The 144,179-nt window shown below is 43.2% G+C and overlaps 1 protein-coding gene across 4 annotated transcripts; it reads right to left on the reverse strand.

The window, feature by feature from the left end:
* Nucleotides 1–1,219: 1,219 nt before the first annotated feature.
* Nucleotides 1,220–98,027, reverse strand: LOC144698078 (sodium-dependent phosphate transporter 2-like). Of its 4 annotated transcripts, none has more exons than XM_078570010.1 (11): nt 97,964–98,027; nt 42,998–43,587; nt 32,387–32,527; nt 28,576–28,661; nt 28,376–28,472; nt 24,038–24,157; nt 23,740–23,943; nt 20,835–21,423; nt 10,914–11,099; nt 8,343–8,427; nt 1,220–4,257 (listed from the first exon to the last, which is right to left on the reverse strand). In XM_078570010.1, exons 2-11 carry the CDS (start codon nt 43,284–43,286, stop codon nt 4,093–4,095), a joined length of 1,962 nt encoding a protein of 653 aa, XP_078426136.1. In that variant the 5' UTR covers nt 43,287–43,587; nt 97,964–98,027; the 3' UTR covers nt 1,220–4,092. The 4 variants fall into 4 exon arrangements, with proteins under 4 accessions (XP_078426136.1, XP_078426142.1, XP_078426130.1 ...); XM_078570016.1 differs by lacking the exons at nt 8,343–8,427; nt 97,964–98,027 and adding exons at nt 6,493–6,577; nt 49,618–49,775; XM_078570004.1 differs by lacking the exon at nt 97,964–98,027 and adding an exon at nt 49,618–49,773.
* Between the last annotated feature and the right edge of the window lie 46,152 nt (nt 98,028–144,179).

A 144,179-nucleotide genomic window follows, 5' to 3' on the forward strand; every position in this document is an offset into this window, starting at 1 on the left:
ACAAGTGTAGTAGGTTACTAAGCACAGAGTTGAGATGATGGATCATTGTTCTGCAATTTAAAATGGTGGACAGCTCAAAAAGCAGGCTAAGCTTCTATATTGTGTGTCATATACTAATGTCTGTTCCACAGTATGCACAGGGAGATGGATCAGGTCAGTCAGAAGAAGAGATTCAAAATAATATAAAATCATCAAACTCAAAGCATAAAACTTGGTCCAGACAGATTGTATCCAGCCATTCCAAAAGAATCAAGAGATAGCAGAGGCATACGTAAATATTACGTATTTAATAATTGAATAAAGGTGTCATGCCAGAGATCTGGCCCATTGATAATATTATACCTGTATTTAAGATGGGAGTTAGACCATGTCCAGGGTACTATAGGCCAACCAGCTCAACATTGCTGGTAGGAAAAATAATGGAATCCCCTACTAAATAAGAAAATAGAACAATATTTAGAAATAAAAATATAGACATGAATAGTCAGCATGGATTTCAAAAGGAAAGTCATATGTGACCGACCTCATTGTATTCTTTGAAGAGGCAACAGAGTAGATAAGGGTAGTGCAGATCTAATTTATCAATATTGCCAAAAGCCCTCTGAGAAGATTCCATGTAATAGATTACCTAGAGAACGGTGAGAATGTGAACTCCCTATGACAGGAAGTAGTTGAGGTAAATAATATAGATACATTTAAGGGGAAGCTAGATAGGCATATAAGGGAGAGGGAATAGAGGGTTATGCTGATAGAGTTATGAGGAAGGATGCGAGGAGGCTCAAGTAGAGCATTAATGCCAGCATGGATTGATTGGGCTGAATGTCCTGTTTCTGTATTCTATGAAATTGTATATTCAAATTCAAACTCTGTTACAATAACCTGGTCATTGTACCACTGTCCATTTTCTATTCTGCCTCTGTGCAATGTTTAGTTCTAGTCTGAACAAAGGTCTGGGCTGCAACATTTTTACCCTCTTTTTTTGGAAGAAAACGGAGTGGAGATCCTACAAGGTCTCCTGTACATCAGCCCTTTTCAAAGGAGTTAGTAGGTCCTGTGGTATAGTAGCCCTGACCCCATTCACATTAGCCTAATGAGCACTAGGGTTTGTAATCAGTTGTAATTGTCCTGTTAACACTTAACTGAAGCAGTAAAACATCACCAGTTAAGATGTTACAGGCTGCTGTTGCCTTGTGGTAAATAACCAGTCAAAACAAGTAGGTCTGTTTTAATAAAATTCATTAAAAAGATTTTAAAATTTCCCATCACTTTAGTACAAATGAATGATTTTTCTCTCCCACTGGAAGGGAGAACAAAACAAATCAGTTATTGCCAAATATGATACAATTAATCAAAAACAATACATTTACAGTGGATAGATTCCTGGAAGACAACAAGTTGCACCACAATGGAGGGATTTCAACCTGCAGCGTGGGGAACCGAACACCCAAATGGGATTTTAATACAATGGGTCAGGGTAACCATTTAACATTTGGAAAGCAAATGATAAACTATTGTACAAAGAACTAACTTGCATTGATACAGTACCTATCACTACCTCAGGACATCAAAGCATTTTTGAAGTGTGGTCACTGTTATAGTGTAGGGAAATTCAGCAGCCATTTTGCACACAGCAAGATCCCACAAACAGCGATGGGAAAATCACTAGATAATGTTTCTGTAATGTTGATTGGAGGGATAAATATTGGCTAAGACACACTGTAGAACTCAATGCTTCTTCAAATCGGTCCAATGGCATTATTTACATCAACCCAAGAGCGATAAGAAGCTTCAGTTTAATGCCTCATCTGAAATGCTGCATCTCCGAAAGTGCAACACTTCCTCAGTACTTAGCCCACGATGTTCTGAGTCAGAGGTGAAAGTTCTACAACTAAGCCAAGGCTAAAACCAAGGAGAGCAAAAGGCTCTTCTCGGCTCTTTTTTTCAAATGGGTAGTTTGAGGGTTAAGTTTTCTATCAGGCAGATACAGGATTTTTAGTACAAGTAATCTTCAGAAACCAGAGGAAAAACACCTAGTTATAGCAATGGACAGGGGAACTGCAGTTTCTAGAACCCATTTTAACATAACAGTTCTGGAAAATTATCAGGGTAGAGACTGCAATTTGCACAGTTCACTTACAAACACTTAACACACTTGGTATTACATTTTTCATTGCACTCAATTTTAACAGACAGATATGGGATTAATAATCAATTAAAAACAGCCCACATAGAATTGTTACAGCACAGGAAGTGGTGCCAATACATGAACTTAACCAACTGGAGCTTTTAAAACAGGTTAGTTCCAAAGGGAAAGTTTCTCACGATCACCCCTTTGAAACTGCTTGTTCATTTATTCTAGTAATCTACACATCTAAGGGTAATGTGAGTCATGGAATATCTGTCATCTTGCAAGCCAATAATTGCTGGAGATAGACCAGTCTTGGATCTATAACAAAACACTTCAAAACAGGAGACATACAACATATATCTCAGGAATGGGTTGATCTGCAATGAGCGAGCAATGAGATCAATGGTTGACTAATGATGTGGGTCATTAAACTACAAAAGAATCTCACTGGTCTTCATGCATTTGATGTGTGGATTATGTAATAAAAGTCACTGACATCTTATTTCTCTTTTCTTTCCCTGCCCCCCAAAACAGTGCTCAAATTGATATAATCTTCTTGAAATATAAAACAAAAAAAAAGGACTATGATCTAACTGCATGCAGCATGAAGTTAGTTTTAATAAACGAAAAACTGCTAATGACTGTGGTATCTCAGAGTTGACTATTGCCAAGGGTTTGATTAGTCATTTTGTGAGCTTGAATTTCTGGAGGGGTTTTCAATTGTCCGATGTAACTTGGGCAGAGGCTTCATGGAAATCTGGACAGTCAGTACTGCTTCTCCAGTGTTCCTGCCAATCATCCCAACTGGTTATAACAGTGATTAGGAAAACCCCAATCTCCACACAGGGTACACAGTAATGTAGACCAATGTGCACATTGAACAACATTATGAAAAGGCATTGTCCAGGGGCTGCCAATTATTCCAAAGCCACCTTGATATTTGGTTTCATAACATCTTGCTGCCATCTTCTAGACAGAACACTTTTCATTTTGGTTGAATGGAATCCAAGAAATCAATTTCTAGTGAGAACAGTCCAATTGTCACTTAAATAGCAAGAACTGTAGAAAGATCCTGAATTAAACAGGCATTTCAATAAACCAAAGTGGAAATACTGTCAAATCTTTATTCTTGAATCTTTGGTACATTCAATATTTTTTTTAAAGTCTAAAATAAGTGAGTGTAATGTGTCCCAATTTAAAAAGAAACACACAAACCTAGATCTCTTCTTTAGAAAGTATTTACAATAGAAATTACAATATAATACAAGTGTCAAGCTTATAATATGACATCAAGTTTCTATGAAACATTGAATCTCTCCTGATTCGGGTTATGGTGTTTGTAGCATGCAGGGTAGAATGGGACTAGGCCCAGTTACAAGTAACAGTGTCTTGCAAAAAAAAACGCTGAATGACTGAGAGCAGGGGTTTTTGTACCTCGTCTTGCATCAGAAGGATGATTTTGGTAAACCACACCATAATATATATATCTCCTTTTTAAAATTCCCCATATCCCCAGATCCATTCTAAAAAAACTTTCTAGTGCATAATAATACAATATATACAGCATCTTCACACACATCAGTACTACAAAGGGGCGCGCCAAGTCTTCCAAGCAATACCATCCATTCCACAAACACCATGATTTGGGCAGCATTACTCACTTGTACACAGATGCACTATGTAACAGTGCTTTGCTGTTACATGCTACCAAATTGTCAAATGAGCGTATGTAGTGTTATTTACAGCATGTGAGAGAATGGAGAAGATGGAAATGTAAATCAATTTGTAGCTGTTGAATTCCTCTTGAAACAGGAGAGAGAAAGAAAAAGGAATAAACCAGCTCTTCGAGGTTGGTGGAGGGATGCTGCGGGAGAAGGAAAAGTGAAGGGGGTGGGGTCAGGAAGAAAAAGGACACCTCACACTGCTGGTTAAAAAGATCTTTTTTAAAAAAATCACAATAAAATTTAAACATATGGCAGTATTCCATATACAAACAGTGCCATAACAGCTGCACTGAAGAGACCAGAGACTGGGACTGTCACAAACCAGGCCAGGAAGATATTACGAAATAGGTGCCAGTCCACGGCTTTGCGTGATCGGATCCATCCCACAGCCACCACAGATCCAACCTGGGGAGGCAAATAATAACAAACACAGATTAGTACAAGTAAAAATGGTGATGATTGTGGGGGTTTTGTGGAAAGGAAATAAAAAGAGAAAACATGAACGAAGAGTAGACCAATACTAAATTACCAGGAGCTTGCCAATTGGCAAACCCATGCTGGTCATAGATACACTTTGTACGTACTCAACGGTGCAGGTCTTGCATTCGATGCATTGTAGTTACAGTCACTACACCCTGACACAGCTTGGTTCTCACCCAACCAAGAGTACTGAAAGAGTTGCATTAAAATAAAGTGCCTTAAAAGTGAAATAAGAGCATCAACTCTCACTTTCAAAAGGCACTACAATACACTGCAAGATCTGCATTCCTTACAGGGAAGTTGTGCTGGGGAAGAGCCTAAGTCAGAGATGGAGCTAAACCTCTGTAATCTTGATGCTCAGACTCACAGTCTATTAGAATAAAGCTCGTCATTAGGCGTGTGCCCATGTTCCCTCTGAGTAAGGTTTCCCTGGCCCGGGAATGCAGAATCAAGTGAAATTATCCATTTGAATTTGCATCAGTATCTCGGGTTTGAAGAAGTTATTGGTCTACTCTTTAAAAACAAAAAATAAAACAAGTTAGTTTATAAACTAAGATTTATTTTGTGATGCATTAGGTAGAAAAAAATAAAGTAGTTAATAGGATAGTTGGAGAGCGAGCAAGTTAAAAACTTTTAGCAAAATGAATTTGACTGATGCAGTTTGCCTTCAAAACACAATAGAACCCTGACTATACTCTGAATTGGTCCTTCTTCTCTCCCTGAGAGATAATGCAGAAAACATGAGTTCCTCTAAACAGACCAAGTACAAGCCAAAATCTACAACCAGACTATATAGATGATGTATTCTAATTCCCAAGCAGGTGCAAACAAGATGTCATCTTGAATTATGTTTCTCATCTCCTCGTTGCACTCGCCAAGGTTTCGGCCCATGTTCCCACCCTTCCCCAAGGCTCAGGTCCTTGCCCTCTCACTACCCAAGGCCTAGGCCCTTGCATCCCCATCCTGCAGGTCCTTGCTCCCACCTCCATCAAAGGCCTGGCCCTTGCCCCACAACATCCCTTTCCCAAAGCTTGACCCCAATGGAAATTCCTTCAGATAGCTGCCGGGGGGGCGGGAATGAAATTTTTTATATGTGAGGATAGCTTCAAAATTTAGGTAACCAGAAGAAATTGGATGTGCTAAGGCTGCCTCATAACTGGTTTTCTGCAGGTGCTCTGCAATTGCATACATGTTGGGAGAATCTGGAATGTACTAGGCCAGAAAAATAAATCATTCTGGTCCAAGAGGAAAAAAAAACTAATGTGGAAAAATGATTTTTTCTTTGCAAAAAATCTCTTTCTCTTATTTGTTTATCCTCAACTAACTCAAAAGTATTATCTGAATAAAGAAAACTAATCTAAAATGGAGATTGTATAAAGCCCTGTACAACTTCTTTCTTTTCCTCGCCCTCACTTCCCACCCTGCCATAAGCCACTCAACAGAATGCTGGCCTCAACTAAACAGCCTATGCTCACCACTTCATGGAGATCACAAAAAACCTGCCAAACTAGGTCTGAGTTAGCATTGGCTGCAGGGAATCTTGCCCACATCTGGGAATATTGGAAAATTGTAGGAAACACCCACAAGTTTCCAAATGCACCGGTAGTGGACAACAGAATGTCTGAAGAACTCACTGTACATATACTGTAATATAAAAAAATCTTGTCCTGTCAACATCCCCATGATAAATAATGATGCAGTAACTTATCTGTTATGATGCAAACCGTCCAGGTAAACATGTCACACTGCAATAACACTCCTGCTATCAGAGGTGCTACAGCACAACTGCTGGCAGGAGGACGGAATTGTGTGATAAACTACAAGTGTGGACATGGGAGCTCATCATATAAAAATATACAAAAAGGACATGATATAATAATATATGTGCCCTTGTCTGATCAGCCCCCATTCTCTAACCCTACTTCACCTGGTCCACACTCAGCATTTGGAAAATCAACTACCTTATCAACAAAAATACACATTCGAAAGGATCAAAACGCAGCATTGCTTTCATCAATTAACTTCTAGTTTGGAAGGAAGCCTTTTGCATGCTACACAAAAGAAGGCAGACTGCAACAATCAGCATGATTTTAGTTCATTTGTTTGGTTTGCTAAAGGTGGTAGCGACACGATCACTGCATTAACACGACACGTGAATACCTTGCAATGAGTGGAACTTATTGGAATGCCCACATTTGAGGCTACAAGTACAGTTAGCGCACTCATTACTTCAATGCAAAATCCACTGTGAAGAAACAGAAAATATAGTTTGTAGTAGGAAAAGCAGGTGAAAGACATTCCATCACAAACATGCAATGTGAAACTGAGAGTGAGTGATGTGGGTTCCACTAAACACCAACTCCTGCCCCAAGGAAGGTACTGCAGATCAGTACAGTGGCACAAAAAGCTCATCTTGAGCTAAAACAGTTCAATAACTATCAGCTAAACAAGAACTTTAGGCCATCGAGTGCTACAAAAAGCATTTTTGGGTGATTCATTAGCAGCTGTAAAGGGAGTGCAGTTTAAGCTTTAAAACCTTTTGTCTATTCAGCATAGATTGGCCTTTGTCCCACAAGATACAGTGCAAAAGAAGCATGAGAGATTTGTTTCCTAAAAGTCAAGTCAATTTGTTTGGATGTGGCTCATATTACAGTTAAAGTTTTTAAAACTAGCTAGAAATATAACACTCACTATAATAGATGACCTGATCATTATCACACTGCAGTGGGGCCTAAACTGCACACAAACTGACCACTTGCCTTTCCTACATTACAACAGTGACTGAACTTTCAAGATGTCCCAAAGTGCTTCACAGCCAATGAAGTCATGAAAGCTAGGACATTAATGCAAGTTATATATAGTACTGCACAGGAGGAGGCCATTCAGCCCATAAAGTCTGCACCAGCTCTTTCAAAGAGCACTCCAGTTAGTCCTAATCCCCCACTTTCTCCACATTCCTGAATTTTTTTTGGAAATATATAAAACTTCTACTTCTGCTGTTTATTATTGCTGAAAAAGTTCAATAGGCAGTAACTGCCTACTGGCACCATCCCCAGCAGGTTTTTTCATGCATGATAAAAAGGTTATTATAACAAGGAGGGCTTCACGGCTGAGTTCAAAAAGGTCCTCATCCAACAGGGACCACTCGATAGGACCATCAGCAGCAGCTAACCTGGCTAATCATATCTCCCCTCTTGCCCAGGGTGAATGAGGGGCTGCAGCCAATTATAAATATACTGGGACTTTTTCCATTAAAAGATGTACCAATGCCTTGAGTTTAAATTCTCATCCACATGTTCAAATCCTCCCCATCTCGCTCACCTCCTCCATCCCAACAAGTTATCCCTGCAAGATGATCAAAAGCTTGGACAAAGAGATAGGTTTTAAGAAGGATCTTAAAACGATGGGAGAGGTGGAGAGGTTTAGGGAGGTAATTTCAGAGTTTAGGGCTTAGATAGCTGAAAGCATGATGTCAATGGTGGATGATTGAATTGGCGATGGGCAGAAGGCTAGAATTAGAACATTGGGGCGATCTCCTCTACATAAGACAGAAAGCAAAAGTCATTGTTTGACAGATGACAGGCCTCTCATCTCTAGTTTCCAACCCTCTACTCTGTTAACATTTTCTACCTTTCCTCCTTTTTGCCCCCCACCCCACCCCCCCCAGCACAGTGAACAGGATGAGCAAGACATGCTGCAGCCTCCCTGTCTAACTCATTATTTAAAGCTGGCAAAAGTTAGAGTAGGATTTACTTTGTTCAGTTCTGTCAGGACAAGTTAGCAGTAGAATACCAGTCCTTTCCATTTGGGTTCAAGTCCACATTATCTTTTACCTCAAAAATGCTCTTTGTAACCAGGCCTGGCACCAAATTGGGTGCATAAAGGTAATCACTTTGCCTTGCAGTTTTCCTGCCTCAGGATGAGTCATGCCACCAGGAACTGAAGTGAGCCAAACCTCACAGTAGTACAGACTGAACTGCTTGTGTTGCAGTCACAGGGCATACGCATACCTTGCAGTGTGTGGTACTGATAGGAAGTCCAACATTGGATGCAACCACAACTGTGAACGCCGAAGCCAACTCAATAGTGAATCCACTGCAGGAAGCACAAAACAACACTTCACAGTCATTCGAGTCTCAAGATTAATACCATGTTCAGGCAGCATGCAAGAGTCTTACCGCAGCTCTGGATAAATATCCAAGACAATCATTTTGAAAATATCCAGTGCACATGTGTGGATTTTAAAAAAAAAGTAATTTAAAAAAAAATTAATTATTACATCAAGATCAAGACATAACACATTCATGTTTGTGCTGAAATTGTTATTGTGCTGGCATCACTTGAACAAATTCAGTGCATGTATGAGGTTTAGCTCGGGTGAGTGGAACAAGTTTCATACAATAGCCCGAGTTACTAGCATCAAGATATAAACTCAGCACCAAGCTGATGACATGCAACATTCACAAGGCTCTGTAAATGTGACTCACATCATATGGAAAGGGCCCCCACCGCTTCTCCCAACACACATACAAAATAATTCATATGACCATTGCATATGCGATACTAGTGCACTGCCACATGGTGCAACAATCCCAAAGCACTCCAATGGCTACTCTTAGGAAGTTCTTTTGGTGGTAAATCAGTGCTACTTCCATTCTCCCCCACCCATCCCAACCATTATCCGATTAATGAAGCTCAGTCATGAATGGCTACTGCTACTCATGCAAGGCACTGTAACCGTGGCAACGGTGAAGGCTTTTATGTCAAACTTGTGCACATCAGAAGAATCCAACTATTTAAGAGAGTAAATCTTGGAGCAGTAATGGAGCAGAGGAGGCAAAGAAAGGACTGGCATTTAGATAGCGCCTCCTCACATAGTTAAAGTGGCTGCTGCCTGGGAAAAATTGTTAAAATGAGGCCCAATAAGTTTTCAGTGGCGGTGGGAAGAGGGAGAAGATCTTTTACTCTCTTTGAAAAGGCCACATCAGGAGGGTATAAGGAACAGTGATCTTGGGATCTGACCAGTGCACAAAGGCCTGGTCAGCCTGTCCACACGCACACTATCTTTGAAAGCCCAGGAGGTTTGTGTGGATTATTTTTTACTCTTTTGTGGGGTGTGGGCATCGCTGGTTAGGCCAGCATTTATTGCCCAACCTGAATTACCCTGGAGAAGGTGGTGGTGGGTCACCACTTTGAACCACTGCAGGTACACCCACAGTTCTGTTGGGAAGGAGTACCAGGATCTTGACCCAGTGACAGTGAAGGAACGACGATATATTTCCAAAACAGGATGGTTTGTGACTTGGAGGTGAACTTGCAGGTGGTGGTGTTCCCATGCATCTGCTGCCCTTGCCCTTCTAGGTGACAGGGATCATGGGTTTGGAATGTGCTGTTAAAGGAGCCTTGTTGAGTTGCTGCATTGCATCTTGTACATTGTAAACAATGCTACCACTGTGCGTCGGTGGTGGAGGGAGTGAATGTTGAAGTTGGTGGATGGGGCCGGGTGGGGTGGCAATCAATCAGGCTACTTTGTCCTGGATAGTGTCAAGCATCTTGAGTGATGTTGAAGCTGCACTCATCCAGGCAAGTGGAGGGTATTTCATTACACTCCAGACTTCTGCCTTTTAGATGGTAGACAGGCTTTGGGGAGGCAGGTGGTGAGTTTCTAGCTGCAGGATTCCCAGCCTCTGACCTGCTCTTGTAGTCACAGTATTTATATGGCTAGTCCAGTTCAGTTTCTGGTCAATGATAATCCCCCAGGATGTTGATATTGGGAAATTCAGTGATGACAATGCCATTGACTGTCATGGGGATATGGTTAGATTCTCTCTTGTTGGATATGGTCATTGCCTGGTACCTGTGTGGCATGAATGTAACTGGGATAGCCTGTCAAACTTGTGCACTGGCTGCTAGGTAGTTGGTTCCTCCTTTGTTAGTCGCAACATGTGGGCAAGGCTGGCATTCACTACCCATCCTTAGTTGTCTTAAAGTGGTGGTGGGTCTTCTAGAACCACTGCAGTGAGCACAGTAGCTGCAAATATTCTTTGTAGTGGTTTGCTACTTTAAGGGGGAAGCATTTGAGGCTGTGCCCTTGCACAGGTCAGACCAGAAATAGTTTGAGATGCCTTTAAATGGCAACTAGCATTAGATTTACCAACCTGAACAATACTTGGCAATTACCGTCATCACCACCACATGCTGGGAGGAGTTTTGGGTACAACAAGAAAAGTGTGTTAGGATATACACCTCAATGTTGAACATGCAATAAATATAACTTGCTGGAATTTCTGTGCTGCCCATCCACTGGCTACTCAAGTGGCTCATTTGATGCAGAGAATGCGGTGAGGGAATACACAAGAGAGGGGCAGGTGGAGATAGCCAATAAATAAATACAAAATTAAGTCACTGCTTCAATTTGGAAGGGCACAGATTCACCTTTTGTGGGCTAGGGACGTTTGAGAGAAAATAAAAAGCAAGACATCCGATCAAATGATTCCACCTATACTGTGCAGTGGGACAAGCCATCTTCACACGGTCACCTGTTATGTTAGTCAGTGCAACATATGCTGGACCATACTCACCTAGATGGGGTGATTGGGGTGAGATCTTTGCCCAGCGTCTGAATGACTCGCCTTCCCCAGACCCAGAGACCAGTACAGATGCCCAGGCCACCATATAGCAGCAACCAGATTGGTGTGGAGGCACTTTGCAGTACAGCTCCTTCCTGGTAGATCAACCAAAGAGCAACAAGGGGGCCAATCGCATTGCTTAAAAGAAAAAAAAGGGAATCTCAAAACCAGAGAAACAAAGAACCAAACATCTCCATTAAAAATAAAAAAATAATTGCATGAGTATTAAAACATAAGTTAAAGCTTTCAGAGATAATTCAGCAAGCCCATGTTTCCCAGCAGGAACAGCCTTTGCAAGGCGCACACTTCAGACAGAGACACTGTTCTTACTGCCTCAGCCCCACGCAGACACAGAATGAGGGGAGTCTTGAGGAAATGCATAATCTCTGTGTCTCTCTTCATGAGTTAGGGATCATGGAGTGAGGCACACAGGGGTATACTGCCAGTGTCATAGTTCGTCTAATAGTTTACTCAGCGTCAGTTTAGGTGAATGGTTGCACATCTGCCTCAGTCAGTAGGTCCTCAATTCAAGCCCCACTCAGAGACTCAAGCATATAACCTAGGCAACACTGCAGAGCAGTGCTAAGAGTGTGTTGCATTGTGTGGTGATGTCTTTCAGATGAGACCTCTGGCTACTTGGGGAACATAAAAAGATTCACATTCAAAGAGGTACAGGGAAGATCTCCTAGCGTCCTGGTCAACACATACTTCTCAAACCACACTACTAAAAATAAACAATTATCTGGTCATTCACTTCGTTCCATTTGTGATGTGTGCAAACTTGCTGCTGTATTTGTCTGAGAAAAACTGAGTGTTTTGAAGTAACCCAAGAACATAGTGGGGTCAGGATTTCCAGCAATAGGGCATGTAATGGCAAAGGCCTTTAACCATTTAACTCAAAAAGGTTTATCCACAAAACTGTTGAAAGTATGAGCCAATAAAGGCGCAGTGAGAAAAACAAAGCATTTGAGATCTGAGGGACCAGGGCAACCAAAAGGGAAAACAACTGATATTGAGAAATAATGAAGGAAAGGACAGAGACCGACCGAGGGTGAGAGATAGATGGCCGGGGGGGGGGGGGGGGGGGGGGGGGGGGGAGAAAGAGAGAGAGAGAGCGTGATTAGCAGTAATTAACACATATTTAAAAGGGTACTTGCAGAAGCTAATGGTGGTGTGGTGCACCTCAGACAGCAACTTTTGAATATTTGAATGTAACCTTGCATCTGCAATTCACTTGAAGAGCACTATTCACCTCACTCTTATTTCACAGCCAATTCTGGCCTGTTATTTCATTCTCAAGACATTGGTGTTGCTGGTAAGGCCTGCATTGCCCATCCCTAAACTGAACATCTAACTGAGTATCACTTCAGAGGGGCAATTAAGAGTCAGTCATGCTGTTGTGGGACTGGAGTCTCATTTAGGCCAGACCCGGTAAAGATAGCAGGATACCTTCCCTAAAAGACATTAGTGAACCAGATTAGGTTTCTATTAGTATTTATTGATGCTAGCTTTTCATTTCCAGATTTGAACACCCATTGTTTGGATTATTAATCCAGCATATTAGTCCGCTAATGTAACCAGCATTACTAGTGCTGTAACATAACCAGGTTACCACCATCCCCATTCTAAAAAGTATAAAAGGGTATCATAAATGTCCTTAAATGTATTTCGATGAGCAACATGAAATTAATGTTAAGAGACTTGGGATGTTTTTCTATGTCTGTTAAATCTGTACATGTCAGTGCAGTAGTTGCTGTTTCACAGTGTTCACACTACCACAAACCACAGTCATGAGGACTCGAAACGTCAACTGTGCTCTTCTCCGCCGATGCTGCCAGACCTGCTGAGTTTTTCCAGGTATTTCTGTTTCTGTTTTTGTTTCACAAACCACAGTAGATGTGGCAAAACAAATCTCAAGCAAATAAAACATGCCCAGATTTCAATCAGGCTCTACAATCTGTCAGGTCAGGAGCCACCTCTGTGCATTAAAACGTAAGCCTCGGAGATGTGCAAAACTTAAAGTGTTAAATTCACATTTTTAGAGGTGGGCAGTGTTACAATTTCAGATTTACTGAATGATGAGCCTAGCTAGTCAGAGCAGGGGCTCCAGAAGGAAATGGTTGGTATTTGTTAAGCCACAGTACAAAACCAGTTCATTCAAGTCAGTGCTGTGGTACAAACTATTTTTAAACTGAACTGCGACTGCAGCAGGCACCATGATGAACAGCAGCAGTTAATGAGAACTTCAGTGGAGCCTGAGCTTCACCGGTACCAACAAGGCTTGTGGACCATCAACAGAACACTTAGTGCAGCTGCCAGACATGCTCAGACCTCCTGGAGAGGTCAGACGCACTAATCGGCAAATTCTGTGTAACTACATTCCTGACACAATACCTTCCTTCCGCATTTAAACCCCAATCCCACCTTGCTTTTTTCTTTAAAAAGACAATTGTTAAAAATAGGTTAATTTTTCCAGCCTGATACCCCAGCTATAACACAGGGCAGGATGTAGTCCTTTGCCTTTACCAACACCAGCTAAATCAAGGTGGATTTGCCCTTCCAGTATCATGCCAGGAACTCTCAAATCAGGTCTAGTGAGGGGATTTAAAATGAGTTGGCGGAGGGGGGCTGCTGCAGGCATGAGCTCTCACCTTGTGGGTATAAGGCAGGGTTTAATAGACTGTACTACTGCAATAAAGGGGGCCTCCTGTACACATAATTACTTCCATAGATGGAGGAGTTGAAAGAAATTCTGACACTAGGTAGCGGGGAGAGGTGCATCCATTTTGGTTGATGAGCTTGTGGATTCTTAACACTCAGCAGGAAACAAATTCAGGACAAGGTCATCAAAAGCTGACTCTCTTTTCCACGAGAATTTAAGCAATGCAACAGCAATACAATCTCTAGTACTACAGAGGGAGGAAGGAGGTGCTACCGTCGTTTATATTTGTTAAAAACTCATGTAGTGGAGGATGCAAAACTAATGAGCCCAGTCTCTCTCTCATAAACCTTAAGCATTTGTAGAGAATAAATTTGCAGGACTTCAGGGAAAGAGTATGTGAGAGAGAACTGGGTGCCCTAGTGCATACTAGCCTTTTGTGATTCATGCAAGTACAAGAAGTAATTAGGAAAGCTAATAGAAGGTTATTGTTTATTACAAGGGGAATTGAGTAAAAAAAGTAGGGAGAGACTATGGTTCAGTTGTACAGGGCACTGGTGAGACCACATCTGGGAGTACCGTGCACAGTACTGGGTCTCCTTATTTAATGGAAGATGCAAATGCATTAGAAGCAGTTCAGAGAAGATTTACCAGACTTATATCTGGAATTAGCAGGTTGTCTTATGAGGAAAGATTGGACAGACTAGGCTTGTATCCGCTGGAGTTTAGAAGAGTAAGAGGTGACTTGATTGAAACATAAGATCCTGAGGGGTCTTGACAGGGTGGATGTGGAGAGGATGTTTCCTCTTGTGGGAGAATCTAGCACTAGGGGTCACGGTTTAAAAATAAGGGGTTGCTCAGTTAAGACCGAGATGAGGAGAAATTTCTTCTGTCTTTGGAACACTTCCTCAAAAAGGCAGTGGAAGCAGGGGCTTTGAATATTTTTAAGGCAGAGCTGGATATATCCTTGATTAACAAGGGGGTGAAAGGTTGTTGGGGGTAGATGGGAGGTTACAATCAGATCAGCCATGATCTTGTTGAATGGTAGAGCAGGCTTGAAGGGCCGAGTGACCTACTCCTGCTCCTAGTTCATATGAGAGAGATTAGCCGAGCTGCTCTTGCAGAGAGCTGGCACTCGCATGACAGGCCGAATAGTTGTAACCATTCTATGATTCTATAAACCTACCTATGATTGAACCTCGACTTTCAACTCCCTCTCTAAGGCCTGGTCATTTGAACCAACAATAGTGGATAAGTGATTAGTCTATCGTTCATAATTATATATTTATTTTTTAAAAATCAATTATCCAATAACCAAAATGCAAATTCAGCAATGAATTTTATCTACTTCCTCTTGGGATGTGGGCATCGCTGGCAAGGCTGCCGTTTGCTGCCCACCCCTAGCTGCCCTGACAACTGAGCGACTTGCCAATCTACTTTAGAGGGCAGGTTAGAGTCAACCACTTTGATCTGGGACCAGAATCACAAAATATGCCAGACTGGCTAAATATGGCAGGTTTCCTTCCCCAACGGACGTTATTGAACCATTTGGGTTTTTTTTAAAAAAAGAGAATCCGACAGCTTCACTGTCACCGTCACTAATAACCAGCTTTTTATATTCATCTGAATTCAAATTCTTAGACTGGCATTCCCATTCTCTGGATTACTAGTCCAGTAACATAACCACAATGCAACATAATATGCCAGACCAATGGACTAGAGCAATTTGGGACTAAGAGCTGACTACATTTGGAAGAGAAAGCAGATGGCAGCTCTTATTTCACTCTGACAGTAAACAGCTGGGGAGAGCTCAGGCCAGGGAGCAGAATGTCAAGTGACTCTCCATAAAGGTGACAACGACACAAGTGGTGTCATGTGTACAGCTATGGACCCATGTACCATGCTGCCTTTTGCAGTTGCCAAGGTGCCAGCACGTGCAGTGGGAAACTATGCTTGCTATATAACCAAAGAAAAAGCTTGTATTTAAATAGGGGCTTTCACAACCTCAGGACGTTCCAATGTGCTCTGCAGCCAATGAAGTATTTTTGTAAGTGTAGTCACTGTTATAGTGTAGGGAAAAGGAGAAGCCAGTTTTGCTCATTGGAAATCCCACAAACAACGGAGCGGTAAATAACCGCTCAGTGTGTTTTTAAGTGACATGGATTCAGGGATGAATGTTGCCCAGGAAGTTGAGGAGAGCTTCCTTTCTTCGAGTAATACTGTCCAGGGAGGGCAGGAGTTATAATGCGATTGGGGGTGGGTGGGGAAATTGGGAGGGGAGAGCATGTGAACAAGAGAGAGCACATGCGAGAGAGAGCAAGAGAAAGTAAGTCACAACGACAGAAGTAGGCATCTTATATTGCACACACTTCAAAACTGTCACATTACACAGTAAAAGAACAACATTATAAGTTGACAACAGATACTCCAAACGGACTGTGTTCACTTTTAAATTTAACCACAGCACTTCTCACATCCTGCCTTTCCTAGAAGTGCAGCAGTAGAATTAGTTCAGTCTCACTGCAGTCACAGGCTTTAAAGGAGGTTACAACTGCTGCTACTTACCTATCTTGCAGAAAGAGAGAACTGCAAATGTGACAGGATTTTCTGAGGCAGATGGTTGTGGATTCAAGTCCTATCCTCAGCCGTTAGACGGTTCTTCTGACAGTGCAGCAACTAGAGGAGTATCAGCATGGATTATGCGCTCAGGTCTCTGGAGCGAGGCTTAAAACCCACAACCTTCTCACTCAGAGGAGAGTGCACTACCCACTGAACCAAGGCCCTTCCATTGCCTCAATGAAATTATCTTTTGTATCATTTAATAATTTTCTATTAAGTAGGTTGCAATCATTCTGACCTGTTAACTCACTCTTGTCATCAAGAGTAGCTGTTGTTTGTCTCCCCTTTCTATTCCCCTCAAAATCCCCATTTCAGGTGGCCACTGATTCAGAGCAATTCAATGCCACCTAACCCACCTCCCCACCCCACCTGTGTGAGAATTAAATGGCAAGGATTAGTCTATGCATAACACACAGCGAGAGGCACTAGAAACCTAGTGGACTGGGTACAAAGCAGCTGTACTCGATGCTTAGAGTTCGGATCAATGACAAGTGACCTTAAGCTTCTGCTCAGTTCAATCTTCAGTTCGAACAACGGGCCAGAACCTCAAACATTAACAGATGCAGACTCACATGCTGTGCATTCATCTCAAAAGCTACACCCAATGTACTGCAGGGAAATGCTACCATGGTGTAAAAAGTAGTCATGTCCTTGCTGTATTTACTCTACTGGTTGCAGATCCTATTTCGCCCTCTGATCAAGTTTCTGTACATGTCTACATACAGCAGTCCCAATTTTACAAACTTAAAACAAAGTAAATAAATAATTTTACAGCTACTAGCCTCCCAATTCAGAAAGTCAGCAATAAAGAATTCAGAGCAGGCAGAGTCCATCCTCGTGTGTGAATCAAACTGCAAGGATTACTGTGTGCAGTCCTAGTCACCATACTACAAAAACGGAGATTGAAACACTGCAGCAAGTGTAGAAAATATTCACAAGAATCTATCAGAACTGATATAACAGTCAAGAAATTGGGAAGGCTGCGGCACTTTTATATGGGGTGGGGGGAGGTGGGGGGGTGCGGTGCAGTAAGGAGATTTGACAGAAAACTTCAAAATATTGAGGGAGTTTGACAGTGTGGACGTGGAGAGATTTTTTTCTAGATTCCACAAGTAGAAACAAAGGCCGGGATTTTCTGACCCCGCCACGGGTGAGGCGGTGCCCCAGCCAACAGTCCACTGACTTGCAGCGGGGCCAGACAATCCTGGCAGCGGGTGAGTTTGGAAAATCCCGCCCAAAGTGGACAGAAATATAACGAAATCACTTCAAGTAAAGAATTTAGGAGAAATGCTGTTACAGAGTGGTCAGAGTGTAGAATTCTCTGCCGCATGTAGTGGTTGGAGGAGATAGCATTGACACATTTAAGGCGAAGCAGGATGCACATGAGGAACAGGAGAATACAGGAACATGGGGTCAGTATGGGAAGAGGTAAATAGACAGGAGGAGGTTTGTGTGGGGTATAAACATCGACATTAACCAGTTGGACCAAACGGCCCATTTCTGTGCAATGGGCTCTTTGTAATTCTATAACTAACCCAGTTGGATTTATGTAAAACTGATACTAGCACTGCCCTCAAGCCTGCTGAGCTTCTAACTCAAAGCTAAAACACAAGGGTATTTACTAAGAACTGATAAATGAGAAAGTTTCTGCAACTCCACTTCCACAATCCCCTAAAATAACCGTGTGCTTCTAACCAGTTCGGATGAAGCACATAAAACATTTATGGAGGATGTGTCCAATGATAGTCAGCACTGAACTCTGGCAGGGACACGCACATCTGGACTATTTTTAAATAATCAGTGGCCAATGACTTGGAGGAAGAACTCGTGTGGGTGAATAATGGGGGCGGAAATGCCCAATAAATCCATAATTAGTATTTCCAATTTGCCATCAGTTACTTTTTATACTTTTTCCTCGTGCTTTTTTCACACAGGTTACCTGCAGCCAAGCCTCTGTTACACCATAGTGTCCTGCTGCTCCAAAGGAATTACTGCCCCAGCAATCTGTTATATTTCTGGACACTTCATGCATGTACAAAATCCAGAGAATCAGCCTGCACCTCATTAAAATAGCCTGTGCTACATTTTGATAAATGTTAAGCCACCTGAACATTAGAAAATTCAGCAGCTCTCGGATAGAGGGAGCAGAAAAGAAAAAGAGAATTTGCACTTATATTGAAGTCTTTGTGACCACAGGATGTCTCAAAGCGCTTCACAGCCTATTAAGTCCTTCTGAAGCTTGGTCACAGTTGTAACATAAGAAACACGACAACCAATTTGGACACAGGAAGTTTCCACAAACAGATGATCTATTGTAGCCATGTTAGTTGAGAGGTAAATATTAGCCAGGAAAATAATGGACAGGACCCTGGGGAGATGCCCCTGTTCTTCACAACAGCATCAAGGGATCTTTTACATCCACTCAAGGAGACAGATGGAGCCTTGGTTTAAGGTCTCAAAAAGTACTTGCGACAATGCAGCACCCCCTTAATACTCTTCTGGAGTGTTAGCCTAGAATATGTGCTCTGGTCTATTATCAGTGGGCTCAAACCCACAATTCTTGTAACCCCGAAGAGCACCTACAATATAAAAACAAATCCAGGGGATCCCTCTCTGGACTGTCTCCTAACAGCCCTCTACTGTCTCACATGTACAGATGTTGGTTAAGAACTAAATTGGGCTTGGCTGTAATCGCCTACTAATTCCCAGCAGTAGCTCAACATTTGAGTTCACACAGGAAAATGTCCATCTGGGCTCTGTATCTTCAGGAGGATGTGTAGATGAGAATAAATGAATCAAAAAGGCAGAGAAAAAGGGCAAATTATCTGTTGCGGTTAAACCCACATTTTTTCCCCCCCACCTCTATTAAACCTGTTTACAAAACTAACAAGTTGAATAACAATTGCTGGTGCATGGGACTGCTTATTGCCTCTTAAAGTCCAGACCCCATGTAGGCACTGTTCAGTGCATTACCGCCGAGGAGTCCTGCACTATCGGCCTTTTGCGCGAGATAGTAAAGTGAGTCACTGTCTGTCCTCTTAGATGGTGTAAAAGATCCCAAGGTTCCACTCAAAGCAGGGTAGGGGAGGTCCCCTGATAGCCTGGCCAACATTTATCCATCAACAGCACAGATTGTCTGGTTTAAAAACAAAAAACTGCGGATGCTGGAAATCTAAAACAAAAACAGAAATACCTGGAAAAACTCAGCAGGTCTGGCAGCATCGGCGGAGAAGAACAAAGTTGACGTTTCGAGTCCTCATGACCCTTCAACAGAACTGAGTAAAATACTTTACTTAGTTCTGTTGAAGGGTCATGAGGACTCGAAACGTCAACTTTGTTCTTCTCCGCCGATGCTGCCAGACCTGCTGAGTTTATACAGATTATCTGGTCATTTACCTCATTGTTTGTGGTATATCGCAGTGTAGAAACTGACTGCTGCATTTTCCTACATTACAATGCGCACTACATATAAAACCCATTTGATGAAGTGTGTGTGTGGGAGAAGGGAAGAGAGGGATATGGGGACAGGGCGGGAAGAGGTAATCAGAGTGGGAGAAGTCAGGTGTGGAATGTAAACACCAACATACGTTAGTTTGGCTGACAGATTCAGTCTAATATAAACAGGAATGCCTTCTTTAGATCGGGTTCTTACCAGGAAAAATGAGTTAATGATTTATGAAGCTTTTAAGCCAAAGCAAGAAAAATTATAAACCACCATTTTGCTTAAACTGCTGGAAGTTTCACAGCAGATTGTTACCGCTTCCTCAATCCTCAGCAAACCTTTGGCATTCCACGTGCTTGGCACTAGATTTCATCTAAAGATTACTTATTAGACCGAAGTGTACTTGCAGCCAAGAGTTAAGTTTGAGGCCCTATAAAAATCTGTTCAGTTTAACTCAACCTGCACGGCCAGTCCATGGGGCCAAAGTTTGGGTTCAGCAAAGGAATGCACAAATATATATGGTTAGTTCCTGTGGCTCTTTTCCAGAGGCATCTTGGAAAGTTAAACTTTGAACTCTATGTACAAAAACATTAAAAAGAATTACAAAACAAAATGGGTTAATAGGGCACTGTTTACTAATGCTCTGCCAAATTTCCAACCTCATTGTATAGAACACCACCTGGGCAAGCCTGGCAAATTAGTTCGAAGTACCTGAAAGCCTTCCATACTTAGTGGGTGCCACAGGCACAGGAATGCATAGTAAACAGGGTTAATATTACTTAATCTGATAAGTTTTCCATTGCTCTTTACGATGTAATTTTCTGTTTGTTTTGCTCCTTTGAAGGGCTACTTTGCATTTGATGACACTGGGACAACATTATTGTTTAAATGAAGGCATACACAGAACGGTCTATTGTAAAGGTAAGAATGGGAGAATGGATCTAGCTGCATCAGCAATCCATGGTCAGACACCAATTACATGCTCAAGTCTCTGGAGTGGTCTCTAACCCATGACCTTCTGACTCTGGAGGCGAGAACGCTACTGACTGAATCAGTACTGACATGCAAGATAAGATGTTACCTCGGCACATGTGGGTACCAATTCCACTCAGCGGAAACAATTCAGAGCCACCATTTTGAAGTGTGAGCTTACCTAACATCATTCCCGCCATGTGCAAATGACCCAAAGCAAGCCGTGAGGATCTGCAAGAAGTGAAAGAGCAGATGGACCTGGGGCTTCTCCTCCTCCTCTTTGTCTTCATCCATGGCATTTTCTGGTGGTGGCAAGGGGTCACTCAGCTCACTAGCCAGCTTCAACTCCACCCCTCCTTCCTCCGCCTCAATCTCTGCCTCAGCCACCGCGTTGCAGTAGCTGGAGTAGCTGTCGTAGCGGAGCCGCTTCTTGGAGTAGGAGGCCATTTCACCCACAAGCTTCTCGCTGTCCTCTGTCCCCACAAAGTCAGAGGACTTGAAGGTCGGCTGCACAGGCATGCCACAAATGGCAGCAGTGTAACATGTATAGCTATTGTTGCGACGGAGAAGCCTGTAGGAATTCTCGGGCTGCGTCCGATCATCGGTGACCTTGTCGAAGTGTATTCTGTGCAAGAGATCTTTGTACAGGCCGGAGTCTTTGTGGACTGTGTGGTACACATGACCGTCACTCCTTGTGTGCCCTTCAAAATTAAACGCGCCATTTGAAAACGGAGATTTCAGGCTGCCATTTGTGAGAGATGCAGCTCTACCTGTAGAAATAATCAGGAGAATTCAGGTTTCAATTTTGGAACAAGATCCTGCCAAACAAAAAGAAAAAAAAATCACAAAAATCAGCCATGCCGCAAATGTTTCTTTTCCCCAGTGATCAATGCGCAGCTACAAGCCACACACACACACACACACACACACACACACACACACAAAAAACAACCGTCAGGGTTCAAGATCACTTTCTCAGGACAATAAGGACAGGAGAATAAATGAACAACTTTGCCAGTGACACCCACACCCAAGAACGGAAAGGAAAAGATGTCAACACCATGCAGGTAGCCAGTTTTGATCTCCAGTCTGTTCCAAGTTAGTGGATCCCAGGGTTCAACCAAAATCAGCATTACACATTATCACAGTCCAAAACTGTTGAATCAGGATGCTGTGCTAATGCTTCAGGCTGAGAAGTTAGAGTTTCTAATCCCATACAGGAGCAGTGAAGTTGAAAGGGTGACCCAACAGAGGCCTTCAAAGTCACTAAAGGATCCAATATGGTAAATAGTAAGAATGTTTTGGTGAGATAGTAACAAAAGGGCACATGTTTAAGGTACATCCCAGAGTGATAAAGCAGAAGGTTAGAAAAATAATTAAATACATAGAGAGCAGTTCGAATGTAGAATTCCTGCCATAGACTGTTGCTGAAGCAGAACCTAAAACTACTTGTAAAAGGAAATTAAGTAGTTACTTGAAAGCAACATTACAGGGTATGGAAGTGAGCAGGACTGGGATTAGACTAGGTCTGGGTAGTAAGCAGAAGAGTGATGATCTAAGAATAAATAAATAACTGATACACGATTGCATCTAAACTGCACCCCCCCAAATATCAAAATTGGCTAGATTGGCTTAATTTGGGAGGATTAATTCCACGCGCAGCCATTAAATTCACAGCATGACAAAGGGCGAGGGGAAAAACAGCAGCTTAATAGCACAGTCTCTATGTGGAGATACGACTGGCATCATCGAGTTGTACACTTTGGCACGAACCAAAAGCAACAGCTGCTCACACTTTGTTGGTCAGATTTCAGCCAATCCAACAAGCTCATGAAACCACCTTGTTTTCACCAGAAGGAAAGGGAAGTAAAATTAGTCACAGCCAGTCTGGTTGGTTCTACCTTCCCACGCTGTGGTTTCCTCCATAACTACTTTGGCCAGTGGACAGCGACTGGAGAGAATATTTATAAACAGCAAAAACATATGCTGCACTTCTATTTTAAATCATATACATGGAATCACTTTGGATACTCCCTGTGCAACAGTCAGGAAATCTGGGAATGATAAATCTCCACACAGCTGGACTGAAACTCCTATATTTGAATGAAAACGGTGTTCAATTGATCTGCGGGGGGGGAGATGACAGTTCAGTCCTGAGGTCAATGTGGGCAAATCAGGAATTGGATTTTGCACAAGCATTAGTTTCCAAGATGCATGCCAGGTTATTCTGTGTACACCAGATTCTGGCCTCCTATAATATAAACAAATTGTATGAGTTACAAGATGAGAAAGGCATTTCTCCTGTCTGATACATTGTGACTTCAGGTGCACATTTCTTTTTGCATAGGAGCATATGGGTCGAGAGAAGGTTTTCAATGCTGCACAATGGAGTCATCTTAGACCGTTTACGAATAGAAAAATATCAGTGATGTGAGGAAAATGGATGCCAAGAAAAAAAGGGAGACAGGCAAGGAAAGAGTTACTAAAAGCTTGGTTTTAAGGAGGGTCTCAAAAGGAGGAGGAGGAAGAGGGAGAAGTGGAGAAGCAGAAGAGTTTATTGAGGGAATTCCAGAATGTAGGTCCAAGGTAGTTGAAGGCTGGGCCACCAATTTTGGATAGCGAATTGCACAGAAATAGCAACATCAGAGTTTGGAGGCAGCATAAAAAGAAGGAAGGAACAATACTGGAGGTAGCAGTAATTAAATAGGGAAGGGCAAAGCCATGAAAATACTTTATCATTGCAGTGGTTCAATTTTGAGCTCATGCACAAAGAGAGGTAAGAATATCGGAATTGCACACAAAAAAACTCATGGCACCTCTAGGTCATCATTTCAAATCGCCAGTGCGTAAATGCACCATGGGCCATGTCATTATCAATTACAGCTTTCCAATTTACCACAAACATCAAGTCAAACAACTTGAAGAGTAAAAGGAACAGGCAGCACATACAACCAAAATAGGCTACTCAAATCAGCAGTGTCAAAAACAGTATTTTAATGCAAAAGTCTCCCCATCGAGGCATGTCAGGTTGCTGTCACCAGTTGGCTAAAAGCACCAGAGCACACCAACAGTGAAATGTGACTCACCATTTGAAACTCCGGTTGATCCAGCGACGACATGGCTGTCTGGGACTCCACCAGCTTCCTCAGAGGCTTCACTAGTGAGAGGCAGCACAGACTCGTCTGCCACCTTTGCACCCGGCAGCTCTTTAAATACTGGCGTTTCCTCATCTTGGCTTTTATCAAGGCTTTCATCCGATATCCTGGACAGCACACTTTGTTTCAGTTTACCTTAAGATAGATAGATGGGTCAGTTCTAACTCAGGCCAGCATTCAGTTTTCAATATCTGCAGTTCTCACAGCTTATTTAATGGCAAGGACTTACCTTCTATTTTCCTCTTCATCCAAGGACACACCAACAGCCACACAACGAGTGCACACACCAGTGCTCCACCAAGGGTGATCAGTGCTATTGCCCACAAGGGGAGAGTGTCCAATCCTAGTACTACAAGAGGAAAAATGCAACCCTGTTAGCAGGTTCATTGAGCCTTAGAACTCAGCAATTTAACTTTAAAACCTGGAAGCACAGTTTGCATTCTAGCTCATAGGAACAGGAGTAGGCCATTCAGTACTTTGGGCCTATTCTGCCATTCTATTAAAATTAAGGCTGATCTGCATCTCAGCTCTATTTACCCAACTTTGACCCACATCCCTTGATACTCTTACCCAAGCACAGCAAGAATCTATCAAACTCACCCTTAAATATTTTCCCAGCATCTACAGCCTTTTGACACTAAAATTGTTCCAATTCCCAAGAGATTTTTTATCTTTCAATTGCAAAATAGGAATTGGAACAATGTAATGACTATTAATTGATTAAGAGACAGAGGGGAAAAAAAAATCAGATTTGGAAGGTGCTGTTGAAGGAGGCTTAGCAAGTTGCTGCAGTGCATCTTGTATATGGTACTCACTACTGCAACTGTGCGTTAGTGGGGGAGGGATTGAAAGTTTAAGGTGGTGGATGGGGTGCTGATCAAGTGACCTGCTTTGGCCTGCACTCATCTTGGCCAATGGAGAGTATTCCAACACACTCCTGACCTCTGCCTTGTAGATGGTGGACAGGCTTTGGCAAGTTAGGTGGTGAATTATTCGCCGCAGGATTCCTACCTTCTGGCCTGCTCTTGTGGTCACAGTATTTATATGGCTAGACCAAAACTGTACACAGTACACCAGATGAGGCCTCACCAACACCCTGTACAACTGTAACAAAACATTTCTACTTTTATATTCTATTCCCCTTGCAATAAACGCCGACATTCCATTTGCTTTCCTAATCACTTGTTTAACCTGCATACTAAGTTTTGGTGATTCATGTACCTACAGGACACCTAGATCCCTCTGTACTGCAGAGTTCTGCAATCTCTCTCCATTTAAATAATATGCTGCTTTCTATTTTACCTGCCAAAGTGGATAAGTTCACGTTTTTCCACATTATACCACTGTACCATTACCATCAAGCCAGGGGAATCAACCCTGGTTCAATAAAGCGTGTAGGAGCACCAGACATACCTAAAAATGAGCTGTCAACCTGGTGAAGCTACAACACTGATTACTTACACGCTAAACAACAGAAGCAGCTTGTGATAGACAACTAAGCGATTCCACAACCAGTGGATCAGATCTAAGCTGTGCAATCCTGAAACATTCAGCCATGAATGGTGGTGGACAATTAATATCTAAGAGGGGGAGGCTCCACAAATATTCCCATCCTCAATGATGGAGGAGCACAGCACATCAGTGCAAAAGATAAGGCTGAAGCATTTGCAACCACCTTCAACCAGAAGTGCCGAGTGGATGATCTACCTCGGCCTCCTCTTGGGGTCCCCAACATCACAGATGCCAGTCTTCAGCCGATTCAGTTCACTCCACAAGATATCAACAAATGGCTGAAGGCACTGGATACTACAAAGGCTATGGGCCCTGACAACATTCCAGCAATAGTACTGAAGACGTGCTCCAGAACTAGCTGTGTCCCTAGTCAAATTGTTCCAGTACAGCCGCAGCACTGGCATCTACCTGGTAATGTGGAAAATTACCCAAGTACATCCCGTCCACAAAAAGCAGGATAAATCCAATCCGAAGAGTTAACATTCCATCATCCTTCTTTCAATCATCAGCAAAGCAATGGAAGGTGTTGCCGACATTGCTATCAAGCAGCCCTTACACAGCAATAACCTGCTCACTGGTTTCCACCTGGGCCACTTGGCTCCTGACCTCATTACAGCCTTGGTCCAAACATGGACGAAAGAGCTGAATTCCAAAGGTGAGGTGAGAGTGACTGCCTTTGGCATCAGGGAAGCATTTGACTAAGTGTGGCATTAAGGAACTCTTGCAAACTGAAGTCAATGGGAATTGTGGTGGGGGAGGGGGGTGAATCTCTCCACTGGTTGGAGTCAGGCCTAGCACAAAGGAAGATGGTAAGATGGATGTAGATGCTGGAGGCCAACAATAAAAGCTTCAGGGCATTGCTGCAGGAGTTCCTCAGGGTAGTGTCCTAGGCCCAACCATCTTCAGCTACTTCATCAATGACCTTCTGTCCATCATAATGTCATAACCCTAACCCCCTTAACAGTGGATTATAGCACTTTCCCTATGGCAGATGTTAAGCCAACTGACCTATAGTTTCCTGCTTTCTGCCTCCCTCCTTTCTTGAATAAAGGTATTACATTAGCTATTTTCCAATCCACTGCAATCCTTCCAGAATCCAAGGAGTTTTGGGAGATTATAACCAATGCATCTGCTATCTGTGCCACTACTTCTTTTAAGACCCTAGGATGCAGACCATCCATCCTGGGGACTTGTCAGCCTTTATGTCTATTAGTTTTCTTAGCACCTTTTCCCTGGTGATGGTGATTGTTTTAAGTTCATTCCTCACTCTTGATTTTCAATTATCTTTGGGAAGTTTTCTAAGTCTTCTATCATGAAGACAGGCACAAAGGCAGGGATTTTCCAGTCCCGCCCGCTGTGGGAATCATCACCGGTGGGATGGAAAATTTGACAGACCAGCCAAAGGTCCGTTGACTTCAGGTAAGAATTTCCAGTTCCATGATGGGTGGAACCAGAAAACCATGGCCAAAATACCTGTTCAGCATCTCCACCATTTCTTTGTTTTCTATCAACGATTCCTCAGACTCACACTCCAGAGGACCAACACTAGCTTCAGTTACTTTTTCCTATTCAAATACTCTTAGGAAGTCTTACTATATGTTTTCATATTACTAACTAGTTTTCTCTCATATTCTGCTTTCTGCCTCATCTTTTTAGTCATTCTTTGTTGGTTCTTAAAGTCCGTCCAATCCTCTGACCTACCATTAATCTTTGCAGATTTGTACAATTTCAATTTGTTGCAATCCTTAACTTCCTTAATTAGCCAGGGATAATGCATCCTTTTCAAAGAGTCCCTTTTTCTTACTGGGATAAATCTTGCTGAGAGCTATTAAATATCACCTTAAAAGCCTGCCACTGCAACTCTACTGTCCTATCATTGAACCTAGTTTCTCTGTTCACCCTAGCCAGTCCTGCCTTCATACCCTCATAGTTACCTTTATGTTTAAAGACTAGTCATGGACCTGGACTTCTCAGTTTCAAAGTGAACATGAAATTCTATCAGGTTGTGATCGCTGTCACTTAGCAGCTCCTTTACCATGAGGTTATTGATTAATTCGGACTCATTGCACACTACCAGCCTGCTCCCTGGTTGGATCTAGAACGTACTGCTCTACGAAACTGCCCTGAAAACACTGAACTCATTTTCCTGGTTACCTTTGCCAATCTGATTCTCCCAATCTCTGTGTAGATATATTGCTGCACCATTACCATGATGTCACCACCACCACCTTTCAGTCAGCAGGTGAAAGGACAGTGTGCTACTCACCTAAATCAGTGCTCAGCTGCTGCATTAAAAAATATAGTAGCATGTAGCAGATGGGAAGCATTCATGGTTGGGAAATTTATATATGAGTTGCCCCTCCTCAAATTTCCTGGCCCATATTTTCAAAACTCAGCATATTACAATATATGTTGGCAAATTGGTAACAAAGATTCCCTATTTTGGCAGTGGATAGTTGATAGAAGCCCAGAATTTATTTATTTAACAGACAAGAGATCCAGAGAGGTGCAATTTTTATTTGAATCAGCTTAAATTTGCATCATTCCCCAGTTATAATTTAAGAGTGACGGAGTTTCTTTCAAATACCAGGCTCATTACTTCTGATAGACCCAAGGTCATTAATTCATACAATGTTTCTCTGTTGACAAGTGTTGCTTAGTTACAAAGCTATCCTGGAATTAGAATGTAGATCACAGCCATAATGAAGCAAGACTTAAACTTTGGTTCCTATTTTTAATAGCCAGTTATTACAAACAACAGGACTGATGAGGATAAAACCATCTGCTGATTATAGCTTGGGAGGTCACCTTTGATTCACTTGTTCCTATGTACAGTTTTTACCAGTTAGCCAGCAATAGTCAAAATGTAAATGGAGTGAAATTGATCTTAGTCGCTGGGGCAAAATGGATGATGATGATGAATTGCGAGCCCATTTTACACCCTGTCCCATTTTCTTATTCTAGGGGCAAGGTGTAAAGTGGACCTGCCAATTTGCTATCACCAAAAACTGTTTTCATCACCAATCGGCCTATACCAGCTTCCAAGAGTACTTACGTGGAGCTCCTGTGTACATGATTGAGAAGGTATTGATCCCTATAGTAGCAGCATAAAAGAGTGGGAGTGCACGCAGACCATTTGGTACTGGATCTTCCTACAGAAATGACAATGCAATTAGTGCGTAGAAAATCAGGGGGTGGAGCAGAAGAATAAAAAGGTGTCACAATTTGCAAGGTTAACCTCTTTAAAACACTTACCTTTTTCAAGATGAAAAATCGAATTAGGACGAAGAGTATGCCGGACATGGCGCCAGACAGAAGTGGGGAAATGAACCAGGAGGCAACTGCAAAGATAAAACCCACATGGTAAAACAATGTGGAAAGAAAAGTGTTAGAAATGCTTCATAAGAGGCTCTGCAGCAATCAGTAAACCACAGAATACAAAAGAGGGAGAATCAGTCCAGTCTCTCCATGTGTTGCAATGGGGAGAACCGTCTCGAAGAATTGTACAGGTCCCTTGCTGGGATAAGGATTACCAGCCGTTCTACAAGGGACAAATCCACCATGGAAACAACTAACATTTAAGAACAAGTTAGCTAGGTGGTGGAGGGCAAGGGAGATAAAGGAATATGGGGACAGAGCAATCAAAAAAAAAAGGAACTAGTTGGGTCAATCAGCCTGTTTTAGTCTGTCATTTCAGTGTAATTCAAGCCAGCTTTTGGGAAACAAGCCACAAGCAAAAACAAAACTTCAAAAGAAAAACGTTGTTTGCTTCCGACTTGGCAAGGTAAACAAGAAACAAAACACGTGAACATGTAATCTTTGCCAAATGGGGTCAGGGCACAGTGGGGGTTAAACGTCAACAGGACAGGCTGTTCCAAAGGTGATTTCTCACTGGTATAAAGGAAGATGTGCAACAGAGATATGAAGCCCTGTTTACACTGGGCTGCCTCCAAAGAGAAAACACCAAAAAACCTGCCTGATAAGTCATCTGAACCAAATCTGAATAGCTTGGAATGGGCTTGAGAGGGGGCCTCTATTTTTGGGCATGGCTTTGGTTGGGCTCTTTGAATACAATTACAACTTCAATGCATCTATATGTATAAACCTTGCGATATTCCCGCTCAATGGAACAGCACAAAGGAAATCAGCATCAGTTACCAGATGTAGTTTAGTACAAGAAATGCACTCCCATCTCACTCCAGAGTCAGTCACCTGCAGATGCCACCTTTCAAATACTCTCCTGGTCACCCTCCCATCCTCTCCTCTGCAAATCTTATCCTATCCCACACAAAGTCCAACTCACCCATCACCATCGGTCTGACTGCACTGCAGTAGTTACCATCTCCCAATGACTCAGACTTACTTTAAAATCTCTCCATGGTCTTGCCCCTCCATAAACATCTCTAACCTCCTCCAATCAACAGCCCCCAACTCTGCATCACTCCAATTCTGACCATATGTGTACAGATTCCTCTTCAACCCACCTTCAGCAGATATGCCTTCAGCTGTCCCAAGACTTACATTCTGAACTCCCTGCCTAAAATACTTATCTCTCCCCTGTTCCTGAAGGCCTCCTTAGAACTGGGACAAGGGCAATCCTGAGAGTGTTCATGAAACATGCATCTTCTTTTTTAAAAAAATTAAACGCTCAGCAAACTGAAGTTAAAGACTTAAATCCTTGTGTGTAGCAAAATGGGTGACGAAAGTGTTAAGCAGACTTACAGGACACAAGTAATTTCTTCCATGCTGGAGAGATTTTAGTGGTTAAATTTAAAATTGACCTGAAATGTATGTCGGAGTAAAAGGACGTTAGAATTGTTTTATCATTTGACAGAATATATATGTTAGACATAACTGAGATAATATTGTGCACAAAGCAATATTCTCTTTGTGATGATTCAGTTACACTCTACTTTTCAAGGAGACACACCAATATGTGACAATTAAAAATGAACTTCAATGCAATTAAGATAATTCATTAGAAGGCAGTTGAAAATAAACAAACAATTTGATAGGAAAACAATGTGATAAGAATGGAGCCAATAACCCTGAAAAATAGATGTGTCACAAAGGACTGACAAGATACAAGGCTAGCTGGTATCCTAAAGGATAACAACTGTTATCAGGATCGGCTAGAAGAGAAAGTGAATTCCTGACTGTCCTATTTATTTCCCTCTAAGTGGAGTATCTGGTCATCCTTTGATAGCATTTCCACTCAGATAATTACAATGGGATATGATTAAAGTTCAACTCATTCCATACTTTTTACATGGTGTCCTGAATGTCACGAATGTTGACTTTCATTGCAAATGAGGTCAATTTATGAGAGTTTGTTTTTTTCAAAAAAGGGAAATCCGACACTGCTCTCTCTCAGGCTATCTCCTACTGTTACTGAGGTTGTTGAAGTATTGAATAAAGTTCTTGCCTGTCTGTTTTAATGAATTTGAATCTTCTTCACACTATTGTATACCAGTACAGAGAAATACACATTAATCTAAACTGGCCGGGTCTGAAAGAGTTGATTGACCAGGGGTCTTTTCTCTAGAAAAGAGCTGGGCAACATGTGACCTGATGGAGATAATTTGGCTTAATAAGATAGACTTTTGAGAAAATGTTTCCACTTGTGGGGTTTTACAAAACTAGGGCTCATAAATAGAAGTTAGCCATTAATAATTCCAGAAATAATTCAGGAGAAACTTCTTTACTCAGTGGCAAGAATGTCAACTTGCTGCCATATGGAGTGATTCAGGCATATAGCATAATGTATTTAAGTTGGAGTTGTGAAGCGATGGCATCAGCATTGATTCTGGGTCACTGGTGTGGTTGCTGCTTGGCTGCTCCCAGGTAGCATAGGAGTTTTCTCGCCTTGACTGCATGACGTCAATCTTCTCTGCTGTTTCCCACCATGTTATGAGGCATCCTTCAGCAAGGGACTCGAGGAGTGATGTATTGCGACGTCGGGGTCTTCACTTTCCCTATTTTCTTCGAGGTGCTCTTTTCTTCCCAGGGTCCTACAGGAGATGAAAGATTTTCCAAAGCCCCGGGGAACAAACACACAAACATGGTAGATATCCATCTTCGGGAAGTCATGAGGGTTATTTCGGAGACGTCGAGACCAACATGGCTCGAGTGGCTTCGTGTACTAGCACGTATGATGTCCGCATGGAAAACATCCTCCACAAAAGAGCACCAACTGACAGTTAATGAAGCACTCCCATTAACAACGGACCTCAAAAAGAAAAAAACACCCACTCATCTGAAATCCATTAGTCCCTCCTGGAACACACCCCACACCCCACAAGCTGACGACAGCCCCACCTCTCGATGGAACACCACCTGGTTGACTGTAAACATCACCAACCACAACATGGTAACTGACCCGGGTGGTGAGGTCCATGATTTCAACCTTCCACAGAAAATGTGGGCAACCTTCAACCTCTTGAGGATGGGCCGGTGAAGATGCGGCCACTTTCTCCATAAGTGGAACATGAGGATCACCTCAGATTGTGACTGTGGCCATCCAAGTCAGAGCATCGTCCACATACTGAACTTCTGCCCTGAGAGATCCATTCCTGGTGGCATCACAACCATTTACACTGCATCAGCTGAAGCCATTGAGTGGACTGTTAACCTCAAAATCAAACTATACCTGCTTCCCCAGCCATTTGAATAAAGAAATTTAAGTTGGAGTTAGATAATTCTGTGTATGAGGGAGAACGGGATAGAAAGAGAGGTTGATAGGGTGAGATGAAAGTGTGATGAGGCTTGTATGGTGCACTGACACCTGCATTGCCCTGTTGGGTCAAAACAGCCTGTTTCAGTGCGTTTGTGTTGTGAGTTTCTACGTAATATTCGCAATGTGTGTAAAACTTTTTGAAGTGTATCTGCCATTCTATAAACATCGGGTCTACTGGTGAGCAGAGAAACGGAGAGAGCATCATTACATTTGCACCAAACTACATCAGGAAAGAAAATATTGAAGTAGGGAAGCAAAAGTGGTCAGTAATTGTTGGTCCATGCTCATGTGCACAATATGCTCACACAAGCAACGGAAAAGATCAATTACCAATCTTGATGAGCTGAATCCATCGGACACTGTGAGCACCGACCGAAACGAGCGAGAAACCGATGGTGGCTCCAACTATGCAATGTGTGCCTGATATCGGAAGCTTCAGGAATGAAGCAATGAGTTGCCAGACAGCAGAACCTGAATAAAAACAAGAACACACACTCAAATTTGAGGAATTAACACATGCCATTAAATCACATTTCATTTCAACATACATTGCCTGGTTAATACTTGCTCCTCAACCAACATCACTAGACCAGATTATCTGGTCATTATCACTGTTTGTCTAACATGGCTGTGCATAAACTGGCGGCTCGCTTCCTACATTGCAATAGTGACTGCACTTCCAAAAAGTCCTTGACTGGATATTAAGTGCTATGGGATATCCTGATGTTGTGAAAGACGCTGCATAAATGCAATATATGAATGCAATTTCTTTATTTTGCCCATTATGAAGTGTGTTTACACTCCAGATACTAATCTAAACCCATGTGTTAGGAGTTGGGTTCCAAACACAGAAAAGCTGGTTTAGCTCCTTAGCTGCCTAGAACGTGAACTGTCCTAGCGAGCAGAGACCACTGCACATGTCTGGATACATGTGGTTGTCTTCCAACAGATAGAAACTGAAGCAGAAACTGGACCGTTAAAATCCCTCAGGTCACTTACTCTGCCTTGGAACTGCTGCATGCTGAAATGTCAGATTTAAGTTTCAATTTAAAAAAAAATTGAGAACAAGCAAAAGACAGTCTCATGGACTTCAGTAGCTTTGCAAGCAGTGTCAGACCACCTGAGTTTGTACAGAAACGGTGAGAAGTCAGCTGACAGCCTTTAAATAAAGCCCGGGAATTAAAATACCTTGAGACTCTCCCTCCTGCCACCCCTGGAACTAGCGATTTCTGAACTGATATGAAATGTCAGTTGAAATCAAGGGCCTAAAGCAGAGAGATGGACAGTGAGGACACTTAAACAGATTGTCGTCAAGTGGCCACAAAACAAAGGCAGCTTGTAAGTATAACCAAAACGTCACCTTGGCCAATTGTGACATAGGTTGGTTTTGTGTCTAAAAATCACTTCTGGGTCAGAAGAATGAAACACTATATCTGTGGCCTCAGAAAAAATTAATAATATACAAGAAGCAGTTCTTTTAAAAAGCATGAATTGAAGTGATAACTTGTTGTTTCTGTAGGGCATGTTTAGCTGGTGCACGACTCCCCTCAGCAGTGTCTCCACTATTTGGAATGACAAGTAACGCCAGGGAGTCCCTCTCTTCTTCTGGGGAGGAAGAAAAATGTGTTCCTGGTATATGATAGAAGGACAGTGGCAGTTTCCCGAAGTCCACACACATTTAAAAGGACATCAGTAGAAACTTAATAGCAGGTAATCTATTTTTTGAAGATTTTAGAAGCTACAGGTTAGGAGCTACTATTACTTACGCAGTCAGCAGCACATACACAGATTTGATCCTGGATCTGACTGGAGTTAGTTAATCTTAGCCAGGGTGAAAGGTCATGATGAAAGTAAAGAGGGAGGGAGAGTGAACAAGATACCACTCTTAATTCTTACTCTATTGCTCCTGCTGAAAATGCACAGGTGGAGAAGTGGTCACGCTTGGCTGTGATGCCCCAAATAATCAAGTAGTTTGGCAAAGCATGCCATTAAGGGTCAGCGAAAAATATACCAAAAGCCAACACAGAACGGTCTCATAAAATGACCGATCCTAATGGCAGTATCTCTACAAAGACACGTACACAAGACTATCAGCATTCAAACGTACCAGAAAGCAATGTCAATTCATATCTCAAAATGGTGATACTGCTGTCTAAGATTATACAATTCCTTTACCAATAATTAAAAATCAAACTCATTCCTCTCATTAAGATAAAAGCAAAATACTGCAGATGCTGGAAATCTGAAACATAAACAAAAATAGCTGGAAAAACTCAGCAGGTCTGACAGCATCTGTGGAGAGGAAGACAGAGTTAACGTTTCGAGTCCATATGACTCTTCATCAGAACTGAAGAGAAATAGAAATGAGGTGAAATATAAGTATTTAAAGGGGGGTGGACAGGTGGAGCTGGATAGAGGATCGGTGGTAAGTGGAGGCAAATGAGAGATTGCCAAAGATGTCATAGACAAAAGGTCAAAGGGATGTTGACGGTGGTGATATTAGCTAAAGGATGTGCTAATGGTGACATTAAGGGTAGGAAGCAGGATGAGCAAGTGACAGATAGCCCTAGTGGGGGTGGGGTGGGGGGGTGGAAGGGATTGAAATAGGCTAAAAGGTGGAGATAAAACAATGGATGGAAATAAATTCAAAAATAATAATAGAAATAGGTGGGAAAAGAAAAATATATTTTAAAAATATATTAATTATTGGAAAAACGGGGAACGGAAAGGGGGTGGGGATGGAGGAGAGAGTTCATGATCTGAAATTGTTGAACTCAATATTAAGTCCGGAAGACTGTAAAGTGCCTAATCGGAAGATGAAGTGCTGTTCCTCCAGTTTGCGTTGAGCTTCACTGGAACAATGCAGCAGGCCAAGGACGGACATGTGGGCATGAGGGCAGGGTGGAGTGTTGAAATGGCAAGAGACAGGGAGGTCTGGGTCAAGCTTGCGGACAGACCGAAGGTGTTCCGCAAAGTGGTCACCCAGTCTGCGTTTGTTCTCTCCAATGTAGAGGAAACCGCATTGGGAGCAACGAATGCAGTAGACTAAATTGAGGAAAGTGCAAGTGAAATGCTGCTTCACTTGGGCCCTTGGACGGTGAGGAGGGGGTAGAAATAAAGGGGCAGGTGTTGCACCTTTTGCGGTTGCATGGGAAGGTGCCCACATGTCCATCCTTGGCCTGCTGCAATGTTTTCTATTATTATTTTTGAATTTATTTCCATCCATTGTTTTATCTCCACCTTTTAGCCTATTTTCGATCCCTTCCCCCCACCCCACCCCACTAGGGTCATCTGTCACTGGCTCATCCTGCTTTCTACCCTTAATGTTGCCATTAGCACGTCCTTTAGCTAATATCACCACCGTCAACACCCCTTTGACCTTTTGTCTATGACATCTTTGGCAATCTCTCCTTTACCTCCACCTATCACTGGCCCCCTATCGAGCTCCACCTGTCCAACCCGCCTTAAACAGCTTATATTTCACCTCATTTCTATTTCTCTTTAGTTCTGATGAAGAGTCATACGGACTCAAAATGTTAACTCTGTCTTCCTCGCCACAGATGCTGTCATGCCTGCTGAGTTTTTCCAGCTATTTTTGTTTATGTTTCATTCCTCTCATTAATCTGTTCATCCACAGACTGAACCAGTGCCCTGTACTCTGACAGCAAAACGCAAGAAATTCAGTTTAAAAATTTCTTTTCAGTGCCAGTACATCGAATTATGCACCAGTAATTAAATAAACAAAAAAAATTAAAGGATGTGATGCTTCAATAAAAAAAAGGGTCAGGGCTTCTTGCTATTGGAAGTGAAATTGTAAACACATGCACAGAGTGGATGACTTCAACAGAGACAAACTTCAGAGTCCCTCATGAAACAGCTGCCCCACAGCTAGTGAGCAAGTGAAGAACACACAGCAGAAGGAGATAGTTAAAGAGTGAATCAATATAGCTTGGTCAAATATTGACCCATGTCAGTGTGACTGAATGAGATGTAATGCTCACAGATGCTGTCCACAAACACTAAACCATCTCCACATGCCAACTCCCTATAGGTGGCACAGGTATCATCAGCAATGAACCAGTTTAAGTATATGTTTTATATCCAAGTCAGGAGATGGAGTAACTTGTAAGTGTTTCTAACACATTATCCAAGGCACAAAACAAAAAAGAACTAAGGGAGAAACCTTTACTTTATGCGCTCAAGTTGAGTGATAGGGAATGTAACCCTTACTGTATTCACCCACTCAGCAACAATCTCTCTCTCTCTATCCTCTGTTCAAACAATGTGCCATTACTCTCAACCTCAAAGACTACTGCATGTGACATTTCTTTCCCACACACTAGACACCATGGCCTGACTGAGGTATCCCATAAAAAGGGCAGCTGGTTCTGCAGTTCCTGCCCACCAGGGTCTGCATCGAGACAGTGAATCATTCAGCCCCTCGAACTCAATCCACTTCATTTGCCTGCCTTTGCCCTATATCCCTCGATACCCTTATCAAAAAAAAATGTCTTTGAGGGAGTGTTCCATATTTTCATCACCCTTAGTGGCAGGAAGTGCTTCCTGGTTTACCTCCTGTATGGCTCAGCTCTAATTTTAAGGTTGTGCATCTTGTTCTAGATTCCCACACCAGAGAAAATATAGTTTCTCTCTCCTAGATCATCCTTCAATCTTCCACACTCAAGGCAATACAAATGCAGGCGTACTTAATCTATCAACATAATTTAACTCACAGCATCATTCTGAAACACCTAATCCATTTTACATAGAAACATTTCAGACAGAGACAATTTTTCACAAATGCTGGGTAAGGACACAATGCCCAAAGGTGAAAGACCAGAAAAATACATTGAGGAAGTGTCTGTACTAGAAGATTCAATGAATAATTTTGTTGCATTTGTGAAACCAATTTATATCATCAATTATAAAAAAAAATGAAGCCAACACTAGAGAATGTTGTCATTCACATTGCTCTCATCTCAGATTCCATGATTCTTCAGCAAAATCAGATTTAAATTTTAGAGCTGGTTTCAGCAGGAAATATTAACTTTGCTATAGAAAGTTAATTAAGATGTTCCATCAAGCCATGTCCATTACACAATTATCCCCAAATCAAAGTCTCCTGCGTATCTGGTTTACAGGGAGGGGAAGGGATGGTGCTCGGGACAAAAGGCAAGGGTTACTGGGGAAATTGGCACAGCCAACAAATCTTCAAGAGCAAGGATGATGCCGTCTGGCACTTGATACTTGTTGACATTACAGACATGTTCAGCTAATCCTCAAGGAGACAGGAGCTACATTTGTTTCATTTTAGGTTGTATGGCCATTCTCACAGTTAGTGAAGCTCCTGGGGCAGTATCCAGCTAGCACTTTCAGTTGGACTATAGATTGAGAAATTGTTGATGAGGTGAGAGAAAAATAAAAATATACAATAAAAAGTTTTATTCACACACGTGGCCATCACTGGCAAGGCCATATTTATGGCCAAGAAAATGGTGGCCTTCTCCTTGAAAGGCTTCAGTCCTAATGGAGCAGGTGCTCCCATTACGGGGTTAGTTAAGAATTGCGAAGATTTTGACCCTGCAAGTCACTTTGAGATACGTCCAAGTCAGGATGGAGCATGACTCGGGAGGAGATGGCGTTTCCACAACATTGTTACTCTCGTCTTCCTTAGTGGAAGGAACCTAGGGGAGGCAGATGATGTGAGGTAATCATGTTGAGTTGTTGCAATCCATCCTGTGGATCATACATACTTCAGTCATAATTCACTGGTGGTGGATATATAATGGCAGCCACACCAATCAAGTTCTTTCCTCGATGGTGTACAGCTTAAGAGTATTGTTGTAGCTGCACCCATCCAGGCAAATAGTCCATCACATTTCTGACTTGAACCTTGTAAACTGTGAAGAGACTCGAGGTGAGCCATGTGATGCTGCAAGCCCAGCATCTACAACGTTTCTCACTTGACCATTTTTCTCTATTGAAGACAGTGGGTTGACAAGCCTAGTTGTGCATGGATTGGCATTAATGGTGAAGAAAAAAAAGCAGCAAATAAGCTTGAGGTTTGGACATCCCCAGAACAAGGTTTTGCAGAAAGGATTTACAAGGATGTCACCAGACTGAGAGGATGGAGCTATCCGGAAAGACTAAGCAGGCTTTGGGCTCTTTTCTCTACAGAAAAGATTAGGAGGGGACCTGCCAGAAGTCTTTAAAATTATGAATGGATTCAACAGGGTGAAGAAACTGTTTCCACTTGAGGTCTAACCCAGAACAAGAGGGCATTAATATAAATGGTATATAAACAGCTAACAGATCAAATAGTGAATTTGGGAGAAATTTCTTTATAAAGAGATTGGTGAGAATGTGGAACAGACTGCCATATGGAGCCATTAAAGCAAATATCACTGATGAAAGGCGAAACTTGATGCATTCAAGAGAAGGGAAGATGTTTACAGGGACAAGGTGGGTAAAATGGCAGAAAGCTTCTAAAGGACATGGAGCAGGTGGGACATGGCCAGTTTCTATGCTGCAGATTCAATGTAACTCTGATAAGAAAATCCATATATTGCTGTAGAGTGCATGACATGTTGCATCAGACAAGGTAGATGGCACCCCAGTCCTTCACTAACTCTCCCACAAATGTATCAAGGATTATCCATTAAAAATTGGTACAGAGTGGGCTAGAAATTCTCTTGCCCATAAAAGGCAATGCACCACTTTCATGGTGTCCTTCACTCCACCCTCCATTTCCAGCATAGTGTTCTGTCAGGATATGGCTGCACACAAATGTGCCCCTTGTGTGTGTTGGAAGGGTCTGCTTCAGACCTGTCAGCCCAGCCAGCTGGTGTGAACCCAAATCTCAAATTTAGGCAACAAATGTCCAAGCAGCACCTGCATTATTTACTCAACTAAAAAAAAGTGAAACTGCAAAATGGGCTGTGCAGAAGTGTAAGGGCTAGGAGTCCTGGTTGCAGGCAAGTTACATTTTGGAACTCTTTCCTCTTGGAAAGTAGAAGCACACAGTGTTTTGGTGAACACCAGGATTTGCCAGAAAGCACTGCTGCTTTCTCAAGGGGTATGCCAGGGTTGTTGTGCGGAGGGTTAGGTGACCCACGCACATGAAGACTGCAACAGGTATAGTGCAGCCACAACAGCACCACTGGGTCTGGCAGCATGATGGGAGATGGGCAGAGGCAGCAAGAGGACAAGCTCTGCACAATGTCCTCTGTCAAGCTGGAGCCAGGCTTCTCCATCCACCTTGCCAATTAAAGAAGGCTGTCTGGCTGGCCAGCCAATGCACCCAGTATCTCAGTCTGCATGTTCATTCAGCATTCTCCCTTATGCCACCCCATCGATGTCCTCATCTGAACCATCTGCAGCAGTACTCATCTGCCACTTTACCCTTCGGCGAGCTGGCAAACGAACCATTCTTTACCCCTGGCTTGGCTGCAGACCCAGGTGGCTCACCACATGCTGATCCCAACTCCACACCAGCTGCCAAGGTTTATGCAGTGCCAGTATTTGAGTTGGTACTTGCAAGTATCAGATCAAGTGATAGCACTGATCATGAGGTCCTATGCTGTTGCTCTTTCCTCTTCCTGGAGTTTCTGTAGGTGGCAGTTCTTAGGTGTCTGACAGTGGGAACGCAGAAGGAAAATATTGATATGAGGGAGGTGGGGTGGATGGGAAGCCTGTGGTCCAGATCACACCACCAGTAATGCGAAATGACAGGATGTTAGGATGAGTGTGGACTTGGAGTTTAGAAAAGATGTAAGGCTGGAAGATGCTCTCAAAGGTGTCAGGTTCCACAGGCCCTGTTGGAGCCAGCCCCATCCTGTGGAGAGCCATCACCTCCATAGGGATCAGGAGATGCAGGCGTCCTGGGTCCCTAGTAGTTATGCTCTGCTCACTATTATGTATCACTTGTCGGGTGTGCAGCATTATACTTGGGTGATGCACCTGCCATACTTGAACAATTGGAGATGTGTGGAGGCATTGAGAAGTGGCTGTGAGGCTGGCAACAACTGTACAATTAGGGTGTTGCAGCATTAGGCCAGAGTGCCAGGGATTGGGGATGGCGGTGTGACGCAGTGAGCAGCATGAGAGGCTGGTGGTATGGTGGGCAAGTGATGCCACATGAAGATGCATTCACTGATGTTGATTACCCATGCGAGGTCAATAGATGTCTTGTGGCACTGCTGCCAGTTCCTTGGGCCCAGACTCTGAAAGTTGACCTTCCTCAGGCCACCCTTTGAAAGGATTTGGAGCAGTCTCCTGGTTCTCATGGTCTCCTGGATTCTCTCTCCTTCCACCTGCACCACTAATGCCTCCAGCACACACACCCGTTACCACGGACCCTTCTGTCTTCCTTGGTATTCAGGTTGTAATAACTTACATTGCAGCAATATTATTGTGCAGCTTCCCTTTAAGATACTGCCTGTCTTTAAGGAGCAAGCTGTCTGTACCAAGTGGTCTGCAAAAAAAAAATGTTGCTGTGGGCAGGGGCTGCAGGGAGCATTCAGGAGCTGACAGAAGTGCCAAGGTCACTCTGTCTAATGTTACAAATCATTCAGGTGAGGTGGGTACATAAAATTTGCATGCTGTTCACCTTGATCTGAATGGGAACAGAAGGTTGCAAATCACCACCCTGCACCTAAAAAACAGGGTTATTCAATTTCTAACCCTAGGTCTTTAAAAGCTTTTTGGAAAAAAAAATGCATTAAAAAAAGGATCTTTTAAAGCATAGGGGCATTAAAACATAATTTAGCTGAACAGCTACAACTACTGCCGAATGCAGTAATGGTTTGTACTGGCAAGACAAAAAAAAAGAGAACACATATGCCTGCAAGTCAAGATAGTCTTAAAAAGCTAGAAAATTGTAACATTATAGATAAGGAATGATAAGTGCGTGAGGATAGAGAATAATATAAAGGCAGAATGGCTAGAAAAGATTTAGAGCAGATTCTTCTTGGTGCCGTCGCTGAAGTTAAGTGTGCAACAATTAGAGAAATTTAAACAAAACTGTGCAAAAAGGCTTTGAAAGAACTAATCACAAAAGTAAGTGAAGTTGGGTAGAGAATAAAAATCAGAAGGTAACAATAAGCTACCCAAGCCCTAAGCTCTGTAATTCCCTCCCCAAATCGCCTTCTCCTCCTTTATGATATCTCTGAAAATCCATCTCTTTGACCAAGCTTTTGGTCAACTGTTCCAATATCTCTTTATGGTGCTTTGGTGTCACATTTTGTTTGATGAAATCATCCCCGTGAAGTACCTTGGGATATTTCATCACACTTAAAAGGCACTTTACAAATACAAGTTGTTGATGTTGTTATACAAATAGATAATGAACGGAAATCTATTAATATAGCATGGAGGCAAACAGGATTTGGGTATAGTCACCATTTACATCTGGTTAGGGATAGCTCTGCAACAATATTGGATTTTAAAGTTTAAAACAGGTTATTTTAACCTTGTAGAAATAATTAGGAACAAAATAATTGCTAAACAAAAAGAACGTTGTGTGGTACAACGATGGGAATTGTTAACTAATCATAACAATTAGTCCCAGACATAAAGGTGATGCAAGTCTCAGTGGTGGAGTGTTTTGGGAACCAAAGGTCAAAGTCACCTGTTCCTCCCAAACATGCTACACCTACCAAAATGTCAGGTCTCAAATTACTCATACTGTATCCCAGGGTGTTATTTTATGTATAATTGAGTATTACTGCACACCTCCCTTTCAAAACAATGTTTTGTTCTTTGGATGCTCATCTCTAATTGCTGCAAGGTCATGGATTACCTTCTTGCAATTATTTTTACAATTGACAGGCCACTTCAGAGGGCATTAAGAGTTAACCACAGTGTGGGAATAAATCCACATGCAGAGCAGACCAGGTAGGGGTAGCAGATTCTTCAGTGAGCCAGTTAAGTATTAGCCAGATTGTTTGAAATCAGCATCACAATTTGCCATGGTGGGATTTGAATTTAAATCTCTGGTTCACTCACCCAGCACCATGAGCACCACACTATCATGTCAATGCACTGGAAGTGTAGCTAAGAACAAGGGTAAAGGCTAGACAGATTTTCACCAAATGGTTTCAACTGGAGAAAGAATTATGGGTAGATACAAAGCAAATCTTATAAAATGCTGAAAGACGTGGGTCATGCAGTTCTAAACTGCCTGACTAATCTTAGAAGTGCAAAACCTTACATTAAAAATTGCTGCTCCTGTAGGCATAAACAATGTGGATTAGACTTGCAGCAAACATAGTTAATGCAATGGCCATCAACTCTTATAAAGATAGATTAACACAGTTAAATGAGTGCACGATGATTAAGAAAATCGCAGGGACTTTGCCTCTGATTTTCCTACATTATCCAAGTGCAGGTGAGGGACCCGTTTCCCCCCATGTCCTGCTACATCATATGAACAAAGGCTGAATAGGGTTCAACAATGGAGAGTGGACACATGCCAATGTTATTGGGGAGTTTGCACTTATTTGGTTCATGGATCTAGGAAGCATTTTCAGTGTTTTATCTTCTGTGACAGCTTTACCTGCAACTCTTTGTTTCTTCACAATGGGAAAAGCGTGGAGTCGAGTTGGTAACATTGCCATTGTTAATTATCCATCAGAGAGAGCAGGTTGTAGGAACTGAATTGTCTTGTTCTTACCCCAAGCATTTGAACAGACAAGAGCAGAAAGGAAATTATGCAGTTCACATTTGAGCAGACAGCAGTGATCTCTAAAATGAGAGAACTTATTAGGCTCACTGCAGTGTCTATTTGGATTACTCTACATTCCTAGAATTATCAAAATTCATCTAACAGGAGGGAGTTCTCTTTCTCTTTGCTCACTTATATTTTCAAAAAAAATTCTTTACGAGCTCCAACAAACAAAAAACCCAACTAGCATCTACAATCTCAAAAAGTAGGCTACTTACCAACCATTGCACTGACTTCACCAGCCATAAGCACGCTTTCACTCCCGTTGTACAGGTTAACATCAATGATCCCCTTCCGGATAGTTTCCCCAACCTTTGCTCCTAGCAGTACAGATCCGGTTGTTTCAAAAATGGAAGCCAGGATGCAGGCCTGGCGTAGTGTCACGACACCCGAGCCCACGGCAGTACCAAAAGAATTGGCCACGTCATTCGCACCCACAGAGAAAGCAAGGATAAAGGCTATTATAAAGCCCAGTATCACCATCCACATGTAATTCTCCAGCATCATTTTGTTTTTTTGGGTTTTTTCAAGTATGTGCACAGAAAAAGGAACTGGAAGAATCACTGACAGACAGACTCTCTCTCACAGAAGCACACCAGACACACACACACACACACACACACACCAGGCCAAGCTTCTGTAAACTAGTTTTTTTCTGAGAAAGTGCTTTGTAGTATTCGGAGATGTTTCACTGCTAACTAATGCTTCTCTGGGTAGTGTTAACACAGTTTCTTAAGCTTGAGGGTATCAGAAGATGAATGCATTCCATAGTTAAGTATCCAGCTTGGCAGGCAGAGACAGTCACCTCCTGTAAAAACATTAACAAAAGAAAGAATCAGCAAAACATTTTATACCGTTGGAGGTTAAAAAGACAAGCAAATTCACGTCTTTTGCATTAAAACAGCGAGCTACATGATGAGCACTTGCCCACAAAAAAAGACAGCCACATGCAGTGGCTACATAGGTAAACAGTCTGATCTGTACTACCATTCTCTCATCCCCTCCTCCATTGTTTAGTTTTGGGACATCCCGACAGGAGCAGGTCATTCAGTTCCTGAAGGCTGTTCCAAAACGTTAAAAGCTGCAGCAATCCCTACCAAATAACCCAACTGGACATCGTAATTTTGGCAAGAGAACTGGTAGTCATGATGTGGTGCAATTAGCAAAATTTTAAGCTTTGAATATTGTTTAATCTCAATCCATATAGAAAGAAAAATGAACAGAAAAGAAAAAGGACGATCTTGCACTTCCCATGTGCTTTTCACAATGTCCCAAAGCATTTCACAGCCCCTTTTCAAGCACAGTCATTGTTGTAATGAAGGGAAGTGCAGCAGCCATTTTCACAAAGCAAAATCCCACAAACTGCAAGGCAAAAACTCAATTCCAGTAAAACTAAAAAGTAAATCATGATGAAAAAAAAAGGGGGTCTAGGGAGTTTCAGATTTAAATTAAATTATGGTAAAGCTGTGACCTCTGCCCAATTAGTAGATTGTGAGAAAGAAAGCAATGGGGCTGATCCAGGATTTCTGCAAACTGCAGGTGGAATCTAGCCAATGAACGCCACTTGAATTGAAGCTACATTCACACAAACAGAAAGCAAACAACATTCCAGAAAACCATTTGCAGATTTCAGCAAGAATTCAGGCTTTAATAAACAAATGAACCACAAAAGGGCAACAATATCTGCAATATACTCTTCATTCATTTGCTTAAAAATTATCTAATAATTCTAAACATTTTATCTCTAGATTCTCACTTGCTGCTAATATTTACATTGAAACAATGGATCACTTTTATGGTAGTTTTATCATCAGGAACAACAAAAAAACACACACTTCAAGATAAGCCCCAAATTAATACACAAGCTTTTTAATATTCTACTGAAGAGCAGAAGACAAAACTAAATTGCACTTTGGTCTAGCTTAGAACACAGTCATTGAGAATGAGGAGAACTGTAGTCATTTAATCTTGCTGCTTTTCACACGGCGGCCTTTGGCAGAGGTTCCAAATTCAGGACCATGAACAACCATATTTCAACATTGGTGCCTAAGTCAGAAAAGCAACTTCCGACATCTCCAGGAGGAGGAGATTGCCAAACCTCAGTTTTAATCCATCTTTTTTGCGTTTGAATATAAATTTGTTCTGGATATTAAAATTTATACATTTTGCACAACACAGAACTATCACTGTTACTCCTACTCATACTTCATTTCACACACATTGTTGGATTTGACAAGACAATAAAAATAAAAAGGGTACTGGATGTGCAACAGGATAGAGGAAGAAGCACTTGAAGGGATTGTAAGGCATGCTTCCCCCATGCTGGTACTTCTCAATGTGCACCAGTTACTACAAGGAATTGTTCCAGAACCCGCAAAGGAGCACTTACCATGGAAATGGGTTACTCCATCTGGTTGACACTGTAGGTCAGAGCTGTGCTACTGCTTGTTGAATGACAAAGCAGAAGTCAACAGACTTTGCCCATAAACAGCTAGCAAAAGAGTAAGGAAGAGCAAAGAGGAAGAACTTGTAGATATACTTTTTGCTTTGCCAACAATTCTGAAGAAAATGATCAGGTTTAAGCGCCAGCATAATAGTAAGGAAGGGTCAGCGTCAGCAAACAGTAGAAATTCCTATCCAGTTGGCACTTCTGAAACAAAACTGGAACCTGTCTGTGCACTGCAACACAGGTCTAAACATGGCACACAACAACACAGGTCTATCTTACACCATAAACTTGAGCCCATATGCTAACTCACATCAAGTCCCGATCTGCCAACCTCCCCACGTTTGCTGACCTACATTTGGCTGCCAACGCGGCAACGCCTCAGTTTTAAAATTTTCATCTTGGGATTTCAAGTCTTTCCATGGTCTAACCCCTCCCTATCTCTGTAACATCCTCCAGCCCTACAAGTCTTCCCCTCCCTATCTCTGTAACCTCCTCCAGCCCTACAAGTTTTCCCCTCCCTATCTCCGTAACCTCCTCCAGCCCTACAAGCTTTCCCCTCCCTATCTCTGTAACCTCCTCCAGCCCTATAAGTTTTCCCTTCCCTATCTCTGTAACCTCCTCCAGCCCTACAAGCTTTCCCTTCCCTATCTCTGTAACCTCCCCCAGCCCTAAAAGTTTTCCCTTCCCTATCTCTGTAACCTCCTCCAGCCCTACAAGCTTTCCCCTCCCTATCTCTGTAACCTCCTCCAGCCCTACAAGCTTTCCCCTCCCTATCTCTGTAACCTCCTCCAGCCCTATAAGTTTTCCCTTCCCTATGTCTGTAACCTCCTCCAGTCCTACAAGCTTTCCCCTCCCTATCTCTGTAACCTCCTCCAGCCCTACAAGCTTTCCCCTCCCTATCTCTGTAACCTCCTCCAGCCCTACAAGCTTTCCCCTCCCTATCTCTGTAACCTCCTCCAGCCCTACAAGCTTTCCCCTCCCTATCTCTGTAACCTCCTCCAGCCCTACAAGCTTCAAGGTCTCGGTGTTCTTCTAATTCTGGCCTCTTGAGCATTCCCGATTTTAAGTGTTCCATCATGCTTTTAACTGCCTTGACACAAAGTTCTCCAATTCCTTCCCTAAGCCTCCCTAACTTTCTCATCCTTTAAAATACTATTCCTTGAAACTTACTTATTTGACCAATCTTTCCTAAAGTCTCCCCATGTGACTCGCTGTCCAATTTTGTCTTCATAACCAGTGCTCCACTGGAGCGGTTTATGTTTTACTGACATTAACTATAAGTTGCTGCTGTTTCTTGTCTATGAAACACAGTTGTGGACAACATAGCGCACAACTATAGAGCTGACAGCCATTTCATCGACACCTTTCACATGAGCCCAGTTAACAAAAGAAGTCAATAAAAACCAAAAATGAAGCAGCAAAAGCTTAAAATGTGATCAGCAGTCTATAAGAAGGAACAAAAGAATCCAGCAGACCTGTCAACAAATGAACTAGGGATTGCAAATGATTTCACTGAAATAGGACTCAACAATTGGCTCTAGAAGTTGTACAGTAGAAAACCAACATAAACTGCAAGTAGGTCATCTTAAATGCACCATACAACTGGACCACTCGCTGTAAAAGACATTAATTTCAGGAAAAGGGATTTGCAATTGTTTTTAAAATTGGGAAGAGCCCTAAGCCACAAATTATTTACTGCTCTTAATTGATCATTCACAATTGTCTGAGCACTTCAAATGAGGACGATGCATCAAACTTGAGTGGGAGAGGAAGCGTGAGAGAGAGCACGAGACGTGCATGCACACACACACACAAACAAATTGAGCCAAGGAGGCATAAAAAAAATTAGAGCTAGAAATAGGAGCACTTATCATAAAGAAAACAAAAAGACAAACTCACTGTGCACAGAGATGTTGAGATCATTTGGCAACACCTTCTTGAAATGAATTACAATGTGGATAAATTTGGTAGTGTAATTCTCTGTTTCTATAGGCAATCTAGCTCTATTCAAGAGTTTGGGGAGTGGGGGTGGGCTAAAGAGAGTGAGGAAGGTGGTCCCTGGATTACCCTGCACAAGTTGGTCACAGCTCTGAAAGGGTGTTTTCATCTCTTTATGCAGGAGCTATGTGACACGTGCTGACAAAATCCAGTTGACAAAAAGAACAAGAACAAACGTTCATTTATAATGGCACCTTTCATGACTTCAGGCATCCCCAAGCGCTTTACATATAATTGAATAGTTTAAACTGTAGTCACTAATGTAACATAGGGAAATGCGGCAGCCCAATTGCACACTGGAGCCCAGAAACACCCATTAGACAATGATCAAATGATCTATTTTTTAGTGATTGCCTGAAATGGATAACTGTTGGTGAGGAAACTTGGGAGAACGCTGCTGCTCTGCTATAGTATATAGTGCCACAGGATCGTTTTCATCCATCCGAGGGAAGACTGAGCACCAATTTAATAGTTCATCTGAAAGATGCATCGCTGACAGTGCAGCACTCCCATGCTGACACTTCAATGCAGTGATGAGGATGTGTTCAAGTCTCTGGAGGGGGAGGCCCCTTGATTGGCATCCAATCCACTACCTTAAACATTCACTCCCTCCACCACTGCGTTATGGCAGTATGACAGGATGCACTGCAGCAATTCACCAATTCCTTCTACAGCACCTCCCAAACCCACAGACAACAAAGGCAGCAGGCAAATGGAGAACTTGCGGCTGGTGGAGTTCCCAAGTCACGACATCCCAAATTGGAAATATATCGCCATTCTTGCTTGGTCACTGGATCAAAATCCTGGAACCCCTTAATACCAAAGTAAGTGTGCCTACACCACATGAACTGCAGTAGTTCAAGGCGGCAGCTTACCAGCACCTTCTCAAGGGCAATTAATGGCAGCCTTGCCGGTGACACCAACATCCCATGAAATGCATAAAAAACCCCCACAACCTCCTGGTTCAGAGGCATGAGCATTATTATTGAGCCACAGTTAAAAACAAACATTCAACACAATGATGGTTTGCACACACTTGCTGATATTCCCCTATCCTCCAATAATAAAACAACGCAAATAAAATTATAACCAAAAAGATTTTTTTTAAAGTGGGGATAAAAGCAAAGGCAGGATGAATCAGAGGCTTGCTCCAGATTCCAAAAAAAGCATCAAAAAATTACAGACACAAAATAACACTTGCAGATTCCAGGTACTTCTTGTCCTTTTTGAAGGGATAGCACAGGCTTGATACTAATAAACAGAAGGGTGTTAATTCCACAGTGTCCAAGCCATTGAAATTCCATTATTGTCACACTTTCATCATTTACTTAGTGCCCTGTGCCAGCGGTGGATTAACACATGGGTGCTACAAGACAAATGCCCAGGAGCTCTGGCTCAAACAACACAGCAACTACATATAACTGCTGGGCTAGTAACATAGGAAACTATTTCTTCATGTGTTTTACTACAGGTTTGAGGGCTAATGGATTGACAGAGTTATGTAAGAGGGCCCAGAATGCCTAATGCACCCAGAAGCCAAGAATTCATAAATCATATTAAACTAACACACTACACTTGACCTGCACCAAAAGGTGAATGCCAGTTATTTTCTGATTTATCCAAAATCTAGTTTTAGAGGTAAACAAAGTGGAGAATGGTGAAAGACTTCTGATGAATTTGCGACTTCCTTTACATTTGATCAATTTAAATAGTCATATCCAAGAGTGTGGGTTCAAAAGAAATAACTCACCTGCACTGAACTCCACAAAACCAGTCTCCAAATTGTGAACCATCATATTTCGCGCCTGCAGCATTAACTCCCTAAGTAAATGGAGGGACAAGGAGCAGTGCTCAGACAAGTCACTGGGTCCACTGTACAAGCCCAGGTCTTCTCCACTTTCTCTTGGGATGTTTGGTGTTAACACGAGTCAGTACAGTCCCCTGAACTGGGGCCAGGCTGAGCTGTGAATCTCCACACCATGCATGGTGTTTCTTTCCGCCTTGAAACGTGCTGCAGTTCTGTACTTTTGTTTTGAATCCCCAAAGCAGTAAATCGGCGTGTTTTTTTTGAAGTGCCATACAATCCCTGCAAACACCGCCCCCCACCAACCCCATACGAGCATAAATTTAAAATATTACAATAACCATACTTCTGTACGCGGTTAGCGCTGAATTTCCAAACAAACCGAGCTACAATCGATTGAAAAATATCGGTGGGTTCCCAGGGAAGTAAACACATCTAAAAAAGAACGAGGGAGAAAATTTTCTGATCGCACTTCAAACAAAAAAGCTTTGCTGAGCCTTTATAGCTTTAGAAAGTTTTGCCCTGGAAGAAGAAGTAAACGCACCTCCAGGGAAGATACCGAGAATAATCTGGTGGAGCTACCTTACCTTCCCACTTGAGTGACTGATGCAGTGTGCGGGGTCCAGCTCAGCAAGTTGCAGCAGCCCAGAGTTTCAGCGCACTAACCCTTAGCCTCCCACACAGATTTTGGATCCTCAGCACGGCTGCTGGTTAAAGACTAAAACTCTGCACTTTTATAATCTGAGCGCTGGGAGTGTCACCTGGTGCCACGGCACATGACAGTAAAACGGGAGCAGCGAGAGAGAGAGAGATCCGTGGGAGGTCCTTGGCATTTCCCCAACAGGCATGGGTTACATATGCAGATGCCACTCGCCCAGCCTGGGCACTAGTCCAGGCTACGGATTATACACAGGAGCAAGTGAGTCATCTCTTGTTGGATACCCAGAGCATGATTTTTGCAACTTTAAATCCGGTTCCATGTGAAACCAGTATGGGAAGATTTCACCCCACCCCCACACCCAAATTAAATTGGATCCCTGGGAGTAATCCATCATTGCCATTGTGAAACTTGCAGGCAAAAAGGTACTATGGGCATTCCACTGATCTACCCCATCTCGGATACAGATCCCTTTTCTACACGCACAACAAAAATAAGTTTTAGAGGGGGCACACAGGGAGCAAATAAAAACAGGGGGGTCATACACACTCCAAATGTTAGCAGTTTCTCTCTCCGCAGATGCTGTCAGACCTGCTGAGTTCTTCCAGCATTTTCTGTTTTTAATTTCAGATTTCCTGCATCCGCAGTATTTAGCTTTTACACAGGGAGAGAGAGAGGGTGAGAGATAGGCACCAAGAAGACAGACAGAACAGGGCAATAGCGAGAGAGAAAGGACAGAGGAGCAAAAGAGAAAGTGGGGAGAGGAAACTGGTGTGTTCATATCAGGAGTGATTGACATTACATTTTAGGTTAATCTACTCCTGTCGATGGCTCAGACCCCATAACTTCCCTCCCGCCCCCTCATGAAGGTGACCAGGTACAAAATGGTGACAGAGAAGCTTTTGGGAACATTAATTTTGGTATCTTCAGCAGTTTAAAAAAAAACCAAGGAATCTGCCTGAAAGGTTGTGCAATGACCTGCAACAGCTGTTACACATTCACTACTTGAAAAATCTTATACAATTATTTACCCTGAAGTGCTGTGGCTTCTCACTTCACATTAGGTTCTCACCTGCACTGCGGGAATTTGCCCCGGAGCCAGGTCTGAACAACTCCAGTCTGGTGTCCTTGGGGCAATGGCAATAAGAGTTCACAGGAGAAATGAGCACACTGTTCTGAATTAGTAGCATCTTTCCTTACTTGTTTTTTAGCAAATTATATGGTTCAAATCCCCACATAAACCAATAGGCAAGCATAATGTTTATTTTTTTCTCTACTAAATTTGAAGAAATATACACATTTTAACTCTACAACTAGCTATTTAACACATGCAGTCATATATAGGAGGGTCAATAACCAGAGGACACAGATTTAAGGTAATCGGCGAAAAAGAGGCAAGATGTTGAGAATATTTTTTTAAGGAAAACAGCATGTTACGATGATCTGGAATGCACTGCCTGAAAGGGTGGGGGAATCAGGTTGAGTTGTAACTTTCAATAGAGAATTGGATATATAGTTGAAACTGAAGAAAAACTGTAAAGCTATGGGTAAGGGCAGGAGGAGTGGGGACAACTCGAAAAGCTCCTTCAAACAGCAAGCACCAGCACCACAGGCTGAAGACCTCCTTCTGTGCTAGAATTCTATGATGCTCTCCAAGAGGACAGGGGTCGCCTACTTTAGAGTAAGATAGTTTGGGAAATGTTTAAACTCTGTCAGAATTGAAACACTTCCTACCATGAGCTAAATGAATCTTAGATGGAGACAGAAGAGGAGCAAGAGGAAGAAAGGAACAAAAGAAAGTGGAGAGGAGAAAGAGAAAAAGGAAAAAAGTTACATATGCATTTAGAAAACCAAGTAAGGAGGGGTGTTTTAGGAGAGATGATTCATGCCATGGGAGGTGCTAATTTACTGACAAGAGCAATGAGTATGGTACTTAGATTAGCTATTTTCTAATAGCCTCTTGTTCGTTTAACATTATCTGATCTCTGCTTGATATTTATTATTCATACTAATAATAATAAGCAGAGCTGTCCCTCGGGTGAATCGACATCAGGGTGTCAGGTGTAAAGCGTGGGTTGGGCTCAGCACCATCCGTCACCCTCGGAGATGGCAGCGCTGACCTCGGCGGAGTGGACTTTATTCCGAGACTCATTCAGTGTAGCGGGGCAAGATGAACTATTCCAAATTAGTTAACGCCTTTAAAGGCAGCAAATGGTGCATAACGTCCGACCTGCAGGGTAAATCACTTGCTGTGTTTATTTTCGATCCCGGGCAATTTATTTTATTTTTCTTCCAGTGGCACGTTTGTGACTAACATTTGCTTAGCCTTGGAAGATGGACAGTCATTGTTTTTTTTATATATATATATATAAAAGTTGAATTATTTTCTTGCCACGTGTTTATCATTTTATTTTTAAAACGTTGAACACGGCGAATGTCCTCACTTCGACATTGAGACTGGAATTTTCTAGTCCCGGTGGTGAGGCCGGCAAATCATTGGCGGGACCAGAAGATCCGCCGGCACCAGGGGCTGGAAAATTCTGGCCTTAAAGTTTTCTCCAGTTGGGGTGTGGGGTGTGTTGGTAAAAAAGTGTTATAATGGAATCCCAGAGAGATCATGGATTTCTCCTCAGCAAAAAGGAGAGCCAACAATGATGTTCAGCCCTGGAGGCAAAGTGTAGCTTTACATGTTGCACAGTTAGCACAGTCAATAGTGCGGTACGTGCTTTGTAACCGAGTGGGCAGTAGCTGGATGCTGCTGGTGCTCCTCACACACACACACACAGGTGTCAGCTGTGGCTCAGTTCATAGCACCCTCGCCTTTGAATCAGAGGATTGTGGGTTCATGTCCCACTCCCAGAAAACCAAGAACTGTGACTGTACTCGAAAGAATTGCAATTTGTGACTGTTGATAACTCGAAAGAGTTTCTCACACACACAGGCCCAGGGACCCTGCTGTCACAGGAAACTTGTATAAAGATGTTAGGGCAGCCCACACTGTGTGATTTGCTCTGGGCCCCGCACCCACCCAGGGACAGCCCCGAATATAAGTCTAAGTCTCTGTCCTGACTTAATTGAAGTGTACAAGATTATGAGGGGCCTAGATAGAATAGACTGGAAAGACCCGTTTCCCCTAGCAGAGGGGTCAATTACCAGGGGGCAAGGATTTTAAAGGTGATTGGTAGAAGGATTAGGAGGAGACAAGAGGGAAAAACTTCTTCACCCAAAGGGTAGTGGGTATTTGGAATTCGCTGCCCAGTTTGGTGTTGGAGGCAGAAACCCCCAACTCATTTAAAAAGGCACCTGAAGTGCTGTGACCTGTTAGGCTACAGACCAGGTGCTGGAAGGTGGGAATAGAATGGGTGGCTTTTTTTTTGTTTTGGCCAGCACAGACATGATGGGCTGAATGGCCTCTTTCTGTGCCGTAACTTTTCTATGGTTCTATAATTGGACTACCAACTTTGCCACAAAAAGTCCAACCAGTAAAAAGGCAGAAGGACCACATTTCTGCATGTGATTCAAGAGAGTAAAAAAATATTCCTCTATTCCACTGAAATAGAACACCTGTAATTTCTCCTCTGTATGCCTAATAAATTAGGACACTGAACAGCTAAGATAATAAGCCAAAACGGAGTCACAGGACCAGGCCCCAAAAACATACAAAACACACAGGCAGACTTATAGTTTCCTCATTTAATTTGATCATTATAGTGACGTAGATGTACAAGCTACGATTTAAGACAAGTTGCTTGCCGGATTTGACACTGTGCATAGAGTGTTGCAATCATGGTGTCAACTTGGTTCAGTTGTTAGCACTCCAACTGGTACCCAAGTACTTTGGGTCATTCTGCCTTTGTGAAAGGGGATATATAAACACATCGCCTTGGGTGCTAACTATAGTTCAGTGGTAGCAGTCTCACCTCTGAATCAGGAGGTTACTAGTTCAAGTCCCACTCCAGGGCCTGAAGGACAAAAAGATGACAGTCAATGCAGTAATGAGGCAGTGCTGGAGGTGCCATCTTTCAGATATGTTAAACAGAAGCCCCATTGGCTCTCTCAGGTGAATGCAAAAGTTCCCATGGCACTATTTTATGGAGATAGCGTGGAATGGTATATCTGAATTAAAGGTCAGCATGATCTTATTAAATGGCAGATTTGAGTTAGAAGATTGCATTTTAAGTCTGAATGCTACATTGGTAGAAGTGTCATTTTTTGAATGAAATATTAATTTTCAGCTGGTCTGTTCACAAGGGGTTAAAAAAAATCTCAGGGTAATCAATGGCAAGTAGGGGAGTTCTCCCAGTATCTTGGGAAACATTCCCCCCTGAACCAAATTTATTAGACCAGGAATTTCTCTTACTGCTGTGAGCCTTTGCTGTGAGAATATTGATTGCTGCATCGGTGAATGCACTTCAAAAGTACTTCACTGGCTACAGAGTTCTTAAAATTATATAGCACCTTTTATCATATCTTAAGAAATAACAATGAGGGGAGGAACAAGTTTCTTTTTACTTCTTAATGATCATTCCTGAAAGTCTCAGGCAGAATTACTCCAAATGAAACACCAGATAGCATGTACTCATCAGGGTAAATTAATTAAAAACAGAGCCTGAACCAGTAGCTTAAAAAAAGTTAATTAGAATAAGGCCAGAATTATACTGCATAACACCATGCAACCAAAAAAAACTGACCAACCACCCAGGTATTGATGCTTCGTGTGAACCAGCTTGTCGGCTGAAATCTACACAATGTCACTGCCCCTTTGTAAGCAAGAGGGGTTCTGAGACAGGTGAAGCGGTGTGCAGTGAAACAGTATGTTTAATTATTCCTTCATGCAGTTAAGCCCTCTCATATTAATGTACTGGTAAAAAAAAATCAGTGACAAGATTTAGCTGGTGCATAGAAATTCATAACGATTTGGTGATTGCTTATTCCATAAACATGTGCACAACTTTTGATAGGGAACTACTTACATTTATATAGTGCCTTTCACAGCATTCACAATGATCCAGAGAACTTCATAGCCAATGAAGTATTTCTGTAGCAATGCAAGAAATGTAGCCATCAATTTGCACACAGCAAAGTCCCACAAACAATACGGAACTAAATGACCAGACAACTTGTTTTGCTCAGGACAGCAGACAGGGCTCCCTCGCTTTCTTTGAATAGTGCAATAGGATCTTTTCCATCCACCTGAAAGAGCAGACAGGGCTGCAGTTTAGTGTCTCAATTGCAGATGCCATCTTTGACAATGCAGCACTCCTCTAGAACTGCATAGGAGTGTCAGCAGGGCTTGTGCACTCAAATCTCTGGAGTGTGCATTGAACCCTTGGCCTTGGAATGATGCGCACTTTCAATCCAATCCACAGAACTTCAACAAAGCTGATTATAGCCCAGGGACAGCCTTTCTATTTTTTTTTTTAAAAAAGGTACTAAATGGACTTTTTTCTTGAGTGGGACAGAGAAATAGAACTTTATAGAAGCTGAACGCAACTGTGGAAAACAATCCAGAAGTGAACATTTAACTCCAGATCTAACCATGTAAGTCAATGTTCGGTAACCCGAGAGCTGTCATGATACCTCCATTCCACTGTGCCATCTGCATTTAAGCCACCATGGCAAAGGGCAGCTGCTGGTCATCAAGGGTCATATACATGGCTCATGACTCGGTGCACAACCAACGCACACGTGCGCAGCATGCATACAATGAAAGTCATGGCTGCCAGATAAAATGGTGTGCTGAAACAACATTGCCAATGCCCACACTGCTCTGTAGGACTCCTGTAGTACTTGAGAGAGCAGATATCAAGGTGGTCCATTGTATGCTGCAAAACCTCGCCATCATGAGGGCACAGCTATCACCACCAGCTTGGGAGCAGGGGGAGGAAGGGAATAGCAACCTAGACAGCCCCTTTTATGGGTGGGCGGTTCATGAAAAATCAAATGACTGTAATACCAGTAAACACAATGGCAATTCCCATTCTTAGAGAGAGGAGGGGGGATAGCAAGCACAGAAGGGCAAATGCTGTCATCTTAAGGGAACACAGCAGGTTTGTGCTCCACACAACCACTGCCACTAGCACCTAGCAATTCTAGTAATTTGTTGGAGGACAGATTACTGCAGTGTTATGACACCCAGAAAACCCCTTTGAATGCTGGTATCTGTAACCATGACGACAGTGGTTTGAGCCCACAGAAGAAAACTGTGCGTTCCCATTAGCCTTCTTCTGCAGTCTGCCACATTGCAGTGTTTGTCAGAGTCCTCTGCAGCAGAACTTGACTTTGCCCTCCAGACTGCTGACACTTGCACTACTGTTGGGTCGTCTCCTGGCTGCTAGTCACTCATGCCAGATGGCTCACCAAGTACAGATTCCACCTCTAAGCCACCCTCCAAATTACACAGTGTCTACATCTGAGCTAGTGGGTACATGTGAGATCGAGTGGATGTTTCTTCAAAATCAGTCGTCTTCCATTATTGCCTGGTCGGGCTGCAGTTCTTTAGTGTCTAAAAGAAGAAAGGCATAAAATATGGTTGCGGCAAGGCTGCAGTAGTGCCAACTAAGGTTTGAGTGAGGTGAAACTATAAATGTTAGTATGAGTCGTGAATGACAGGTCGGTGTAGCTGTGAGATCTGGTGCATTGAGCAGTTGCTATATCTGGGATATGGTATTTGAAGATGCTTTCTGACCATCTGAGGTGTTATTGAAATTTTTTGCTGCACTGCATCCAGGTACTTGGGGCTTAGCCTTGGAGGTCACATCAAGGGTCATCTGTTCCACCAATATTTCAAGTCCACTGGAGGGCAGACAGGACTTTGGTTTACCGTCTCATCTGAAAGTTGGCCTGTCCAACAGTGCACTGCTCCCTCAGTACTGCACTTGAATATCAGCTTAGATTTCATGATCAGGTCTCTAGAATGGGACCTGAACCCATAACCTTTTGATTTACAATTGAACCAGTGCTACTAACCATGGAACCTAGCAACCATGGGACCTAGCCCGGAGTTTTTGTAGTCTTAAAAGTAAGCGTATTCCCTGTCCCAGGGAGGGAGCTGTAGAAAAGGATAAAGAAAGTTAAAAAAACCTCAGAGTTAAAAAAATTAAAGCCAACACTTAAATACAAGCCACAATAGCCTGGCGTCAAAATGAAGCCAAATACTTTTCTACGTTAAATCGTATGATACAGAAAGCTGGCAGAGTATTGGTGCACAGTGACTACTGAGCCATTATTGTGGAGTTTGGAGCTGATACTTGGATAATTTGACCGTGTTTGCAGTTCAACAGGCAGAAACCAAAAAAAAAAAAAGTTTCCAGCAACCCCAGCAAATAGGGTATTTGAATTTTCTGTCAATCCATGGATGACTGGAAGACCTGCACTCACAAACGCTCTTGGATGACACTACACTTACGGTGCTGCAGTATCTCGATTGTGACTGTGGTCTCCCAGCCTGGTGAAAGAGAGTGAGGGATGTTGGAAGATGGGGGCAGATGAGATGTGCTGCAGCTGCACTGAACAAGCACATCATGCAAGACAGAATTAACACGATGTCTGGCAGGTGGACCATGCAACCCAACATTCAGGAATTCCAAAAGCCCTGTTCACCCGTGCCCAATGACAAGTTATACAGGCACCACACAAACCTCATGCTGCCTGCTCAGTTCCATGATAGCAGTGTACAACCCAGTGCTAAACACACTGAATGGTTGCACGCTCAGCAGGGCTCCCAAAGTTTGTTCAAAGCTTGTATTAATTAAGGAGGTGCATTTTGGCTGCAGCTCTTCCAACTGACCAGGAAACACATTAGGAGCTGGAATAAACCCAAGTAATGGCGCAGCTGGTCAGAAAGGAGACGCCTGTGTTCTCTGGAGGTCTTAGTGCAGGAGGTTGAGAGGAGATGTGCCCGCAGGAGGCAAGCAGGCCCTCCAAACAGTGAAGTTAGTGCAAGTTGATAGCCATGGAGGTCAATACTAGGAATCTAGTGCGGAGGACTTGGGTTTAGTCCAGAACAATTTTAATGATCTCACATGATGTCACAGTCAGTAAATACATCTTCAAATGCCAACTCCTACCTACACACACACACAAAACCAACGTCATACTGCTCAGTGTGTACCAACATCCCCATCACTCACCCTGCAATCTCCAGCAATTAGGACTCGTGACTAACATTCATTTGCTCCACCTCACTTGTAATTATCATGTGTGCAAGCCTCACCCACATCTCCATTTTCCCACAAATATCAGCTGCAGCAGGCACATCACCCAAACACATTGCAACACACTCACCAACGCTTCACTCTCTTTTCACAGGACCAGCGGGCCCATAATAAACAGGAGCAGCAGCAAACCGGCTGGCCCCAATGTAGTTGATGATAGGGATAACTGGAGCAGATGTGACTGAGGCCATGGCCTGCAGTGTCATTGAAGCCATTCAGGATGATGGTATGTTCCTGATTTAGGCACCTTCTCAAATCTCACTCCATCCTTACCTTGCAGACTGGGTAGGATATTGAAGCTGCAGATGGTATAACCATGCATTTCTTGCTTTCTCCCCAGTTCCCTTTAACTCACCAACTCTTCCCTTGTGTATTTATGCTTTCAGATACTCGAGAATTGCCACCTGACCAGCCAGCAGTGCCCGAGATCGAAGGTCCAGGAGGAAGAGCCAATCTCTGAAAAGAAAGTCACTTGATCTGACACTTGCAGCCAACAACTCAGATACTGGCACTGCACACACCAAGTAGGCTGCTGCCTAGCTGGGGGAAAGGATTGTGCGCATACCAGCTCACCAGGGGACTCAGATGAAGGCTTCAATGGGGCAATACAAAGAAAGGCTGCTGATCATGCATACAGAAACGCTTAAGGTGCATTGGCAAGCTTGCCAGAGTGCCTGCTGTCACTGACAAGGAGCAGGGAGGAGTCCAGCTCCAACTTTGCAGAGTGCTTCACAAGAGTTTGGAGCCAATTCTTTCTGGTGTGGAAGTGGTGGCCAACTGCACGAGGATGCTTATGGGCCCAATAGTGATGCAGCGCCTGATGGCTGATGCCTCTACGTGTGCTAGAGTAGAAGCTATGTCAAAGTGCTAGAGTAGAAGCTATGTCAAAATGCAACAATGGAAGCTGACAGAGGTTATGAGATCTCTGCTTATTGCCATTCGAGTCTAGTTTGGTGGCTTGTAGGCTCAGACTGCTCCAATCGTGGCTGCTCACAAACATATACTATTTGAGTCAACCAGTTCATGCTGGTTTTCGTGCTCCCTCGACCCTCCTCACATCTTTCCTTCATCCAAATCTATTAGCATAACCCTCTAATCCCTTATGCCTCATATGCTTGTCTAGCTTCCCTTTAAATGCATCTATGCAATTTGCTTCAGCCACTCAACGTGTGCTATTAAGTGCCACATACTCATCACTCGGGGTAAAGAAGTTTCTTCTGAATTCCCTACTGAGTTCTTGGTAACAATTTATATTGATGGCATCCAAGCTTCCTCTCCCTACAATTGGGGGACATTCTCCCTGCATCCACTCAATCAAAACCCATCATTTAAGTGCTGTTAGGTCACCCCTCATCCTTTTTATCACCCCCACCAAGAGGGGGGAAAAAAAGATCCAGCCTGTTCATTCATTCTTGACATATAACCTCACATTTCTGATATCATGCTTGTAAATCTTCTTTGGACCCAGTCCAGTGCCCTTAAGTGCAGTCTGACCAAGGACTGACGCAGGTTTAGTATAACATCCCTCAGTGCAGACATCTGTGCTCCAGCAGATTACCAGGATTGTGACACTTCCCCAGGGCGCTGTCAGTGACACTGGCTCTATGGTGCACAAACCGGATGTCTACTCTGAGACTAACAGCATTTATGTATCCACTGCTGCCACTTCTCCAGTGTCCTTGCTGTTATCCATCAGCCAGTCCCAGGCTGCTGCCATTCGTGCAGTATGATGGGTCTTCAAGGATGTCCTGCAAGTCCATCTCAGACAAGCTCAGCAGCCTTGCATCAGCCCTTCTGCAGCCACAGGGGTACCATTGCAAGCAGCATCAGCCTGGCAAAGCCACCCACAAACCAAGCCCTGAAGGGACAGCAAAAGAGTACTTACAGGAGTATTGTACAGTATGTTGGATAAAGTTGGTATGGAATGGTTGTTTTGTGGTGTTCTTTTTAATTTCAGGATTGAGATCAAGGGATGCAGCAATGGATCTGTAACATGAGGATGGGAAACCTTGAACATCAGGGATCTGGGGATTTATTCAGGTGAACTGGAATCTGATTATACAAATCACTAACGTCATGTACAGCCCACAGATGTGCTGGCCATCTCCTCCAGAGATGGTTGCTAAATCCCCAGTGGCGAGGGTTGTACACTCATGATGACAAAGGTTGTGGAGGACACAATACCCCACCACAAATCAGGAGCAACGCCCTGGCAACTACTGGAGGGGCTCCTCCAAACAATTCAGGCAGCAGAACCATTGCTTCAGGATGGGAATGGTCTGCTTCATGATGTTTCTAGCTGCAGCAGGGCCCATTGCAAGAGCACTGGCTACATGTAGTACGTTTTAGAGAGAAGCGATTAACCATATGTACAGTGGATAGCCATAGTCGCTAAGCAGCCTCCTCTGGGTTGTCAGTGGCTTGAGGATGGCTTTAACTGGGGGCTGGCACAGGAAAAAAGCATTGTGACTGCTGCCAGGATAGTGAGCACCCACCAACATGATGCTCTGGGTGCATACACACACCGACTGCACATCGAGTGGTACCCCTTGTGGTTTTTGTCCTGCACAAAGGAAAATCTGCTGCACCTGCTTAGGGAAGTGATCAGAAATGGGACATCACCTTTTCTTTCCTCAATTGGATCCCATAGCACTAGTCATTTTGCTGCTACAGAGCTGAATTTGTTGCCCAGATCGCTTAGCTTCCTGCTGCCTTGCAGCACAATCTCTCATACTTGCCATTGAAAATATTCTGTTCTTGGGCCAAGCCCCCATTCTCTTGTTGTACAGGGGTGATGGTGGCAGACCCTGGTCCCATCTCCTTTAACTGATATAGCCCTCAATGAACGTGCTACAACAGGTATTGGACAGGTAATTCAAGGGTATTGACCCAGCGACCATAAAGGAATGATGCTCCATGCCCAATTCAGAATGGAGAGAGACTTGTAGTGAAATCTGGAGCTCGTGGTGTGTTTCCATGACATTGCCACAACAGCACTATTTGAATAAGCTTGACCAGTTGCTCTAGTATATCCAGCAACCACAGTGTGTCAAGGGTGGATTTGAATACGGTGGCAAGAATGCCAGTCAAGAGAACTACACTGTCCTAGATGGTGTCGAGCTTAAGTGTTGCTGCAGCTGCACCCATCCAGGAGAATGGTGAATATTTCGTCACATTCCTGACTTGAGCCTTGTAGCTAGTGAATGGGCTTTGGAGTAATCAGGAGTTGAGCCACATGTCAGAGTTTTCAGCGATTTCTCTGCTCCTGTAGTCATCGTCAATATGGTTAATCCAGTTGAGGATCAAGTACATTGCCACCATCATCAACCTCATCTTCAAGATGTTAAAGGCGAGAGGCTTGTCAGGCATCGCTGAAGTCAAGCCAATGATTGGGATTTGACATCAATTAGACACTTTGGTGGCACTAATGTTAGCTGCCAGTACGAGCATGGTACTGGTCCAGGGCTGCCTCATTATCAGGAGTTGCAAATGGAGCTGATCACTATGGATTCATCAGCAAAACCACTTCACTCAACCTTCTGACAGTGTGAAGGCCACTGACAAAAACAGCTAAAAATGGTTGGGTCAAGGACGTTTCTTTGGAGAGCTTCTTTGAGTGATGTCCCAGGACTGTGACAACCAGCTCCCTTTGCACTAGGTATAGAGGAGGGTTTCCTTTCGACCTGAAGTTTTGGTTCCATATTCAGTCTGATGCTGTTTTGATGATAAGTGCAGCTACTAATCCCCTATGTTCTTTATCCATGTCTGGATCAAGGCTGTGATGAGGTTTGGAGCCAAATGATACTAGCTGACCCAAAGCTGGGCAGTGTGCCGGTTATTGGTGAATAGGTGTTTGATCCCATCATTGATGACTCCTTTCACACTTCACTGATTATCAGGTATAGGCTGATAAAGGCAGTAATCGGCTTACTAATTTTATTCCTTTTTTTAAAAATTGGATAGGACATACGTGGGCAATTTCCCCTGTTGATGGTCAAAATTCTTTAGCACAACAGATGTCACAAAATGAAGATTTGGCTGGGTCAAGGCAATTGTTTTAATATCAGATGGACTTAACCAGATTAGCATGACACATCTGTAGGGGGGATCTTGGGAGGAGGCAAGAGTAACATCACCCATTGTACATTTACAGCTAACAGTACTTGCCAATACTCAACCATGGAGGAGCCCAGCACTTGAATACAACAGTTAAGGATTATCACGGAGCTTTATCCTCCTGCTTTGCCTGGTTAGCCACTACCATTCTTGACTGGACAAAAAAACGATACAAGAGCTTTGTAGTGATCATTTTACTGATGCCATAATGGCCAATTGTATTAGCAGCAGGTAGGTGGAGGAGGACAAGGTCAATAGGTTTCTTCCTTGCGTGGTTCTTCATCTGGCAGAGGTTCAATCAACAGCTATGTCCTTCAGACCTGCCAGTTAATGCCTCAGAGCCAGTCTTAACAATAGATATTCAAGTTCCTCAAAGTACCTCACTACACCTCTCCCTGCCTCACCCCACCGAGTACATTTTGTATCCTTGCTTCCCTCAAAGATTCCAAGTGATGTTCAACATAAAAGGGTACAGATTGATCAGCTTGGGTAAAAAAAAACAGCAGATCATGATCAGGAAGTTTGACCTAAAGCCACAAGGCTTTATGGTGCCTAGAATGAATGTTGAGAACTCCAAGGACAATCCCATCTACTCTTGTTTCCATGGGCTGATCTTCTGCACCACAGGTAGTTGCATGTCTGATATTGGTTGGATGGTTCTTAGATGAAAAGGTTGCTAGGTAAAGATTAGTATCACAGCTGCATTGTTATTGACAGCTCTTTATGGAGGAATTAGGGACAGGGATAAAAGTTTATAGCATGTTTATGAGAACCAGTTACCTTTGCCTATCTTCTAAAAAGATGTAAACAGTTATAGCCCAGGAAAACTAAGATAATAGGACTCAGGAATGTGTTCCACAGATTTTTATATTCGTAAAATAGATAACTCATTGTAAAACTCTACAGGAATCCAAGTGTCAACTGACTATTACATATGAAACTGAAGCCCAGTTGGCAGTCTCACTGTCTGACCTAGCACAGCAAAGTATGACATCTTTCTCTACTGTAGGAATATGGGAATTGCTAGATGAGAGAGAAAAAACAGTTCACCTCATTTGGCATGCGACCATCCTGGTGTCTCATGACACAAGCAGAAGATGAAAGTTGTTGACTAATCATAAGAACATAAGGATTGGGTGTAAAAGTAGGCCACGTAGAAGCCACATGGCCCTCAAGCCTGCTCCAGCACTTAATAAGATGACAGATTTGCAAAACTACACTTTTCTGCCAATTTTATTTATCCTATGATGCCCTTAAGAGTCCAAAATCTATCAATCTCAGTCTTGAAAATATTCAATGATTGAACATCCATATACATCTGGGAAAAATAATTCCAAGGATTCACAATCCCCAGTGAAGAAATGTCCTCTCATCTGAGTCCAAAATGGACCTTATCCTACCCTCTTATCCTGAGACTATGACACCTAATTCTAGGCTCTCCAGCCAGAGGAAACAGCCTCTCTGTATCTACCCCATCAAGCCCTCGCAGAATTTTATCTTTCAATGAGATCACTTCTCATTCTAAACTCCAGAAAGCATAGGGCCACCACTCAACCCATTCTCACAAGACAACCCTCTCATCCCAGGAATCAGTTTAACAAACCTTCATTGGACCAACTCTTAAGGCAGGTGGAGACACCAAAAATTGTACAATGTACTCCAGGTGTGGTTTCAGCAAAGCCATGTATAAGTGCAACAAGACTTCCTCACTCTTGTACTCCAATTCCTTTATGAAGGCCAACACACTATTTGCCTTCCTAATTCTTGTTAGCTTTGTGTTTCTTGTACAAGGCCACCATTTTCCTCCAAGCACCAACATTTATTGTTTATCACTTAAAAATATTCTGTTTTTCTATATTCCTACCAAAATGAACTGCCTTATTTTCCCACATCATACTCCATCTACCACCTTCTTGCCCACTCACTTAACCCATTTATATCCTTTTGCAGGTTGTGTCCTCCTTAGTTTTATTTTCCCACCTAACGTATCATCAGCAAAGTTGGATCAATTATACTTGATCCCCTCATTCATGTCATTAATATGGATAATAAGTAGCTGAGGACCCATTACTGATCCCAGATATCCCAACTGGAATTCTATCATAATAATCGCCTTTCCCAGAGGATACCTTACGAGATTACTAAATCAATCCTGCTCATTACACAAACAAAAATCTCAAAAAATGAAAATAGCCTCTTCTCTGGCTGGTTCCACAGGAAACTGTATGCATTCCATGAACTTGTCCTCCAAACTACTTTTGCCAATTTGATTACGTCCAGAATGAAGAATGAAGAATAAAGTCCATGATCATGGATTACTGCCCAGCAGTATAGCCACTGTAAGGGGGGTGGTAAAGAGGACTATAAATGACACCCACCAGCATTTTCTGACTCTGGTTAATCCTTATCTCCACCCATACTGATTCTACTACATGCTATCTTCTGAGCCAAGATACTTCATCACCACTGGCCTAAAGTCATCCTTTATTATATGGGCTACTCACCCCAATCTTTTCCATTTTATCTGCCTTTTCCAAACATCAGGCACCTTGAAATATTTAGTTCTCAATTTTGATGACCATTCAACCACATCTCTATTAAAAGCCATTTCCCCATTTGTGCTGTTAATTCATCTATCATGCTTAGAGGGAGTCTTGCATTCAGATACAGTGCATTTAATTTTAACTTTTTATAACTGCCTTGATTTGACCTTATTCAATTCTACACTATTAAACTTTATCCCTTCCTATCACACATCTTTTCCCAAATCACTGCACTGCTGTGTGGCTGGCTTAATGAAATAGCTGCAACCCATGCCATCACCTACAGCTGTTGAGGGACACTGGTCTCACAAGTATTCCTTGCATTGGTGCATCATGAAGATTTACTTTGAAACAATCCTGCAGATCTGTTCCTACTTCTCTCCACAAGGCTGCTCCCGCCCACTGTTATCTGAATTTAAGTTTATTACCCATAAAAAGGTGTGAACCTTTGGCTCATTGGCACACCCTATGAGAACAGAGGTGAAGGTTCCAAGTCCCTCTCCAGACAGCCTCGATAAGAGATGGTGTGCTGGCACTGAACATTGGGTTGACGCCCAGTGGAAGTAAATGTGCCCGATGAGTGTAGGTGGCCTTCTACAACCACAATGCAGATGAGGAAAAAGGGCAAGTTTAACATCTTTAACTTTGGTTACATTCTACCTTGAAGGTACTCCAAAGATGAAAGCTGTGCAGAAGAAATGGGAATAACTATTTCTTTCTAGCAAGTGGTTCAAGCATCTCACGTGTCAGTTAGAACCTGCCTGAAGGGCAGGACTCAAACGAACAGAGACTCACTGAACCTCCTCTCCCAACATGAGGGTATAAAAAATATCCTGTACATTTGTAAGAAGCCTTCCAGCCTGTCCCAAAATAAGACCTTCTCCACCAACTCAGCAGGTTTGGGGAGAGGGAGAATAAAAGAGAGGGTGCCATTTAGATGACGTTGGGAAGAGCATGATAAAGCACAACAAAATTAATCAGCTTACGTAGGCAAACACGGCAGCCATTTCACACACACAGATGAAATCACCTTTTAATATTTTTTGAGATGAGAAGAGAGAAGGGACTTTACCCAAAAAGAACTCCCTGGACATCTCAAACCTTTAACAGAGCCAGCAGAAAGGAGGAGGAGATCTGTTGAACATCTGAAAATCGACAGATGAGCGTTTCATAAGAATTGCAGACAAGTTATTCTGGGTGAAGTCTGCACGTTTTAAATGGAATAGTCAGTACTTCCACCCACCCTTCCAAAGAGAGCCACATTCCACATATGCAGATCAGTTCCAAAACATCAGGAGGCAAGAGGTTTGGCATCTCTCAGGCCAGATTTTCAACAGGTCAAGTAATCATCACCCAAATGTAATGTTAGGCAAGAAAACAATTATTGAACATTTTATCATTTACACAGAGGTGGAGGATCTGCTTCAGAAAATAACCACAACTTTCTCGCTCAATTGAAAAAGGTGCCAAACCAGAGTGGAACAATCCATTGTAGGTAACCCCAAAGCTCATGACGGGTTCAATAAGTAGCCTGCAGTTATATCCCAAAAAATATTAGAATAATTTCATCTGTTTGAAGATCCTGAAATTCCTAGAGATGCAAAGAGTCGCATCTCCATCCTTCCCACCTGCCTGCAGAGGGTAGGAGAGAGTTCGTGCATGTGTGGGGTGGAGTACCAAGGTTGCACTGAGAATGGGTGTTCCATCTACTAACACCCTTCCTGCCCACTAGAAGTCAATGGTAAACTTCCTCAACAGTAAGTGGCTCAAGAATCTCAAGAGACTGGAATTCGGTTCCTGCCATCACAAAAATCATAGGGGAATGCTCTGCAACTTCCCCTGGAATTACATCATAAGATGAAAGAAATTGGAGCAAGGGTAGGCCATTCAGTCCATCAAGCATGCTCTGCCATTCAATAAGATCCTGGCTGATCTGATTGCAACCTTAACACCACTTTCCTGCCTGCCACCCCAGCCCTCGAACTCCCTTGTCAATCAAAAATCAGTCTTACTCAGCCTTGAATATATTCAATGACCCAGCCTCCACTGCTCACTGGGAGACAGAATTCCAAACACTAATGACCCTCAGAGAAAAGAAATTTCTCCTCAAAAATCAGTCCTAAATGGGAGACCCCTTACTTTGAAACGGTGCCCCCAGTTCTAAATTCCCTGAGGGGGAAAACACACTCTCAGCATCAACCATGTCAAACCAACTCAGAATTTTATGTTTCAATAAGATCATCTCTCTTTCTCTTAAACTGCAACGTCATTAATATAGACTGCAAATCATTGAGGCCCCAGCACTGATCTCTGCAGCACTCCACTAGTTACAGTCTGACAACCTGAAAATGACCCATTTATCCTGACTCCATTTCCTATTTGTTAGCCAATCCTTTATTCATGCTAATATATCGCCCCAACACTAAATTCTCTTATCTTGTGTAGTAACTTTTGATGTGGCACCTTACTGAATGCCTTTTGGATTTCCAAATAGACTACATCTACTGGTTCCCCTTTATTCAACCAGTTTGCTACATCGTCAAAGAGCTCTCATTTTCCCATGAATGTGTGAAAATAGTCCAAATTTTACTAGGAAGAGATTAAGATAAAGGGGAGCAATGCCAGTGGAGACCAATTACATTACTCCTCCTAGTCCTCCTCAACCTGTCTGCAGCCTTTAATACAACTGACCGCACCATCCTTCAACATCTGTCCACTGCTGTCCAGCTGGGCGAGACTGCTCTCACCTGATTCCATTTTAATCTAATCGTAGCAATGGCTTATTTTCCTGCCCCTGCACCATTACTCTCTAGTGTCCCCAAAGGTTTTATCTTTGCCCTATTTCTCACCTACATGCTGACTCTCAGCAACATCATCCAAAGACATGGTATCAGTTTTCAAATGTATACTGACAAGACCCAGATCTACCTCAGCCCCACCTCTCTCAACTTCTCCAATGTCAACTAAATTATCAGATATCCGGTACTAGATGAGAAAAAAAATTTCTTCCAAATAAATACTTGGGAGAGTGAAGCCATGGTTTTTGGTCCCTACTCCAAACTCTGCTTCCGAGTGTTGATTCCATCCCTCTCCCTACCAGCTTCTGACCTCAGCTTGTGCAATCACTAAGACCACCTATTTCCACCTCTAACATTGGCTGACTTCGTCCTGTCACAGCTCATCTGCTGCTGAAAACCTCATTCATGCATGTTACCTCTAGACTCAACTATTCCAATGCACTTGACTGATCTGCCACATTCTACCTTCTGTAAACTTGAGGTCATCTGAATCTGTTGCCCATATCTTAAACTCACAGCAAGTCCTGTTCCTCTATCACCACTATGCCCACTGACCTACATTGGTTCCTGATCAAGAATATCTTGATTGTAAAATTCTCACCTTTATTTTCAAATTCCTCCATGGCCTTGTCCCTTCCTATCTCCTCCAAATTCTGGCTTCTTGTACATTCCCAATTTTAATTGCTCCACCATTGGGCCTTCAGTTGCCTCGGCCCCAAGCTCTGAAATACTTCCCCACAGCTCTCTACTTCTCTTTCCTTCTTTAAGACATTCCTTAACACATACCACTTTGACCAAGCTGTTCTAACATCATCTTTTACAACTGTCAAATTTTGGTTTAACACTGGGTGAAGCACCTCAGGACATTTTATGCAGCATCTTTAATGTAAAACAAAAGTTGTTGAATAGGGTGAGAATTAATGGGGCAAGCAGAGATAAAGGTAGATCCAATAGAAGACCTGAGGGAGCAAGGCAAGAAAAAAAATCCTAAATTCAAATAAGCAAAAGGAAGAAGTCAATTGCTGAGTAGCAGGAGACTGTTTTTATATTTGTTTCTGTTAAATTAAAGTCTAATAAATAGAGGTATGATAGAAGCATCATCAACCAGAGCTGGAGCAGCAGTTGGCATCACAGCTTTTAGCCTGTGTATCGCAATCTGGATAGCACATACATAGAGCCACCCCACAGCTTAAGAAAGGCAGAGAAGAAATGGGTGACCGTCAGACAGACGATGAGGACCAGGCAGGTATTAGAGCAGTCCCTCGAGAGCATCTCTCTATAACGGGACGGCATTCAATTCTGAATACTGGTCAGGGCAACGATACCTCTAGGGAGCAGAGCCAAATTAAGGTCCATGGCACCACAGGTGGCTCAGCCATAGCATCGGCAGTGGTGCAGTGAAAAAAAAGATCAGGAAAGCAGTTGTGATATATTATTCTATAGTTAGGGGAACAAACAGGCATTTCTGCAGCTGCATACATGATTCAGTATGTAGGTTCCCTGGTATCAAGGTCAAGGATGTCACTGAGCAGCTAGAAAGCACTCGAGGGTGGAGGGTGAACACCCAGAAGTCATGGTTCATATCAGTATCAATGACCTAGACAGAAAGACGGATGAAGTCCTGCAGGCAGATTTTAGAGCACTAAGAAAGAAACTACAAAGCAGAATTTCAAAATGTAGTAATCTCCAGATTGCTCCAGGTGCCACAGAAGCATAGAATAGCAGGATAGAGCATATCAGAGCATGGCTGGAGGTATGGTGTAGGGGGGAGGGCTCTAGATTCCTGGGGCATTTGGATCAGTTCTAGGGAAGGTGCAACCTGTACAAGCCAGAGGGGTTCACCTCAGAGCTGGGATCAACATCATCACTGGGTGGTTAGTTATTTTGTTTGGGGGAGGTTTAAAACAATTGGGTAGGGGGGACAGGCACCAGCATGTAGCATTTGAAAGAAGATGCACAAAGGATTGGGAGAGGCAGATAGTACTAAAGTAATGAATGGCAGGTTATTAGGTGGAGTCAGACCAACAAAGACTATAAGGAGGTCTAAATTAGGTTTACGTGGAAATACAATGTCTGATAAGAAACCTCACTCATAAAGGAGGAGGACCGGATACCAAGTTATTGGGATTAAAGGGTGACAAGTCCCCAGGACCTGATGGCCTACATCCCAGAGTCTTAAAAGGAAGTGGCAGTGGAGCTAGTGGATGCATTGGCTATAATATTCCAAAATTTCCTGGATTCTGGAAAGTGGATTGGAAAAATGCTAATATAACGCCCTGATTCAAGGGGAGGGGGGGGTGCAGGCAGAAAGTAGGCAACTGTAGACCAGTTAGTTTAACATCTGTCGTTGGGAAATTGTCGGAATCCATTATTAAGGAAGTAGTAATGGCGCATTTGGAAAGTCAAAATGCAATCCATCAGAGTCAGCATGGTTTTATGAAGAGTAAATCATGTTTGACTAATTTGCTAGAGTTCTTTGAAGATGTGACAAGCAAAGTGGATAATGGGGATCCTGTAGATGTAGTATATCTGGACTTCCAGAAGGCCTTTGATAAAGTGCCACAGAAAAGATTAATACACAAGATAAGATCACACGGAGTTAGGGGTAATATATTAGCTTGGATAGAGGATTGACTAACCAACAGAAAGCAAAGGATCGGGATAAATGGGTCTTTTTCTGGATGGCAAGCTGTAACTAGTGGGGTGCCACAGGGTTCGGTCCTTGGGCCCCAACTATTTACAATCTATATTAATGACTTGGATTCAGAGATAGCAGGTACTATAGCCAAATTTGCAGATGACACCAAAATAGGTGGGAAAGTAAGTTGCAATGAAGAAATAAGAATTTTACAAATGGATATGGACAGGTTAGGTGAATGGGCCAAAATTTGGCAGATGGAGTTTGGCGTGGATAAGTGTGAGGTTATCCATTTTGGTCAGAAGAATAAAAAGGCGACTTATTATTTAAATGGGGAGAAACTTCAGAATGCTTCAGTGCAGAGGGATCTGGGTGTCCTCGTGCATGAATCGCTGAAAGTTAGAATGCAGGTACAGCAGGTAATAAGGAAGGTAAATGGAATTTTGGCATTTATTGCTAAAGGAAGAGAGTATAAAAATAGGGAAGTGTTGTTGTAACTGTACAAGGTATTGTTATGACTGCACCTGGAGTACTGTGCACAGTTTTGGTCCCCTTACTGAAGGAGGTAGTTGCACTGGAGGCGGTTCAGAGGAGGTTCACTAGATTGATTCCAGAGATGCGGGGCTTGTCTTATGGAGGAGAGATTGAGCAGTTTAGGCCTATACTAAACTCTAGCGAGAAGCATAAGAGGAGATCTAATTGATGTATATAAGATGCTAAAGGGGATAGACAAAGTAGACATGGAGCAGATGTTTCCCCTTGTGGGGCTTTCGAGAACGAGAGGCCATAGTTTTAGGCTAAGGGGTGGTAGATTTAAATCAGAGATGAGGAGGAATTACTTTACTCAAAGGGTCGTGAACCTGTGGAATTCACTACCACAGAATGCAGTGGATGCCGGGACGCTGAATAAATTTAAAAGAGGAGATGGACAGATTTTTAATTAGTAACGGGTTGAAAGGTTATGGGAGGAGGGCAGGAAATTGGAGTTGAGGCCGAAATGAGATCAGCCATGATCGTATTGAATGGTGGGGCAGGCTCGAGGGGCTGAATTGCCTACTCCTAGTTCTTATGTTCTTATTATGTTCAAATATTCCTGGATATAAAAAGGTGTTAATACTTTAATTATCCTAACACGTACAGGGGCAGTATTAGTGTAAAGGACAGTGAGGGAAGAGTTTCTGAATGGGTTCAGAAGAACTTTCTTGATCAGTATGTTTCCAGCCCAATGAGGAAGGAGGCATTACCAGATCGAGCTCTGGGGAGTGAGGTGGTCAAATGTCAGTAGGGAAACATTTAGGGAACAGTGATCACTGCATCATAAAGATTTAGGTTCATTATGGAAAATGATAAGGAGCAATCTAGAGTAAAAATACATAATTGAAAGGGAGCCAATTTCAGTGCAGTGAGCGAGAATAGAACTGATACAGGTAAATCAAAGATTGGCACACAAAACTATAAAGAAACAACAGGGCTATTTTTAGAGGTAACGATTAGGGTGCAGTCTGGGTACATTCCCACAAGGGTGAAAGGTAGGATAAACGAAGCTAGAGCTCCCTGGATGACGAAAGAAAGAGTATAAGATAAAGCAGAAAAAGGGTATCTATATGAAAATACAAATGAGGACTAGTCTGAATACAAAAAGAAAATAAGAAAAAGGTAAAAAGAGTATAAGAGACTGGCAGCTAACATAAAAGAGAACCCAAAGGTCTTCTATTCGAATATAAATACTATAAGATAGTGAGAGAGAGGGGTGGGGCTGATTAGCAACCAGAAAAGCAGGCTAATGTTCTTTACCAAGATGCTGCCAAAGTCATAGTGAAGGGGAGGTAATTGGTGGGATGAAGTTGATAAAATGGGAGGTATTAGACTGGTTGGCTGTATTTAAAAGTTGATAAGTCACTAGGGCCAGTTGGGATGCTGAGAGAAGCCAGGGTGAAAATTCCACAGGTACTGGCAGGGCAGTTTGAGAAAGCAGTTAATAGGGCATACACAGTCCTGCACTTTATAAACAGAGGTGAGCACAGAAGCAAGGAAACTACGATGAACCTTTATAAAACACTGATGCGGCCTCAATGGCTAATCTATTGCATTATGTCCAATTCTGGGCGATGCATGTTAGGACAGATATGAAGGCATTGGAGAGAGGGTGCAAATAAGATAAACAGGAAGGGTTCCATGAAATGAGAGACTTCAATTACATAGATCAGGGATGGTCAAACTTTCTGAACCTTGGAGCTGCATCTCCAGACATTAGAGAGCTGCAAGACACGGACAACCTTTCCAGACACATTTTTATTACTATTGCATACACTTGTGTCCTCGCCTCACTCACGCCCTTCATTCATTCCTCAAGCCCTCCCACCTCACTCGGCCACACTTACTCATCCTCTTCCTCACCATTCAGCCATACACACTCATCTCCTCTTCCCATGCCAGCCTTCCCCCCAACCTGGATTTCTCCACCTTTCCCAGATGTGGGAGAGCTGGCTTGGAGAGAAGCAGCTGTCAGGGCCCAAGCCCCAATTCTCAGGCCCTGCCACCGCCACCCACCACCCCCCCACCCGGCCCCACAACCCCTGCTCTCACCCAAGTCTGGCAGCATCTATCCCTGCATCCGAGGCAAGCCAGGCTGACGATCCAGCTCAGGAAGGTGCTCTGCAGGCTGGGAGCAGCAACTACTGAGGGTGTGACCTCTGCATCGCCAAATCACAGAAGCTGAGCTGGACCAGTCAGGTTAGAGTCGGGCCACTGGATGTGGCAGCTCCACAGATCTAGCCAAGACCCCACTCGATTCTTCAGAATGACCCAGATTCATCTCCCCAATTTAACAATTGCCCCACTTTATCTGTAAAAACAGGAAGCCACACACGGTTCATGGTTTGGTCATTCCTGACATGGATATATTGGAGAAGCTGGGGCTGTTCTCCTTAAACAGAAAGTTGACAAGACATTTGATAACAGTTATTTAAAACCATGAGAGTAGATAGAAACTCTTCCCATTGAGAGAAGGTTTGAGAATCAGAGGACACAGAGTTAAAGGGGATTAGAATTAGGATCTGGAATACATTGAATCTACCCACACTGTCAGTCAGGGCCTTCAAAAAGGAAATTGGAGCAGTAACGAAGACAAAATATTTGCAGGGCCACAGGGAAAGGGAACGGAACTAGCTAAGCTGTCTTTGCAGACAGCTGGCACAGGCTCGATGGACCGAAGCACAGGAAGACATTCTATGAATGCCGGTCTTTTATTAGCATAACAAATCACTTGCGTTGTAAATTGTGAAGACAATTATAGTCCTAGTTCCTGGATCAAGTTACATTTTAAACTGGTTGGGCACAGATTAGGTCATTGGTGGACAGATTTCACAACTTTAGATTTATACAGCATTTTAACACCAATGTTCAAGGCAATTCCACGAAAAACTCCAGATTGCTGGGTTGAAGAGTGAGGAAAAGAGAGGGCAGGGTCTTGTCCAGTCAATCAACTGGAGCGAAAATTCAATATAAGAAAAGATATAAAATATCTTTCACAACCTCAGGACACCCCAAAACATCAAGAAGCCATTTTTGAAATGTGATCACTTCTGTATTACAGGAAACACAGCAATGGGCAGCGAGGTAACCTCATTGAGGTAAGTATTTGTGATATTGAAAGAGGGCCAGGGAGAGCTCATGACTCTACACTTCCAAATAGTGCAGGGAGATCTTTGGCATCCACCTGATCAGACAAGCAATTCAACATCGCACCCAAAGGATAGCACCTGTGGCAGTGCAGCACTCCATTTCAATGAAGCTTCTTTTGAGATTATCCAATATTTTAGATTTCTAATGAAAATGGATTTTCATTAACAGCAGAGGAACAATCAAATCGCTGAATGTTGATTTATTAGGTACTTTCCTGTCACTGTGTGAAACATATTGCTCAACTGGATCCCTTAAGGAATAATGTCAAAGTTCTGACTATATCCTTGATGAGGATTTGCCACTAATATAAAAGTACAAACTCTACTTGGCAAAAGCAAAGTCCAGCCCAATAACACGTGTTCCAAAAAAGATTTTCAGTTAAGGAGTGGGGAAATAGTCACAACGGATGAATCCCATGGTTAGAATTTAATATTTGCACCAGGATGAAAGGGAAAAATATCATAGTTCACTTCTAAATGTTGCAAGTAAATCAGTGATGGAGAGGAGCTATGTACTACAGCAAAGAACCAGCCATCGTTCAAAACCAACAGGTCGGGCTTAATAGAACAACAGAAGTATTCCCTTGAATACAGGGGTACACTGTGTCACGCTTTAAACATGAACTAATGAATAAAGCCAAAGCGGACACTTTCCTGCAACAGGATGGAGTTGAGAAGTCAGGTGACCTTTCTCCTGCCAACACATGGGGCTGAACCTTCTGGTCGGCGTGCGGGGGCGGGGCCCAGCACACCGACGCGCAATGAAGTCGGGCGTGGGTGTCGCCATCATCGCGATATTTCGTTCGGTGAGCACACGCCAGAGTCGGCTGCCGAACTGTTAAGGGCCTATTAAGGCCATTAAGGGATTGATTAAAATACTTTAGAACTCTGTCCATCCAACCTTAAGGTCGGCGGGCAGGCGAAAAGCCCAAGCGGCCTTCGTGTTTCTCAGGAAACCTCATCCACGTGATAAGGTTTCCTGAAGCTTTTATAAAATAAATAAATTTTTCCTGACTTCACCAACATGTCCCAACTCATGTGACATTGTCACATGAGGGGACATGTTTAAATAAATTTTTACTTCATTTATTAAAATGTTTTATAATCTATTCAATCTCAGAGGCAGCTCCGTGCCTCAAGGAGACGGCTGCGCTCTTTCGCACGCATACACGAGAGCGCGCAGGCCCCGACTCACTCTCTCCCTCCCACCCACCCAGGTAGCGCTGCCGGCCATGCGTTACACTGGGTGGGCCTTAATTGGCCCGCCCGTGTAAAATAAAGGCACACAGCCAATCGCGGGCGGTGATTGGCTCTGCGCCTGCCCGCCATAGGAAAAGTCATGGACCTGCAAGAACATGGAGCTAATTTTCATGTCTGGACAAGTCTTGGCGAAGCCATTAAAATGCAAATGACCCTTCCTGCAATAATGGCTGCATTTCTCCAACTAATTAGTTCACAATTATGTTCAAGCCTCTAAAACTACAACCTTGAAATCCAGAAACAATGGGTGTGAAAAGCTCTTATTTTATCAAGATGATATGTGGACGAGTGACTTACATACACCCATTGTCCGACAACGGCCTAACCATCGAAAACTATTTATGAGGCCGATGGGAAGGAATGCTCTGGTCACATGACAGAGATAATGTTTCTGATAAGGGTTTTAATAAGGCACATTCTGGTCTTACAGGCTGAAACATCTATGCCAATGAAGGGAAAAGACCCAGCCTAAGAACACCTGCTCTTAAGCCACATGTAGGCAAAGACTTGAGTTGGTCTTGAACTTTACCCGAGGAACCATACCAGGGCTCTACTTTCTTCCCATGACTGGATTATAATAGGGGGGGGGGGGGGGGGGGGGGGGGGATTTGCTACTGAGAACATATGAGTGAATCTGTCCTTCTAAACAACCAGAGCTTTTCTTCAGTGGACAAAAGGGATTACAGGCCTATATTGTTTCAAGTCTTCACCCGGGAGAAAATAACACTTGAAAATCCTAAGATGCAAGCTATTTTTATAATCAATCTTTTCCCAAGAGTGTGTGTGTGTGAGAGAGAGTGAGAGAGAGAGCGAGCAAGTGTAGTTGCATATATTTGGATATTGAACAATAAACATCTCTTTCAAAACCCTGTCACTTGCCTGTTCCTGACAGTTAAAACACACTGTCTTTGGTCAGTGGATGGGTGAGAAAAAGGGAAGCCATACCCAGCATCTCCCCTCTCCGTAACAGCTGGCAGAGGCGTCAAATTTCCTTAGATAACATTTTTGTGAAGAGCCTTGGGGCATCCCACCTTAATAAAATGCACCATACAATTGCAAATTATTGTTCAAAATGTCCAAAAGGATTTGATTGCTTTGCCATACCGATCCAATTTCCCCTTGCCCACAATAAGGGGATAGCCAAGCTATTCAGGAATTACTTTCCTTCCCCACCACCAACACACAAAAGGAAAGAAATCTGGAACTTTTAAAATCCTAAAACAAAAAGCGCTCTGGACTCCAGGTCAACTAAAATTTTCAAGACTGAGCTCCAGAGATTTTTGTTGGGCAAGATTATCAAGAAATCTAGTGCAACGGTAGTTAAATGGAGTTGAGGAACAGGATCAGCCATGATTCAATTAAATGATGGAACAGATTAGAAGTGCTGAATGGCCTTGAGTTTTTAAACAATAGATTTTTCCTCTTCCACCCCACCACTCCCCAAGTAAACTGTAGCACTACATTGTCAGATGAATCACACATGTCCCACCCCAAATGCATTGGCCATCATGCCAGGCTAATGCTCGTTGACACGTGTTGGTTGACTGGGCAAGCAAGTCAGGTGCTGGGTGTGGAGTCAAAGATAGAAAGCTGGGACTGAAATCTCTTTCTCTGTGTGACAGCTGCAGCCAAAAGCATGCTTGCAACAAGTGAAGGCTTGAAAAAAAAGCGTTAAACCAATTCAAGTCAATGCTGCGGTACAAGAGACTCCCGAAAAAAAAATGTAGCAAACAGCACCATCCTGTGGTGCAGCCCTGGCACTTCTGGAATTCCCACACCAAGTCTTTCTAATTCTCTCTACCTTTATATCCAAGTAATTGGCTACCTAAAGATCTTGGCTTGACGTAATTTTTTTTGTCTGATTTATGATCTGGTGAAGCACCTAGAAACATTTTTATTGCATAGAAAAGGTGCTAAATAAATGCGAGTCATATTGATTCGGATTCATTAGGAAATTTCTGAATATTAACAAAAAAAGACTTAAAAAACTAGATTTCTTCAGGAGCTGAAAATTGAATCAGTAGCAAGTCACCTCAACACCAGGAATCTCCATCTCTCCCGTCCACGCCGCCTCCCTAAAAATGGGTGGGCAGCATCTTTTTCTAAATGTATTCATTCATGGGATGTGGGCATCACTGGCCAAGGCCAGCATTTACTTCCCACCCCTAATTGACCTTAAGGTGGTGGGAAGCTGTTTTCTTGAACCGATGCAGTCCGTGTTTGTACGAACGCCCACAATGCCTGTTATGGAGGGAGTTCAAGGATTTTGACCCAGCAACACTGAAGGAATGGCGATATTAGTTCAAGACAGGATGGTGCATGGCTTGCCGTGGACCTTGCAGGTGGTGGTGTTGCCATGCGTCTACATCAAGTTGAGGTAACACAGGCATGGATGTGGGTTTCAACAGCAGACGAGCAGAGGAAGTGACACACTTGAGCAATGTTGCGTGAAAATTGGTGGGCTTTGTGATGGTGCCAATGTATGGTTGGAAATTCATACCAGGGTCACACCAAGGTTATGAACAGTCTGGTTCAGCCTCAGACAGCTTCTAGGGAGAAGGATGGAATTGGGACCCAGGGAGCAGAATTTGTCACAGGGACCAAAGACAATGTCTTGTCTTCCCATTACTTAATTGAAGGATATTGCTGCTTATCCAGTACTGGATGTTGCACAAGCAGTGGCGGTGAGGTAGAGCTGGGTGTTATGGGCATACATGTAGAAACTGACACTGTTTTTAGACAAAAAGCAGGTAACCTGTAGATGAGAAATAGGAAACATAGACAACTATGCAAACATAAAACAGGTTGCTCCAATAAAGGACAATTTGAACCTACTCTAACTACACACAAAAAGCACCAACTCTTACCTGGTTTCATGAAGCCACTTATTTCATCCCATGTACAGTGGCTTAATTTCTTAACTTCATTGAATTTTAACCCACTTATTGGAGGTAAATGAGGAATAATTATATCAACAGCCAATATCTACAGTAGAAGTGCAACATGGCCCAAAGCTGGTATGTGGTTTTACAATTTCAGTGCTACATACGAACATTGTGTGCAGGGTTTAAGCATTTTTGAGTTTCCCACAAGCTTAAAATCATTCCAGTGAGTATCAAAATAAGCACTACCACAGGAGGAATACCAAATCATTTGGCAAGCACTGAATTTTAATACTGATCTGTAAATTACAATCATTGTAAACATAGAAATTAAAGCACTCTCATCTATGAAGATTTTGTAATGAAATAAAAAACCTGAAATTATATGGCAACTTTTTGATCCAGTAAAATGGCCCAAGGTGCTTCACAGCAGCATATGTACCAGAGCACAAAATTGACATTGAGCCATAAGGATAAGTGATAACCGACAGCTTGATCAAAAGAAGGTAGGTTTTAAAAAGGGCCGAGCAGAAGATAAAGAATCAGAAAGATTTAGGCAGCAAATTATCCAGAGCTTAGGACTGAGATAGCTGAAGACATGACCATCAATGGTGAAGGAAACGAGAATTACACAAGAGGTCAGAAATAGAAAAGTGCAGAGTTCTCAGAGGGTTGTAGAGGTGGACAAGTTTATAGAAATAAAGGAGGATGGAGGCCATGAAGAGAATTGACCATAAAGACAAGAATTTTTAAATTTGAGGCACTGGTGGGCCAGTAGCCAATGTTGATCAGTGTGCAAAAAGGTGATGGGTTAATAGGAATTGGGATACTAGTGGAAGAATTTTAGATGAACTCAAATTCATATCAGGTGGAAGTAGTTGTAAGACAGAAGCCTGGACAGGAAGACAACTCTGGAACACAAGTCTGGAAAGTAACAAAAGCAGCAGAGGCGTTAAGGAAGGGTAGAAACAAGTGATCGTATGGAGGTAGAAGTAGGTGTCTTTGTGTCAAGGAATTGCTGGAAATACAAAACAGGACTATCTGTACAGAAACAAGAAGTTAACATTTGGAGTGTAAACTTGTCAGGACACCCCTAACAAAGGGTCTTGATCCAAAATGTTCAGACATTGACTGACACGTACTTACAGACTTATGTTCCATTTCCAGTTTTAAAGATGACTTATTCACCTTGACAATTACTAGAGATCGTTATCAAGTCAAACAGACTACTTAAAATCCAGAATGTGAAACTCTTTCGAGTTATCAACAGTCACAGATTGCAACTCTTTCGAGTGCAATCACAGTTATGTGGACCACTTGATAACTACAATCACCTAGTAAGCTTATTATCATGGTTACTTCAGAAAGCAAGAGCACCTGGTTTAGCACATTCTAGATATTCTCCACCAAGTTGGGAAGGCACTCTCTGACCAAGGGAGACGACCACTTCATAGTTCATACAAGGCAACTTGGGTAGCTTGTTAACAATCAGAAGACAAAGAGATCGTTGCTGGCAATTGCAATTTCCACTGACATTGCTCCCTCTTTTGAAGCAGTTTAATTTAGACAAGAAAATTCTGAACCCTCTGATTCCAATTATACAGCCAAAATTTAACTTCACCTTTTGAGGTGTCAGCTGTGGCTCAGTTCATAGCACCCTCGCCTTTGAATCAGAGGGTTGTGGGTTCATGTCCCACTCCCAGAAACCAAGAACTGTGATTGTACTCGAAAGAGTTGCAATCTGTGACTGTTGATAACTCGAAAGAGTTTCAAGGCAAAATGGTGCAATTTGACTTTAGCCCTCAAATTAAATAACTGTCCTGCACAAGTTGATTTGGATTTTACAGAGTTGACTGTTTCAATTTTGTAGTTTTTTAAAAAATAAATTATTCATTCTCATGGGAGTCACTGGCAAGATCAATAATTTTGCCCATCCTTAATTTCCCCTCGAGAAAAGTGGTAAGTGCCATCTTGAACTGCTACATTCCATGTGGTGTAGGTAGACCCACAGTGCATTTGGCGGCGGCGGCTGGGGGGGCGGGGGGAGTGCCAGGAATTTGACTTAGTGATAGAGGAGGAACGGAGAAGGGTACGCTTTAAAGTAGGGATAGTGAGAGGCTTGGAGGGGAACATCCCCATGTGTTGCTGTTCTTCTAGGCAGTGCAGTTCATGGTTTGTAACATGCTGTCAGAAGAAACCTTGGCAACTTGCTGTAATACATCTTGTAAATGGTACACAATGCAGCCAGGTTGCAGCAGTTGTGGAGGGAGTGAATGTTTGCTGTGGTGGACGGGGTGCCAATCAAGCAGGCTGCTTTGTCTTGGATGGTGTCAGTGCTTCAAGTGCTGTTGGAGCTGCACTTATCCAAGCAAGTGGAGAGTATCCTATCATACTCCTGACTTGTCTTTTGGGGAGTCAGTAGTGTTACTTGCCACAGCATACCCAATGTCTGCTCTTGTAGCTATATTATTTATATAGCTGGTCCAGTTAAATTTCTGATCAATGGTGAGGCCCAGGATATTGATGGTAATGCCATTGAATGTCATGGGGAAAATGGCTAGATTCTCTTTTTGGAGGTCACTGCCTGACACTTGTGTAGTGTGAATGTTGGCCACTGCTCAGTCCAAGCCTGAATGTTATCCAGATCTTTCTGCTTGTGCACATGGACAGATTCATTAATGAGGAGTTGTGAATGGAACTGAACATTAGCAACGAACATCCCCACCTTTAACCTTATGATGCAGGGAAGGTCACGGATGAAGCAGCCAATAGCGGGTGTGCAGGTGATGCTAGCCTAAGGAACTCTTCCCTTAACAAGGAAACAACTTTTAAATATTTGTTCTTGGGATGCAAGCAACTCGATACCACCAGAATTATTACCCATCCCAAGCTACCTCAAACTACTGTAGTCCTTGTGGTGACTGGCAGTTAGTATGGAACACCTGAAATTCTGAGCAGAAACTTGAGCCCTGCAGGGGCAAGACCAGGAGGGAAATCTGAAAGGTCCATTTAATGCCAGTTCCCCTACACATTAGTGCCTCAAAATGATCTTGCCAGAGGTGGGGCAAGACCAGAATCAGCAAGTAGCTAATCAGCAAATTGGTGATACCCCCAGGATATTACTGGTGGCAGATGGGCCTCCTGCTGAGGCTGAAGCCTGGCAGGTTACTGGAGGCCACCTCCCAGCTAGCCAGGACTAGTCTAATCCCCCGGTCCCCAGAAGCTGTGGGTACCACACAGCAACCATCCTGTGGATGGGTGTTTACTCACCAGGGTGATGGCCTGGCAGCTGTAGCCACAGTGAAGTATTTTTTTCCCCCCCGCAGTCTTCAGAGGGCACCTCCAGTTTGAGGTCCTCCACCTACAGTGGTAGCACCTTCTGTCCCAGAGAGGCAACCAGCCACCCAGAGACTTAGGCCCTCCTGATTCCCTGTTCCACCTGCCATCCTTAACTGGATGGCAAGCACAGAAGTAACCTGCTGATTGGCTGCCTCCCAGAAGACCTCCCCTGCCAACACACCACTGAACCAAGCAGGGTCAGGACCCTGAAATGGTACCGGCAGCCAAAACATAAAAGCAGAATGTGCTGCACTTCTAAATGTTCAAGTCAGAAATTATATGCAACTCAGAGCTGCTTACCTATTGGTGCCAGTAGTCTGGCCCTGAAGGTAGCTAACATTCCTCATCGTTGCCTCTCCTAAAAAAAAATGAATACATTTTTTTCCTCATTAAATGTGCAAGAGGAGCCTCAGTCTGAGCATCTTCCAGATCAGGTACCACAAAGCCAGATACAGAATAAGGTTACTTATATATTTCCTAACTTTAACAGTAGCAAACCTTACTGCACCACTGTTCTCATTCCCCAGGCCAATCAGCCATTAGACCTTGGGTTAAGGCTGGCAGTTCAGTGCCAAGCTGCCCAAAGGCAAAAGCAAATCTGGTTCCACCCATTCCCATTTGATATTGAAATGCACTCCACTTATATCTGCACTGCAAAAGCAGAAATCTAGATCACAGCCCATTCAGGGAGCCATGCCAAGTACCAACTCTATAAAGTCAACTTCAGCAACTGAAATACACAAAACCCTAGCCAAATGGTGAAACGCTACTCTTTGATACTCATGACCTGGACTAGGTATACAGGGCATAATTTAAGAGTTTTGCAAATGACACAAAAAAACTTAACGTAGTAAACAAGGATAGCAACAGACTTCAGGAGGACATAGACTTATGAGACACACAAATACAATTCAACACAGAATTAAGAAGTAATTCATTTTTGTACAAGAACGAACAGAGAATCACGCAGTGCAGAGGAGGCCCTTCGGCCCATCGAGTCTACACCGACACTTGAGAAACACCTGACCTACCTAATCCCATTTACCAGCACTTGGCCCATAGCCTTGAATGTTATGACGTGCCAAATTCTCATCCAGGTACTTTTTAAAGGATGAGGCAACCCGCCTCCACCACCCTCCCAGGCAGTGCATTCCAGACCGTCACCACCCTCTGGGTAAAAAAAGTTTTTCCTCACATCCCCTCGAAACCTCCTGCCCCTCACCTTGAACTTGTGTCCCCTTGTGACTGACCCTTCAACTAAGGAGAACAGCTGCTCACTATCCGCCCTGTCCATGCCCCTCATAATCTTGTACACCTCGATCAGGCCACCCCTCAGTCTTCTCTGCTCCAAGAAAACAACCCAAGTCTATCCAACCTCTCTTCATAAATGTTTCATCCCAGGCAACATCCTGGTGAATCTCCTCTGCACCCCCTCCAGTGCAATCACATCCTTCCTATAATGTGGCGACGAGAACTGCACACAGTACTCCAGCTGTGGCCTCACCAAGGTTCTATACAACTCCAACATGACCTCCCTACTTTTGTAATCTATTCCTCAATTGATAAAGGCAAGTGTCCCATATGCCTTTTTCACCACCCCACTAACATACCCCTCCGCCTTCAGAGATCTATGGACACACACGCCAAGGTCCTTTTGTTCCTCAGAACTTCCTAGTGTCATGCCGTTCATTGAATACTTCCTTGTCAAATTACTCCTTCCAAAGTGTATCACCTCACACTTTTCAGGGTTAAATTCCACCTGCCACTTATCTACCCATTTGACCATCCAGTCTATATCTTCCTGTAGACCAAGACACACAACCTCACTGTTAACCACCCGGCCAATCTTTGCGTCATCTGCAAACTTACTAATCCTACCCCCTACAGAGTTATCTATGTCGTTTACATAAATGACAAATAACAGGGGACCCAGCACAGATTCCTGTTGTGCGTCACTGGACACTGGCTTCCAGTCACTAAAGCATCCTTCTGTTATCACGCTCTGTCTCCTACAACTAAGCCCATTTTGAATCCACCTTATCAAATTACCCTGTATCCCATGTGCATTTGCCTTCTTTAGAAGTCTCCCATGTGGGACCTTGTCAAAGGCTTTGCTGAAATCCAAATAAACTACATCAACTGCACTACCCTCATCTACACACCTGGTCACCTCCTCAAAAAATTCAATCAAATTTGTTAGGCATGACCTCCCTCTAACAAAGCTATGCTGACTATTCCTGATCAAACCTTCCCTCTCCAAGTGGAGATAGATTCTCTCCTTCAGAATTTTCTCCAATAGTTTCCCTACCACCGACGTGAGACTCACTGGCCTGTAGTTCCCTGGCTTATCTCTACAACCCTTCTTAAATAGCAGAACCACATTAGCTGTTCTCCAGTCCTCTGGCACCTTCCCCATGGCCAGAGGGGAATTAAAAATTTGGGTCAGAGCCCCTGAGATCTCCTCCGTTAGCAGTCTGGGACACAAATCATCCGGCCCCATATAAACTGAAGGTATAATTTCAAAGGGGGTTCAGGAATAGAGACACCAGGGGGTGCATGTACAGAAATCTTTGAAGATGGCAGAACAAGATGGGAAGGCCATTAAAAAGGAATGCACAATTCTTGGTTTTATAAATAGAGGCAGAGTACAAAAGCAAGGAAGTTATGGTGAACCTATATAAAAAGCAGTCGTTAGGCCAGAGTTGGCCAATTCTGCACACCACGCTTTTAGGAAGAATGCCAAGGCCTCAGAGAGGGGGTGGATAGGTTTACTAGAATAGAATGGCACCAGGGATGAGGGGCTTCAGTTATGTGGAAAGACTGGTGAAACTGGGGCTGTTCTCCTCAGGTCAGAGAAAGTTAAGGGAGACTTGACAAGCATTTTGATTGAATGACCAAGGAGAAACACTTTTCCAGTGACATAAGAATCAGGTAATATGGACGAATGCCAGAAAAAGTAACCGTGAAAGCAAAAAGATAGTCATGACTACCAACCCAATAACCCAACTTCCCCACTCTCGGGGTATCACCTTCATGGAACTTCAGGCCAACAATACATGGCTGACTCGGTGCCCTCTGAAATTATTTAGCGAGTCAGCAACTTCTGAGGGCAGCAAAGGAATGAGCATTAAAAGCAGCCTTGACCCTGCCTTAGAACAAGAAACCAAGGACACTAATTATAGCCCAGCTGATCAGGTCTTCATCTGCATTACACCCATGAAACCAAAGCAATTTAAAGTTTAAAAAAAACTTTCTCCGATCCAGCTAGTCAGTCAGTCTAAAACAAAATCAAGTGTCCAAAAACAATGTTTACTGCACAGTAGGACAAATTTGGCAAATTCTATTCCTGCAAAAAACAGCAACATTTGTCCAACCAGCACCATCACAATCTCCATATAATTCTGCCTTCCTTGGTCCTTCCACCATTGGCACAGTCAACAAGTTATTGGCTCAAAAATTTTAAAAATCCTCTTGGGTAACTATTGTTCTTTAAACATACACAAGTGTACATGACCATTCCAAAAATAATTTCAATTTTTCAAGAAAAATATGTAATATCTACCCAACTCTGCCTGTTATATTACAGGTCAGTTAAGGGGCAACAGTGCTATCTCAATACAAAACCCATTCTAGTTCTCCATGGCCTTGCCCCCTCCCCTTTTCTCTAAATTCCTCCAACCCTCCCAGATATCTGCACTCCTCTAATTCTGGCCTCTTGAACATCCCCAATCATAACTGCACCACTATTGGTGGCCATGCCTTCAGCTGCCTAGGTCCCAAGCTCCAGAAATCCCCCCCTACACCACTGCCTCCCTATCTCACTTTCCTTCTTCAAGAGGCTTCTGGCCATAGCCAGAATATCTCCTTATGTGGCTCATTGTCATATTTTGTTTGTTCCTGTTAAGTGCCTTGGGATGTTTCATTACGTTAACGGTGCTATATAAATACAAGTTGTTGTTCTACCGTAGTGTTTCCATTACACTTACTTTTGATAAATCAGGTCACACTAATAAAAACTCAAAACATTTCACTAACAGTTTAATTCTCAGGAAAATGCAGAATGAAGGATGTTCAGTAATTCATTCAACTCAATAATCATGGATAGAAGCAAAGGAAGATCTGAAGAATCATACAGACTTGAAACGTTAACTTTTTTCTCTCCACTGATGCTGCTAGACTTGCTGAGTTTTTCCAGCATTTTCTGTTTTTGTTTCAATTATCATGGAGTCTGCCTCGGATTAGTGGTATTCCCACCTCAAAGTGCGGGATTCAAACTAAACTCCCACAGTCTGCGAGTGCCAGATCGGAATTCTGGTATCTCCCACACCCAAAGTATGTATTACAGGAGGCTATAAAACTCCCCTGTTGTGTAGAACAAACCTCAGCACTGAGTGTAAAATGGTTGTTGCCAAGGAAAAGTGTTCACACGCAGTCTGTCAGAATCTTTCCATTATTTCACACTATCCAGCAAGGAAAAAGCAAGAGGATATGCAAATCTATAACTGGCATTCATAATTTTCCATTGTATACAAAATACTTGTTCTTCAGATGTGGGCGACACAGGCAAACTCATGCCTAGTTTCCATGTGGCGGTGGGCCTTCAACTACTCGAGTTATAAAATCGGGAATATAACTATACAGAGATTGACCTCCAATGAAGGAGGAAGAATAGATCGTTTAGCCCCTTGTTCCACTATTCAATAAGATCATGGACAATCTGTGACCCAACTTCAGCTTTTCCCTATAGCCCTTAACAGATTTTTGTTAGCCAAAGGTGTATCACTCAGATTTAAATTTAAACCATTGATATGGCATCAACTGCCATTTACAGAAGAGAGTTCCAATCTCTGCATGCAGAAGTATTTCTCTCCCGAAAAGGTCTGGCTCTAACTTTCACACTCCCGAACCAGCAGAAATTGCTCCTCTCCATCTACCTTATCTGTTCCCCTTAGTACCTTGTAAACTTCAACCAAATTATCTTTTAAAACTTTCCAAATTCCAGGGAATAAAACCCTACTTTGTGTAATCTCTCCTTGTAATTTAACCCTTGGGAGTCCTGGTATCATTCTAGTAGATTTACATTGGATTTCCTTCAAAGCCAATATATCCTTCCTAAGGTCTGGAGCCCAATTCTGCTCACAATGCTCCAGGTGTGATCTAATCAAGGCTTTGCATAGCTGAACCATGACTTGTTTTGTATTCCTCTAGATATAAAGGGCAGCATTCCACTGGAATTTTTGATTATTTTCTGTACCTTTTTTAAATTCATTCATGGGATGTGGGTGGCACTGGCCAGGCCAGCATTTATTACCCTAGTTGCCCTAATTCAGGGGGCATTTGAGAGAGTAAACCACATTGCTGTGGGTCTGGACCATGTAGGTCAGACCAGGTAAGGACAGCAGATTTCCTTCCCTAAAGGATATTAGTGAACCAGATGGGTTTTTACAACAATCAATGGTTTCATGGTCACCATTAGACTTTGAATTCAAATTCTGCCATCTGCAGTGGCAGGATTCAGACCCAGGTCCCCAGAGGATTACCCTGGGTCTCTGGGTTACTAGTCCAGTGACAATACCACTACGCCATTGCCTCCCGAGGACATTTTAAACAGACATGCACCTGGACCACCCCCACAACCAACGACCTCCCTCCCCCGCCAAACCCCCAACATGACCTCCAATGTTTCTAGCTTTTCACCATTTAGAAAGTACCCTATTCTACCCTTCTTAGAAAGTGAAGGGTCTCACATTCGCATACACAAATACATTTGCCACAGTTTTACCCATTCACTTAGTCTATTAATAACTGTTATTTTACACTTCCATCTGCACAGCTTACAATACCACACATTGTTGTGTCATCAGAAATCTGGACATGTGGCTTTCTATCCCATTGTCGAAGTCATTAATAAATATCATCACCATATAAGTGATGATCCAAGTCTCACACACCACATCCTGACTTGGAACTATATTGCAGTTCCTTCAGTCACTGGATCAAAACTCTGGAACCAGTTCCCTGATGTGTACCACGTCATCAGGAAGATATAATAATTTCCAATAACATTATGAAAATTATTGGAAAGTAGAGTAATAGTGGGGTCTGTGTCTATGTCTGTGCACGTGTGTGGGACTTAATTGAATTAAAGGCAGCTGATCTGAAGGCTTTGATGTATCAAGATAAGTTAGGTTTCAAATGTTAAAATAGGTAAACATGGGGGAAGTTTTAGAATGTGATGTGTGAAGGGAACATTTGCATTTTTAAATAAACCAGACTAGCTTGAATTCAAGAGGGGGCAAAATGTTTCACCTAGCCAGGAAAAGTTAAGAAACGGTGTGTTTATTTTTCCTAAAGATTACTGGTAAAATTGGTGATATGATAGAATTTTATTATTAGAGAGGGAAAGTCCAAAGACAGAGTGAAACAATGAGAATTTGCATTCAAAGGGGAAATCTGTATAAAGGAGATTAGGTTGTGGGATGGAAAGACAGCATTAAGATCTAACCAGTGTGAAAAGCCTCAAGCTGCTGCCTGCAAGGAACTGAAGCTGAGAAAAGCTCATTTTGGATTCGACTGTTCAGGGTAGTGTGTGTTACTTTGTCTGGCTCTTTTAAAATCTGTGTGTCTCACTGTTGCCTTAATGGAGGTTTAACTGGGGGTTAGATTAATTAGGGGATTTAGAAGTTATCATAGTAGTAATATGTAGCTCTATGTATGTGCTTAAAATTGTTTCTTCTATAAATAAAGGTTTAATTTAGTTTTGTATGAAACCTACAAGACTTAGTGGCCTTCTTTTTACTGAATTCAAAGCCCACATCTCGAAATATATACGAATTGCAAAACAGTTGTGGCAGTTGTTTCAAGTTTCCCTTTGGGATTTGAGCAGCTCAGCGTTCACCATCAGCTATGCCATAACAACATCATAACCGAGTGGCTTGCAAAGCCACTTTAAAGGCCACCAAGAGTTTACATATATTACAGGATTGGAGTTACATATAGACCAGACTAGGTAGGGGTAGCAGGCTCTCCATCATGAATATTAATGAACTAGTTGAGTTGTTTTTTTTTAAATTGCAGACTCTTGTGTGGTGCTTGACGCAAAAATTGGTGGGATTTGAACTGATGACCTTTTGAGTTATCAAGTCCGGTACCATTATTCACATCACAAAGTGACACCATAATTGGTGACACCACAATTGATATTTCAACTCTAAACACAAACTTACTTTGATGGGTCTGGCAACATCTGCTGAGAAAGAAAAACTAGAGATAACATTCAGGTTGATGATATTGACCTGGAACATTAACTGTTTCTCCCTCCACAGATACTGCCAGACCTGCTGAGCGTTTTCTGTTTATATTTCAGAATTCTAGCATCGGCAGTATTTTGCTTTTGAACTTACTTTTGGTTCCTGTATTCTGTGGAATGTGAAAGATCAGACATTTCAAACACAAATGCAATCTGCAGGGATTGTCAATTTGGACAGGATTGATTCCGTGACAGCATGAGACAGGGAGAGGAAATAAGTAGCAAAATTATATTTTCCCCCAAATGTGCCATACCCAGTATTGGAACATCCCCAGAGCCATCTGATAAACAGCCCTGGAATAGATTTTTATTTATGCCCTGCACTACAGTACAACTCACCAAGGCTCCTTTGACAGCACCTTCCAAACCCATGCCCTCTACCATTTAGGAGGACAAGGGCAGCAGGCGCACAAGAACACCACCAGCTGCAATTGCAGTTCCTTCAGTCACTGGATCAAAATTCTGGAACCAGCTCCTTTGCATCACAGATTGCAGCAGTTCAAGGCAGCGACTCATCACCTTCTCAAGGGTAATAAATGCTGGCCTCACCAGTGACACCTACACCAAGAACCAATTTTAAAAAGTTCAGAATCAGGAGCCTATAGTCTGATTTTAGAAACATAATTTATTAGCTATCTAGTTGAGATAGTCAAAGGCCAACCCTCTGGTTTTCATAGCACTATGAAACAGTGGTCCAGTATAATTAAAGGAACAGGATGTTAGAGTTCACTTTTTCAGGTAATCTCTAGGCAATAGGTTATACCACAGTAATCCATTTTATGTACATCTGGACTTTTAATCATCCAAGGACTATATAGAAGAAACTCTTGCTCAAACTTGCACTCAGCAGGAGCTAGGATAGGTCACTTTCTCCAGTTTAACACTAATGCAACCTCACTATACAACAGCAGGTGCTGAAATCAATACACAATTCTTTTCCATGTGAAACTGCATCGATATCCCAAATTCAACCTTAAAAAAGGAAACCCATGATGTCAGCTTTGGCTGGAAAAAATTAACCCAATTGTCCCAACCCCACCCCCCACCACTGCTCCCTATACCAGCAATAGGGCATAGTGGCAGTCACTCATTGCAGGGTGATGTGAGGGCAAAAAAAATAATCACCATGAACTGTTATCATCACACAAAATTACATGGCACTTTCATTACCAATGTGGATTAGAGTAGGGTAAATTTGGCTGTTTAGGTTTTGGTGTGGTGCTGGACACAAAAATTGGTGGGATTTGAACTGGTTACCTTTCGAGTTATCAAGTCCGGTACCATTATTCACATCACGAAGTGACACTATAATTGATATTTCAACTCTAAACACAACTTACTTTTGATGGGTCTGGCACGCCACCCAAGCCAACGATATCATTTCCCATGATCTCATCTTCTTCCAGGCTGCCTCAACTAGGATTCGTGCTTCCTTTGGTCTAGTCAGACTCTAAGCACCCACTCAATTTTCCATTCTTCAACTCTAGCTGCTGTGCTTCATGTTCCACTTGAGTAACCAGCTCTTAATCTATCATAACATTGCCAAGTATCTGCGAAATTTTAAACTTTCCCTTGAAGCAACAGACAATTAGTCCCACCACCCAGGTTAACTGACAAATTCTGCTACAATATAGAAATATAACAACCAGCAATAGAATTAAATTTAGTCAGTTTGATCCAATATCGTTCAGATAAAAGGAAAATCCAGAACAAGGGGGCATAATTTTAAATTAGAACTAGACCATTTAGAAGTGAAAAATTGGGAAACACCTTTTCTAAAGAAGGAGTAGTGAAAATCAGTAGCTCTCTTCCCCAAGACTGTGACTGTTAGGTCAAGTGAAACTTCCAAGATCAAATGGTTAGATTTTTCTTTTTAAAAGGATCAAGGAATATGGCGCAAATGGAGCCAAGGTATAGGACAGCCATGATCGGGCAGAATGGAACAGCTGACTCCCTTTTGCTCTGTCAGCCCTTTCCCCCTCCTTTTCTTTTTAATCAATTTCTTGAAAAGCCATCCACTTTTCTTCCAATGGTCGCATTTAACACAAAGCCAGCTACAGGACACTCCTAATTGAGCCACTGGGATAAAAGAAGCAGGAGCAGTCAATGGTTCAAATATTTCTAGTCACCACTTCACTTCTACCCACTCCGCTGGGGGCCATTCTGCCACACCAACAGGTTCTTCAACTGTCTCCCCCCCCTCCACATCTCCTAAAAGAAGAAATGTACAACTGCAGGTTTATAAAAATAATTTCCAAAAGCAGCTCTGTACTATACTTGAATTTATAAGACATTTTGTGCTTACAGCAGGCAGATTTGTAGGCACCACAAAGCAAATTTTTTTTTTTGCATTGTAGCACTGCACATAAAAAAATAAAGTTGACAATTTAGAGGTTCAGCTACCAACTTAGACAGGCCAGGCAGGTTACAAATGGTCCCGTCTGTGTTGAGATCAGTCAAGCAAGACATCAAGGCACAAGAGTGGATTTGTATGTATTTTAGTGATAAGCCTTCCACACGGACTATCCTCAACCCACTTAAAACTTCGGTAAATCCCAGAAATGGACAGTTTGCTTAATGAATTGAGGGTACAGTAGCGTGACAGCTGTGTTACTGGGCTGATAATCCAAAGGCCTAAAATAATAAAGCAGAAAATGAAAGGTCTAATCCACAATGCCAATTTGAAAATTGGACTTTTTGTTTATCTGAAAATGAAATGCTGGTATCTGGTTTACTAATATTTTTGGGGGAGGAAACTTGCCATCCTTTACCTGTCTGGTATACATGTGATTCTGACCCACAACATGGTTGACTCTAAACTGACCTCTGAAGTAGCCTAGCAAGTCACTCAGTTACATCAAACCACTACCAGCAGGTAAACAAGCACCCCACTATAACCTGCTCAGAAGTGCCAGAGATGGGCAATATTCCAGCAAATCCACTATCAAGAAAAAAAACTTGCATTTTCATGCGTCACTATATTGTTTTTGCCTGCATAGATCTCAAATCTGTCCGCAGAGGCATGTGAGCTCCACAATCAGTTTTGTTCATCATCATCACAGCTGCTGAGCTTCCTTTCAGGTTTTGTTGAGCTCTTTCATATTGCATGTAGAATTACAATTGTGCCCAGAAGTTCAAATGCAGAAAGAGTTTCAAATGTTTTACCTTACAAAGTCACTACTTTTGAATATAACAGTTTTTTTCAAAAGCCTTACATTTGGACAAAGAACCTAATTTATACCGAAGATTAAGGGATCAAATATTTGACTCAATAGGTTCAAGGTCAATTAGTTGGTACTGTACCTAGAGTAATTAAATACTCTCTTCACATTCTGTAATCCATCATAAACTCAATATGCCAAAATTCAGTCTTTTACACGTAATAGGCACCATGTGTTAAAACATCACTTAAAATGTTCTCTCTCCTTAACCCAATCCCTAAATAATGCAAGCTACAATTTCACTTCAAAAACCACTAAATTGGAACTTTCAGCTAGCAAAGAGTGAAGCTGGGAGCAACAATGGATTTAAATATTTATTTTCAGAATCTATGTAAGCTCTACAATACTGCAACAAAATGCTTCAAAATACACAGCACAGCCATTGTCAAAAATCAGGAGTTTGGAGATTTGGTAGCAAAAAAACACCTCCTCCTCAAGGCATTCTCACTACTTTAGCTTCACATCAGCTACAAGTGATAAACAGAATTGATTTTTACAACTTTTTAAAAAATACTTTCCAGACACTGTGTACATTTTTAATATAAAATCAAAATACTCTAAATCTGAACTATAAACAGAAAACACTGGAAATATGCAGCATGTCAGGCTGTATCTGTGAATAGAGAAACAGTTAATGTTTCAGGTCAGTGACCTTTCAACATTTAAAGTGCCAGCTTAAAAAGTGGATCAATGAGCTAGTTGGAGTCACATCAATGGCATACAAGTGCAGATACCAACAACTTGCATTTATATAGCATCCTTAATATTGTAAAATGGCTTTAAGTGCATCACAAGAGTGTATGCAGACAAAAATTAGCAAGTAGACGACATTGAGCCAGATGACCAAAAACTATGTCAAAGAAGCAAGTTTTAACAAACAAAAGGGTGGAAAGGTAGAGGGGTTTAGGGAGCTTAGGGCTTAGATGGCTGAAGGCACGGTCATTAATGGTAGCATCAAAAAAGTGGAGGATGTACAAGACAGCTGGAGGAGGTGGAACAGGGTTGTAGGGCTGGAGGAGGTTAAAGAGATCTGAACATACAAAACTAACGGTCTGGAACATGCACCTTACTTCATGAAGGCTGAAGCATCATGACTAGGCTTTGTCTATCACATCTCCATCCCAAACCACCTGGGCAAGGGACAAAAACCTAGTTAGGATGTGATGAGCCACGAGAACACGAGGATGAGAATTTTAAAAACGGAGGCATTTGTGGAATGGGAGCCAATACAAGCACAGCAATGATGGGTAAACAGTTTAGTGAGCATTCGGAAGCTTTCCCCTGTTGTTTGCATATACTGTCAACACCATTTAGGAGAGTTAGGTCAGTCAGTCCCCCTCTCTTTCATGGTACAAGCTCCAACAATTGTTATTGGATAATTTTATATTCTCTCCTTCCACTCAAAACCATTTATTAGTGAGGCACATAGTAGCAAGAAAGAGCCTAGTATTTATTTCAGAAATTGAACTTTTTAAAATGTGAAAATAATAAATTAAAATAAATAGAACTAACTTAATAGCTTAAAATATCTTTTGGGTTTAAATATATATTAAAAAATCAGCAAGATTAGAGTATGGAGTGATGTGTTGGCTATGAATGATGTGACCCTGCCTGAACTCAAGTACCATGCAGAGCGAATCTATATATGAATGGTGTACAATTGCTGTATGCCAACAGAACGTTACACAGCCAAAAGAGTCAACCAGACATCACTCCGCAACATTCGGGTGGATAAGTGTTGAAGCAGACCTTCCGAACATCGCTTTCCCCACAGGGTGTGCAGATGTTGGTAAGGGAGACTGGGTGATATCAGCAGGAAGAAACAAGTGAGGTTTGACAAGGAACCTGTGGTACTGGATTTGTCTTACAAGTATCCATTTAGGGTCCAGTGATGCAGACATCCTATCTTCCAACCCCATCACAGAACTTCCTTTTGCTCTCCCCGCACCGTCTGCCACCACAGGCTTTGCTCTTTCATGTTCCCCTCTTAAAATCCATCACATCTCTAACTTTTCTCAGCGCTGATGAAAGACACTGACCTGAAATGTTAACTCTTCCCTCTCCACAGATATTGCTGGACCCAAGTACTTCCGGCATTTTCTGATGTCATCTGAGATTTCCAGCATCTGTAGTATTTTGCTGATAATTGCAGGGGATTGATCAGTTATGAGCCAGAGTCCCCAGTAGTTTGTTGCTCCCCATGTGCCAGGACATAGGACATCAGGAAGAAAATACAAGAGGTGCTGGGTGGGCAGTGAACAATTCATGTGGGAACCAGTGAGTAGCTCAAGGCTGTGCAGGGAACTAAATTCTAGGTAAAGAAATAAAACCTCCAGGGTAATAAAGGCCTGCAAAGCATATGGGGACAGTCACCTATCTTCATGTACAGAACTCATATGAAGCACAATAAACCAAAGACTAATAAATACAGCTTAAAGGGTATGATGCAGCCAGAGACTTGGCTATAAACGGCAAGTGACTGGAAGCTAAATATTCCAGGTCACATGATTTCTTAGAAGAGAGAAAATTGGGAAAGTAGCAGCAGCAATATTGATAACAAAAAACACAATTACCAGAGTAGAAAGATGGATTACAGTATGGGTGATCAGATAGTGGAAACACGTGGTTAGAGTTAAGAAACAGGAATGGTTGCAAGACTCGATAGCTGTCCACAGACTTGATGTGATGTAGCGGTGAGGTGTAGAAACAGATCAGTGATGCAAGTACAGACAAATCCATACATTCAACATCCACATTTCATTTATTTAACACAGTAAAACGTCCCATGGTCCTTGACAGGATTATCAAACAAAAATTTGGCAGAAGTCACATAAGGAAATATTAGCACAGATAACAAAAAGCTTGCGTAACAAGAAAATTGTTATAATGGGAGAAATTAATTTTCACAGCTCAAATAGTAAAGGGAATGCATTTTAAGAATGCATTCAAGACAGAATTCTGCAACAATATATTTTAGAGCTGACAAAGGAACAAGCTATACCAGATTTAGATGATGAGTAGAAAACCAGAATTAAGTTAATCTGTTGGTAAGAGGGCATCCTGCAAATAGTGATCATAAATTGACTGCATGTGATATGAGAATGAGAAGGGTGAGTCGCAAATGCAGGTTTTTAATTTGAGTACAGCAAACTTGGAAGGATGAAAGCTGAATTGATCATAGCAAAATAGGCTAACGTACCAGTGGGATGTATTCAAAGAAGCACTTAATCACAGCACGAGAGTCAGACAACTAATCCAATCTTTAGAAATCAACTGGATGGAATTTTACAAGTAAAGTTACAGAACTGCACAGTAGTATGTAAAACAACTCCACATTACACTCAGTTCAGAGAACTACAGGCTATTTATAAAAACAGAAAGTGTTGGAAATACTCAGGTCTGGCAGCATCTGTGGAGAGAACAAGATTTAATGTTAAGTCCAATATGACTCTTCTTCACAACTAAACAGTTCTGAACAGCCATATTCGACTGGAAACGTTAACTGTGTTTACCTCTCCACAGTTGCTGCCAGACCAGAGTATTTGCAGCATTTTCTGTTTTTGTTTCAGATTTCAAGCATCTGGAGTATTTTGCTTTTATTGGAGACTACACAAATTTGGGTTGAGTTCTCATTGGTGGCATCTTCGGTGTACCCAATTGGTAGAGAAGGTTTGTAAATGCCACCAAATAAATCATAGCAGATTCCCAGCTAACAGGTACCAGGTTATTTTCAAGAACACTGAACGATCCAATTGCCTCAACATTCATTTTTAGCAAATTTTCATCTACCAAATTGGGGAGAAATTTCTCGAGAATGTTACACTTAACAGCACAATACAGGATAGTTTAGGAGTGGCACAGGATTGAGAGCGATCCTGATATTATACTGGGCCCCATGTCTGTCCCACGACTGGACTCCAACTCTGCTTGGGTTTGCAAGGCCTCAGGACCTACAGTGCTGTAGCAACCGGGTCCACTGTTTCATTGTGCCGTACAGCCCAAGGAAAGTCCAAGTCTGACTCACTTATCAGGTAATGGCTCTCAGCGGGGATTGGGCTTGGGGTAAGAGGCTGGGGATGGGGGAAAGAGGAGTACAGGTTGTTGTGAATGAAAGAACATGTCAAACACACACGCAGCCCCGCCGCGAGCTCTCTCTCTCTCTCACACACACACACACACGCAGCCCCGCCGCGAGCTCTCTCTCTCTCACACACACACACACGCAGCCCCGCCGCGAGCTCTCTCGCTCTCACACACGCAGCCCCGCCGCGAGCTCTCTCGCTCTCACACACGCAGCCCCGCCGCGAGCTCTCTCGCTCTCACACACGCAGCCCCGCCGCGAGCTCTCTCGCTCTCACACACGCAGCCCCGCCGCGAGCTCTCTCGCTCTCACACACGCAGCCCCGCCGCGAGCTCTCTCGCTCTCACACACGCAGCCCCGCCGCGAGCTCTCTCGCTCTCACACACGCAGCCCCGCCGCGAGCTCTCTCGCTCTCACACACGCAGCCCCGCCGCGAGCTCTCTCGCTCTCACACACGCAGCCCCGCCGCGAGCTCTCTCGCTCTCACACACGCAGCCCCGCCGCGAGCTCTCTCGCTCTCACACACGCAGCCCCGCCGCGAGCTCTCTCGCTCTCACACACGCAGCCCCGCCGCGAGCTCTCTCGCTCTCACACACGCAGCCCCGCCGCGAGCTCTCTCGCTCTCACACACGCAGCCCCGCCGCGAGCTCTCTCGCTCTCACACACGCAGCCCCGCCGCGAGCTCTCTCGCTCTCACACACGCAGCCCCGCCGCGAGCTCTCTCGCTCTCACACACGCAGCCCCGCCGCGAGCTCTCTCGCTCTCACACACGCAGCCCCGCCGCGAGCTCTCTCGCTCTCACACACGCAGCCCCGCCGCGAGCTCTCACGCTCTCACACACGCAGCCCCGCCGCGAGCTCTCACACATACACACACACAGCCCCGCCGCGAGCTCTCACACACACACACACAGCCCCGCCGCGAGCTCTCACACACACACACACAGCCCCGCCGCGAGCTCTCACACACACACACACACACACAGCCCCGCCGCGAGCTCTCACACACACACAGCCCCGCCGCGAGCTCTCACACACACACAGCCCCGCCGCGAGCTCTCACACACACACAGCCCCGCCGCGAGCTCTCTCACACACACACACAGCCCCGCCGCAAGCTCTCACACACACACACACACACAGCCCCGCCGCGAGCTCTCACACACACACACACAGCCCCACCGCGAGCTCTCTCACACACACACACAGCCCCGCCGCGAGCTCTCACACACACACACACACACAGCCCCACCGCGAGCTCTCACACACACACACAGCCCCGCCGCGAGCTCTCACACACACACACACACAGCCCCGCCGCGAGCTCTCACACACACACAGCCCCGCCGCGAGCTCTCACACACACACACACACAGCCCCGCCGCGAGCTCTCTCACACACACACACACAGCCCCGCCGCGAGCTCTCACACACACACACACACAGCCCCGCCGCGAGCTCTCACACACACACAGCCCCGCCGCGAGCTCTCACACACACACACACACACAGCCCCGCCGCGAGCTCTCTCACACACACACACACAGCCCCGCCGCGAGCTCTCTCACACACACACACACACAGCCCCGCCGCGAGCTCTCACACACACACACACACAGCCCCGCCGCGAGCTCTCACACACACACAGCCCCGCCGCGAGCTCTCACACACACACAGCCCCGCCGCGAGCTCTCACACACACACACACACAGCCCCGCCGCGAGCTCTCACACACACACACACACACAGCCCCGCCGCGAGGCTCCATGAAGAACTGTAAATGGTGTCCGGAGGGTCGATCTTCCAGAGCGCGGGCTCCGCGCACATTGGCAGGTGAATCTCTCTCCATGTGGTTCCTGCAGCAGCGATGCCGGCAAATACACGCCACGGAGAGACCAACACAAACACCCGCGCCTTAAAAAAAAGAGGAAGCAGCAGGAGGAGGACGTCGGACACTCGGCCAACCCCCGCCTGCTCGAGAGCCGAGCCTGAATTTACACAGGAAGGTGCCGGGAAGTGAGCCGCAGGGGCAGAGAAGGGGGGAAGCATCGGGCCTGACCGACACCGGAATGCCGCCATCAAGGGACTGCAATCCAGGGGGGAGTTTAAACCCAAGGAGAAAGAAAACAAAAATAAGTTTAATTAAACAAACTTCCCGGTGCCGGGCTTGCCGGGGCCTCGGTCACTTACCAGGATGAGTGGCTCCGGTTACTCTCAATAAGATGCCTGAGCCGAGTATTGGTGGTGGGGGGGTGGGGGAAGGTGAGGGGGTTTCCTCCTGCAGAAACGTGTCTTATCCCCGGGTCGCGGAGGGCGGCTGACTGGGTTCCAGAATTGCTGCTTTTGGCAGATCCCCACTCCCAATGCCAGACTCCGGGATGGTCTACACCGCCATGTTAACCCAAGTGCGAGCGGAGGGAGCGGCTCTAATGTCTCTCCCTTTATAGCAACTAGAGAGAGAGAGAGAGGAGGCGGAGCGGCCACTGGGTCCCCTGTGGGTGGAAACGAGGGAGACACCGGGGTTAGACACCACTTATTAGAGAGAGAAAGGGAAACCAGATACTCCTCACACACACATTTACACGCCGGACTGAACAAACCACCCGCACCCATTAACACCAGCGCTGCCAGAGACACCTGCACTGGCCAAAGCTTAAACCTCAACAACTCACTTGGTATAATAAACACCGCCACCAGCATACACACCAACACAGCCAGCACTTGCCCAAACATTAACATCCACGCTCACGCCGCCTGTACCAGAAACATCAGCTCCCAAACAGCGCCTTGGAACAGTACAATGTCTAAATGCAAGTGCTGTGGTATCCTAAACTCCATCCTCGCTATAAATGCCATCACGAACCGTAATATAAACGCCAGCACCATCTGTACCACCAGTTACCAGTCAAATCATATACCCCAACACTGGGATCACCCATACCATAAACACGAGCTCCTACAGCCACTGGGAATGTTTTACTATTTTAAAAGGTGCTATAAAAAATGCAAGTTACTGTGCCCCGAGTACCGGTTCCAACCATTCTACCACTGCCTGAACGATAACCACTTCTAACTGTACCATAATCAACCAAACATCAGCTCCAATCATTCCCTTAACATCAATAGCAAATATACGAGAAACAGCAGTACCCATTCCAGCTACACCATGTCGACCAGGACCAGCTCCAAAGATACCATAAAAAAGCATTCACTCCAAACTTACCATAAATACCATAAATAACTTACCATAACATTTAAAAAGTATTTGGATGTGCACTTGCGATGCCATGGCATACAAGGCTATGGGCCTAGTGCTGGAAAATGGGATTAGAATAGTTAGGTACTTGTTTGGCCAGCGCAGACTCGATGGGCCAAAGGGCCTTTTTCTGTGCTATTGACCTCTATGACTCTAAATACCATGCTATACAGGTGTGGGAAGAACAGAAAGCACTGAGCAGGTCAATCTGGATCTGTTGAGGGAACAAGTTAGCGTTAGTTTAGACCCTTGAAGGGTCTGCATCTGAAGCATTATCCATTCTCTCCACTTCTAGATACATGCTGGTGCCTCCTGATGTCTTACATTTACCATTACCATTCCCCCAGGTGCAAATTTCAGGCACAAACAATCTGTGGGCCCAGTAAAGGCCAATCAACCATGTCCCTTCCACAAACCATGGTCAATACTTTACCCTTGTCAAGGACTCTGCCCAATTTAAATAACCTCTTGAGAAAGTGAATAAATATGGGTAACAGTTCTAGGAAGATAAAACTGTAAAATTTCTCTTTGACAATATACAACCAATTGTTATATATTGACCTGGTCTCTTCTTCAATCACTAACTCTGATAGTTGATTCAACAGCCTTTCAATCCTCTATAAAATGAAAGTTTCTTAAATCTATGTCTCCTTGTTCCAGGCCTTCAGTGACTGGAAATAGTCTGTCTCTACCCTAGTATGTCCCATTTCTTCATCATTTTAAATGTTTCTGTCAAAAGTCAAACTGTTCTGTTCTGATAAAAACAAGCCCAATATTTCATGTCATTCAAACCTTGCAGTCTGCATTATTCAACCATTTGCATTCACAGATGGCATTTCTGCGGTCCCAACAACACAGGAACTATCATGTTGCATTGAACATTTGACCATCTGTGTCTATACTTAGATTTATAATCTTCAATCCTCTAAAGAGCTTCTCCGCATAATTTTTGTACTTAAATACATTTTAAAAATCGCCTATCCAATTTTATATTACATTGTGCAACTAGAAAAGTAACTGATCCTCATCATTAAAAAGACTCAGATTCAGCATTGTCTACAGTATTCCTTCACATAGACCCTTGCCTTTATGTCACCCATGCTATCAGACTTTTTTGTCAATATTTCTCTCCCAACAGCGGTCAACATTGAATCCCCACTCATTTATTTCTCTACAAGTGCAATTAATAGCAAAAATATCAAAGTTGCACAAATCAGTAATAATCCTATAATGCTGATGAAGCAAACGATGGAGCTCCCAACCAGACATCTTTAACATAAAAGCCTACCTCAGAAAATTCCTAGGATCAATTTGCTTTCTTAATCCCCTTGCCTGAGCAAACAGGTAACCAGACCTGTTTCACTTAAGTCTAGTGTCACCTGTGGCCAAGGGTAGAAGCCTTACTTCTGAGTTATAGGTTGTAGATTCAAGTCCCTTCTCCAGAGATTTGAGCAGGTAATGTAGGCTGACACTTCAGTGCAGTACTAAGGGAGTGTTGCAGGTGCCATGTTTTGGGTGAGATGTGTTGTGTATTGATCTCTGCTGAGTGTACAAGATCCCACAGCACTATTCAAAGAGTTCTCCCGGTGTCCTGATCAGTATCCTCAACGAACATTGCCAACACAGATTAACTGGCCATTTATCTCATTACTGTTTGTTGGAGATTTGTGTGTGCAAATTAGCCGCTGTGTTTGCCTATATTACAACAGTGACTACATTTTAAAAGTACTGCGTTGGCTGGAAAGCAATTTGGGATGTCTTGAGAATGCAAAAGATATATAAATGCTGCATATGTCATGCCTTCACTTACCCTTGGGGAAAACAATAGAAACAAATGCCCCACACAAAGGAGGCCAGGATATGTGTAACCTAGGTGTGAAGTGGAGAATAATCAGCCCTAAGCAACATTGTTGGTGTTCAAATATTATTCAGGTACACAACCAATGGCAGGCAAGTGTTTGCCCTTAGTGCTCCTTGTGGAAATGCTGAATTCAGCACTTCTCCATCCCCCCCCCTAACAATTTTTCACCCACATATTGCAGTTTAGTACACACCCTTATGCGCAATAGGGGTTTCTAAAATTTGAGGCAATTGCACGGGAAACACTAAATGGGGAGAATTTACCCCACTGCTTTTTGAAGCATGATGTTATAATCATAGAGTCATAGAGGTCTAGAGCACAGAAAAAGGCCCTTCGGCCCATCGAGTCTGCGCTGGTCAAACAAGTACCTAACTATTCTAATCCCATTTTCCAGCACTAGGCCCATAGCCTTGTATGCCATGGCATCGCAAGTGCACATCCAAATACTTCTTAAATGTTATGAGGGTTTCGGCCTCTACCGCCCTTTCAGCCAGTGGGTTCCAGATTCCCACCACCCTCTGGGTGAAAAATTTCTTCCTCACATCCCCTCTAAACCTCCTGCCCCTTACCTTAAATCTATGCACCCTGGTTATTGATCCCTCCACCAAGGGGAAAAGTTCCTTCCTGTCTACCCTATCTATGCACCTCATAATTTCATACACCTCAATCATGTACCCCCTCAATCTCCTCTGCTCCAGGGAAAATAATCCCAGTCTATCCAATCTCTCCTCATAACTAAAACTCTCCAGTCCAGGCAACATCCTGGTAAATCTCTTCTGCACTCCAGTGCAACCACATCCTTCCTATAATGCGGATTCCAGAACTGCACGCAATACTCTAGCTGTGGCCTAACCAGAGTTTTATACAGTTCCAGCATAACCTCCCTGCTCTTATATTCTATGCCTCGGTTAATAAAGGCAAGTATCCCATATGCCTTCTTAACCACCTTATCTACCTGTCCTGCTACCTTAAGGGACCGGTGGCATGCACACCAATGTCCCTCCGATCCTCGGTACTTCCCAGGGTCCTACCATTCATCGTGTATTCTGATGCCTTGTTTGTCCTGCCCAAGTGCATCACCTCACACTTATCCAGATTAAATTCCATTTGCCACTGATCAACCCATCTGACCAGCCTGTCTATATCCTCCTGTAATCTAAGGCTATCCTCCTCACTATTTACAATTTTTGTGTCATCCACGAACTTACTGATCAACCCTCCTATATTCAAGTCTAAATCGTTTATATATACCACAAACAGCAAGGGACCCAACACCGACCCCTGTGGAACCCCACTAGACACAGGCATCCAGCCACAAAAACACCCCTCAGCCATCACCCTCTGCTTCCTGCCACTCAGCCAATTCTGGATCCAATTTGCCAAATTGCCTTGGATCCCATGGGCTCTTACCTTCGTTAACAATCTCCCATGTGGGACCTTATCAAAAGCCTTGCTAAAGTCCAAGTAGACTATGTCAAATGCATTGCCCTCATCTACACACCTGGTCACCTCTTCGAAAAATTCAATCAAATTGGTCAGACATGACCTCCCCTTAACAAAACCATGCTAACTGTCCTTGACTCTCCAAGGTCAGGATTTCCTGGTTGACGAGCGGGGGCGGGGCCCGCTCGCCGACGCATAAAATGACGCAGGATGACGTTGGCCGGAACTTCCAACGTCACCCCGCCCCATTTCAATTTTCAGGTAGGCGGGGGCTCAGCTGAATCAGCTGTGCGACCGCCGACCTGTCAATGGCCAATTGAGGCCATTGACAAAGTAGTTAAAGTAATTAATGGATCTGTCCATCCAACCTTAAGGTTGGCGGACAGGCTGGGAGCCCTGGCGGGCTTAAGAAAAAGCATGAAACCTCATCCACGGGTGGGATGAGGCTTCATGTAGGTTTTTAAATTTTTAATAAAATTGTCAATGAAAGTGATGGACGTGTCCCAACTCATGTGACAGTGTCACATGAAGGGGACATGTCAGGGAAATTTATATCTTCTGTTTTTAAAATTTTTTCAGACAGGAGCTGATATCTCTGAGGCAGCACTTAGCCTCAGGGAGATGAGTGCGCTCTTTCGCGCGCGTGCGTGAGAGAGCACACTCTCGGCTCAGGGAATCCCCTCCCCCGCCCCCACAGGGAGTGCAGAATTGCTTCCAATAATTTCCCCACCACTGAGGTTAGATTGACTAGCCTGTAGTTCCCTGGTTTATCCCTTCCTCCCTTCTTGAATAATGTTATCCTTGCAGTTTATGGTCCCGATCCATTTTGTGAGAAGAAGGGTAGCAGTAAGTGGATTGGGGAAGGCGTTAATATTAATCTACTTTTGCTTACCAACTTTCCACAGAGACAGATTACTGCTCTAAAATACTTTTGTGACGACAGTGGTTTGCATCTTCTCTGCCTGATGTTATGTGCTGCTGTCTGCTGATTTTTTTGGGCACTTTGCTAAGCATCTGATTTAAGTTTAAATGAGAAACTGCATAATCCCACAACTATCTTTATTTGATTCTGCAGCCCTTTCCAAAATAGCCCAAACGTTAAAAAAAAATCCAGCTTCTAATTGCATTTAATTACTGAGCTACAATCATGGAAAACTGATGTTAGCTTTGGATTGGTCGGTCAGCTTTGTGGACATGACTAACACTATGAGGTCCAAATATGACTTAGTGATGCCCCATCTGGCTGACCAACAGCTCCAAATACAGAAATGTCCTACATCAACAATTTGGTAATTCAGTAGAATTGGATTTTTTTTCCAACTCGTGTTATTCTGAGAAGTACATCAGAATTAAATAAAATAAATTGTGTCACTGTTTCTAGTAAGCTATTGTTTTAGCCCTAGGCCATAACTTCTCCTTTGAGGTAGGGCAACAATGTCATTGAGACTTTGTTTTTTGATTATTTTTGTTTTAATTCTCGTGATTTCAACTACCCTTGTTCCTGCTGAGCAACCTGAACCTTCCCGAAGTGTTTAATGATTGGTTGAGTCAAAGTTAGGACCTTGTGTAAATAAGGGAGGAGGGAGATGCTGCATCAGCAACTCACCTCAGTACTGATGAGGTCTCTCATCACCTCTCTTAAGGTATCTCCTCTGCCTGTGTCTGTCTGTAACATATCATTTTCTCAGTAGATTTTTGCTGTCGCTCTTTTCCTTACACCTACTTGTGATATTTGCTTACTTTAAATGTGCTATGAGAATGTACAATGGTAATTCATAATCAGAAACAGCAATGTGTGAATTTCAGATGAAGATGGGATTGAATTTGACTGCCAAATGGCCCCATGGCCATTCATGGTGGCAAGTGATTGAGAAGTGGCTACAAGTCTCTGAAAAATCAGACAGCCCTTGACTACTCACTGGCACTCGTGAGGAAAAGGGGATTTGGTGGTCTCATAGAAGAAAGGGAAATGATGGGGGCAGAGGGAAAAGACTCTAGGGCAGAAGACTCCTAAAGTTTCCTTGTGGGGCCTGAAGGAGAAGTGAAAAACTTACCTGGAGGACTCTTCAGCTCGTTGATCCACCACACTGGTTTCCTCACTCTTGTCAAACTTAAAATCACTATACAGGGACCTGATGATGTAATTGAACCTTGATTAACATGTATAAGTTGGTGCCCCACTGGCTTTGGATGAGTTACTTTGCACTCAGCTACTCCTAGCACTCCTTACCAAAGGAAAACCCTGGTAACATCACAGAATACCCACACCCTGGTCATAGAGATATATAATAAGTACTACCCCTCGCTACATTTACCTGCAAATATCACAAAGCTTGCACTACTTATCAAACCACATCTTGATAGTGAATGTTAACTTGTTGTATCAAATAAAGTCAATAGAATTTATGGTTTAAAAAAGAGAGTTGTGGAATGCAATTAGTTCCTGGTGCTAAATATAAAGCATCTGGAGACGGACAAACTAATGAGAGTGCTGCACTGATCCATATAATTAAGTCCACTATGTGATGTGGGTCTGAGTCATGAAGACTGGGAAAGGTTTGATCCCTACAGTGTGATGAGATGGTCAACTTAGCCCAGGAAAGGGGTTCCACAATTGGCCTGAGCTGGTAGCAGAAAGGGAGTGGTATTGTCAATGTTCCTGATCACTGACTGGGAAGGGTTTGTGAGCGTAAGAGTGTGTGTGTGTGCATGTAAATGCGTACGCGCATGCATGTGTAAATGCGTACGCGTGCGTGTATAAATGCGTACGCGCGCACGAGTAAAAATGCGTATGTGCTTACACACGTTCATACGCATTTTTACACATACGCAAACGCATTTTTACACATGCGCATACACATTTGCAAGCACACACGCATGCGCGTATGCATTTATGCACACACACACGTACACATTTGCACACACGCTTACGCATTTTTACATGTGTACGCATTTTTACACACGCGTGCATGTGCAAATGCATAGGTGCGTTTGTGTGTGTGCATAAATGCGTACACGCCTGTGAGCGCAAATGCATACGCGCACGTGTGTATGTGCGCAAATGCATATGCGCCTGTGTGTGTGTGTTTGTGTGCACGCAAATGCATATGCATGTGTGAGTGCAAATGCATATGCGTGCGTGTGAGCGCAAATGCATATGCGTGCGTGTGAGGGCAAATGCATATGTGTGTATGTGAGGGAGCGCAAATGCATATGTGCTTGGGTGTGTGTGTGTGCAAATGCATATGTGTGTATGTGAGGGAGCGCAAATGTGCGTGTGATCACAAAGGCAGTGGAGAATATTGTTAGCACGAGAATGAACAGAGCAGTAACCAGAATCAGGAGAAAGTGAATGAGGATCATCGAGATCTGCAGGGAATGTAAGACTCCACAATACCTCATCAACTCATCCTGTTGTTGAACGTCATCCACCCATCTCCTCACAGTACCCCAACTACAACTAGCTCTGAGTACCAAGTTAAGAGCCAGTAAATCTTAAAACATTTGCCACATTATAAATAGATAGCATCATAAGTGCTGTAAAAACAAATTTACCATTCAAGGGTTAGTGCAAGGAACCAGCTAAAGAAGAAGGGTAGGGTGTCTGGGTTGAGGGAGGAAACTGAGGTCAAGGCTGGCTGGAGGCCTGGCTAAGGAATATCTCATTAAGAAGGCCAGGGACACCACACAAAGAGGTTCAGAGTAGGTATACAGCACCTTATCAGGTACCCCAAATGTCACAAAGCACTTCACAGCCAATTAATATGGAAAAATCAGGACAAGGAATTGGAGGGTATAGAATACTTAGAAAAGGTAGAGAATGTAAAAGGGGAGATGCAGTAGCTGTACTTAAAAGGGATAACATAATGACATTGGAAAAAAGGGACGCAGCTATCAGCATGACAAAAATAAAATCCATATGGACTGAGATAAAGGATTATAAAGGACCCATCACACTAATAGGTGTAGTAAACAGACTGCCTAATAGTGAAAGGGAGATGGAGAATGAAAATGGAGACAAATTAGAAAATTTAGTAACAAAAAAAATAATAATCATCGGAGAATTCGATTACCCTGATATTAATTGGACAGAGAAGGTAGGTAAAGGGAATAAGGGAATTGAGTTCCTACAATATATACAGGATTCCTTTCTAACTCAATATGTAAAAATCCCAACAACGGAAGATTCGCTATTAGATCCAAAGTAATGGGAACCAAAGCTAAGAGAAGTAAAAGTAGGGGAATATCGAGAAAATAGTGACCAGCATATAGTATACTTCAAGATGATTATATAGAAGGACATAAGTATGATGAAAACCAAGTTAGTAGATTGGAGAAAAGCTGACTGAGGAGCTGAGAATAGAACTTGGGAAAATAACACGGGCAATAATATTAGTAAACAACAATATAGAACAACAATGGGAAACATTGAAAATGGTGGTCACAGTGCAAGAAAAATATATGTCACTAAAAGGAAAGAACAAACTAAACACTAATGAGACTCCATGAATGAATAAAGACATAAGGGAACAACTAACTGAGGGATATGAAAGAGGCATACATTAAGTACATGGACAGCAGAGGAGTGCATGATAAGAGAGAGCATGAAGAGGTTAGGAGGTGTTTAAAAAAACAATTAGGAAGGCAAAAAGGAACTATGAAATTAAATTGAGTTAATGATTCGAGTCAAATATGATTTCTTCAGAGCAGAAGAAGAGTTTTATTCAACTCAAAACATTAACTCTGTTTCTCTCTCTACAGATGCTGCCAGACAGGCTGAATATTTCCAGCACTTTGTTTTTTATTTCAGATTTCCAGCATCCACAATATTTTGCTTTTATGAAATTAATTTATCAAGGAACATAAAATATTTTACAGACACAATTAAAAAAATAGTAAGGCTAGGATGGGCAGAGGACCATTAAGGGATGGACAGAATAATAATGCTAGATATGGCAGAAGTATTAAACAATTATTAAACTTTGGTATTTACCAGGGAGATAGGACAGGTAGACATGACATTTAATGATGAGATGAGTATGAGATAAGTGTATTTAAAATAAGAAAGGGGACATATTGGATTCAAGCTCCAAGAGGGTAAAGTACTTGTGTGGATGCAGTCCATCCAGATCATTTTAAAAGAATCAATTTTAAAAGGAACTGATTGATTCAAGTAACATAGATGCATTAAAGGGAAGCGAGACAAGCATATGAGGGAGAAAGGAACAGAGGGTTACCATGATAGATTTAGAAGCCAACAGATGGGAGGAGGCTCGAGTGGACCATAAACGCCAGCATGAACTGGTTGGGTCGAATGGTTTCTGTACCACATATACTCTGTAAGCCTACGTATTACTTTGAGTCACTGTTGTTAGGTAGGCAAATGTAGCAATCAACAGCAGGGCCTCACAAACTGCAAATGAGGTAAATGACCAGATAATCTTTTCAGGCAATGTTGGTGAAAGTATTGGTCAGGACAATAGAAGAACTGCACCACTCCTGCCACCCACCGCCACCAACCCCACCCCACCACCAAATCCTAGCCACCACCATGTTCCTCTTCAAATAGGCTCATGAGGTCTATCATGTCCACCCAAGCAAGCAGAAGAGACTTCGATTTAACATCTTATTTTAAAGATGACACCTCCGACACCTACTCTCTTAATACTGCACTGAAGCAACAACCTGGCTTACGTGCTCCAGTCCTTGAGCCTACAGCCTTCTGATCCAGAGACAAGAATAACTTATCATGTGATCAGTATTTTTAAACAGAATGTTTTTCCTTGTATGATCACATTTAAGGCTGGAAATTTCTGTTTCCAAAAATAGCAAGATAAACAAAATCTTAATGTGTTTGTATTACATTCCTCTGTCTGCTCAAGTGTTAAGCAATTTAAAATAAATTGATTAACTGTGTTAGAAAAATGCCATATAAACGTGTTCATCTGCTTTCATCACAATAGTAATTTTGACTTTTGAGACTGGTTACATTTCTGCATGAACTCGTGAATTGGACAAAGCTTGTACTTCCATTAATTAAATGTTAAAATAAATAATTTGTTTCTGACATTCTGTGGTTTAGTGCAACTTTGAAAACATTTTATCCTTCAACATCTGCCTTGTATGTGTAGTTTGATGTACTGTAATTTAGAAATACATAGGACAACAGCTGGATAGCAACGAGAATTGGTTTAGCGTGAAAAATACTCACCTCCGTCAGTCTGAACACAAGATTTCCAAAGAACAATCACAGGAAACTTTCACAACAATTTTCAGTTAAATGACTGTAATCTGCCCCTTTCAATGTGCAAAACCATCTGCAAATTAGTGGTGTTTTTAGACCCCTCTGATCCAACAAACTGCGGTGTAACACACTGGAATTGAAATTAGCTTGTTTTCATTAAACTGAGGTCCCATTTACCAATTCTGGAGCAAGACATCCTTCACCAACAGCACCAAATACAATTAATGAGTCATTTATTACATTGATGATGTGTGACATTGCCGTGCACAAATTAGCTGCTGTATTTACATACGTAACAACAACAGTATACTTAAAACTATTCATTGACAGTGAAAAATTTGAGCATTCTGAGAACAAGAGGTGCTATATAAATGTAAGTTCTTTCTTAACTAGACTTCAAAAAAATCTGTACATTCCATAATTTATAATACTGAGGGGCAGATTTCAATGAATGAACAATTCAAATTCAATTTCCTACAATGGAAATTAGCTCAAAATGTGCATTTCCTAATTTAGTTAAACAAACTTCCAAAATTGTGGGTGGATTTCAACCGCTAAATAGTTTCTACACCAGGTAAAAATGCATACTCACAATTGTCAATTTTTTTTTTGCTGGTTCAGCATGTATTGCCCATCACTAGTTGCCCTTGAGAAGGTGGTGGTGAGCTGCCTTCTTGAACTGCTGCAGTACATGTGGTAAAAGCACACCCATGATGCTGTTAGGGAGGGAGTTCCAGGATTTTGACCCAGCGTCAGTGAAGGAATGCCAATATATTTTCAAGTCAGGATGGCGAGTGGCTTGGAGGGGAACTTCCAGTTGGTGGTGTTCCCATCTATCTGCTGCCCTTGTCCTTCTAAATGGCAGTGGCTGCGGGTTTGGAAGGTGCTGCCGAAGGAGTCTTGGTGAATTCCTGCAGTTCATTTTGTGGATGGTAACTACTACTGCTACTACGTGTCAGTGGTGGAGGGAATGAATGTTTGTGGATGGGATGCCAATCAAGCGGGCTGCTTTGTCCTGGACAGTGTCAAGCTTCTTGAGTGTTGTTGGGACTGCATTCACCCAGTCAAATGGGAGTATTCCATCACACTCCTGACATGTTCCTTGTAGATGGTGGACTTTGGGGAGTCAGGAGGTGAGTTACTCACCACAGGATTCCTAGCCTCTGACCTGCCCTTGTAGCCACAGTAATTATAAAGGCCAGTCTAGTTCAGTTTCTGGTCAATGGTAATCCCCAGGATATTGGTAGTGGGGGATTTAGTGATGGTAATGCCACTGAACATCAAGGGGCGATGGTTAGATTCTCTCTTATTGGAGATGGTCATTGCCTGGCACTTGTGTGGCGCAAATGTTACTTGCCACTTGTCAGCCCAAGCCTGGATATTGTCCAAGTCCCGCTGCATTTGGACATGGACTGCTTAAGTATCTGAGGAGTCACGAATGGTGATGAACATCAGCAAACATCCCCATTTCTGGCCTTATAATGGAAGGAAGGTCACTGTAGCAGCAGTTGAAGATGGTTGGACTGAGGACACTACTCTGCGCAACTCCTGCAGTGGAACTGGGATGATTGACCTCCAACGACCACAACCATCTTCCTTTGTGCTAGGTATGACTCCGACCAGTGGAGAGTTTTCCCCTCAATTCCCATTGACTCCTGCTTTTCTAGGGTTCCTTGATGCCACACTAGGTCAAATGCAGCCTTGATGTCAAGGGCAGTCACTCTCACCACCTCGGGAGTTCAGCTCTTTTATCCATGTTTGAACCAAGGCTATAATGAGGTCAGGAGCTGAGTGGCCTTGGCGGAATCCAAACTGGGCAACAGTGAGCAGGTTATTGCTAAGCAAGTGCTACTTGATAGCACTGTTAATGACCCCTTCCATCACTTTACAGATGATGGAAAGTAGACTGTTGGGCGGTAATTGACCAGATTGGATCTGTCCTGTTTTTTGTGTACAGGACATACCTGGGCAATTTTCCACATAGCCAGGTAGATGCCAGTGTTGCAGCTGTACTGGAACAGCTTGGCTAGGGGCATGGCAAGTTCTGGAGCACAAGTCTTCAGTACTTTGCTGGAATATTGTCAGGGCCCATAGCCTTTTCATTATCCAGTGCCTTCAGCCGTTTCTTGATATCATGTGGAGTGAATCGAATTGGCTGAAGACTGGCACCTGTGATGCTGGGGATCTCTGGTGCAGGCCGAGATGAATCATCCACTTGGCACTTCTGGCTGAAGATTGTAGCAAATGCTTCAGCTTTGTCTTATGCACTGATATGCTGTGCTCCCTCATTATTGAGGATGGGGATATTTGTGGAGCTTCTTTTTCCGGTCAGTTGTTTAATTGTCCACCACCATTCACGACTGGATGTGGCAGGACTGCAGAGCTTAGATCTGATCCATTAATTATGGGATCGCTTAGCTCTGTCTATCACTTGCTGCTTATGCTGTTTGCTATGCAAGTAGTCCTGTGTTAAAGCTCCACCAGGTTGACACCTCATTTTTAGGTGTGCCTAGTGCTGCTCCTGGCATGCCCTCCCACACTCTTCTTTGAGCCAAAGTTGATCCCATGGCTGGATGGTAATGGTAAAGCGAGGGATATGCCGGACCATGAGGTTACAGTATCTTCACTGTGCCACTCACACCAGTTCTACCAGCGATGTGACAACTTGGTCTTGGAATCAATAACGTGTATCCCTTGGGACAATGAGTAGCATTCCCGTTTCTAAGTTAACAGGTCTGTGGGTTCAAGCCGCATTCCAGGGCTTAAGCATGTAATTTAGGCCGGTACTTCAATGCAATGCTGAAGAAATATTGCACTGTCAGAGGCACTGTCATTTCAAATGAGAAATTAAACCAAGGGCCTGTCTGCCAACCTAGTGGCTAGAAGGTGATCTTAGTTGAAGGAGGGCAGGGGATGTCTCCCAGGGCCCTGGCCAATATTTATTTCCCAACTAATATAACTAAAACTGATTATCTACTCATTTATTTCATTGCTATTTGTACATAAAATGGGTGCTGGTCATCGACTTTGCACCCCAAAAGGTAACTCGAGCATTTTCTAAAGAAAGGAAGAACTTTCATTTATATAACAGCTTTTATAGCCACAGACCACCCCAAAATGTTCTACAACCAGTGAGGGACTTTTCAAAGTGCGGTCACTATTGTAATGTAGGAAACACGACAGGCAATTTGTTCACAAGGAGATCCCACAAACAGCAATGTGATAATAACCAGATAATCTGTTTAATAATGTTGATTGAGGGATAAAAATTGAACAGGATAACTCCTCTCTCCTTCCTTGAAATAATGCCTTGGGAGCTTTGACATCCACCTGAGGGGCAGACTGGACCTCACTTTAATGGATTCAATGGAAAGTAGGGGAGCAAAGAGATTTGGGAGTCCTAGTGCACAAATCATTTGAAAGTCATGTGACAGTTACAAAAATAAATCAGTCAGGCTAATGAATATTAGCTTTTATCTCAAGAGTGGAGGTGGGGAGAGTGGAAGTTATGTTTCAGTTGTGTAGAGCCTTGATTAGATCCCATTTGGATTATGCAATCAGTTCGGGAAAGATATATTGCCCTTGAAGGGGATACAGTACAGATTCACGAGAATAATACTAGGGCTTTTTGGATTAAATTATGAGGACAGGTTGCATAAACTTTGCCTGTGTTACCTCGAGTACAGTAGTTTGAGGGATGGTCTGAGTGAGGCGTTCAAGTGTTAAAAAACAATTCTGATACAGTAGCTACAGAAATATCTATTTCCTCTTGCAGGAGAATCCAAGGCCTGGATTTTACAGTTGGCATGCGGGGGAGGGCCTGACACGCGTGCACATAAAATGACGCGTGATGATGTCAGACGTGCATCCCAACATCACCACACGCCATTGTGATATTTCGGAAGGCAGGCGCTACAAGTTCGGAGGCGTGCCCGCCATTAATTAACAGGTCAGTTAAGGCCCTTGAGGCAGCAATTGAAATCGATTTTGCGCAGCCCGTGCGATTTTCAGGGCATCGCATGGGCGCAACGGGCAGGCGGGTAGGCCACATTTTCAATAACCTCACCACGGGCGGGATATGAGGGGTGAGTGGGCTTGCTAATGCGAGTTGTTAGTACTTTGGATTATTACTTACTGCTACTTGCTTGTGTGAACAGAACAACTTCATTTCACTTCAGAGCTGCTTTGACAGAAATAACAGGCTTCAGTTCAGGACTCTGGAGGAGTCATAACACTTGGGGCCTTACAAGTATCAGACAGCCTTCCCTTACCCTGGGAATGGGGATTGTGGTCTCTGCTGGAGGCACCTCCTCTGAGGAGGAAGATAGGGCCAGAAGTGGGAGGAGGCCAGTATTCAGCTTCCAGGGGAGCCACCTGTAGGAGGAGAGGCGCAGGCACAAGGGGTGCAGGACCAAGCCGAAGTCCAAGGCAGAAGGGGCCGCAGAAGACGCCACTATTCTGCTGCCAGGAGGCGATGTAGCTACCTCAATATGTCTGAGGTGCATTGCTGAAGGAGGCACCACCTCTGTAGGGAAACTGTGACCTTCATCTGTCAGATGATCGGCCCTGACATCATCCCCGATTGTGTGGGTGGACACCCCATGCCAGTGGCTCTGAAGGTCATGGTGGCCCTCAACCTCTATGCCTCAAGCTCTTTCCAGGGGTCAGTGAGGGATCTGTGCGGAGTCTCCCAATCAGCTGTCCACAGTTGTGTCAAGCAAGTGACAGATGCTCTGTTCAGATGTGCATTCCATTCGCTAGCGCAGGGACGAGGCCAGTCAGGCGGAGCGAGCCAGAGGCTTCGTGGCCATTGCTGGCTTCCCCCGCATCCAGGGTGCCATCGACTGCACACACGTGGCCATCAAGGCACCAGCAGGTGAGCCCGGTGCCTTCGTCAACAGGAAGGGCTTCCACTCCATGAACGTGCAGATAGTGTGTGATCACAGGATGCAGATTCTGCAAGTCTGTGCAAGGTACCCAGGCAGCTCCCATGATGTCTACATCCTCAGACGCTCCCAGGTGCCGGGGCTCTTCAGTGCTCCAGCCCGGCTTGATGGATGGCTGCTGGGCGACATGGGCTATCCACTCAGAAGGTGGCTCATGACGCCTCTCCACCATCCAAGAACAGAGGCCGACAACGGTACAATAGAAGCCATGTCTCCACAAGGGCTGTGGTAGAGAGAACCATCTGTCTTCTCAAGATGCACTTCCAATGCCTGGACCATTCAGGGGGCGCACTGCAATACCCCCCCAGATCATGTGTCGCTGATAGTAGTTGCATGCTGCGCTCTCCACAATCTGGCGCTGGAAAGGGGGGACACAGTGAAGGAAGATGATGTTGGCGCAGCTGCTCTGACAGCAGACGATGAGTCCAGTAGTGAGGCCGAGGATGAGCACGCTCAGGAGAATGCTAAGGGGATAGACACTGACCTGGGCAAACTCCAGGGAGGCAGGGACACCCGGGAGGCTTTGATCCAACGCTCCTTCAGCGAGCCTACCAAAGATGAACCACTACCACATGCCAGGGCTGCAGGCTCCATACTCAATACCTGACAGGAACATTTTTTTGGTCAACAACATGCTCTATGTGACATTTCAATAAAGTTCAATGACAAACAAGTCACTCATAAAATCATGGGTTATCCTTCACCTGCAGAACTAATGAAACACCCAGAAGCTTGTTGAGAACAAACACATTTACTGCTTTGCAGCTTGGCATACAGAAATCAAAGTAAATGAAAAGGTGCTCAACATCACACCAACTTAACAATAACTTAAAAATGGGGAAAAAGAAAAACGCTAGTAATAAGCCCATGTTGTGCCTAAGGTGCTTTACGTTTGTGGCTACGCCTAGGTGCTCCCCCCTTGCTGGCACCAGCATTGGAGACAGCCTGTTCACTGTGCTGTCCTGTTGGCCTTGGTGACCTTGGTGGGCGTCCTCTGGCCTGTGGAGCCTGGGATGGCCCTGCCTGGGAGGGAGCGGCCAGTGGCACGGCTGGCATCTCCCTAGTCGCCACAGCCTCATCAGATGCCATGGTTACTGGCAGAGGGGCAGAGGAGCTGCTGCCTCATCCAAAGCGCCCTGAGAGGAGCCCGCAGAGACGACAAACAGCTCGTGCACCGTCAGGTCGCTTTGGACCTCCTTGCTCACCATTGATGACAACAACATGATTGAATTTTACATCCAGTTTGAAAGAGGGAAGAGTGGGTCTAAGAATATTTTAAATTTAACAAGGGCAACTATGTGGGCATGAAAGCTGAGCTAGCTGAAGTGAACTGGGATGCTAGGCTAGAGGATAGATCAACAGAGGAGCAGTGGGAGACATTTAAGGGGATATTTCAGAATATTCAGAATAAGTACATTCCTCCTATAGGAAATATCCTAAGGTGGAGGGGGGGCACCATCCTTGGTTAACTAAAGAAGTCAAGGAAAGCATCAAATGTGAAGAAAAAGCATATAACTGTGAAGATGAGAGGCAGGTCAGATGATTGGTCAGGATATAAAGAACGGCAGAGAATGACTAAAAGGTTAATCAGGAGAAAGAAATTAGAGTATGCGAGGAAGCTAGCTAGAAATATAAAAATGGATAGCAAGAGTTTCTTCAGGTATTTAAAAAGGAAAAGAGTGAGTAAATGAGTGTTGGTCCTCCACAGAGTGAGAATAGGGAGTAAATAGAATATAATAAGGAAACGGCAGATGAAATGAACAAATATTTTGCTTCCGTCTTCACTATGGAGGATATAAAAGGCATTCCAGTAATAGTCGTAAATCAAGAGGTGGAAGGGAGAGGGAAACTTGGTGAAATTACAATCACGAGGGAAGTCTAACTGAGCAAATTGTTGGAGCTGCAGGCTGACAAAAATCTGGCAGATGGAGTATAATGTGGGAAAATGTGAAGTTGTTCACTTTGGCAGGAAGAATAAAAAAGCAGAGTAGTATTTAAATGGAAAACGACTGCAGAATTCTAATGTGCAGAGGGATCTAGATTTTCTAGTGACCAAGTCACAGAAAGTTAGTGTGCAGGTACAGCAAGTAATTAAGGTGGCAAATGGAACGCTATCCTTTATTCAGAGAGGAATTGAACATAAAAGTAAGGATGTCATGTTTCAGTTAATACAGGGCATTGGTGAGACCACATCTTGAATATTCTGTGCAGTTTTAGTCCCCTTATTTAACAAAGGATGTAAATGTGTTAGAGGCAGTTCAGAGGAGGTTTACTAGAAAAGTACCTGGAATAAGCAGGTTGTCTTATGAGGAAAGATTAGGCAGACTGGGCTTGTTTCCACTGGAGTTTAGAAGAGTGAGGGGTGACTTGATTGAAGTATATAAGATCCTGAACGGTCTTGACAAGGTGGGCTGTTTTAAGGAGAGCACTATTTTAAAATTAGGGGACGCCCTTTTAGGACAGAGATGAGGAGAAATTTTCTCTCAGTGCTGTGCGACTTTGGAACTCTACTTCAAAGTGGTGGAGGTGAGGCCATTGAATATCTTTAAGGTGGAGGTAGATAGATTCTTGTTAGGCAAGGGAATCAAGGGTTATCAGGGGTAGATGGGAATGTGGAATTGGAAACACAAAGAGTTCAGCCATGGTCTTATTGAATGGTGGAGCAGGTTTGAGGAGCTGAATGGCCTACTTCTTTCTGCCCCTATTTCGTATGTTCATATGTATCAAGATGCTCTAGCAAAACTGGAGTCAATGGGAAACATGGGAAAACTCTCCACTGGTTGGAGTTATACTTAGCACAAAGGAAGATGGTTATGGTTGTTCAAGGTCAATCATCTGAGTTCCAGGATATAACTGCAGGAGTTCCTCAGGGTAGTGTCCTAGGACCAACCATCTTCAGCTGCTTCATCAATGACCTTCCTTCCATCATAAGGTCAGAAGTGAGGGTGTTCGCTGATGATCGCATAATGTTCAATACCATTCACGACTCCTCAGATACTGAAGCAGTCCATGTCGAAATGCAGCAAGACCTGGGCAATATCCAGGCTTGGGCTGACAAGTGGCAAGTAACATATGCGCCACACAAGTGCCAAGCAATGATCATCTTCAACAAGAGAGAATCTAACCAACGTCCCTTGATATTCAATAGCATAATCATCACTCAATCCCCACTATCAACATCCTGGGGGTTACGATTGACCAGAAACTGAACTGGACTAGCCATATAAATACCATAGCTATATGAGCAGGTCAGAGGCTAGGAATCCTGCAGTGAGTAACTCACCTCCCTACTCCCCAAAGCCTGTCCACCATCTACACGACAAGTCAGGAATGTGATGGAATACTCTCCATTGGCCTAGATAAGTGCAGCTCCAACAACACTGAAGAAGCTTGACAACATCCAGGACAAAGCAGCCCGCTTGACTGTCACCCCTTCCACAAACATTCACTCCCTCCACCACTGATGAACAATGGCAGCAGTGTGTATCATCTACAAGATGCACTGCAGGAACTCACCAAGGATCCTCAGACAGCACCTTCCAAACCCATGACCACTACCATCTAGAAGGACAAGGGCAGCACATGGGAACACAACCACCTGGAAGCTCCCCTCCAAGCCACTCACCATCCTGACTTGGAAATATATCATCGTTCCTTCACTGTCGCTGAGTTAAAATCCTGGAACTCCCTCACTACCAGCACTGTGGGTGTACCTACACCATGTGGACTGCAGCGGTTCGAGAAGGCAGCTCAACACCACCTTCTCAAGGGCAATTAGGGATGGGCAATAAATGCTGGACTACCAGTGATGTCCACATCCCATGAATGAAATTTTTTTTTAAATATCCAGGACAAAATTAACAGTCACATGAAAAAGTGTGGATTACTTAAGGAATGCCAGCATGGGTTTGTTAGAAGCAAATCATGTTTAAGTAACTTGATTTAGTTTTTCAATGAGGTAACAGAGAGGATTGATGAGGATAATTGGTTTATGTGGTGTATGGGGACTTCCAAAAGGCAATTGATGAAGTGCCACATATTAGGCTTGTATGCCATATATTAACCAAAGTTTAAGCCTATAGAATAAAAGGGATGGTAGCAGCATGGGTACAAAGTTGGCTGAGTGACAGGAAACAGTGGTAGCAGTAAATGGTTGTTTTTCAGAATGAAGGACAGTATACAGTTGCATTCCATAGTGGTCGATGCTAGGACCACTGCTTTTCTTGATATATATTTCTGTCCTAGACTTGGGTGCGCAGAGCACAATTTCAAACTTTGCAGATGACAAAGTATTGTGAACTGTGAGGGGGAGAATAATAGACTTCAAGAGGACATAGAAAGCCTGATGGAATGAGCAAATATATAGCAGATGAAATTTAAGACAGAGAAGTATGAGGTGATACAATTTGATAGGAAGGACAAGGAGAGGCAATATAAAATAAAAGATACAATTGTAAAGGGGATTCAGGAACAGTGAGACCTGGAGTATATGTGCATAAATTGTTGAAGGCGGCAGAAGAGATTGAGAAAGTGGTTAAAAAGGCAAACAGCATTCTAGGCTTTATAAACAAACAGAGGCGTAAAAGACAAGGGCAAGGAAACTATGAGCCACCTTTGTAAAACACTGGTTCAGCCTCAACTGGAGTATTGTGACCAATTCCAGACACTACACTTCAGGAAGGACAAAAAGGCTTTAGACAAGGTGTAGAAAATAATCATTAGAATGGCTCTAGCAATGAGGGACTTCATTTACATGGTTAGATTGGAGCTGCTGAGGATGGTCTCCTTAGAGAAGGTTAAGATAAAGTTTGACAGGGGCATTCAAAATCATGAAGGGTCCAGGCAGAGTAGATGGAGAGAAACTTCCCACTGCAGAAGAGTCAAGATGCAGAGGACACTGATTTAAAGTGATGGCAAAAGAACCAAAGTCGAAATGAGGAAAAGCCTTTATTTACTGTTAGGATCTGGAATCCACTGCCTGAGAATACGGTGAAGGCAAATTCAATCATGGTTATCAAAAGGGAATTAGATATGCACTGGAAGAGAGAAAAATCATTGCAGGAAAAGGATAGGGAAATGGGATGAACAGAGTTGCTCTTGCAGAGAACAAACATAGACTAACAGGCCCAATAGTCTCATTCTATGCAGTAACCATTCTACAATTCTCACTTCATCAATTTGGGCTTTGCCTTATCGGGAGCTCATACCAGGAATTCAGTAATGAATTTCAGGAGGATAACATTAATAGAAAACACAACCTGCAATATGTCCCATCTTCCACATCTGACTCCCTGATACATCCACCCAGCAGGTGAAGTTCAGTTTGGGAGCATGAGCTTGTAGAATGAGCCCTAACATAATACCTCTGAATATTCTTAATTAAAAAGTGAACCAGGCAGCTGTTTTTAATGTGGTTAACTGCAACTTCTCAAGAATTCTGAATGAAGTCTTCAGGGAATTAGAAATTCCAAGATGGGCCAATCATCCTCAGAAAGTATAGTCCAGTTAGCCTAACATCTGTCTTTGGGGAAAATGCTGAAATCCATTATTAAGGAAGTAGTAGCAGGACATTTAGAAAATCCTAATAAAATCATGATGACTCTGGTGATTATATGAAAGGAAAATTGAGTTTGACAAATGTATTGGAGTTCTTTGCGGATAAAAGGGAACCAGGACATATAGCACATTTGGAGTTCCAAAAGGCATTCAGAATAATGCCACATAAAAGGTCGCTGCACAAGACAAGAACTCATGGTGTTGGGGGTAATATATCAGCACAGATAGAGGATTGGCTAACTAACAGAAAACAGAGAGAAAGTCGGGATAAATGCATCATTTTCAGGTTGGCAAACTGTAATGAGTGGCGTGCCATCGGGACACTGAGCATTCGAGCCATCTACTCCTTCCCACCCTTTAATCCTTTGTTCTCCTCCTACTACTACCACCTCCTGGCCAATTCCCTATTCCTTGCCCTCTCCTGGTGATTCCAAAAGCACTAGGAAAGGTCTCATTATACCTTTTAAGAAAGACGGAATCTGACTCATTATGTGTAATTTTAACCAAAGGGATATGGTTGGCCAGTTATAATCTCTTGATTTTACTCTCCAAAGTCAAGAAACAGAGTGTAAAATAGGCTGTTAGGAAAACAATGAAGATGAAAATGAGGTGGGATATAAGATGGGTGGAGTGCACATGTGGCAGCCAACCAATGCCATCAGATTCCTGCTGGGTGGATAAAGTTAAAGACTTTCTCTACGTTCCATAATGTGCCTGTAGCCCCTTGTGGTACCTTACACTGCACAAGAACTCTGGTTGCCATAAAAGTAGGTCACCATGACTGATATCATGGGACAGCTGTTGGTGTTCAAAAAAAAATCCATCCCAAAAACCGCAGATTGAGCAATGAAGAGTCTCTATGAAGAGTCCAGGGGCAAATATCTTGCAAAAATAATACTCCTGACCTTTCAGGCTCATGGTGGTATTCAGAATTCTTACCAAGGTTGATTGGGATGGAGTTCATATCCATTACAATAGAGGGCTAAATGTTTACATGACAAACTGACCAAATAAACAGCAGAACATCATTGCAACAAATGTGCATCTTTTTGCAAGTCACTTTTATTTTTACTCCATGCACTTAATAAAGTTTTGCCTCCAGCATTTTTTGGGTAGGCTCACCCAAGTTAGATTGTCTAAACTGAGGTCTTCCTTATTTTCCGATCACTAAATTTTACACTTCTTAATAATAGAACACCAGATTTATAAATGCTTTTGTAGCCAGAAGGTACAATTAAATGTCTAGTTGCATTGTACCCCAATTAATATCTTTATTTTTGCCTCATTTACAATTTTTGCCTGATTATGTGTCTAAGAAGTGCCAGCACTACATAAATGTAAGTCATTATTCACTTTGAATTAAGCAAACAGAAATTCTACAATTTTTCAGTAACTTAAGGGGCTTAAATATTGCAATGGTTTCCCATGTTTGTCAAACACTCAACTAAATAATGCTTTCACTATATGGTGAACAACAGCAATTGTCCTTCCATGCGCTTTAAGAATGGAGTGCAGTCAACTGAATTATCTATAATCTAGTTGACATGAAAGTAGATAGATCACTGTAATCATACCTGTTCTGCTTAGTCTACTTTAGTGTGTTTTAGAATTGCTGATTAGAGGTTACATGGAAGCAGACTGTGACACAACTACTTCCATCCAGTGATGTCTTAAACATGACAATGAATTGTGGGAAGAAATCTGATTTGTGATGTCACTATATTGGCGCTATGTGATGTTGCAGGAGGTGGGGCTTCAGAAGAAATGGCTGCTTTATCCAACAGTGCTAAAATTTAGAATATGGCAACAGGGGAAAACTGAAAGGCACTAATAGCACTTTTTTATTCACTTTGAAATTAAAGGGCCTTAATTTAAATCATCTTTCCTTTAAATCTTATCAGAATGTTTAGAAAGGTTGCTGATAAGCGTACTGATTTTAGGTAACCGCCTCTGTTTGAACTAATCATAATGGCCAAATAGTCAGCTGGTACCATTCTTTAAACAGAACTATTCAGGTGTCACTACATAATCTTGTGTGTTGTAAATAGTGCTATATGCATACAAGTTTACTACAGCCTGATTCAACTGCACATTCCTACCTTCATTACAGTGTAATCCTTATTTTTTGAAGTGCATGTTAACAAGAAAATTCTTTATCAAATATCAACATTAGCTAATAGAAATTGAACCCCAATCTAAAGTAATGGAGGAGCTTGCACTGTGATCTGTAGAATGTTGGATTAGATTCAAGCTAAACACATTTATGAGTCAGGCTGGCAAGACACATTTCTTTCTGTGACCCACCATGCCTTGCTGTCTTTCATAATGGAAAAACGGAGCAATAATATAATATATAGTTTCCAGAGAAGATAGGGCTGTCAAGATAAAAATGTGTGTGTAGAGGAATTACACATTCAGACTCTTCATAAATTTTGAAGTTCGCTATCTCTCCACCTCTGGTCATTGACAAGATATTGGTGTAATATAATACGCTATGCTACATTTTACAAATGTATATTCCCACTGGAAAAGCCTTGCCTGCCAGAAACAGATTTCAGGAATTTGCACTGGTGCTGTCTCCCTCCACCCCTCCATGGTTTTCTTTCAGATGCCTGGATTCTGACATATGAGTTCCTTGACGTATGCTGCCAGCTGGTGAGATTCCTCACTGGGAGCAGCCATTGATGAAATTTATCCTCCCACATAACTTAGCTGAATGATCAAACACACTAAGACTCTGACTGGCATATAAGTAAGCCATAAAGACCAGGCTGCTACAATCTGTGCTGAGTTAATTGAAAATTAATTGGGCAAACAGGAAGATCCAGGAGTTGGTAGGGGTGGGTTTTAGGGGCTGTGGAAGACTCCAATTGACATTAGTGTCCCTTTGGCTATACAGAGAGAAAATCAACCAGAGTCCCTACTCCTCTTTGCTAACCAGCAACCTGTGCTGGAAGATGTTCATGTATGAATGTTGGATAAGCACAGGAAGAACACAGTCCTTTTTCCTCTAATACTGTCTCCTAATTTGCTAATCCTTCTCCTTCCATTTGATGTATTTTCTTTAATATAAGAACATGTGGATTATACAAAACTTGGAAGCCTTGTGAACTGAGGAGGATGGTGTAGAACTTCAAAAGGACATAGACAAGTTGGTGGAATGGGCAGACATGCAGATGAAGTTTAATGTGGAGAAATGTGACGTGATTTGTTTTGGTAGGAAGAACATTGAGAGACAATATAAAATAAGGGGCACGACTCTAAAGGGGGTGGAGGAGCAGAGGGAACTGGGTGTATGTGTACATAAGTCATTGAAGGTGACAGGACATGTTGAGAGAGTTGCTAATAAAGCATAAAGGATTAATAGGGGCATGGAGTTGAAAACCAAGGAGGTTATGTTGAACTTGTATGAATCATTAGCTCAGCCTCAGCTGGAGTATTGCATCCAGTTCTGGGCCCCACACTTTAGGAAGGCATTAGAGAGGGTGCAGAAAAGGTTCACGAGAATGGTTCCAGGGATGAGGAACTTCAGTTATGAAAATAGATTGGAGAAGTTAGAACTGTTTGCCTTAGAGAAAAGAAAGCTGAGAGGAGATTTGATAGCGGTATTGAAAATCATGAGGAGTCTGGATAGAGTAGATAGAAAGAAACTATTCCCACGTGTGAAAAAATCAAGAACAAAAGGGAACAGACTTAAAGTAATTAGTAAAAGAAGAAAAAGTGATGTGAGGAAAACGTTTTTCATACAGCGAGTGGCTAGGATTCAGAATACACTAACTGAGAGTGTGGCGGAGGCAGATTTGATTGAAGCATTCAGAAGGGAATCAGACTGTCATCTGAAAAGGAAGAATGTGTAGGGTTACAGGGAGAAGGCAGGGGAATGGCACAAGGTGAGTTGCTCATTCAGAGAGTTGGTGCAGACATGATGGGCCAATTGGCCTCCTTCTGCTCTGTAACAATTCTGTGATTCTGTGATCAGAAATAGGAACTGGAGTAGCTTGAGCGTGCTCTGTCAATAAGATCATGGCTGATCCTCAACCTCAACTTTACTTTCCCACCAGATCCCAATGTCCCTTGATTCCCTTAGAGTTCCCTGACCTCAGCCTTGAATATACTCAATAACTGAGCATTCACAGGGTTCTGGGATAGAGGATTCCAAAGATTCGCAATTTCTCACCATCTCAGTCCTAATTGGTTGATCCTTTATTCAGAGATTAACCCTCCAAGTTCTAAACTCTCCAGCCAGGGGAAACGGCCTCTCAGTATCTACCTAGTCATATCCTCTCAGAATCTATTATATTTCAATGGGATCGCCTCTCAACCTTCTAAACTCCAGAGAGTATAAGCCCATTATATTCAGTCTCTCCTCATAGGACAACTCCCTCATCCCAGGGCTCATCTTGTTGATATTCATTGCACTCCCTCTTGGGAAAGTAAATTCTTGCTTAGGTACTGAGGCCAAAACTGTACACAATACTCCAGATGTGGTCTCATCAAAGCTCTATAGAATTACTGCAAGATCTCCAATCCTCTTGCAATAAAGGCCATCATAACCATTTGCCTTACTAATTGCCTGCTGCACCTTCATGTTAAGATTCTGTGTTTCATGTACAAGGGCACCCAAAGCACTCTTAAAACCAACATTTCATAGTTTCTGACCATTTAAAAAATACTCAGTCCTTCTATTTTTCCAAAAAAAGTGAATAACATCACATTTCTCCACATTATACTGCATCTATCACCTTCTTGTTCACTAACTTGAACTATTTATATCTCTTTTCATACTCTAAGGCCTGGATTTTTGTGATGATCAACAGCCTTTCCATTGTTGCAAAAATGGCAGAAAGGGCCCGAATCTGGAAGTGCTGTCCCCAAAACATACCTACCATTTTCACAGGGGGTGGAAATAGGCTTGTGTCAGGATTCGGACATGCACATCTTGCAGAGGCAGCTGCCCATAGAAATCAGCAGCTGTCTCCACCCATGTGATTTTGGTATGAGAGATGTCTAAAAGCCGACGTGTGCTGATTAGATCTGGTAGGAGCAGGCCTGAACTTTGTGGATTCATCTGGATAGCCAGGGTATCCTTTTGAAGAGGTGATTGTGGCCCTTTGATTGTGGCCCAGGACACCTTTGGGGGAGGTCAGGTGCCCTTTGGGATTTTTAAAATTAGGCATGAATCTGCATAAAAAGTGCACAAGCTCATTTGAACTCTGAAGTTCATTAGAACAGTCAAAAACAAAAGTCAAAAGTGTCAAGATGAACTGTCAAAGGGAGCTGTCAAGCTATCAAGTTATTTAAAACTCCTGCCCTTTAACTCTTTTCCAAAACAGTTTGAAGTGTTAAAAAATGATTGTTTGCTATTTCACTCTGCCTGTTGACATAAGCCTTAGACCCACTACTACTGGATTAATGATGCATGACTGATTTTACAAGAATTCATTTTCTGTGTGGAGTCTGCCATTTCAGTTTGATTGACAGCTCCAAGTGGTTATGGACTCTTTAAAGTGGGAGTATGAAATCCAATGCCTGTTTTTATAAGGGATTATATAATCAAATGAAATGTTTGTTGTTATAAGGGATAATGTAATTGAAGGAATGTAAATGGAGTAAATGAATTTTTATGAATGAGAATGTTTCAAAAAAAATAAAGCCTGCTATAAACAATTGGACATTTATTTAATTTAATTTCAGCATGGTCCCTGAAGTCTGCCCATGTTGGGTACTGGGTGAGTTGATATTGCAGGTGTAAGGGCAAAGGGTGATGGGTGGGGAGGCTATGGGTTGGCATAAGTTGGCACTAAGTTGGCATAGGGGCTATAAAGGGCCATGCAGGTGGCTAGGGGGGAGCATAGGTTAGCATGGGGGCATAGGCCAGAATGGAGGTGTGAGAGGTCATCGGGGGTGGGCAGAGGGGCACGAATTGGCATGAAGGGTATGATGAGCCATGAGGGGTGGGTGGGCATAGGCTGGCCTGGAGGTTATTTGCAACCATGGGGGCTGGGCAGGGTGTATGAGGTGGCATGGGTTCGCATGAGTAGGACATGGTGAGTGTATGGGGGGGGATGAGGGGTGAGGGGCAAGGGCTGGAGGGCTGTTTTATGTTTTTCTTTTTAAAAAAATTTTGATACAGTGCCTGTGCACCAAGGCAGACCTTCCACCCAGCCTGCCTCCACACCTGGAATCCTCTGCACTCATTCTGGATTGCCAGGCCCCACTCCCAGGGAACCCCGCCACTCCAGAATGAAGATCCGACCTTCCGGGCCATTTTCTCCCGGGTCAGGTTTATGGAGGCAGGAATTGTCCCGACTCTGTGCTCCCGACCTGGGAGCAAAATTCCAGGCCTTTGTGTCCTCATAACAGTTTATCATTAGCAAACCTGGGTAGATTACACTTGGTCCCTTTATCTAATTCATCAATATTGATTGAAGAGAGCTCGGTTCCAGCACTAGTCCTTTCAGCACTCCACTGGTATCATCCTGCCAAACTGAAATTGGCTCACTTATTCCTACTCTTTTTTTGTTTTCTGTCCTTTAACCAATCTTTTAACCATGCTGATATATTTCCCCCACTCTATGAGCCCTGATCTTGTGCAACAACTTTGAGTGTGGGCCCTTATTGAATGCCTTTTGAAAATGCAAATATACTACCTCCACTGGTTCCCCTTTATCTACCCCACCAGTTACATCCTCAAGAAACTCTAATACACTTGTCAGACATGACTTCCCTTTCATATGTCCATGCTGACTCTGCCTAATAATAGCATTATTTTCTAAGTTCTCCACTACCACTTCCTTAGTAATGGATTTTAGCATTTTCCTGATGACTCCTATCAGGCTAACTGGCCTGTACTTCCCAAAACTAGAATAATAGAGTAATTGTAAACTTGAAAAGTGTCTATCACAGGAATAAGAGAAAGTTGCAAAAAATTAACAATGATAGAGTTTGTCACTCAACATAAATATTTTTGCACCTACACCAGTGAGGAGGGACACTGAATGCCTGCAATTTTGACTGAGCATTCTTCAAAATTACCTGGTGCTTTACCATCTGTGATGGTATCCACATGCCCTACCTCAGTCTCAGGAAGATAATCCCCCACGTGTGGAACTGATGAAGTTCTCTTCTTCGACGACCTGCACAGCTTTGCAAAGTGATTCCACTTTAAGCATGAGTTACACTTTTTCCCTCAAGCTAGACATAATGTTGTGAGTCAATGAGCACCTCCACAATTTGGGAACTTTTTAAAAGGTTATCTGACCACAATGGGGCATGCATTGATGAACCTGCTGAGCTCTCTTTGTCCGTAACTCTTGCACTTGAGCTGGTTGGAGAAGCTGTTTCTGCGACCCTGAGTCTGAGGTAACATTTCTGTGCAACCTCTTCAAATCAAATATGGCAGATTTGATTTGGACTGCCAAGGTTGTGGCTTTTTCCAAGGTGATATCCTTATCCTGCATCAGGGGGCATTCCATAATTTGTGGAACTGAACACTATTCAATTAATTGGTCACAAAATAGCTTGTTCATTAGTGTGCCAAATTTACATGTAGAAGCCAATTGCCACAATGCTGTCATGTATTGTTTTATGGGCTCGCAGTTCCCTGGCATCTCTGGGGGAAGGTATATCGTTCAATCATCACACTTCTCTTTGACCTGAAGAGCAGTTACTACTGTATTAAATGTAGATGTGTCCTCTGTGAGCTGCTTGAATATCTGCTGGCCTTCTGCTCCAAGGCAATGTATGAGTATTGCCTTCTTGAGGGTCACTGCTACATCTGAATTACCCATCCCCTAGCAAGCAAGAAGGTCTTGAGCTCCAAAGTCCATAGACCTCATGGTGTGGGTGAATCTAGTGAAGAAAGGAAAGGTACTGGAGCTGGTAAATTTAAACTAATTCATCATCTTGTTGCCAGTTGTTGTGTTTTATGGCTCAGAGATATGCAGAGATGACACCAGTTTCTATGTCTAAACAGGGCCTTTATTTACAGTGCTTTTAAAATGTCTGCTCTTTCATGCTTACAGTTTCTTGCTTTCATGCTTTCAGTTTAGTTTCTGACCCTCTAACCAGATACAGGCTTAACCCTCAGCACACAGAGAACAGTTAACAAATACACACAATCAAATACGAAACAACTGAACAACTAAACACAACAGGTATCACTGGCAAGGCAAATACTTATTTTCCCATCCCGAGTGATTTGGTACAACTGAGTAATTTGCTAGGTCACTGCAGAGGGAAGTTAAGAGTTAACAGTAGTGTGGAACTGGAGCACATATAGGCCAGACTGGATAAAGATAGCAGGTTTCCTTCCCTAAAGGACATTAGTGAACCAACTGGGTTTTACAATAGTGCAATATCTTCATGATTACTTTACCGTTACTGTCTTTTATTTTTACTTATTTGAGAACAAATTCAAATTCTCAAACTGCCATTGTGGAATTTGAAATAATGGGGTGGCATTTTATCTAAACAAACCAACATGCAGCAGGGGCCCTGGTAGTGGGTTTGGAGCCCATTTGCCATTGAAGTGATAAAAGCAAAATATTGCAGATGCTGGAAAACTGAAATAAAAACAGAAATGCTAGAAAAACTCAGCAGGTCTGACAGCATCTGTGGAGAGAGAAACAGAGTTAACATTTCAAGTCTGTACATTAAATCTGTTTCTCTCTCCACAGATGCTGTCAGACTTGCTGAGTTTTTCCAGCATTTTCTGTTTTTATTTATTGAAGTGGGCTTTGCTGTGGCACTTTAACTCAGCCACGGCATTAACATCCTGCTTCTTGGTTTCCTGACCAACCTGAGAGGGCAGGTAAGATGATGTACTGAATGTGTCAGAGGAAGGATTTCTAGTTAAAGTGATCCCAACAGGAATCAGAATAGCTGAGCTGTACCTTGAATCCAGAGGCTTTAGCAGCCACAGGATTGGAAGAAGCCCTGAGCTGCATCCCCCTCCCCTCCCCCATCCCACCCCCCTGGCCTCTGGCTCTTACCTGGAGCTCCTACTGTGAGATCTGATGGACTGAAATGAGGTGATGTTTCCCAGGGACTGGAAGAAGATACCGACCTCTCAAGCTAAGCAATAATGGATAGAAGTGGTCCACAAATGAACATGTGATTGGCGCCTGAATACAGTGCCTTAGGAGTTCAAGAACCTCAGGAGAGCAGGAAAGATAAGTGGAATAACACTTGCATTCTCCGGTATAGCTTGACTTGCAGCTCCACTCATTTCTCATTCTCAAGGTACCTCCTCATATCCCCATCTGGATAGCAGCATGCACTCTCATCCTATTGCCCTTTCCCACCCATGCCTCACAATCACCGCTCACAAATGTTGTTTTCTCCTCTCCACACCAACTATTTCTCACACTCACAACTCTATGGTTTCTCTTCTTGCAGAGAGCCAAAGTGGATGGCCCTCAAGTGCTACGCACCTTGACAGCCACTGGCAATGCATGCCTACCTGGTCCACTGGGAAGGCTGCAGATATCAACAATAACCTGCCATGAAAAGCTGAGCCTCCTGAGGCACTGGTCCTCACACGTGTTGACAGAATTGATGCTTTGCCTGTAGACCCCATGCTGGGGGTCTCACCTCCTTCAAGCTGGATCTTTTTGTCTATCTCCTCTGTCCTGTTGAGCGGCATGTGCCCGAGGAGAAGGCAGCTGATGCTAGTGTTTCTCCTGCTGCTCCTGGTGCTGTTGTTGCTGCCCCTCTTGTTCCTCATCAGAGGTCCAAGGTAGAGTTGATTAAGCTCGTCTCATGCTGCCCTGAAGGCTGGCAGCAAGGAAGTGCAGATCAAGGTGAGTGAAGCACAAGACAGCTGAGATGATTTCCAAGAAGTTGGAAATCACCAGACAGCCAATGAAAGCAAACTCTCAGAAGAAGAGCTGTGAGCAGCAGCCTCTCACTTAGGCAGGGCTGCAGCTGTTTAGTTTCACTTTTTGAAGGCTTGCCAGCCTACCAGTTTCACTGATCAATCACTCCGGGCTGTGCTTTCACTCTGTTGGTCCTGGCTATTTCCACTCAGCTCAGGAAACCTGGGTACTGATTGGCAAAGCCAAATATCCGGGTTAAATCTTGAGTTAATTGGATATTTAAATATTGAAATTACTTACCGAACAGCTCCATGGGGTTTTCCACAGCCTGCAAACCTGCCCGAGTTTAACCCGGAAGTGGGCAGGATCTTGTTGGGTTCCCAAACTGATGTAAATTTCCGGGCTTTAAGTCCTTCACCTGAACCTGATCCCTTTGGCAGTGAAAATTTTGTGCAAATTCTGTGTATTATTTATTATTCCAGGAACATAAGAACTAACAAGCTCTACAGGGAATATGCAACTTTTTTGATAATTGGAAACATTTCGAAAAACAATTGCACACTCCCTGAATAGTTATCTTTGATGCAGAGCTCTGCTAATTCTACCAGTTTGGGTTCTTTACTAGGCAGTAGAGAATTTGTAGCACAAACTGCTGTGAACTGGAGTGCCTTTGTGTTAATTAAAAATCAATGTCAGGATGCAGTTTGATTCAACTTTCACAAGTACAATGTCTCATGAGGGAATAAAAGAACTTACATTTACATGAGCATCTTTCATGTCCACAGGGAATCCCAAAGTGCCTCACAGCCAGCCAGCCAAATGCACTTGAAGAGTAGTCACTTTCGTCGGTCAATTTATAAACAGTAATTTGCTACACAGCAAATTAAATTAATGATCTGTTTCAATAGTGCTGGTTGAGGAATAAATGTTTACCCCCATCCAACAAAATAAAAGCCACACATTTGCTGTCTCCGAGCTTTGCTGTTATGAATAACGCCATTGAATTTTTAATGTACACCAGAATAACAACATCAACTTGCATTTACAGGGAAATACATAGTTATCACATGAAAACAGTCCATGTCAGAGTTTATCCTCCAAATGAACAAATAGTTCTAATCACACTTACTCGCCCTGGTTCCCATATCCCTTCAACCCCTTTCCGTTCATCCACCTATCCAATCGAATCTTGAATGTTTACATAGTTCCTGTCTGAACCACCAACCCTGAAAGTGAATTCCACATCCTCACATCTCTCTACAAAGAAGCTTTTCCTGCCCTTTGGCCTAAATCTCTTACACTTAACCTTGTATCTATAGCCTTTCATTCTTGACCTCTCGACTACTGTGCTGCTTAACCTATCCCAGCTTTTCATCATTTTAAAAGCTTCTATTCAACTGCCTTGTAATAAATGTTGTCTTAATGAAAGTAGACCCAATTTCTCAAGTCTTCCTTCATTTTATTTGTATTCTTTCTTGGAATGTGAAACCTACTGGCAAGACCAACAATTATTGCCCGCCCCTATTTGCCCTTGAGAAGGTTGTGGTGAGTCGTCTTTTTGAACCTCTGTAGTCCATGTACTGTAGGTATGCCCACAGTGCTGTTTGGGAGGGAGTTCCAGGATTTTGATCCAGTGACAGAGAAGGATTAGCAATATAGTTCCAAGTCAGGATGGTAAGTGAATTGAAGGGGAATGTGCGGATGGTGGTGCTCCCATGCACCTGCTGCCCGTTCCTTGAGATGGCAGAGGTCGCAGGTTTGGAAGGTGCTGTTAAAGGAGCATTGGTGAGTTTTTGCAGTGCACCTTGTATATGGTATATACTGCTGCCACTGTGCATCAGTGGAGGAGGGAGTGGTTGTTTAAGAAGTGGATGGGGTGCCAATCAAGTGGGCATCTTTGTCTTGGATAGTGTCGAGCTTCTTGAGTGTTGTAGGAGCTGCAGTCATCCAGGCAAGTGGAGAGTATTCCATCACACTCCTAACTTGTGGATGGTGGACACGCTTTGGGGAGTCAGGAGGTGAGTAACTCTGTAGCATTCCCAGCCTCTGACCTACTCTTGTAGCCACAGTATTTATATGTCTGGTTGAGTTCAGTTTCATGTCAATGGTAACCCCAAAAATGCTGAAAGAGCGTGGATTCAGTGATGGCAATGCCATTGAACATCAAGGGGAGATTGTTATGCCATAATTTTCCAGCCCCTCACACTGGCGGGATCTTCCGGTCCCGCCGATGTGAATGGAGATTTCAATGGCTCTCCAGCCCTGCTGTGGGGGAATTTGCTGCGGGAGGGCTGGAAAATTCCAGCCTTAGGTTCTCTCTTGTTGGAGATAGTCATTGCCTGGCACTTGTTTGGTAAGGATATTACTTGCGACTTATCGGCCCGAGCCTGAATGTTGTCCAGGTCTTACTGCATGAGGTCACAGACTGCTTCACTATCTGAGGAATATGTGAATGGTACTGACCACTGTGCAATCATCAGGGAACATCTCCATTCTGACCTAATGATGGAGCGAAGATCACTGATGAAGCGTCTGAAGATGGTTGTGCCTAGGACACTACCATGAGGAACTCCTGCAGCAATATCCCGGTGTTGGGATGATTGGCTTCCAACAACCACAACCATCTTCCTTTGTGCTAGGTATTACTCCAAACAGTGGAGAGTTTCCCCTATTCTCATTGATTCAATTTTGCTAGGGCATCTTGATGCCACATCCAGGCAAATGCTGCCTCGATATCTCACTTCACTCACTCACTTCCACCTCTGGATTTCAGTTCATTTGTCCATTTTTGCACCAAAGCTATAATGAGGTCTGGGATCCAAACTGAGTATCAATGAACATTTTATTGTTCAGTAAGTATTGCTTGATAGCACAGTTGATAGCACCTTCAATCACTTTGTTGATGATTGAGAGTCCACTGATGGGGAATGAATTTGCTGGATTGGATTTGTCCTGCTTTTCTTTTGTGGACAGGGCATACTTGGGGAATTATCCACCTTGATGGGTATATGTCATTGTTGTAGCTGTATTTGAACAGTTTAGCTAAAGGCACAGCTAGTTCTGGAGTACAAGTCTTCAGTACTATAGTTGGGATGTTGTCAGGGCCCATAGTCTTAGCTCTAATCAGTGTTTTCAGCCTTTACTTGATATCATGTCGAGTCAATCAAATTGGTTGAAGTCTGGTATCCATGATACCAGAGACCTCAAGAGGAAGCCAAGATGGATCATTCACCCAACTGGTTGCACATGGTTGCAAACGCTTCAGCCTTGCACTGATGCGCTAGGCTCCCCTATCTTGGAGGATGGGTTTGTTTGTGGAGCCTCTTCCAACAGTTAGTTGTTTAATTGTCCACCACCATTCATGATCGTAGCAGGACTGCAGAGATTTGATACCATCATTTGGGAGTTTGCTTAGTTCTGTGTATAACATGTTTCTTCCATTGTTCAGAATGCACAAAACCCTGTGTTGCAGCTTCACCAGATTGGCATCTCATTTTCAGGTGCTGCTCCTGGCATGTTGTCCTACACTCCTCATTAAATTAGGGTTGATCCCCTGGCTTGATGACAAGAGTAGAGTGAAGGATATACCAGGCCATGAGGTTACAGATTGTGATTGAATACAATTCTGCTGCTGTTGATAGCCCACAGTGTCTCATGGATGCCCAGTTTTGAGCTGGTATACCTATTCTGAATCTATCCCATTTAGCACGGTGATAATGTCACATAATAAATGGAGGGTGTCCTCAGTGAGAAGACTTCTTCTCAAGGACTCCACAAGGAGTGATGTTCACTCCTACCATTGCTGTCATGTACAGATGTGTCTATGACAGGTAGATTTGTGAGGATGAGGTCAATTTGGTTTTTCTCTCATGTTGGTTCTTTCACCCCCCTGCCAATTACCCAGTATGGCAACTGTGTCCTTTAGGACTCGATCAACTTGGTCTGTGATGGTGCTACTAAGCATTCTTGGTGATGGACATTGAAGTCCCCTACCCAGAGTGTATTCTGTGCCCTGCTTCTTCCAAATGCTGTTCAACATGGTGGTGTACTGATTCATCGACTGAGGGAGGGTGGTAGGTAGTAATCAGCAGTTTTCCTTGGCCATGTTTGATCTGCAGAATTCATTCAGTTTGGAGTCAATGTTGTGGACTCCATCATCATTCCCTCCTGACTGTATAGCACTGTGCTATCAACTGCTCATGGGACAGGACACAACCAGGGATGGTACTGAAGGAATCTGAGACATTGACTGAAATGCATGATTATGTCAAGCTGCTGCTTGATTTGTTTGTGGGACAGCCCTCCCAATTTTGACACTGGTCTTTTGACATTTAAGTCCCCAGATGTTAGTGAATAGGACTTTACAGAGTTAACTGAGCCAGGCGTGCCTTTGTCATGTCTAAATTTGCTGTTGAGGTTGATGTTAGGAGTCTCTCTGCTCTGTCAGAGGATGGATAAGAGTCAACTACATTGTGTGGTCTAGTGTTACATATGGGCCAGGCCAGGTGAGGATGGCAAATTGCCTTCCTTAAAATACACCAGTGAACTAGATGGGCTTTATGGTTACCATGACTGATACTAGCTTTTTATTCCAGGTTTATATAATTAAATGAATTGAACAGATGCTCCTTAGGGCAGTGAAAGATTTTTAGCAGATTTGATAAAGGTGTTCAAAATCATGAATGGTTTTGATAAAATGGCAGAGGCATTACTAACCAGAGGACACAGTTCTAAGGTGATTGGCAAAAGAACCACAGGTGACATAAGGAAACATTTTTGTTTTATGCAATGAGTGGTTGTGATCTGGAATGCAATGACCAAAATGGTAATGGATGCAGCTTCAATAATAACTTTCAGAAGAGAATTAAACAAAGACTTGAAGGGAGAAAATTACAGTGCAATAGGAAAAGAGAAGGAGAATGGGAATAATTGATTACCAAAGAGTCAGTGTTAATTGTATATTGATTGTGTTTCATTGTTTGCAGTTGGTGGGCATTAATTGGTAATTCAATTGTGCTCTGTAAACAGACACAGACAGAAACTGTTGTTGGGTTAGGAGGTACATGTTTGTAATGTGTGTCCCTATAAATAAATGCTCATAAAAGTGTGTAAAGATTGGCTCCAGTTCTATCCTTCACCAACAAGCTTTCCAGAGTATAATACCAACACAGGCACAGTGGGTCGAAAAGCTTCCCTATCTGCTGTATCATTCTGTGATAAGTACTTCTATAAATTTTGCTCTTTGGAACCTTTGCCTATTGCTGTGCATTCAGAGTTCTGTATTTCTTTCTAGGTTATAACTTTCCATTTTAGAAAATACTGAGGGGAAATATTTATTTCCATTGATATAATTGAAGAAACCTGTGTCATCCATGCAGGTAGTTCCATGGGCACTGCCTGCCTCCAGGGAATCCACATAGTCTGCGTAGCACTGGCAGAAGGGACACAATGTGAATAGTTTTCTCCTGCAAACCGCCTCCCCCAGTGTTTAGGGTGTCAGTTGTTGCTTGTTACTTAGTTGGTAGCATTCTCACCTTTACATCAATAGGCTGTGGGCACAAATCCTTTTCCAGGAACTTAAACACAAAAGCTAGGCTGACTTTCCAGTGTGTACTGATTAGGTGCTGCACTGTCAGAAGTACCTCTTTCCGATGATATGTTAAGTTGAGGCCCCGTCTGCCATCTCTGATAAGTAAAAGATCCTATCTAAGTAAAAGATCCCATAACACAACTTCAAAGAAGAGCAGGGCAGTTTTCCCCAATGTTATGGTCAATAATTATCCTCCAACTATCACCTAAAAACAGGTTTTCCTATCATTCTCACATTGTTGATTGTGGGACCTTGCTGTGCACAAATTGCCCTTGTACCTTGGCTGCTCTCCAGTGAAGTGGGTTCCCAATGATAAGGATGCTGGGGGAGGTTGGTGAATGATGACCAGATAATCTTGTTTAGTGATCTTAATTGAGGGAGAAATGTTGACACAGTGAGAATCTCCGGTGCCATATGATCTTTTAAACCGAAAAGGTAGACGGGTCCTTAGGTTAAAGTCTCACTCAAAAGGTAACAGCTCCAACAATGCAGCACTTCCTCAAGTACTGCAGTGAAGTGCCAACCTAGATTATGTGCTCAATTCCTGGAGTAGGTTCTGACTTGCACGCCTGTCTGTTTGAACCAGGAACATTGGCATCAACTGGAATCTGGACAATTTATGAAGATCTCACTTCTGCAAGTTGTGTTCTAAATTTAACGGCTAACTATGCATCTCAAAATAATCATTTTTTCCCTATCATACGAGTGTAGCTTTTCCAATTTTCCAAACACCTGGAAATGTTGAAGGTTATTTTGGCTAAAGGATGAAAACAGACATAAAATGTGTTCAGTGCCAATAAGGCTAACTTATTTGAAAGTCAGGATTTGGCACAATTTTGGTCCTAATAGCTGATTTTCATAGTTTGAACTTGCCTGGAGATGCTAACCAGAAACCTACAGGTTTAGCACTCAAGTGCTGATTAAATGCAATTTAATTTGATTCGGAGGCCCAGAGAAAAACGTTACCTCATTACCTCTATAGCACCTTAAAGTATTTGATGAACATTGCCCCTGTTATGTTTTCAGTGGCTAAACCTATCCTTCAATATGCATACCTAATAAAAATAATCAATCTCAGACTTGATAGCTCCAATTGTCCCCGCATCCACAGCCACAGGGAGAAAGAATTCCACACTTCCTAAATGACCAAGTTCAAATTTAAAGCTTATGCCCACCACCAGACGGTCTGGTTTTTCTCTGTCTACCCTCCTGATTCTATGATTTTAAACAGGTCAATTAGATCACCCCTCAGCCATTTAAACTCAAAGGCATACAACTAAAATTTATGAAAGCTGTGATTACCAGGAAGCTCCATATTTGCACAGTGCCCTTGGACAGGGGCACCATAGGCCCTATGAATTAATCTGCTCCTGACTACAACCTGGACAAAATATTTCAGGCTGGTCTGTGGCACTGTGTTCAAATGCTATCAGTCATACTTCTCAAACACAGAACACTGCTTTGTAGACTGTGCTGTCTCTGTATGTGGCTGTCCTTGGACTACTGTGTCTCGGGTGCCAACTGTTCTTGTTGAACAATCAGCTCCTGTATGAATTCACTGCAGAGTGGTGCTTCTGGTGACATGCCACAATCAAAGTTCCTCCTAAATTATGGAGCACTGCACAACGACAGTCTGACCCAAGGTTATTGGACTTGGCGCTAAGATTTCCATTTAAATCTACAGACTTGACAGATCAGCTGGTAGACACTGAATGAGCTATTAGTGAGTCCTAAAAAATCAGTAAAATGACCCTTGCACATAAGGATTACTGGTGAAAGATGCCAATACCATTTGAGTTTTAATGAGCTGAATAATTGGGAACAGTCAGTCAGCCAAAGTGTGACAGAGCAACTTCCTGCCTTTGCTGTGCATCAATTGCCTAGGCCATAACCTCTGCAACTACAGCCCAGGTTTTCCCTACAGAGGCGGGTAGCTCAACTCGGCAAAAATTGGAGGTGCCAGGAATGGTGCAGAAATCCCGGAATCAGGTCCCACTCGCCAATTTTAAATGGCTGCAAAGCCATCCCGACAGTGCAAACATCCGAGCCTACATCTCTAAACCTCTCCATTTCTCCTTCCTTTAAGACAACCCTTAATGCCTACCCTTTTGACCAAGCTTTTGGTCACCTGCCCTATTTCTTCACATGGCACTGTGTCACTTTCTTTCTGGCAATTCTGATACCCTTCACATCTCACATGGTCCAATCTCACTCTCCTCCTCACTTCACCTAGCCTGGTAGCACTCTCCTGCTCCCTTTTAAGGTTCCTCTTTAAAACATAATAAATTCCCTTTGAAAAAGACTTGTGGACGATACTTCAACAGAAGTGGAGTAGAAAATTTCACACTCTCATGATTGAAAAATTATGAACATTCAAATAAAAAGTTTAATAAGCTTTAATGTAATCCTTGGATTTGTTGAGTATAAATATTGCACCTGAGGGTAGATTTTCCAGATCCTTGCCACCAGTCTCGAGAATGGGTAGCCACCCACGATTTTCCCATACATAGTGATGGTGAATGAGAAGTTGGAAAGTCAACTCTATCACTTTGATTATTCTCTCTCACACTTTAGACTACTGATCCCATGAGGCTGAGGTGATGGTAACATCTGCGTACTTTCTTGCCAGCTCCACATTAAAAGGATTGTGACCCTTCCAGCAGTGCTACACTCAACCTGAGATAGTCATACTCATGGAATCGTACCCTACAGGTAATGTCCCAGGCACCACCATCATCGTCCCTGGGTATGTCCTGTCCTATCGGTAGGATAGACCCAGCAGAGGTGGCAGCACAGTAGCATACAGTCAGTAGGAAATTACCCTGGGACTCCTCAACATTGAATCTGGACCCCATGAAGTCTCAAGGCATCAGGGCAAACATGAGTGAGGAATCCTCCTGCTGTTTACGTTGTACTGCCCCCCACAATCCTGCAATCCTTCAGCTGATGAATCAATGCTCCTCCATGTTGAACACCACTCGGAGGAAGCACTGAGGGTGGCAAGAGCGCAGAATGTACTCTGGCTGGGGACTTCAATGTCCATCACCAAAAGTGGTTCTGTAGCACCACTACTAACCGAGCTGGATGAGTTCTAAAGGACATAGCTGTTAGACTGAGTCTGCAGCAAGTGGTGAGGGAAACACCAAGAGGGAAAAACATACTTGACCTCATCCTAACCAACCGGCCTGCCACAGATTCGTCTGTCCATGACAATATCAGTAGGAGTGACCACTGCACAATCCTTGTGGAGACGAAATCCCATCTTCAGATTGAGAATACCCTCCATAATGTTGTGTGGAACTACCACCATGCTAAGTGGGATAGATTCAAACAGATCTAGCAACTCAGGACTGGGCATCCGTGAGGCGCTGTGGGCCATCAGCAGCAGCAGAATTGTACTCGAACAGAATCTGTAACCTCATGGCCTGGCATATCCCCCATTCTACAATTACCACCAAGCCAAGGGATCAACACTGGTTCAATGAAGAGTGCAGGAGGGCATGCCAGGAGCAGCACCAGGCATACCTGAAAATGAGGGGTCAACCTGGTGAAGCTACAACACAGGACTACTAGCATGCCAAACAGCATAAGCAGCAAGCGATAGGCAGAGTTAAATGATTCCACAACTGGTGGATCAGATCCAAGCTCTGCAGTCCTGCCACATCCAGCAGTGAATGGTGGTGGACAATTAAACAACTCACTTGAGGAAGAGGCTCCACAAATATCCCCATCCTCAATGATGGGGCAGACCAGCACATCAGTGCAAAAGATAAGGCTGAAGCATTTGCAACAATCTTCAGCCAGAAGAGCTGAATGGATATTCCATTTTGGCCTCCTCCTGAGGTCCCAGCATCACAGTTGCCAGTCTTCAGCCAATTCGATTCACTCCACATGATATCAAGAAATGGCTGAAGGCACTGGATACTGTATAGGTATGGGCCCTGACAATATTCTGACAATAGCGCTGAAGACATGTGCTCCAGAGCTTGCCACGCCCCTAGCCAAGCTGTTCCAGTACAGCTACAACACTGGCATCTACCCAGCTATGTGGAAAATTGCCCAGGCATGTCCTGTCCACAAAAGAAGGACAAATCCAACCCAGCTAATTACCGCCCCATCAGTCTACTCTCCATCATCAGTAAATCGATGGAAGGCGTCATCAACAGTGCTATCAAACAGCACTTGCTTAGCAATAACCTGTTCATGGACTCTCACTTTGGGTTCTGCCACGGCCACTCAGCTCCTGACCTCATTACAGCCTCACTTCGAACATGGACAAACGAACTGAACTCCAGGGGTCAGGTGAGAGTGACTGCCCTTGGCAATAAGGCAGCATTTGACTGAGTGTGGTATCAAGGAGCCGTAGCAAAACTGGAGTTAATGGGAATCAGGGGGAAAACTCTCCATTGGTTGGAGTCATATCTAGCACAAAGAATGATGGTTGCGCTTGTTGGAGATCAATCTTCTCAGTTCCAAGACATCACTGCAAGAGTTCCTCAGGGTAATGTCCTAGGCCCAACCATCCTCAGCTGCTTCATCAATGGCAATGGCTATCTCCAAGAAGAGAAAATCTAACCATCGCCCCTTGACATTCAATGGCATTACCATCACTGAATCCCCCACTATCAACACCCTGGGTGTCACCATTTACCAGGAACTGAACTGGACTGGTGTTGGATCCTGTACCCAGGTTTGTTAGGACTCAAGGATCTGGGTTGCACACTTGTTTAGGGGAGACTGAGTTGGTATAAAAGACAGGGAAGATCAGTTCTTAGAATAAACACATTCTGTTTATTTACCAAAGGGACTCAGCAGCTACACTTGTGTGCTTACAACTCAAAACCCTGTCTTTACACTTCAGAATCTAACTCAAGACTACTGACTACAGAGATAGCCCACGCTACTCTGCTATTGGATACCAAGATCATGTGATCTTCAATTACGCATTTGTCTTAAAGATACATTACACATCAGATTACTACATCTCTCCCCTTTTACTCAGAAATACATTTTACAATTCTTCTCAAAATGTCAAATTATTCACACAGATAAGTAATTTACAAAGTCAGTCTTTCTGGGGGTTTCCTTAGGCATGTAGAACATCTCAGGTATACAGCTTCTGATGTTTTATCCAGAATATCCTTCACTTGAGTCGTCTGAGCAACAAGCTCTTCATTTGGTACCTGCAAATCTGTTTCCTTGACTCTTTCAGGTACAGTCTGCCCTTCAGACACACCTGTACTCAGTTAAGTTAAGTTCTTTCAACAGGAGACATTGACTCAGTCACGAACACTGGTGGAAAAATTTCTGGATATTTTGTTTCTCCTTTTCTTATATAATCCACATTTTTCCATGTGACTCAATCTTCCACTTTCACGTGGTAGGGGAGAGGTCCAGTTACTGCACTCATTTCACCAAACAACCATGTTGGTCCTTCTCTAAAATTCTTCACATATAACTTCTCTCCTACATTAAACATCCTGTCACGACTGTGCCAGTCATGGCCAGTTTTCTGACTTCCCTGACTCATTCCAACCTTCCCCCCCAAGTTTGGTATAATTAGGCTTAGTCTCAATTGGAGACGGTGCTTCATCAACAATTCTGCAGGTGTGACACCAGGGGCAGAATTTTGCCCTCGTCAGGCAGGCTTGGCGGGGGCGAGCGGGAGCAGTCGGGAAGCCGCCCACCGCCAGCGATCGGGTCCGGACTGTGATTTCACGCTGGCAGGCCAACTAAGGCCCGCCCAGCATGAAATGCACGCAGCAGTGCTCAGCGCTGCCTGTGTTTTGGGCGGGAGCGCGAGCGCGGAAGTGTGTGCATGCGCAGGGGTGCGCGCAGAGCTGCCTCAGGTAGATGAAGATATAAAAAAAAAGAATTTTAAGGTGTTAAAAAACACGTTCCTTCATGTGACTTTGTCACATGAGCAGGGACATGTTAGAGGTTAGTATGAAAATTTAAAATTTTTTTGTAATGACGGTTCAAAACCTCATTCTGCCCGTGGATGAGGTTTTGCAAAAAATGCAAAGGCTGCTTGACCTTTCCGCCTGCCCGCCAATCATAAGATTGGATGGACAGTGAAAAGTTTCATTTAATTACATTGCTAATGGTCTTTTAATTGTCAGCACGCACCGGCCGGCTGAAATATCGCGTGAGTGCGCGATGACATCAGGACGCTTGCCCGACATCACCGCGCATCATTTTACGCTCATTCGGGTAGGGCGCGTGCCCGCCCGATGAGCTAAAAATTCTGACCCTGTTGAATGAGGGGTGGTCCTATAATGGAAAAGAAAGCGTGCTAGTTTAGTCGCTACAGAATCCCCAGTCAATTTCTTCATACCAGGCTTGAACGTCTGAACCACTCTCTCGGCCAGTCCATTTGAAGAAGGGTGATACGGTGAAGTTTTCACATGAGTAATACCATTGAAGCTGATAAAGCAGTGAAACTCAGCACTCGTAAATACTGTTCCATTGTCTGATAAGACCAGTTCTGGTAGTCCGTCGATTGTAAAACTTGGTCATAGCTTGTCAATTGTAGCAGAAGATGTCGGCGACTTCACTTCATATGTGTCCATCGACTCTGAGAAAATCTGAGCATCGACGATAAGTGGAAACATTGCCCCCATTACAGGCCCCATATAGTCAATGTGTACTCGCACCCGTGGCCTCCCTGATCACTCCCAAGGGTGTAACGGAGCTATTGAAGGTAACTTTTGCACTTGCTGACACTGCATACAACTTCTCACTAAGTTCTCTATTTCTCCATCCGTCCCAGGCCACCATGGATAACTGCGTGCTATGGCCTTCATTCGGGAAATTCCTGGATGTGCGCTGTGAAGTTTAGACAACAATGGCTTTCGTCCTTTTGGAGGAGCAATCACTCTAGCTCCCCACAATAAGGTACCTCCTTGACCGGTTATTTCATATTTTCTCTGAAAATACGGTTTCATTTCATCAGATTCTTGTTCTTGTGACCAACCATGAAGAACTTGTTGTCATACTTTGGATAAGGTTGAGTCTCGACTTGTCCAATCCCTAATCTGTTTACATATATCGGTGATGAATCCAGGAAGTTCAATAATAAAACAAAATCTTGAGGAACTGGAACATCCTCATTGTTTACTTGCATTGGCAAATGACTAAGTGCATCAGCGTTTGCAATTTGACTTCTGGGCCTATGAATGAAAGTATACTCATACGCTGCCAAGATCAATGCCCATCTTTGTATTCTTGCTGAGGCTATAGGGGTTATAGCTTTGACTTCGCTGAACAATCGCAGCAAAGGCTTGTGGTCCAATACGATAGTAAAATGATGACCATGTACACACCTTGTGACCTAGGTAGGTTACCTCTTTCGCTTGGAATGTGCAATTTTCTTTTTTTAAACTCAGTCCCACCTGCGAAAAACATTTCAAAGCTTCTTCCAAGTTTACCAAATGTTCCTTTTCAGTGAGTCCTGTCAATAGAACGCCATCAAAATAAATTACAATATGGGGCTGTCCCTGTTGTAAATTTTCCATGGTTCTTTGGAATATGGCACAAACTGAAGGTACGCCAAAAGGTAAATGGGTGTATTGGTACAACGCTTTGTGTGTATTAATGGTGACAAACTTCTGGGAGGCCTTCTCTAATTCCAATTGTTGATAAGCATGGCTCCTTTCAAGTTTCATGTAGGCAGTTCCACCTGCCAGTTTAGCGTTCAAGCCTCCAATGCTTGATGTGGGGTGTCTGTCCAACTTAGCCACTTTATTGACTGTTAATTTGGAGTCTCCACAAATTCGAATGCTTTGGTCAGGTTTGAGAACAGGTACAATTGGTGCACTGGTTGTATCATTCCCAGTTTTTCTAATCTGTCCAGTTCGACGTCTACCTTTTCCCACATTGCATGAGGTCTTGCCTTCATGAATCTGGGTGTTGCCTCTAGATCCACATAAATTTTTGCTTGTAGCCCCTTGATCTTTCTGAGTTCATCTTTAAAGATTGAGGCATATTTTTGTAATAACTCTGATAACCCCGTAGTTCTCAGTTGGAAGATTTCAGTCCAATACAATTTAATTTCTTTCAGCCAGTTTCATCCAAGGAGACTAGGCCCCTCACCTGCTACCACCATCAAGGGTAATTTCACTGTTTGACCTTTGCAGTGTGCTGTGGCTTTGCATATGCCCTTGATTTATATGTCTTCTCCCGTGTAAGTTTTCAGTTTGGCATCTGTTGCTTCCAAATTTAGTTTACATTCCCCATGATTCAGATATTTAAAAGTGTGCTCACCTATCACCATAGTGGATGTTCCTGTATCCACCCCCATTCTTACTGGCCTCTCATTCACTCTCATGGTTACAGTGATAGGTTATTTTCCTCCTATCTTTAAATTATGCAATGAATAAATATCTGAATCTATTACTTCAGGCTTTTCAAAGCTGTAGGCCTCTTTGGGTTTTTGCTTTTGTTTGAAAGTCTGTCTGATTCTATCTTTACAATCTCTCATGAAGTGTCTGTTTCGATGACAGAAAAAACATTTGATTTTTTAAAACAGATTCATTACAAGATTTTCTGCTTCCGCCTCTGTTACCATTATGCTATGTTTTCGATGCTAAGTTATCTCTTTTCATTTGTCTTTTAGTGGTGGCTGCTTCCCGTGTCTGAACAAAGCCTTGCACTTTCGCATTCTTTTTGGCTGAGGCGCCCCACCCAATGTGGAGGACGGTGCCATTTTGCGCTCCCTGTATGGCTTTCGAGTCCCACACTGTACCTTCCATTGCCAGAGCAATTCCCAATGTCTTCTGAAAATTCAAATTTATTTCAGACAGTAATCTCTTCTGAATGGCATCTTCATTTATACTGCACACCAAACAATCTCTAAGCATATCATTGATGGATGTACCAAACTCACAACATTCTGTCAATTGTTTCAGATTTGCCACATCACAAGCAACTGTCTCCTGCGTGGTTCTGTTCCTTGAGTAAAATTTGAACCGTTGCATCGTTACTGAGGGCTTTGGCTGGTAATGATTCTTCACAAAGTTCACTAAGTCGTCAAAACTTTTCAAATCTGGGGCACTGGGTGCCAACAATTTTCGAATTAATCCATATCTCTTGCTCCCGCACGTGGATAAGAGGATCCCGCGCTTCTTCTCCTCACCCGCAATGTCGTTCACCTGGAAGAAGAATGCGAGGTGTTCAAGATAATGAGACCAGTCGTCCGAGGCTTGATCGAAAGAATCACAAAATCACAGAATCACACAGTGCAGAAGAGGCCCTTCGGCCTATCGAGCCTGCACCGACATGTGAGAAACACCTGACCTACATACCTAATCCCATTTACCAGCACTTGGCCCATAGCCTTGAATGTTATGACATGCCAAGTGCTCATCCAGGTATTTTTTAAAGGATGTGAGGCAACCCGCCTCCACCACCCTCCCAGGCAATGCATTCCAGACCGTCACCACCCTCTGGGTAAAAAGATTTTTCCTCACGTCCCCCCTAAACCTCCTGCCCCTCACGTTGAACTTATGTCCCCTCATGCCTGACCCTTCAACTAAGGGGAACAGGTGCTCTCTACCACCCTGTCCATGCCCCTCATAATCTTGTACACCTCGATCAGATCACCCCTCAGTCTTCTCTCCTCCAACGAAAACAACCCAAGTCTACCCAACCTCTCTTCATAACTTAAATGTTTCATCCCAGACAACATCCTG

The sequence above is a fragment of the Cetorhinus maximus genome, chromosome 2 (genome assembly GCF_964194155.1).
Source record: "Cetorhinus maximus chromosome 2, sCetMax3.hap1.1, whole genome shotgun sequence".
Classification (NCBI taxonomy): domain Eukaryota; kingdom Metazoa; phylum Chordata; class Chondrichthyes; order Lamniformes; family Cetorhinidae; genus Cetorhinus; species Cetorhinus maximus.

Excerpts from the sequence above, each read along its gene's own strand:
- LOC144698078 (XM_078570010.1), bottom strand. The coding sequence starts at position 43,286 with ATGATGCTGGAGAATTACATGTGGATGGTGATACTGGGCTTTATAATA. Across the intron at positions 28,473-28,575 it reads GATTTTTCATCTTGAAAAAG|GAAGATCCAGTACCAAATGG; the intron begins GTAAGTGTTTTA and ends TCATTTCTGTAG. Across the intron at positions 24,158-28,375 it reads CATGTACACAGGAGCTCCAC|TACTAGGATTGGACACTCTC; the intron begins GTAAGTACTCTT and ends TTCCTCTTGTAG.